The 127,449-nt window shown below is 41.6% G+C and overlaps 4 protein-coding genes across 4 annotated transcripts; all 4 read left to right on the top strand.

Annotated features, from left to right (window-relative positions):
• Nucleotides 1-9,840: 9,840 nt before the first annotated feature.
• LOC306735523 (filamin-A-interacting protein 1-like) lies at nucleotides 9,841-21,503 on the top strand (the record flags this gene model as incomplete). The annotated part of the gene is made up of 5 exons (XM_079217000.1): nucleotides 9,841-10,128; nucleotides 10,537-10,710; nucleotides 10,912-11,090; nucleotides 16,956-19,764; nucleotides 20,936-21,503. 5 exons carry the CDS (start codon nucleotides 9,841-9,843, stop codon nucleotides 21,140-21,142), a joined length of 3,657 nt encoding a protein of 1,218 aa, XP_079073126.1. The 3' UTR covers nucleotides 21,143-21,503.
• A 2,286-nt stretch (nucleotides 21,504-23,789) lies between these two features.
• On the top strand, nucleotides 23,790-28,166 carry tmem30aa (transmembrane protein 30Aa). Its single transcript, XM_079217120.1, has 7 exons — nucleotides 23,790-24,061; nucleotides 24,729-24,848; nucleotides 25,350-25,457; nucleotides 25,546-25,633; nucleotides 25,841-25,984; nucleotides 26,077-26,286; nucleotides 26,920-28,166. Exons 1-7 carry the CDS (start codon nucleotides 23,813-23,815, stop codon nucleotides 27,111-27,113), a joined length of 1,113 nt encoding a protein of 370 aa, XP_079073246.1. The 5' UTR covers nucleotides 23,790-23,812; the 3' UTR covers nucleotides 27,114-28,166.
• A 6-nt stretch (nucleotides 28,167-28,172) lies between these two features.
• Nucleotides 28,173-30,423, top strand: LOC306735628 (cytochrome c oxidase subunit 7A2, mitochondrial-like). Its single transcript, XM_079217121.1, has 4 exons — nucleotides 28,173-28,386; nucleotides 29,207-29,296; nucleotides 29,898-29,982; nucleotides 30,198-30,423. Exons 1-4 carry the CDS (start codon nucleotides 28,369-28,371, stop codon nucleotides 30,254-30,256), a joined length of 252 nt encoding a protein of 83 aa, XP_079073247.1. The 5' UTR covers nucleotides 28,173-28,368; the 3' UTR covers nucleotides 30,257-30,423.
• Nucleotides 30,424-33,107: 2,684 nt separating this feature from the next.
• col12a1a (collagen, type XII, alpha 1a) lies at nucleotides 33,108-86,953 on the top strand (the record flags this gene model as incomplete). The annotated part of the gene is made up of 65 exons (XM_079216522.1): nucleotides 33,108-33,177; nucleotides 36,603-36,719; nucleotides 36,831-36,974; nucleotides 37,429-37,482; nucleotides 39,187-39,450; nucleotides 39,625-39,789; nucleotides 40,004-40,177; nucleotides 40,324-40,614; nucleotides 40,736-41,338; nucleotides 41,921-42,199; nucleotides 42,293-42,568; nucleotides 42,672-42,944; nucleotides 47,547-47,816; nucleotides 49,935-50,201; nucleotides 50,768-50,960; nucleotides 51,065-51,189; nucleotides 52,799-52,948; nucleotides 53,047-53,166; nucleotides 53,268-53,432; nucleotides 53,530-53,676; nucleotides 54,313-54,452; nucleotides 55,066-55,195; nucleotides 55,714-55,859; nucleotides 56,247-56,376; nucleotides 57,360-57,496; nucleotides 58,563-58,692; nucleotides 58,820-58,959; nucleotides 59,194-59,326; nucleotides 59,528-59,560; nucleotides 60,337-60,476; nucleotides 62,595-62,724; nucleotides 62,884-63,023; nucleotides 63,132-63,261; nucleotides 65,159-65,301; nucleotides 66,659-66,788; nucleotides 66,984-67,126; nucleotides 67,332-67,461; nucleotides 67,939-68,058; nucleotides 68,152-68,298; nucleotides 68,443-68,559; nucleotides 68,656-68,808; nucleotides 68,989-69,063; nucleotides 69,145-69,284; nucleotides 69,408-69,531; nucleotides 70,347-70,490; nucleotides 70,716-70,880; nucleotides 71,111-71,149; nucleotides 71,266-71,404; nucleotides 72,158-72,300; nucleotides 72,704-72,813; nucleotides 77,367-77,525; nucleotides 77,809-77,886; nucleotides 78,670-78,756; nucleotides 79,210-79,263; nucleotides 79,616-79,711; nucleotides 80,007-80,060; nucleotides 81,035-81,088; nucleotides 81,394-81,447; nucleotides 82,095-82,166; nucleotides 82,256-82,291; nucleotides 82,383-82,449; nucleotides 82,543-82,725; nucleotides 82,905-82,982; nucleotides 84,192-84,362; nucleotides 86,061-86,953. 65 exons carry the CDS (start codon nucleotides 33,108-33,110, stop codon nucleotides 86,207-86,209), a joined length of 9,360 nt encoding a protein of 3,119 aa, XP_079072648.1. The 3' UTR covers nucleotides 86,210-86,953.
• Nucleotides 86,954-127,449: the final 40,496 nt, after the last annotated feature.

Below are 127,449 nucleotides of genomic sequence, written 5' to 3'. Positions count from 1 at the left end.
CCAACAGTGCCCTGGCAGCAAAGTGAACTCTCCCCATTGATGCAGAGCACAATTACTGTACCTCAGATTTAGCTCGCTGGCCTTGTTTTCTGCAAACAGGGCCAAAAAGACAGTCAAGCTGCCAAAGTCCTGGAGAGTTTGGCCTCACTCAACCCTCCAAAGTCAGCAATTGGTGGTTCCTTGGACCACTGTTCGGGCTTGGGTGGCTGCTGTCGCCGGACTTTCCCAGCATGAGAAAATGGCATATAGTTCAGCTGTCACCAAGGGTCAGCGGGGAAAGTTAACTCTCTAGCTTGCCATCCAAAACACTTAGCATTCAGCTAGCCTCAGCTGCTAATAGCACCCGTGTTGGCAAGAGTCCACAAGTTAAATATAGAAGAATACTTTTAGCCTCGGTGACTCAAGTCAAAAAAAAGAGTAGAGAGAGACAATGGAGGATGTCGTTGAGTGAAAAGATCTGGCCCGTTGACAAAAGGACATCACTGCACCTCTGCCTTTCTCTTCACTGGGCAACGAGTGAGAGGGAGGAGAGTAGTGCCGGCCTACCACCCCTGTTCCCCGTTCTGCCTTTTATTCTCACACAATCTTCAACTGACTTCTCGAAAGGAAGGAGGGAAAGAAAATGAGAGGTGTGTGTTCAGACCGCTATGCAGAGTAGATCTGGATAGGCTGTGGGAGTAAAAGAGGGAGGGAGGGTGAGAGAGAGAGAGGGAGAGGAACGTTGCAGTGCTCTGTTATTGCTCTCGGCCATTCCCTCTCTGACCTGAAGAACTGAAAGCAAGAACCGAGAGGGAGAGAGCAGAGCTTGAGATGGCTGTTGGCACAAGTCGGTAGCCAGTACAAGAGCCAGAGGATATTAGTGGATACTTTAGAGCCTTTTCTCTGGGATTACCCTTGGTGTGACTACTAATTGCTCAAACCTGGGGACAACACAACAGCAGGTAAGTCAGCTTCTCTTGAGTTTGTCCTATAAGGCTTGTTCTCCCTGCCCTTGTGTGGGAAACAGCCAAAGACAGCCATGTGCTTCAGGTAAAGTAGAGGTCATCAGCTGTTCTGCTTTTAGACTGAAAAATAGGAAACCTAGTACAGGTGATGCTGCGTCGCTATCATCCATTTATGAAGCTAATAAAGAGCCTGGGCTGATAGAAATCTACTTGGCTTCACTTGAGCTGTGGTCAGAACTGTTCTGCACTGAATGAATGAAACAACTCTTCCCAGAAGGAAGCACTTAATTCAGCAATTTTGTTATACTTTCAAATAACATGGATTTCAACATATTGCATTAATTGCTCGCCCATGAGAAGACAAGGGACTACTCTTGGTGCTGTTATTGGCAATGCAGATTGTGACCACGCACACAGAAAAGAGAGAGTCATGAATGAAACATGTCTCAATGAATTACATCATATGTTGCTGCATGAATAAGACCATTTAGTGTGGAGGCGTCTGTTGAAAGTGAAGCCCACAAGTTCACCAGACAACAGAGGATGATATTGAGATACTGAGAATGTAAAATAGAGAAACGTTATCCAACTTATGTCTGCTCATGTTTGGGAATCTCATAAAGGAATAAGACACATGCACACTTTGCCCTTAACTTCTCCCACAGCCACCCGGTATGCTCACAATCTACACCCCCACCACTGCTTAACACTGTGACTCTTCTGAGGCCTTCGCGAGCTGCAACGGGATGACGTCTCTCATCGCGAATATTTATGGCTGGTAATGAAGCCAAAATGAATTCCATTTCGTCCACATGAAGTCATCTGCCTTTCGGAGGAGACGCACGACATGGCTCCTGAGAGCCGCTGTCCATTTGTCGAGGCGCACATGACCTCAGTAAACCCGAAAAGAAACCATGAAAGTCTCCCGCTCTCAGCGAGGGAATCTAACGCAGGTGTGTCTAACGCTGCTGTCAAAGACCCTTCCCGTCAGTATCCAGGGGCTCTGTGCAACCTCACCCTTCCGCTCTCCCCCACGCCTCCCACCCTCTCCAGCTGATGTGGCCTCTGCGCACTCAGTGATATCACCACTGACATCAGACAAAGAGGACTAGTTGCCAGATATTACTCATTAACATTTTTGCGCTGGTTCCAGCTTTATCTAAGCTCATCCTCTCGATGCCCTGCAAAGTCCTTGGCGCTAAATCAGCCAAAGACAGATTTGAGGATGTTCACCGGGCGGTTGTCGGTCCCAGCTTGTAAATGAATCAGTCTTACTGTAAATTAGTAATGTGGTCCCTGTTTGAACTGAAACCAAGCCGGCCAAGCTTGGGTGTTTGCCAAAGCAGCATTGATTTGAGTTGCACTAAATGTGTCACTAGCTTGCCTCATGGCATTACTATAGCTCTATGTCACTGTGAGTGACTGGTTAGGACATACCGTAGTTTAAATGTGTAGCGTAGCGTTAGCTTCTGCATGAGACTGTGGGTAGGAAGGCCTTTTTTGTTGTTGTCGCAGCATTGAGCAGTTCTGAACTGACTAGTATGCTGAGAAATGGACTTCAGGACATGTCATATTGTATTTTGTCCCTGCACAAAATGAGAGCTAATGCTGTGTTTCTCCATGAAGCACGGAAACTGCTTCAGAAGGAATCAAAATATAGATAGCTTTTGAAATAATTGGAGTTGTAAATACATACACATATAAATAAGAGCTGCGAGAATTATGCATTGAAGTTCTTAAAATGTTTCAAATGCATTGCTTTCATTATTCCTTGACACCTTTACGGTTTCCTGCACATTATAAACTCAGTAACCGTATTCCTTCCTTACTCTGCCTCTTTGTTTTACGTGTGTTTCTGTGTGTGCATATAGGCACAACCGTTTGCATATATGTCTATGTGCATGACCACGAACACAATGTGTTGGGAGGTGGAGCTCATTGCTGCCAATAGTCCCCGTCTTCCTCATTTCGTCTGGTGGGGCTCAACAACAGCTGTCACTGACACATGCACAGCTCCAGTCGTATAAGGGCCTCTGGTCTTGAATTCCAAATATGCAGTTTAGACACATTTGGATATTTCACAGAACAGTGGTACTTATAACTCATGTTCCCTTGGTTTAAAAATAAGCCCCTCTCAAAAGACGCAACCTTCTCAAAACCAAATTTGATATGCAGCTTTCAAGATGGCAACGTTTACTTGCTATTAACAGTAGGTTGGTTGTTCATTGTTTTTGTTTTTTTTATATTTAGTGATATTTGTGTCATTCATGAAGTTCACATACAGAAAGCTTAATAGGCTAACTATTCTTGTACCACATGTATTGTGCATTGCATCCTTGTATCTTCTCAGCAGCAAAACTTACTTGTGTTTGATGCAGGAGGAATTTGAAATTCCACAGAAGGGAAGGACATTCCCACCAGCTCTACTCATCCCATGCTATTTGTCTCTTGTTCATGTTTTTTGAGGGGAAGAGACATCCTCATGAGTCTTTCAGTGAACTGGTATGTGTGTGTGTCTGTGTGTGTGTGTGTGTGTGTGGTGTTGATGATGTCACCTAAAAATGATGTCACTGGTGTGTAGGGGTGAATATTTCCTGAAAGCACAGAGATAAGGTTGACGGGTCTCTGTGGTTGATTGCTTCTTAGTGCTTAAGACCACATATTACACAGTTATTAGTTAGTGAGACAAAGCTATTTAACACATTATAATCTCTGCTTTTGTCTCACTGATGCATTGTTTTTTAAATCAAAGTATTTATAACTTAAAAAAAAATAAAACAGACAAAAGATCAGAGTCACAATACCAACACAAAATAATACAAACGCTCTTCTACTAAACTTAAATGGGTGATGGTGGTGAAGATCTGGAATGGTGCTGTTGGTTTATCAATATCATTCCAGGCACTCCAGAGTGTGATATCTTGACTTGAACAACTTCTTGGCTTAGATCCAACACAAGCTAACAAACATGTCAACTGTATAAAGAGCAACTTGCAGGTTGGAGATCCAGTAAATCCACATGTAGGAAAAGGATATAATATTTATATGTATATTCACATGCATGTGACGGACCATAGCCTTATTTACATGTCAGGCATTAAGAAAACTAGCTTATGTCATCTATTACTTTGCATATTAAAAGTATTAATACTTGCTCATAAACTAATGCTTATTTATTGTTTGTGTCATCATTTGACAAGTTTATGGCCAGCAATGGCTCCTTTTACCGTAGTGTTAGTCTCCACTACCTCCTGAGAATAAACACCTCGCTAGATGTTTGCAGTTGGCTTGTTTGTCTAATAACAAGACCAAGAGTCCACAGCCCTGCTAGCAGCTCTCTGAGGCTCTACTTCAGCTCAATGATGCTTTGAGCAATATGCTAACGCAAGCGTGACAACATACTAAGGACTTCATCCTCTGAGTTTTTGTTTCAAATTGGCATTCCATCCAATAATTGTGGAGATATTTCAGGATGCGGTTTACTTAAGTTTTTGGTTTACTGCAAAATATTTGTATTGGGATCGCTGCATCTACCAGCCACTAAGAAGCCACTAAGAAGACAGGATTGAGCAGTGCCCATAGTCTATATAAAGATCAGTGCAAAGGTGCCAATGTGGTGCAGTGACAAAGCTTTGTCTAATCTATGAACTGCAAATGCAATTAAATGCCTCTATCAGCATAACTTTGAGCAATATGTCTTAAACCTGAAGTAATCACTATAGTATTATGGTATCGCCATGAAAACAAATAGATTGTCCAATCATTTTTTTTATTCTATACAAGAGCTCAAAAAATCCCTCCAAAAAACAGATACATTCTGGGACATAACTCAATCTGTGGAATTCTGATCCAGTAGCATTTAGACGAGACCTCAGACACATGGCTGACCTCATGACATTGTAGCATATCTGAGACTGCTTCATCCATATGTTGTCGTGCTGTTTCTAATCATAGAACAGCTAGAACTTGATCTCTTCCTTGATCTCCATGCTGTAAAGCCTATATCCACTTGTGTCACTGGTCCAGATTCTGACCAGAGTCCTGTGCGTGATGAGTTGGTTTCCATTTACACAGTGTCAATAGACTGAATAAATGCTGTTGCTACGGATATTAACTCAGAAAAAAATGGACGTTGTCCTTCGTCACATAATGTAAATTTAATAAATTATGATATATTGAGGTGAGTCATGTCTTCCAGCAGCTGCACTCGTCTATATGCGTGGTGACAATATGTTGTGTGACTGCTTACAATATGCATCAAAGTTTCCCATGCACCAGCAGTGTTAATGATGCATGACCCACATTTCAGTGAATCAAAGTGAATATATAACAAACTGCCACAAGCACATCATACATATGTCATGTCATATAAGTGACTGATTCAAAAACTAACTTCCCTGAGCAAGTAAGCTATTAATGTGAGAACGTACGTGCAGAGACTTACCTACGTTCCTCTCTGTTCGCTCATTAGTGAAACCGTAACTGCTGAAGCTCCCGAGAGAGGATCAGGTTAATGTGTCATCAGGAGATTACTACAAGATGAAACCCACCACCTATGCAGACATTTTGCTCCAGCATGGCGTGCCAATGTTAGAGGAATTGTCGCTACGATGTACTAATATTAGCCGTCATTACACTAATAAAAGCTGTAATTGCTTGGGTTTTGTCCATGAAGGCTCTTGGACCGTTCCATTTGGTGCTACTCAATTTTTTTCTCTCCTGGAAAGTAACATCTTAAGGGCATGTGTACATGTCTAAGTCGGTGTTGCTATCTGAGCAACATATGTAAAGTCTGACCCCAGAGGTCACTGGCCATTAAGGCTGGAAGAAGCTGTCCATCAAAATCCCCGAACAGTCTAAAGCTTTGTATCCTTGCAAGGAAGTAGGTGCTCACAACACTTTCAATATCGGATGGATTGACTTGTAGATTTGAATATCATCCACAGCTACAGTTTTGATTGAAATTCCTATAACTTGGCGGGCTGGTGTGTTTTTCTTGTCAGGACGGAAGAGCTTCTCAAGCGCACTACATTTGATCAGTGTCCTCTGACAGAATGAGTTGCCAAACGCTTGCATGCAAAGAACATTGCCCACTCCTTTTTTAGTCACATTGGGTTTGTGGTGCGAATTTATCAAACTTACAAAAGGTATTTTTTTTCCTATAACATGTTTTTGCATTATAGCTGCTTTCCTCATCCCTCTTCTCAAATTAAGTCAGACCTGACTGACTAGACCTCATGTCTTCTTCACTTTTACTACTGTGTGAATGTCACTGATGAGCATAATGTTTAAGATAAAGTGTGTAGAAAAATAAATAATAAAGGTGTTACTGCTGTAGGGCTTGGAAAAGGGCTACCACGCCATGCTAGCATGTCTGCTAATCTAGCTAAGGCTAATGTTGTTGCTATTGCTACATGCAGGGTTAAATTCAACCTATACACACAACTGAACCCATGTTTTGTACCATTTAAGTGTCACAAAAGCCACTTCAGTACAACTAACAATTATTTATAATTACATCTTCTGTTGATTAACCAATTAATCACTTGAGATGTCAAAATGTTAGCAATAAAAAAACTGTACATCTTCACATTTCAGAGGCTGAAACCAACTGATCTGATAATGGCTATCTGATAATGTGACGTTAATCTGACGTGGGTTACGGCTTACTTCCCAATGTGGCAGCTAATGTAGAGCACTGTATTCTTCCCAGTGTTCGAAATGGAGTTTCAGACCAAAGATAAAAGTAATTTAGAGAACATCAGCGGTATTCACTAACCTGCTGACGACTGACAACATTTTATAGTCCCTTTTTTCACTTTGGAATGGAGGCATGTGTTCCGTTTGGGCCTATAAATACTCATATGACAGCTGGACTTTCCCAAACCATGGGATAGATTTGGGACCCCGCTTTAAATTTAGGCTCAGGCCTTGACTGGTGCCTCGCTGGGTATTGGGCCACCCTTTCATATATGAAGGCAATCACTTGCATTGTGCCGATGGTTTAGATGCCATGAATATGTGTGGGCGTTGTAGGGGGTTGGCGCAGACCTCAGAGTAAAGGCTTACTGCCTGACCGATCTCCTTTATTTTCCATAGAGACAACTGGGAATGTTGCATGTCAGACTGGAATGCAGGGCACGTGCCTTTGGAATCCCCATTTGTTGCTCTGGAGAATTCACTACAATCAAGACTGCAGTGACTGGTCAAGGTGGATCCAGCAGTGAAGACACCATGACTTAACTGTTTGATCCACCTTGACCGGTCTTGTCATCAATAGGGCTTGTGAAAGCCAAGTAATTAGTACCATCTCCTACAGCTGTCAAGGAAATGTTTTGAATGTCAAACATCGGAAGGTTATACTTGTATAATTGAGATATTTTCATGACATTTTAAACTGCTATAGTGAATATTGTCTATGTGGTCAATTTACTGTACAAACCCACAGAGAATAATCACCCAGCTCTACTGCCCCGTAGTGGCCAAAAAATCAATAAGGTAGGCCTACGTAAACTATAGTTCTTACAGGTTCAGATGAAGTTGAGAGACATTGAGAGAAATGTGTTTATTATTATTAGTCACAAATCAGGTCTCTGCAATAAATCAAAAAATGCTGATTGAGTGGTTTGAGGGAGACCAAGTTCTTTGTAAATATGTTTTGCAAGATTTCCGTGGGAATCCTCTTCACTTAACTGACCTTTAATCCACTGATATTGGTCAACTTAATGCGTTTAGACGGTGAATTCCTTTACATTTATTGAGTTGCAATTTAACAATAACTGTTTGCATTCGTTTAGCTCTCCTATAACTGCACAGACACAGTCCTGCGTGCTCTGTTGAACTGCAGTGACACCTCAACCCGAGGTGAGCTGTTCCAGTAGCTTCCCTGCATGTTAATGGCATCAGCCCAGAAATTAAAAATAAACCAAGTGTCAACCTTTTGGTCGCCGGTAATCTGGAACTTTGCCCGAGTAATTTCCTGCACATGTTTTCATGTTTTATCACGGTCCTGCCCCAGTGGTGCCAGTTTTAATGCCCTCCACCACTGGGCTTTTGTCTGGCCATAACTCTCTGGCACTGCTTGAATGGTGGGACGAACACTGTAAGCACTCATGTACACTGCTGTGCTACCACATTAGACTCAATGATAGGGAGCCCACAGCTGAAACTAATAGTTATGGACAGGAAAGAAGGCACTGCAATTAATCTCCAGTAACGAACCAGCTCTCATTGGAGCCAATGTGCACTCACTCAACTCCCAGAGCTGAGATAAGATATGTTCGTACTTTCTTGGTTCGAACTGAGAGATGCATTTGCTGTTATCTTGCTTGCTTCCCTCTCCTGTACTCGTGTCTTTTTCCTGGAAACAGAACGGATTGGTTTCAAGCATCATTAGAATTAACTGCAGTCTTAACTTTGCTGACCACGAGATAAACCGTTTTCTTGATGTGAAGCGAAACCTGAGATAGAATTGCTTTCAAACCCTTCGACATAGAAATTACTCTTGTGTAACAGCACATTCACTTGTATCACCTTGTTTTAATCTAGTTGGACTGATTCAAATGCTCATTATATATATTTAGAGTATGCATGCACAGTTGCTGTGTTTTGTGTACACAGATCTCCCATCCTGTGTTTAAGAGAGAGTTACATTTTGGTGAGCTTTCTCACAATGTCTCAATGCATGATTCAGAGGTCAGGGTGCTATGACATCACCAGGGTTATACGATGGGGATTTTTTGGGGCTGGGTAGTGTTTTCTGTTTGTCATTAAAAAGCGTTTTTTTTTCTGTGGGTCATATCTGAAATCAATCACAGAGTGCACTTGCTCAATGTCTCAAGGCTGTTCACACAAGCTTCACACACACAACTACATGCACCCACAGAAACACATTCACAAGGCAGAGACACCTCTATCCTAATGACCATTTATGTGATTCAATACCAGGGGTACTTGTAGATAATTAAAAATGTATCCACACATTTATGAAAACAAACAAACAAAAGATTTACAAACGGAGGATCTTCAGTAAATCCGTTGTCACAATAAACAGCTGCCAGCAATGAAACGCTGCAAAAGCTTTATACATTTTGAAGCACTGAATATGATAGCAATATCCCCCCTTTTTTTTTTTTTTTTTTTACATGTAAAAGTGTTGACGAACATCCACTTAAAATCCTTTCAAATGAGCACATTTGGGGGAGCTTAAGCTCCTGAAATAGCTGTTGGGGTACATGTTCTCCTCGATGCTATCCTCCTAGCTCACTGTACGGGCAAGTAATCAAGTATGCTCCAGGCCACCTCGACATGACTTGTGTCGTTATAAATGATGAATGTAGTACGATTTTATTTTGACAGATTTATTTTCAGGATCTGGATAAAATGTTCGACTCAGACTTCTAATGTCAGCAGAGAAGGTTAAGACACCCAGGAGTGCCACAAATGTGCTTCCACACCATCGACACTCAGCATGAGACACACAAGCCTTGTGAGGGAGCAGGACGTGTCAGGAATGCACCCACCGCCATACAGCACAAACACACACAAGCAGTGCTGCAGAATTGTGGATACATATCCACATATGGCAATGTCATTCAGTTGTAATCCTGTGTATGTGTTTATTTGTTTTGTACATGTTTGAGTGTACATGTCATTGGATTAAAGAGAGTTAGTAGTCAGGGCCAAAGTCATAAAACACACTTTTAATTGGAACAATACACCACCATCTGAAGTATCAACTGAAACAAAAATGACCAAAAATTGGAGAAAAAGACATTAATGGCATGAAGGGGAAAGTAACAAGTTGTGGCATAAAACAACAACACAACAACGATGCTATTTGCTTAAAAAAATGAAAGAATGTATGTTTTTTTTCTGTTGTTGGTGCAGGTAGAAGATGAGGTCCAAAAGCAGCGGGGTGGAGAGCCCGGCCAATGGGGTGCTTGGGGTCCCACAGGGGGACCATGACATCAGCCAAGAACAGGAAGAGGGTCTGCCCGTTAAGAGCCTGAAGGCCAAAGTTCAGCAGAAGGAGGGTGACGATAATTTGGAGGTGGAGGTGATCTCCAACAAAGAGAAGCTACTGTTCGATTCCCCTGAGGCTGGAGAAAAGCGAGGGGACATCATGGATCTGTCCAACGAGGATCTGCTAAAACTGCTGGGGATCATGGAAGGAGAGATCCAGGTGGGTTCGGTGCTCTCTCTGACCTTTGCAGGGTATGTGCAATAATGACTGAGAGAAATCAGACCTGTGAAAGGCATTGTGGATGAACACAAGGCCGGCACATGCTTTCATTGGATGAAGTTTGACTGCAATTTTATGCACAATAGCTCTATCTTGTGGTTGGAAATGGGATATGCCAATGCCAGAGAACATATGCAAATCTGCTGTCTGCTTAAAAGTGCCTATTTTGGAGAAATCTGTAATTCATAAAACAAACGCTACAGGGGTTCAAACACTTTTGGATGTCTTGGATTTTGACAAATAAATCTGTCTCTCTTCAAACCGGTGTCCAAATGAAGTGATACACACTTGTTCTCCTCAAGGCATCATATGCTGTATCACATCTTTCTATTTTCTTTGTGATTGCAGGCCAGAGAAGACGTTATCTGCATGCTAAAGTCCAAACAGACTGTCTCAGAGGACCTTGAATCACGTTATGGTTCTGCGGCCCCTGGTTCGGCCCTCACAGCCCTGCAGAGGGACCGCGGCATCACTGGCAGCGAGCCGCACGACCACAGTGTTTACCAAAAGCCAATGGTTGAGGTCAGTTAGTCACAGCGGTTTCATATTGAAAATCAGTTGTGTAAATATTTAATTGGCTGGTTTAATGCAACATTCCTGAACAGGTTATTGCTGCAGAAGTGTTGAGAATGTTACACCACAGCAAATAAAGTACATTTTCCTAGGTTCTTGCTAGTGTTTGTGTTCTTCCCGGTGTGATTGTGTGTCTTTGCTCCTTCTCAGCTGGAGCGTCTGCAGGAGAAGCACAAAGAGACGTACCGTAGGATGCTGGGTCAGTTGCTGCTCGCCGAAAAGTGCCACCGCCGCACCGTCCACGAGCTGGACACAGAGAAACGCAAGCATGTAGACTACATGAACAAGAGCGACGACTTCACCAACCTCCTGGAGCAGGAGAGAGAAAGGTGAGGAGGAGAGGAGGAGAGGAGGAGAGGAACGAGGGAGCGAGGGCATGAAATTGCCACATTTTGAACACATCAAATGTATTTTAAGTTCTTAACTGCTTTGACACACATTTCTCTTTTTAAATGACAATAATATAATATCTTGACTCTTTTGATTGACATCACTTGACGCCCGAATAAACTGAATTTGAAGCTGCATGACAATTATTAAATTACTTTTTCTAAAATAATAAATTACATTCTATTTATATAGTCACATTTTTCAAAAGCTTTCTGTTTTAAACCCAGCCTTTATTTTACTTGAAATAAAAGATATTGTATGTATTATTAGAGTATGTATTATTTATAATTATTCCAGTTAAATTGGAAATCTGTAATAATAAATATTGTTTAGATGTTATTCAATTTAACTTTCTTTATTTAATTTGACAGTCAGTTGTTGACTACATGCATACGTTAACACAACTGTTGGCTACTTCAATACTTATGGCACAACATCATATAGCACAAATTTGACATTATTATGATGTTGCGGACCTTTGCTTGAGGGAATTCTCTCGAACTGGACCTCACAGAATTTTAGTTGAATACCCCTGTCCTATACAGTGTAAGTGGTCAGTAACAATTTGCGACTGTAAAACAAGCAGTATTGCATGTGGAGAATTTGTTGGCAAAAAGAGACGTAGTAATGGTGAAAAGGAAACAGGGAACCACAGTGGGGGAGGCGTAGAGTGGCGAGAAAGAGAGAGAGAAAGAGAGAGAGAGAGAGAGAGAGAGAGAGAGAGAGAGAGGACATGAATTAAAGAGCCAACAAGGTTTATGAAACCAGTGTGGAACAAATAATATGTGAGAGGTGAGAGAATCAAGAGAGAAAGAGCGGCGAAGGAATGCATGGACATCTGAGAATGTGTAAAAGGTGGCGTCATCAGCCAAGTGGACAACCTGAGTGGCAAGAGGAGAGGAGAGGAGAGGAGAGGAGAGGGGGGGTTGCTGGCTACTGAAGCGATAACCTCACATACCTTCATTTGACAGGGAGAGGTATATGGAGAATGTGGAAGAGAGGGGGTGAAGGTAGAGCGGGAAAGGGGTCAGGCTATTTGCTGTGGGACAGAGGGAGGTCAGGGGTAGAGAGGGGAGGTGATGAGGCCCCCGGGGGGAGGAACAGGAGGAAAAACAAGCGAAGGAATAAAGGGCTTCGGCAGGGGGGAAATCTCTCATGACATCATTTCTGAAATGAAGTCATTACCGGCGTTGTGACCTGGGATGAGAACGAGGGACATACACGCTCTCCAACATCGGAGGGGATGGTTGCATCATGTGTGTGTGGAGGGCCCGACAGAGATCAAACAAGCGTGGTTGTGAGGATGTGCACCGAATGCATATGAGAGAGGAGGCCCTATTAATTAAAAATATTTACCAACTAGAAATTGCGTTTCCTGTTGAAAATGTGTTGGAATGCTAAAAGCTGAAGCTTAAAGCTTAAATATTTGAAAAGATAGCTGAATATAGCTGAAAATAGCTGAATATAGATGAATATAAAAAATATGAAATTATAGAATAATAGCTGGCTTTGTCAACATTTGAACGTTCAAAAGGTGTCTGTAGCTGAACGTATGCAGATCCTGTAAGTTTTTGAAGTTCTCATTTATAAAAAAAAATCATAAAAAGCTTAATAATTCAAAAAGTTGAATAGTTAAACATATGAAGAGACATATCCATTGTGTGCTTAAGTAGCTGAATATTTTAATAGTTGAACGGATTCTGTAGCTGAATATATGAAGACATTTTAGAGGTCCAAAATACGTACGGAAGAAATGGAAGAATAAGTTGATTAAAGAAGTGAAGAACAATACTTGGAATGCTTCATTGCTGAAGCATTCTCACACAATAACCCTGAGTGATGGGGATTCATTGTATACTACTGTACATAAGGGTTTCCTATGCACATTAGTAGTTTGCCAACGGGCATGATAGCACGTGTGAGGGGGACGGACAGAGGAAGAGCAAGAGCATCTGTTATGTACTGTACATGCATATAGTCCGTCATCTGTAGAGCAGACTAGAGACAACTTATGTGCTGCATTTCATGAACTGTCAAAACTTCAAATAGCGGAGGCACTGACTACCGCTCCTCCTTGAGCTTTTACTGCAGGACACAGGAAACAGGCCAGAGAGGTTAAATCACAGTTCTGACAGCTGAGCTGCCACCACACGCCGGAGAGAGGGCTGGGAAATGAGCTGCAGTCTTCAGCGTATAGCTGGTTTCATGAGGCAGGGAGAGAGGGTAGCCATGATTCAAAACATTTCAATGAAGAATTTGTTTCTGGTTGTAAATCAATGTGCACACAAGCCTAAATTAAGTTATCGAGAAGGAGGTCGAGTGTTTTATGATTTCAGCCAAATTGGTTTAGGAATTTATATTGTGTGCAACCTTTGGGGCTTTGGAAGGCTGAATAGATACTGTAGTCCGTTGAATGACATTCTACTGAACTTGACTCCAAAACATACCTAACCTGAAGCTAAAGAGTTGCATTAATGAGCACAGTTGTAGAGCAGAGATAAAATCGGGAGATAAAAGTCAAGATTTTGGTTTTCACTTTGATCTACGGGAACTTTTTTAACATTTGACCATCTGAACTAAAGTACTGTAGTTGTGACAATACAGATAAAAGTCTACAGCCACACTGTACGCATGCTGATGCGCTGACACCAAGCAGATTTAATGGTTCTGGGGACTATGAATGTATTTAGAACATGTCATAGCAATCCAGCCACCTTCAGTCTGGAGGAAGGCGGTGCATCGATCAACCTACTGACATTGCCATACATAAAAAGCATTAAGTGTAACATAATCAAGACATTCAAACATTGGGATCAGTAAGCCTAGCCTTCAGTTTGGAGTAACTGGCATAAATCACAAGTGAGCCACCACTTAAGTTCCACTTGATCCTCGGTTTGCATGCAATGACCTCGTTCTTATGCCAGGTAGTTTCCAGCAGGTTCCTTGGCTCATGCACAGGTCGGCCTCTGTCGCCTCACAGAGAGGGTGAAGGGGACGAGCCCTGCTAGGTCTTGATCTGTCAGCTCCTGTAGAGCCCAGATTATTCTATCTGTTGCCATAAAAGGAGACAAAACTGACTGAGGATTCATAGGTGAGCTGCCACCAATATGCAAAACACAGACGGGCGCGTACTGTGTAAAAGTCCAGACTTAAAAAACGCTCAAAAACACAAACATATTAGCGGCATCGCCTACACGGACACACGCATAACTGCCATGCCGTTTTGACGTTCACTCTACCAGATGAGATGGAAACATGTCATCATCTCGTCTTCATCGATGTGATCTCCTCCCACCATCTGGGTGAGAGTGAAGAGAGAAAAGTCAAAGGTCTTGTGCCAAACACCTGCAGGAATGCAGAGGGTGGGCACAGGAGGAGCAGTTCCTGGTTGGTAGCCGTCAGCCATTAACACCCTCTGAGACAAGGGAGGAATTCATATGTCAAGAAGTTAACATATTTAAGTGGTGTGACGGTGACGGTGTGTGTAATGATTAAAAGAAACGGCTCACATGTGAAGTCACGCACACAAAATAAAAATGAAAACCTGATTCCTCTCTTTTAACACCACATTAGTCTTGTGTACTGTACACTCTTGCCTAACACTAAATGCTTTTACTCTATCAAGAGAGGTCATTACTGTACAACACAGCGCTTTGACAGCTTTTTGGCAGTTCGTGTCGACTTCAATGCTCGGCCTCCCGACACAGGGGCTGCAGTGCCTCTGAGCAAATTCCCCAGGAAACATGGGATGAGATGTTCCATGATGAAAAAAATGGTCTCTTGGCTTATGGATTGCACCTGTGTATTTGCTTAAGAAATGTGTATTTATTTCTTGCACGCACACTTTAGTTGCCTAAGAAGTTAAATCCTCATTCAAACAACTTTCTTAAACCTGCAAAGCCTGAGGAGGACTGGATATTCTGCACATAGTTATTTCTTCCTTAGAGACAGAGTCACTGACTACTGCAGCCAAATACCACTGACATCATGGCTTTGCCCTTTGCATGAAAGAAATTCTCGAGTGCCAATTTGTAGGCTATCAGTGACATCTGACTGTTAAAGTATGAATTTCAAGAGCTGCACTGTTGATGGCTCCTTGGTACAGTAGCCAGACACACTGATTCCACTTGGCAAAGAAGACTGCTGGTGATATGAATCAATGTAGATGTTTACTGTAACTTATAAACTGACAAACTGAATTAATTTGCATATATGTTGGGTTGTGGATACCACAGTTTGTTATAATATTAACGGTTTTCTATACAGTTCCATGCAGAAATTAGGGCATAGCCCTTTGTAAACCTATTTCTATGGTTACATATGCTCGACCCAAATCTTCTTCACCTCAAGGGAGACATCCAACTCGGCATATCTGCTTTCCTCATCACATGTAGACTGAGCAAGGAACCAAGTTCAGTTTCCCCTCGAGTGGAACTACAGTGGACTTTCTCTACTGTCTCTTGTACGAGTGAGATCCTATTTTTTAAATGGAAATATTTTAATTTTATATTTAATTTGCCCTAAACATACAAAAAAAGAGATAACTATTACTATTTCTTCATTCCGTTCCACCCAGAAAGCTTATAATAGTGTTACAAACTCTTAGCTGTTTCCCCCCAAACATTCCATGCTTTATGAAAGCATGAAAATTGGGGGTGAGTTTTGCAAAACACTCCTCCTATGGCAAGGGTCCCACCCCTTTCACTGTGTCCAAAGTGGTTTAGCACACACACACTCTCATACACACACACACCACGGCCTTATATGGATAAGGTGACATCACTCACTAGAGGTCCGATGGTGCTCAACTGTATTTATTCACCTTTGTGTTCATTATCCTGATAACATGCCTGGAATGTGACGGTGGAGGATTTGTGGAAAAGGAGGCCCCAGCTACTTCGTATACGTTCTCAGTGGATTTTGTATATTGTGCTGACTGTAGAGCATCCATAGTGGGTAAGTTTGCAATAGGGTTGTTGTAAAGTTTCTGAGATCTTGTGACTGTGTCCACAGTTATGAATATTGCACATTTAGAGGTTGTTTTAGCTGTAGTTGCACACTTTTCATTGTCTTTCTGGTGCTTCCATTAATTTGGTTTATTTTACAATGCAAAAATGGGCAGGCTGAATATTGTATGTCCCTGGGAGTGTAAAAGGAAAAGATGCAGCTTTGCATTCAATCTGCTTTGCATGGATTTGGTTGGAGCCCGAGATGAGAATGGGCATGAGCAGCATAGAAAGCAGTTGAGAGAAAAGAACACAGCTTGGTGAGTGGGTGAAACTTTAACTCGTATAGTTTGTGTTCTTCTATCCCAACAACAGGGATGGAAATAGCAACAGTATTTGTGAGTTTTAGTGTCAATATTTGTCAATTTCCCCTTTTAATAATAATTGATTGTTCTGCATATTATACTGTTATAAGTATGTTATGCACAATGTAGTCTGTATATATATTATTTCTCATGCAGATCAAAACATGTTTCAAGTGTGATGTTTTTAAATGTTTTGTGTGGCAAAATTGTCAATTATTGAATTTCTGTGAGTGATATTTTACAGTAAATGTGTTTATTTAAAAAAAAAAGATCTTGAGTGTCTGTGGTTTTAGCTTGCAATTACTAAAAAGAGAGGTCACATTGACACTCCAACCAGTTTTTTTAAATACATATAAATAATTGGGATGATCACTCTCTAGCATTGACACATTAACTTGGTCAAAGCACAATGGCGAACACAGACACAGTTAGTTGCTTTTAAATCAATAAAACACCAAATTAATGCTTTGTTTTTGTTTGTTTCACGTTTTAGACTAAAGAGGTTGCTTGAGAACGAGAAATCCTATCAGCTAAGAAAGGAGAAGGAGCACTCTAAACGTCTGGTCAAGGTGCGAGAGGAGCTGGTCAAGTTGAAGTCCTTTACGCTGATGTTAGTCAATGAGCGGCAGCAGCACCTAGAACAAATGGACCAACAAAGCCAGCGGGCCCAGGAGCTCAGCCAGCAGCTCCAGCAGTGGGAGCAGTCACTGAGTGAAGCCCGGGAGCGTGCTCAGGAGGATGGCCACAGGGTGCTGAGCCTGGAGGCTGAGCTTAAAGAGGAATCCAACAAAATCACCCAACAACACGAGGAGATGAGTGCCAAGCTGGCGACTCAGGAGATCCACAACCGTCAACTCAATGCCAATCTTCTTGGGCTTGCGCATAAAGTGGAGGAGCTAGAGGAGAGCAACAAGGCCTTGAGGAGATCTGAGGAAGAGTTGCAGGAGCTTAGGGAGAAGATTGGCAAAGGGGAGTCTGGTAACTCCAACTTGATAACTGAGTTGGAAAACTTGCGGAAACATGTCCTGGAAATGGAGGGAAAGGATGAGGAGATTACCAAGACTGAAAATAAGTGTAAGGAGCTACGAAAGAGGCTACAAGAGGAGGATAGTAACAGCAAAGACCTCAGGCTGGAAGTGGAGAAGCTCCAAAAAAGAATGATGGAGTTAGAGAAACTTGAGGGTGCCTTCAGCATAAGCAAGGCTGAATGTGCACAGTTACACACTGCTCTCGAGACAGAGAAAGGCCTCGCCAAAGAGCTCTCAGATGAGGTTGTAGCGCTCAGGATCCGTATGAAAGAGGTTGAGTCCTCTGAACTTAAGTTAGAAAAGTCCGAGCTGAGCCTGAAGGATGACTTGAGTAAGCTGAAATCATTGACTGTTGCCTTGATGGACGAACGAAAGACCCTGATGGAAAGACTGAAGTCAGATGAGAAGAAAAAGGAGGATTTGAGTAAGATGGTCAAAGTTGAGCAGGGTAAAGTTATGGACGTGACTGAAAAATTGATAGAGGAAAGCAAAAAGCTCTTGAAGATGAAATCAGAGATGGAAACCAAAGTAGAGACTCTAACCATAGAAAAGGGTGAGCTTGGCACTAAGTTGACTTATGAAATTGATAAAACTAAGGATCTTAGTTCTACGGTTGGTCAAATGAAAAAGAGGTTGGATGGATTCGAGCAAGCAGAAAAGCTATCAGAGAAGAATTCAGTGAAATGTGAGCTGGGAAGAATCTCTGACCCTGTCAAAATAGAAGACAACAAAGTTAAGGAGCTGACATTTGAAATTGAACGCCTGAAAAACCGTCTCAAACAACTTGAAGTAGTTGAGGGAGATCTGATCAAAACAGAGGATCAGTACGACATGTTGGAGAAAAGGTTCATGACCGAACAAGACAAAGCCAACATTCTTTCCCAACAGGTGGAGGAAATGAAAGGTCAGATAGCACGAAATAAAGCAGTCGAAAAGGGAGAGGAGGAAAGCCAGGAAGTAGACCTCCGCCAACGATGCAAGAAAGAGGAGGCCAAAACCAGGGAACTGCAGGCGGACGTCGTGGCTCTCAAGGAGAAGATCCATGAACTGATGCACAATGAAGACCAACTTTCTCAGCTCCAAGTGGATTACTCTGTCCTGCAGCAGAGGTTCTTGGAAGAGGAGGAGAGAGCAAAGAACATGGGCACTGAAGTGTTCCATCTCACCAAAGAATTGGAGGTAGCAAAGCGTCATGGTCGAGCACTGAGGCCTAGTTTGAATGGGAGGAGAATGGTAGACGTCGCTGTGACATCCACTGGAGTACAGACAGAGGCATCGTCAACTGGACCAGCAGAGGAGGATACCCCAGCTGTGTTTATCAGGAAATCTTTTCAAGAAGAGAATCACATCATGAACAACCTCAGACAGAAGTGCCTAAAGAAGCCAACAGAAAAGAGTGGTGTTGAGCGTTGCCCTTCATCTGGCAGCGACCTGGGCGTGAAGAAATCCTGGATTCCCTGGATGAGGAAAAAGGACAACACCCCTCAGGAGACCAACTTGGGGAAGCATCTGCAAATAAATGGTGATCATTTGACATCTGAACTGACAATGTCTCAAAGGCAAGGGCAGCCTTTACACATTCACGTAACACCAGACCACCAAAACAACATGGCTACTCTTGAGATTAGAAGCCCCACTGCGGAGGACGCTTTCTCTAGCTCAGCTCCCCTCAGCCCCAACCCATCCCAACCTAAATCCAGAATCACAATCATTCCCACCTACTCTGCCCCAGCCCACAAGAGAAAGTCCACCACTGGACTTCCGGGTCTTGAAAGAGCCAAGTCTCCAGTCACCATTACAACAATATCCAGAGCCAAGTCTCCAGAAAGCAGCCAAACCCCCTCTTCTGCCTCAGGAAGGCCCTTGTCCCCTGTCTCTATTATGACAGTGAGCACGGCTATAGTGCCAGAAGCATCTTCCTCCCCAGAACCCCAGGAGATGACGATGGGCCGAGCTGTGTTCAAGGTTACCCCCGAGAAGCAGATGGTGCCAATGCCTATACGGAAGGGTCACACCAACACTAGCTACATCACAACCACTGACGATAACAGGATCCATATTCATCTAGGCAACAGCATGAACCCAAAGATGGTAGTGAGGCCGGTGGCTGCTACAACAGAGAGCAAGGAAATGACCTTATCAACTGGGACAGTTTTACGTTCCCCCCGCCAAATCACCACCACCACCACTACCAGGAGCACTCAGAGCAAAGTGATGAGCACTATAACAATTTCCCCTGTTGCATCCAGCACTTCCAGACCAACACAAAGCATGGTGAGTTTTGCTTAAGGGTTCATTTCATCTAGATTATGGAATAACATGTTTGTCTTTGTATAGCTTTAATTAGTTTGACCATTCTTTGAGATACAGCAATTTACTCAGTTCATTGGAAGTACTTGCTACCAAAGAAATCAGTGAAAAGTAGATATAGTAAAAAGTAATACAGATTTAAATTTCATTGTAGTGGTTCTGAAGCACCTCTGAACAAGTTATATCTCTCTTTTTTTATCCTTACAGAAAATAATGTTTAAAAGTGGCACGGTCCTGTTTTATGGTTTGGTATTTACCAGGATACATTGACTACAATGTCCCTGTAAAATGTCTAAATTGTCGTCTTTGCACGTAGGTTTTTGGACAGATTAAAAAGACAAGACATAATAATTAGTTATATCTAGCTTCAGAGGTGATGGTAAGATTGTGTTACCTTTGGACAAAACCAGGCCAGCTGTTTTGTCTTTGTGCTAAACCAAGCTCCGGTTATAGGCTTATATATAATGTACAGACATTGATTTTCTCATGGATCTCTCAGCCATGAAGAGAATAGGCTTATTTACCAAAATGTCAGACTATTTCAGATGCTTCTTGTTGTTTTCATATGCTACATATATTTAAAGTGATGTTTCATGCGCTACATTTCTTTACTAACAGCTTTATCTCTAGAAATGGGAGATGAAGCAACACTGTTAGTGTTCCATTGGACCTCATAATATGCTCTTTGTGGATCGGATAGCGTGACACAAATGGTCCTATGCAGGCCTCAGAACAGCAGAGCTAATGATGTGGCATTCTGCCACTCTGCTAGAGTCATGCTGTAATTTATAGTTGTTACACAGTGTTTACATTCACAAACAGCCTGGCAGGGCTCAGTGCCCTCTGGCTGACACAGAACAGCCTTGCACCAGTAACAACACATTGAAACCTAGCCTGGACAAGTGCTCACCCACTGGGATTGAAGTGAAGGAATGAATAAATATTTGCATTTTTCATTCACACAGCTCCTATAGCACATATGATCAGTTACACTGTTTAGAAAGTCAGAGTAATGTGTTTGCTGTAATGGGTTTTGCCTCTTTTCTATTATTTACTCTTTGGGTTTCCCTCAAGTGCTCCACTGTGTGTATTTTCCTGCCTGAGTAACTGTACTCTCTCTCCCTATTGTCAACAGACTGGGCACGATGCCCAGCCACCTCGCACAGGGCTCACCCGCATCCCAATGTCCAAGAGCCTGAAGACGGGGAAGGCTGTGCTGGGATCCCTGGGGATCTCTGGTGGAGTGAAGCTAGAGTCACGAGCTGAAAGTCAGTCTATGAGGATAGAAGTTAAGAAATCCACTGTAAATAGCAATACTTTACAAAATGGAGGAAAAGCCTAAATTACATAATAGTACCAACGCAATACTCAAACATATTTAAAAATGGTGCTTCAGAAAGATTACAACAAACAGAAAAAAGCTCTGATTCCCCTATACAACTCAGCTAGATATGACAAGGCACAGAGACCTTTTTTGTATTATAGAAGCCATTTCTAATTTTTGTGAAGTCTTTTGTACTTGTCTATCTCATATCAATTTCTGCCATTTAAATGGAAACCTATTCTCTGAGCTTACAGTGTGTATTGTGATGGACATTATGGTTAAATATTGTATCTGACCGTGCTGCTACTAACTGCTTCTTGCTTTGACTGGTTTTCTCACACTTTATGTTGATAATATTTGATAATGACACATTATACACCAAAATACTGGTCATTGTGTAAATTATGTTAATTTGTTTCTGTAAAGGATTTGTACTGAAACGTGTTTTGAATAAATGTCTTTTCAAAAGTTAGTGTGACATACTTATTTGTTTAGGCAAATAAGAAACACAAATATGCAGCAAAGACAGAGAATATTAGTGAATTGTACAAAATATATTGCATGTGACAGTTTCATTTAGTTTAGTCATATAGTAAATCAAGCTTTTAAAACACTGGACCAAATATATCGTCCAGTTTTTCTAAATTTGTTATTTCAAATGTATTTAAGAAAAAGCTCCATGTAGCCTACTAATGTATATTTGTGATTTTTAGCAAATTTCCACATAATCTCAAATATATGTATTCATAAAGCACATTTAAACCAACAGTTGTTACAGGGAACCACAATTATATTATCAAAACAAAACAAAAAAGACAAATAACTGTAACAGACAACATTAAAACTGTTTTATCATTATTTTGATCATTAAGGAGACTCAAATGTAGTTGTTTTTAATTGCCACTGAATTTACAACATTGTTGTTATCACATATATTTTCCTTGAAAACCATAATGTGATTTACATTCCACTCGTTGACGTTTCCAGAGGGTAATTTCAAGCTGTGCTATGTACATTGTAATGAAACATAGTGAAATATATATATATATATATATATATATATATATATATATATATATATATATATATATATATATATATATATATATATACTACTGGTCAAAAGTTTTAGAACACCCCCATTTTTCCAGTTTTTATTGAAATTTAAGCAGTTCAAGTCCAGTGAATAACCTGAAATGGTACAAAGGTAAGCGGCAAACTGCCAGAGGTTAAACAAAAAAGTTTAGGTTACCAAAAACTGAAAAATAATGTACATTTCAGAGTTATACAAAAAGGCCTTTTTCAGGGAACAAGTAAGTGGACGACTGAAGACTGGAAGAAGGTCTTATGGATCGATGAGTCAAAATGTAAAATCTTGGGTTCATCACGCAGGGTTTTTGCACGCCGTCGAGTAGAAAGGATGGTTCCTCGGTGTGTTACACCAACTGTAAAACATGGAGGAGGAAGCGTGATGGTCTGGGGCTCTTTTGCTGGATCCAGAGTGGGCGACTTGCACAGAGTATTTTGCAGTAACATGCAATACCCTCTGGTATACGCCTGGTTCTTCAGGGGTTCATCCTACAGCTAGATAATGACCTAAGACATCCCTCCAGGCTATGTCAGAACTTCCGTAGAAGAAAAGAACAAGACGGTAGGTTTCAAATCATGGAATGGCAGCACAGTCTCCAGATTTAAACCCCATGGAGCTGGTTTGGGATGAACTGGACAGAAGAGTGAAAGCACAGCAACCAACATGCAACACATATGTGAGAACTTCTGCAACAGTGTTGGGAAGAACTTTCTGAACAATATTTGATTCACATTGTAGAAAGAATACCACGAGTGTGTTTGGCTGTTATATCTGCAAAACTGACTTATTTTTTATCTCCAATTGTTTATTTGTTCTATGCTTTAATTTCAGAGTACATTGAGAAATTAAACTGCGTACATTTCTCTAAAATCTGGAGAAATTGAGGTGTATATATATATATATATATTTTTCTTTTTCTTTTTCTTTCACTTATTCAGTTTCCAGTATTTTGTTTTATTTGATCTTTTATGGATTATGTGACAATGCAATGCTCTGGTCCTATCCTTGGTAGCTGAAAGTCTCCATTTATTTATCTTAAGTGTTGCATTAATAATATATTTTTGCATAATGGGGACTTGTATTTATGCATTCATTTGTAAACACGCATTTTTAAACTTGCATGAGGAGGTTTTAAACAATTTAAATTCAGATGGTTCCCAGATTATTTATTTGTATTAAACAGTTTCCGGATATTAAATTGCTTGTAAAATAAAAAAAAATCGTGCAGCCTATTTTGCTTCCAAAGTAGGAATTACATTTTAAAACAGAGTTTCACATTTGCATATGATACATACTCTATGAGAAAGGGGCGTGTTTGTTTTCTGCCGTGACGCGCCGCCTACGCTTCCTCCTCCTATTGGCTAGGACACTTCCGGCTTCTTCCTCTTAGACGAGATTAACAGGACGGACAAAAGCAATACCACAATGACTAGATATTTGGATTAGACAGGCGGTAAACAGCCCTCATTAGACAGCTTTACCCTTTGCCTTAACGTGTGGCCTTGCGTTTACCGTGTGGGATTAACCGGGTACTACCGGCTGCCAACTAATTTAACCCATAATAGTCACCTATTTTGGGCCAGAAGCGGATCGCAGCCATGATGGCGTCAAGCTACAACGCGAAGGAGGAGGACGGGCACCACTCGGGCGCCTCGAATAACGGAGGCGCCGGGGTCGTGAAAAGTAAAAAGCCGGACAACACCGCGTTCAAACAGCAGAGACTACCGGCCTGGCAGCCCATCCTGACAGCGGGCACCGTGCTGCCGGCTTTCTTCGTTATCGGGCTCATCTTCATACCCATCGGCATCGGCCTGTACGTCACTTCAAACAACATCAAAGAGTACGAGGTACAGTAGAGTCAGGTCTTCATTTAACCATCTCACTTAGCCGACCATGCTAATAAACACCAGGCTAATAGCCGTTGTCTTTCTTCCCTCGTCCATTTCCTCACATGACCTGTTGTGTTACAAGCAAGAGCACAAATAACAACTTTGTTTTGACCAATTCTGGCCCTTTGCCATATTGAGATTACACTATATTCTCAGTTGTTGGTGTATTTAATATGTTTGCTGGCAGCTAAGTTAACTGTTGCTATTAAAACTAATGCAGTCTTAATACACCACTGTAATAATGGAAGGTTGTCATGTTCAGTTATGGGGATGCAGTTGACGTTTGTGGTGCTGTTGAGTTGTATTGCATTGTCATATGAAGTTATTCTGATATTGGGTCCACACATTTATATCAGATATATTAAACACCTATTGGTATTGCACCCAATTGTTTAAGTGAGTTTAGACAATAAAAAACCCCATTAAAAACACATTAAAGTCTCCAAAATAATCTGAATCCGCACCTCTTTGAAAAACAGTTTAAATAAAAACAGAATATTGTGTTATGTTTATCGATTGAACGTCTTCTCAGTGTATATGGATATGAAACGGTATGCATCTATTTGGGGCTACTTTATATTTTTGTTGTTGTTTTTTTTTAAACTAATCAGCTCCTCCTTCTCAGATTGATTACACTGGTGCAGACATTAACGATGCATGCTACAACTGTGCCAAGAACTTCAGCTGGAACAGCACAACACCATGTTTCTGCTCTGTGCCCTTCACATTGGAGCAGCCATTCGAGGTGAGCGCCAGCTTGCAGTATGCAGACCCGATGAATAATACATGGGCTCAGCTTCAAAACTGATAGTGTTGCTTGAAGTATAACAAAAGATAGAAACTGCGCCCCTGATGCTGAACGTCCATTAAGATCTATTTTAAGTCCAAAGAAAGGTTGTTTTGTTTTCCGTCGTTATCATTGATCATTCTAGTCTGGAAATATGCAGACTGGCACTGTCCAGTAGGTTTATATTGATTACTTATAAAAGCTCTCAGCCAGTGGCTTTTTCATTTCAACAGTTTCCAGATCAGACAAACCAAGGAACACTAAGGTACAACTAAAATCAACTGGCAGGAAAATGAGATGAATCTCATCTGAGAGCATAATAAAACCGTTTGCTGAAAGTAGCTTAGTTCTGTGCATGGTGAACTGTTGAGCCAAAGAATCACCAAGTGCCACCTTACTAAAGTACTTCCTAGCCTTTCCTGATACTCTGTCTCTAACACGATCTCCCCCCTCCTGCAGAGCAATGTCTTCATGTACTACGGCTTATCCAACTTCTATCAGAACCACAGGCGCTATGTGAAGTCCAGGGATGACAGCCAACTGAATGGTGACCGTTCTGCTTTAAAGGTAAAATCTTGGAAGTGTTCTCCCATTTTTCGTTTTTTATTTCAACAACTGCCTTTTGCATCTGTTTAACGCCGTCTGCTTTTTACAGAACCCCAGCAAGGAATGTGAACCGTATCGCACAAGTGAAGGACATCCCATCGCTCCATGTGGAGCCATAGCTAACAGCCTTTTCAATGGTCAGTAAGAGCAGTGAAATATTTCACATCTTCCCCGGCAGGGTTGAAATTAGTGATACTTATGTGGTCAACTATAGTGTCATCTGACCATCAAAACTCTTACTCAAAGCTCCGTACAGAAAATAATTCTGACATCAGTTTGCAGTTTAGTATAAGCTGCTCTCACTCAATGGAACAATAATGAATACAAATGTTTGTTTGTTTCAGACACTCTGGAGCTGTATCACATCGATTCCAATGGCAGCAAAAATGCAATTCCTCTTGTAAAGAAGGGAATCGCGTGGTGGACAGACAAGCATGTTAAGTTCAGGAACCCCGGTGGAAACAGCAACCTCACTGTAGCCTTCCAAGGTAATTAAATCAAACGGTGCGCAAGATATTTTTGGACCCATTAAACACTGAACTTCTTCTGACTTGCTTGGTGTTGTCTTGTTCTTTTTCAGACACATCCAAGCCGGTGAACTGGAGGAAGCCAGTGTTCGAGATGGACCCGTCAGATCCTGAGAACAACGGCTTCATCAATGAGGACTTCATCGTGTGGATGCGCACCGCTGCGCTGCCCACCTTTCGCAAGCTCTATCGCATCATCCAGAAGAAGTCCAGCACGACCCCGACGCTCCCCAGTGGCAAATACGTCTTGGAAATCACTTACAGTATCCTTTTGAATCATAGCCAGACACTCCACAGCACAACTAGAACTAGCTGGTGGGGTTTTGTTATGTAGAAACACCCTAAACTTTGATCATATTGAATCACATTGAGTTGCAGTAAATTCACAGATTCTTAATTTTCCGAATAACAAAACACCTAAACAACAAGTAAATATTTGAACAAATTGAATTGAGCTTGATGTCAGCTTGCAGTCAACACACTGCTGATTCCAGTTATGTGTGTTTATTGTCCATGCCAGGTCCTTTATGAAGGAACCGAGTTATCTTAACTAATCTGATTATTTTCTGGGCGTTGGGTTTTATCCAGGTATCTCGGTATACCAGCTTCTGGAAAGATTTTTGTGCCTCAACATAGTTATACTAAAACTAGTGTAACTTTACAGAGCTAAACTGGAAATGTGGGACCTATGGTCATCTGACATTGATGACCATAAGAGATTACCTAACCAATGATTGGCCGCTTAAAATAATTGCTTATTGGCTTCAGTGGATTCATATAGTGATATGATTTATCATTTTACAAATTGTGTCTAAATTAATGGTTCTGTGCAAGCGGTGATTTAAAAACCATGACGCCAGAAACTCTGGTAATTCTTCCTTTAACCATGTGATCAGATTACCCTGTGCGCAGCTTTGACGGTCGCAAGCGGATGATCCTGAGCACCATCTCCTGGATGGGAGGGAAGAACCCTTTCCTCGGCATTGCCTACATCACTGTGGGCTCCATCTGCTTCTTCCTGGGTGTGGTTCTGCTCATCATCCACCATAAATATGACACCCGGAACAACAGTGCAGATATTCCAAGCTAAACGGTTCTCTTACCACATTTTCCTGTCTCCGCATGCATGGTTGTTCTGGACTGCTTGTTGACTTTAGTGTGAATACACTGGTTTCTGTTATTGTCGTGCTTTTGTGTAAAGACAGCATTGTCATAAGCGTCTCATCAAAAGCTGTGATTTTGTGAAGGGCAACTAAGGCAAAAGCAGGATGATAAAGTCTGTGTCTCTGTACATATAGCTTCAAATTAGCTACTGGGAATTACATTTCCTGCGTTCAAAAAAGTGTATTTATCTTCTATTTATCTATACACAATCAAAGTAAGTGTTTTATTTTAGCAGTGCTTTGCGAATGGCTCCTTTACTGAAGGATGTGTGTATTTTTAATGCAATGTATGTCCATATTATGTACTGTATGTCCATTTTATGTACTGTAATATGTCCTGCTGATGAATGTACCATTATATTTAATTGACATACCTTTTACTTTTTGAAATTACCTTGAATATAGGTTAAAAGTCATTGCTCGCGTGCCGCTGATTATGGTAAGCAAGCACTGATATTTAACATGAAGTATTTTATCCACAGAGTCACAGCATACTCGTGACAAGTACCACAAGTAGTGGCTGCTTCTCCTCTGCCGTGACTGGTTGTATAAAGAGACTATACCAGTCGTTAGGTGTCTTATTCAAATTACAATCTGATGCTTATTAATGATGGAAACATGATTTCACACCACCATATCAACTGGCCGCAATGCTTGCAATGCATCCAAAGCTCTGGGCATTGTCTCGGACAACAATTATTTAGTTTTTACAGTTTTGGCCTGAGTGTTAGATTATCTTGCATTCTTCAACGTTGACCAAATCATATGCACTTTAAAGTGTCACGTTTGTTAGTTCCCCCCTGGTTTCACTTAATCTTCTGTTATATTCTTGATTTATTAGGTAATTTGTTTAAATTTGAAATTTATAGTTTTTTTTTTTAAAGGTTTGTAGGGTCCAATTAAACAATTTAATGAATGTATTGGTATAATTTGTGATTTTATTAGAGACCACCACTTTTACCATAACACTACCAATACGTTTTTTTTCTTCCCTTTTTTTTATTTATAATCATCGGTATTAATATCATTCCTATTATTATCAAATAGCACACTAGTTATAAGAATCTCACGCGACCGGAAGTAACATGTTCCCTAAAGGATTGTGGGAAATCAGACGGTCAGCGTTCGTCCTTGTGCGGTGCTTTTACCTCTTAGCTGAAGAAAACACAGACGTTTGTCAAAATGTATAGACAACTTATGGTAAGAGAGTTTATATTTACCGTAAAAATGTCCAGTTTTCTCATATTCACAAATTATCGTGGTTATTACGGCGTAATTATTATGTGAGCGCGTGCAAGGTTTTTGGAAAGACGAGTAACGGTCCTTAGTAACCTTTTTTAAATTAACTTAGCTCATTTAATTTACAGCAAGCCGTTGAAAGCGAGTCATAATTAAAATGCAATTAATTTAATATAAGAAATACATATATTGCACTGCATATGTTGTACCCCGCTGTTGTGTGTCTTTCACTCTTAACACCGTTGCCCTTTATGACGTGAAGCCAGAGCTAGCAACCTGATGAGTTACGCAACAAGTCGACTGAGGTTAAAGTGTGTGAGGTTTCCCTTTGGATGTCACGCACGTGGCTAAACACTGCGGGGTATCGATCTTTAACAGGTGTATCGATTTGCTCGTTTCAACTATCGTTAAACAAAACAAAAATCAATCGACCACTACAAACACCGGAGCCAGAGTTTTAAGAAACACGTGGTACGGTTAAAAGTATCAGGAAAGGTAAGTTATAATGAATGTAAGTAAGGCTGAATACAAGTAGCTACCGATTAGAAAAGCTAAATACTCATTTGAACTCTGTTTTGACCCACTCGGTTGCAGCTGTCTTTCATACACATGCTGTACTGAGCGGTGGCCAGCAGATGTCGCCATTTGGTATATTTTAAGGCTTTGAAACAATGCACCGTTTTTAGCACAATTGCTACAAAGTGGTTCACTGTTGTAGAATCTTTTATATCTTATAACTGTTTGAACTATAAAATCCTCCATTGTGTGTTTCTACCACCAGAGACTTCAGCAGCTTTCCAGGAGGACCATCACCAGCAGTGCACAAAGACAGATTGTTAACTCTGTGAAGGAAAAACAAAAACTGTTTCAGGTAGTGGGTCACCTGTGAACTAATGATCAAATCAATATCCCATCGGATCTTTGTATCAGTGTTTCAGGCACTCAAGTAATGATGTGCCTGTTTGACTTGACTTTTTAAACTACAGTTCCCAGTGTTTAAAGTGAGACAAATAATGTTAAAGTGTCTACTTTATTCCCAGGTTCTGGAGACATAATCTAATTTTTCCTGTTTGTAGCCTGACAGATAAGTATCAGTGGATGTCAAAACGACCTTCGGCTGGAGCTGGAGCTGGAGTTATACTGATTATGCTTGCAAGCTTCTAATTAAATATCCATTTCAAAATTAACGTTCCAATGTGGCAGGCTTTGCTGATCCATGCATAGCGCTATAAATGACTGTAGTCGTAGTTGACAAATGGCCTACACATGCTTCTAAATCCCAGAGCAAGCAAGTTTCATTGCATGGTTTACTGTATGCCACCACTTAATTGCTTTGGTTAACCAAAGATGAACACCACAAAAAAAATGTAATGGCATAGCAACAGAAACACATTAAGCAAAAGAGTCATAACCATACCCTTGAAGTAGAAATGTCTCTTTTAAATAACCCTATGCCGTCATTCTTTGAACAGGCGGATAACGGTATACCTATCCATCTGAAGGGCGGCTCGAAGGACGCTCTGCTCTACAGAGCCACAATCACTCTCACCGTGTTTGGTATGTTTGTCTGAGATTTAATGAGTCAGCTTCAATCCACATGTCTGACCTTTGTATAAAACCACATGTCATGCCGTGCAATGTTATTGCTGAAACTGACTTTGAAAGACAAATTACTGTAATTTCACGATGCATCATGAAGGGTCGTTTGAAGTCAGGATAATCAGCTTGTGTTGTATCTCCACATGTGTAATACTTGTCTGGTCTCTACACAGGGGCTGGATATGTAGTGTATGAGCTGTTTAGTGCGGCAATGCCCAAGAAGCCACAGTGAAAGAAGGCGGGACTTATTTATCTGATGAAACAATCATCACATGCTGTATAGTAATTCATCCACTCTGTGCTCAGATTTGTAATCTGGGAATCCAATCAATTATAGTATGTTTCATGTTTGAAATATTGAATGATTGTAAAAAAGAATGAGCTGCAAATAATAAAATATAGCCCATGTATGTCGTGAAATTGTGTCACTTTTTAAAACTTCTTGCTGTATATGTTTGGTACCAGCTTCATATTGATCTTACAGGAGTTAGGAGTTTTCCATAATCTTTACACAGAATATGAGGTTAGCAGGAGATTGCAGAAACTTGTGTATTTGTTTTACGGGATAAAATGGGATTTCCTTCACCAATCCAAACTTGCATCTAGTGCAGGTCTCTGGTTTGAACACGAGAGGGCAGCATAAACCAATCTGTTAGAAGCGCTCTAGTTGTGGCAATGAGAAGCAGGGTAAGTTGTTCCTGAAATACTTTGCTTTTCCCAACAAACAAACAAAAACAATTAAATATTAGGCTAAAATCATCACACTTGTATTTGTCTATGCATTATGATAAAAGGGTATTTTAACGTGGACGTATGTCCACGCTCAGATACCAATAGCAAAGGGGGTTTCTGTGTACTAAGTGATAAATTCGACTTTTATTTCCGTCGACATCTGAGTAAATACATTCTCTTAAGGTGGCCTATCATACATAACATACAACACTTCCCCTCCCGGTCTCGTTTGACCAGCTGTTTCCCCGCAGTGAAGTCACATTGGCACTGGAAACTGATTAAACCACCAGACCGAAAGAATGCAGGAAAAAAAAAAAGTAATTTCCAAACAGTGGATCGGTCCTAGCGGGGGACATTATGCATCAAGTGACAGGCAGAGAGGGTTTCGTAAGATGCCCAAAATCATGGTAAACTGAGAGTTGGGAACTGCCCCCACTATTAAGTAGCCGATGGTGGAAAGATTCTTCCCACTTGGAAAGAGAGCTTTTCCTTCTTGCACATCTGCTGGCGCAGCTTCAGTAGCCAAGGAGAGGAGAGAGGGGTCCAGCCGCAGCTCCTGAAAATCTCACTTTACTTTCCAGAGGAGAGGCTGCAAGCAGGCTGCGTTGCAATTTGGTCGGTCCAATTTTTTTGGGGGGTTTTAATAGGTGAGTTGACTAACTGTTATTTATTGTTTGAATGTTATTCACAAGAAATATAAATAATTAGTTTTTGTTATTTTGTACTTTTTGCGCGTTTTGCAGTATACTTGTACCGCTGTGGGGTCAGATGAACGACATTAAGATGAGTTAGATCACTTTTTTAACTTTTTTTAAAAACTTTTTTTGATAAGTTACTGTTTTAAAGATTTTAACCCTCAATCACGTTATTGAACCGAATTGAGGGGAAATGCCACCACATTGGTTTTAAAAGTGAAAGTGAAGCAGAGTCAATGTAAGGTATGGCCCCGCAGTGTTTCAGTAGTAAGTAAGGCAGACATATCTATCTATTGTGCTTTATTTTTTTATTGTAATTAGCAGTTCTCCAATTGTGTTCGAGGGGCCAAGGGAGTCCTTTCGGCCCCTGTAGCTGCAGTGTTGGTGCCTGTGCACCAGGCGGGGCGCACAGCCTGCGGAAGTTTACTGAGCAGAGTTCATCCCGCTGTGTAGGAATAGTTACCCCTTCATGGGATTCATTTCACTATGCTATTTAAATGCGCTGTGAGGCGACTTCTGGAACTGAATCTAACCCATTCATAAATAGATATCCTTATTTTAAGCGAAGCAAAGGAGTTAGGTATAAGCCTCAGACAAATGTATATGTGATTTGTTCAAAAGGAACATTAATCAAGATGCTCCTTAATGTTTTATATGAGTATGTACTCATATAAAACATTAAGGAGCATCTTGATTGCAGTTTTGATGAGTATAAAATATATGATGAGTTTTTGGGGACCATGCCTGGTAGGGCTGAAGTGAATGAGAGCCTCAGGTAAGACTGCACTGCATGCTGTGAGCTGCATAGCGACCCACTAGATCGATTGTGACAGCTCGTGGTTGTGAAAACAAACAGATGAACATGTGTTAAAAAATGTTTTTCATGTCACTACCTTCGGTAATATGCACCCCCAGGGTGTGGGAATCCATGGGAGCAGCAAGGTGTGGCCCTTGTTGTGCAAGGGAGTCGAGATGGAGCTTGCAGTCTGTCAAAATGGAGAGTAATGATTAAATAATAATAAGCTATTAAAATTTAATGCATTTAAGATCAAGCAAAAAACAACAAAAACAAACCTGTGGATTCACTGCATCAGAATCAGAAACCGTTTATTTGGCAGGAATGTTTACACAAACTAGGAATTTTTCTAGGTGGAAGGTGCAAACATTAGATATGAGACGTTAGACGAGACAAACAACAATAAACAATCAACGACAACAACAGTGCAATGATATTAAATCAAGTATAAGAGGTGCTCAGACAAGCAGATAACTTTAATGTAAGTGTATGTTAAAGTTAAAGTGACATGTGTGTTTAAGTTAAAGTGTATGCTAAGTGGCATGAGTGTTTAAATATGAAGTGTGCAAGGGGAGTGACCGGTAAGAGGAAAGAAAAGAATGAAAAAGAAAAAGAAATAGTCCGTTTCAAATACATTATAGGTAAGGGTAAGGGATGTTTATTGTCATTGTAAAAAACATACAACGTGTGTGTTATTAGTTAAGAGCAAACTGTCCGTTCTTCAGCTCCCTAAATCTGATTTAAAAAAAAAGAAGGTATCCCCTGCATGTGGTGCCTCCGGGTGCCATATGCAGCATTAACACATTTTCTCTCATTCCCCTCAGACTGATTGATGCTCTGCTGACCCTTCACAGCCAAACATGAAGATAGGGCTGTCGTTGGCCACAGCTGCCTTCCTCGCAGCCCTGCTGTGCTCCACAGAGGCTCAAGGTAATTGAAACCGCTTTGCAGCAGCCCACTCACATAAACTATCCCACTCTGTTTCTTTACCTCCTGCTTCTTTTCTTTCATCTATATATCTCCGCTGGTTCTCTATGTTACAGGGATTATTAGTTTTTCACTTCCATGTCAGAGAATCCTCATGGACGATGAACGCTTTCTATTGATAAACTGAATAAAGTCATCCTTGTTTTATGTGTATGCTATTTCACTGCGTGACTTTTGACTGACTGATTCTGTGATACTTGTCATGCTTTATCCCTCCTTTGTAGCGTATGTTGTCAGATTGATCCGTCAGGACTAATCACAGGCTTTGATGTCAAATCCAAATCTTTATCTCATTTATTTGTATTAAGCCTGTAATTGTAATCCTTTAAACCAAAACTTTAGGTGCAATTTTCTCAATCAGATACGGGAATATAAAATTTTTTTTAAAAAGCGCACCACTATGTTTATTACATTTCCAATTTTTAATTGAAATGCATTAAACAGCAGGGCACAGAGTTGAACAAAAGTCATTTCATGGCTAAATGTTTCCCCATAAATGTTTTTTGCCAAGCTGTTTCCTTTTTATGACTAGCCTTTGCACTTTTTCAAAGGAAAATGTGGAGGATTTCCAAGTCTTTGGTAATTAGGCATTGAAATGCTAGATTGCATATTTAAAACGTATTAGCCTGGGGTTGAAGTAGGATCTTGTAAACCTGTGTAAATCTGTGCAGTGGTTGTGGAACGGCTTTAGCAGCAAGTAAAGTAAGTCATTAGTAACTGCATTCATAAAATCAATATTTAAGACTTGTTTATTAAAGTAGCTGAATGTAATTGTGGTCGTCAGATAAAGTCAGATAAATGGAATTATCAAAGGAAATAGCAAGCACTTGAAAACTGTACTTAAGTGCCATACTTGAACAACTGTTACTTTCCATGTCTGATTTTGTGCTTATATATTACTGTTTTTGTAGCTATTAAATATGTCTGTCTGTACATGTCACACAAGCCAACATGTCATAGACGGTTAACCGACATAATGGCAAATATGGAAATATGGTATGGAAACCCGCTGATTTTTCCTATTAAAAGCTCCCTGGCGGCGTGAGAGGAGTCGAACGTCTACTCTCACATATCTCCACCAACGGAATGGAAAGATGAAATACGAGAATAGCAAATTAATCCTCAGACAGCACAAAGACAAAGAGCCTTTCTGGGGCTTCTTTGCGGGCATTCGCAAAAAACGCTGAGTTGCAATACATATGGAAAGTTAATATGAAGTAATGTTTAATGTCAGCACATGTTGAGGAATTACTTTGGCATCTGTCCTGCCTCTTTGGGAGAGTCGGTGTTCTTTCCTCCTCTTCTTGGTCTCTCCTCCTGGCAGCGGCTCAGGCCAGGATAGCTGGCTGCCCGGTGGTTGAGGCTCCCAACACAACAGTAGCCAGACTCTGGCCCTTGGGAGCAGGAGGGGTCCTTTATTAGGACATGTTGGGACAATCCATAAAACAAGAGCAACCGCAATGTCCAAACAACATACCAGAGATGTTTAGTTTGACATAACCACTTTTGTTTTCCTTAAGTATATTCTAAAACTAGGAGGCTGTGGTGAGATGAAATTGCAACCAATTGAAATGCTCATAACATCTTGTGGCAGCTGCGGATTGCTCGTCGAGGTGAAACCTCGTCTGAAACATTTTTTTCTGAATTTCTCAATTCACCATCCATCGCTACTTGCAACCCACCATAAACTTCTACACACACACACACACACACACACACACACCCACACACACTTCCATTCCCCTTACCATTCTCGGTGTTGAAGATGAGTACTCGCGGAGAAATCAGGTGGAGCGCGGCCCATCGGGGCTCCTTGAGTTGATAAGTCAGGTTGGTGATCCTCCAATCTCAGTTTTTAATCATTTGGTGGGCTCCTGTTTGTCATCTGCCTGTGCGTTCCATGTGTCCCAAGCTATGGCTTCCTCCTCAAAGTGTATTTTACAATGATATTCTTGCCTCCCATGGCACTCTTGTTCTACTTTACAGCGAGCATGAACCCCCATGGCAGTCTAAAGCATGACTCACTGACCTCACATCACCCCCATCATGGACCGTACCACTGTGCGTGAAGTCAGGCTCACCTCATTAACATCTCAAATTTCTAAATTCACCTAATTCATCACGTCCTTTCTTTGCGTCGAACACTAATTTGCTATATAATAAAGTAAGTTTTTGCATGAAACAAGACTTTAGTTGAGGTCATTTTCGATTTGAATGACGAAATCCAGACACACATTGAAAACTAACCATAGGATATTTTTAAATGAAAGTGTGTAACTTAATGAAACATGCATTTGGTACTTTTAGATCCAGCTCTAACTGCTATGCATGTAAATGAAACATACTAAATAATAGCACACTTTTACTCATACCCTCTATCCCTCTTCCTCGACTGGGTATCCTAGAAGCTGTAAAAATGAATATCATTATAAAATATGTTTGTCATCTCTGTACATGGAAACTACCATCCAGTCAGTCAAAGTTGTTGAGCCAAACAACTTTCTCATGTACATGATGCATGACGCTGTGATCAAGTCCGCTCCACGTGAAGGTGTGTGGCCTTGTCACACTGTATGTGTCTCCTTAAATGTATGTATTATTATGGTCCTTCTGAACAGTCTTTTGAGTGTCCAAAGTAATTTTTTTCTTCTCATGCATTATGCTGCCAATGAAAAAGTACACAAGGGTCTCCATCGGCGAATTGTGTATTCTTTTTAAAAGGTTTGCAATGGATGTGTGCCACTCACTCGTGTAAAGAGTTTGAACCAAATAAACACTTTTCGTCTTTGAAATATGTTTATATACAACGTATATATAACATATGGTGTTCAATTTTGTCAAGAGCTACGTCAACAACTATATGGCAAACTAGATTCCATTGTATAATCGTGTGTTACTGTTGTATTTTGTCATGCGGAGATCAACTCCACCGTGAAAGCGGCTGAGTGTTGTCGGGGCATGCGTTGTTGTAATGACTGCACTCAGCATGTGTTGGATGGTTCTCTCAGTGTTTGCACTTTGGTAGAGTTTGTGTGGAGTCGTGTATGCCAGTGCTTGAGTTGCTGGCCCACCTTGGTTGAGCAACTCAAACAAACGCCATTTTACTCCAAAATGGCTTCTCACACTTTTTCAATGTTGTTACGTGTTTCTTAACTCGTCACCCCTCACAAATGGACGTCAGTGTCACGTGTCTGTCCCCCAACAACGAAACAAAAAGTCCACTTCAGTCATGAAGTGTTTGTCGTTGGGATCAATGTGAATGCCTGATTTCAAAATGTCTGAATTGGATTTGTTCATCAATATAATCACATTTATACAGGTGTTTTGTATTTGTTGTAATTTAACAGTGTTTCACCTCTTATTTGCAGTGGAACCCCCCTCAGACTTGAAATTTAAAATTCTAAATGAGAATTCAGTGGAAATGTCATGGACGAGACCCTCGTCAAGTATAGAGGGCTTCAGACTACAAGTTGTATCAGATGCAGGTCAGTATGCGAGTCAGCCCTTACATTATGTACGTGATCTGAACCCAACAGTGCACACACACACACAGTTTATACACACACATTGATTTACCGTTACAATTCTTCTTCTAGATGAACCGGTCAGAGACTTTACTCTTGATCCCTATGCCACTTCGACCTCAATCACTGACCTGACCCCTGACTTGGACTACTCGGTGTCCATAAACTCCTATTATGGGTCTGAGGAGAGCATTCCCATCTTTGGACAACTGACCAGTAAGTGCATCTTTCACAGCGAGTTCATTTATATTGTTACTCATTAATGTAGACAGTTACTTTTGCACACTTGGTACACTTATATCCAGCAATTCCATTGTCTTCTTATTCATTTTATATGCAGATTTTCATCATTAAGAATACATTAGTATACTTATTATCACTAATTATCACTATTATCACTCCTACAACACAGGGATAACATTTGGAGTATATCTTATTCCATGTAGTATTTTCTATCCACGAGCCGAAGGAAAGTATGGAGGAATCACATCTGTTTACTGACTCCTGCTCACTGTTTATAGCTAATGCAGCATAACGATATGTGTTTGTGTGAATGTGGTTTGGATCCTGTCGACCGGCTTTTATGATGTGTTCAGTCTCTTGCCTTTCAAGCACACAGTGAGGCAGGTAACGTGCGGCGCTAACTCACCGAGTGTTTCCTGTGTTTCAGTCCAGTCCAGTAACACCACTGGACGGGTCAGGAAGCCACCGACAGAATCAATCAGTGAGTATGTTTAAAAAATCGGAACAGTGCCGGTTCTCCATGGTTTTTTCCCCCCATTTCAAAATATTTTTCTCCCACGGAATAATTTGGTCAGGCATACATTTTACCTTCTGTTCGGGTTGTCAGTGGGTAAGCAGACGGGGACTGCGAGGGCACACGTTGGCTCCTATAATTAAAACCAGTCAAAAAAAAAGGAAAAGAAGGCTTGAAGCTAGGAGACACGTGTTGTTTTATGCCTCATTGAGTCTGGGGTGGGGGGAGAATGATGTATTCATTGTGCCACCTGGAGGCAAGTGCTTTCCCTTACTGAAATATGTGGCAGTTCTTACAATGATGTCAAACTGTCATCTGCTCATCTCGTGAGACCAGTCTGTGTGCATTTCCAAGCTGTGGATTCTTCTGGAAACTATACCCACACTTCCAGATTCTGCGAAAACCCTATTCATTGTAGGGTCCCCTAATTAGGGTTACTTATTTTCTGCATAAATATGATCAAAAGTCAAGAGTCTGAGCAAAAAATGACTCCTCGATCGCTCCCCAAGTTTTTTTTTGTATTTTTGGTGCCTTCCCATCATGCCACAGAGTAATGCTGCACCTCTCTAGAAAGATTAAGACCTAAAGCACCCACATCTGCAATGATAATCACAAGATACACAAGCCATGACATGTTTTGAAGCATTTTCAGTCCCAAAACCGTGTTTTTCGGTTCAGAAATAGAAAAATGACCTATTTTGACCTGAATCTTGGTCAAACCATTAGCTATGTGTATTTCAAATGAGAGTCTGGTTTCATTTGTGTCATCTGATGCACTTTCAGACGAGTCTGAGAACCAATGAGATCGCAGGACCTCGAAAAGCAGGAAACAAAACTCTGGTTCTTGCTTCGCAGCCAGAGACTCCAATAATCACACAGTGCTCTCACTACTGTGGATGAGAAGTTAGTAGTTTTAGTTTTGAAAAAACACATTTGAAAAATGGGGCGCGGGCTAATGAGGTTAAGCACTCTTTCACCACAACCCACATTGTTTGACTAAACCACACATTGATGCCAACCTTTTCAACATCAGTCAGGGAATTCTGAGAAAAAATGATGCCCTTATATGAAGGGGGCTTATGAGATGTGAGGAACCATTTTAGAGTCAATGAGACCTAGGGGATATGAGGATTAAAGTCCATCCACATAAACCCTGCCAATTATTCCAATAGTCATCTTAAAATGTTCCAGAGAATTTCATCTATGATTTAATGCCCTGTAGGATTTAAAAGTATAAAAGTGAACATTGCTGGTGGAACCTCTGCTATATGTTTAGTCTAAAGAGTCTAATTTTTGCCTCTGTTGGAATTACTATACCAGCCCACTGTTTGGCAATGGCTGATATTTCCTTTGATGCCAGATTGCATATCTTTGAGCCATCCAACTCACTGTCAAGTACTTTATTGTATTTAGACAGACAGGAGAAAAAATGGTCCAGTGTAAAAAATATAGTTCCAAGGCCAAGCTGTTTCTGCACATTTCTGGCTTGGAAATTGTTTTTAATTTGAGACATTATGGATGTGCTTTTTCTGCATTTCAAGATTTTACACCAATTATTAAACAGTGGTAAAACTTCAACTTTTCCTAATCTGGCACAACCAAAAGCTGCAACATAATTGTTTAATGGTCCTTTTCTTGGCTGACTCTTATTTCTCCACCCTCTTTCCCCAGAGTGTTCGGTCAGTGCAATAGCAGATTTGGCTTTTCTGGTGGACGGCTCATGGAGTGTGGGTCGAGAAAACTTTAAGCACATCCGTAGTTTCATCGCCGCCCTGGCAGGAGCCTTCGACATTGGCCAGGATAAGACCCGGGTGGCCGTGGTTCAGTACAGTACAGACACCCGCACAGAGTTCCCTCTCACCCGTTACAACAGAAGAGGAGAGCTGCTCCAAGCCATCAACAACCTGCCATACAAAGGGGGAAATACAATGACAGGTAAGGTGTTTATGACAGAAGGAGGAACACAGATACAAAGGCGTTCATTTGTAGATTCTTTACGCTGCTTTAATTGAGCCAACATGGGTTTTCAAGGCTATTGGTGATTTTAATTGCGCTGGAAATCTGAATATTATCTTAAATTAAAAATGCAACGCACATTTCTGTCTTAAGGTGATGCCATAGACTACCTGCTGCAAAACATCTTTACGGAGGCAGCTGGATCCAGGAAAAGTTTTCCTAAGGTAGCCATGATCATCACTGACGGAAAATCCCAGGACCCAGTGGAGGAGTATGCTAAAAGGCTTAGGAACATTGGAGTGGAAATATTTGTCCTAGGTATGGTTTATTATTCAGTGTTTTGTTGACTAGTACTTTTCCATGTAATAGTCTGCCTGTTCTTGGAAACTATTTTATTTTCCATTGATTGTTCATATCCATATTTGACTTGGTATATGTGAAGTACTTTTAATGTTTCTATTATATAACATCTGCAATGCAGCCACTGAGTGGAGAACGTATGAGTTGATGTTGTTCACATTTTCCACCTCAGGTATCAAAGGAGCAGATGAGGATGAGCTAAGAGAAATGGCCTCCACACCTCACAACAAACATGTGTACAATGTTCCCAACTTTGACTTGATCCAAGAGGTGCAGAAAAAGATTATCACTGAGGTGTGCTCCGGTGTTGACGAGCAGCTCGGCTCACTGATCAGCGGGGATGAAAGTAAGTAAAAAGATCTTCATCATATTGGGTTCTATGGTTTTGACACAAAACTGTCATTGTAAACACACCGCCAAGCAGACATTGTGATGCTGAATACATCTTGAAAGTTCACGTAATAATACATTTCCTGCATTTCCCCTCCCCAGTGGTGGATCCAGCCTCTAACCTGCAGGTCACACAAATGGCATCTAAATCAATGAGGGTGACATGGGATGCCTCCCCGGGTGATATCACAGGCTACAAGCTCACCCTCAACCCCATGCTACCTGGAATGAAACGCCAAGAGCTCTACATTGGGCCCAAGCAGACATCCATCAATGTCCGTGACCTTTCTCCAGAGACCGAGTATGAGATCAGCCTCTATGCCCTCAAAGGTCTGACTCCTAGTGAACCCACCACAGAAATGGGGAAGACCCAGCCTGTCAAAGTGTCAACAGGTAATACATTTGTGCATGTCATCTTTCCTTGACTATTCTCAGATATACTCAAAGTTCCTCACTTGTTATTCTTTATCATGGAAGTCATATAAAACCATCATAATCTTTTGTCTTTTGGCAGAGTGCTCTCTGGGAGTGGATGTGCAGGCTGATGTGGTCCTACTGGTTGACGGCTCTTACAGTATTGGATTACAAAACTTTGCCAAAGTCCGTGCCTTCTTGGAGGTTCTGGTCACTTCTTTTGACATTGGACCCAACAAGGTTCAGATTAGCTTGGTCCAATACAGTCGCGATCCACACACTGAGTTTGCCCTCAACACCCACCATGACATTAATGCTGTTGTCAAAGCTGTGCGCACGTTCCCCTACCGTGGAGGCTCCACTAACACTGGCAAGGCCATGTCCTATGTCAAGGATAAGATCTTCATCACTAACCGTGGAGCGAGACAGAATGTGCCCCGTGTCATGGTCCTGATCACAGATGGAAAGTCATCAGATTCCTTTAAGGATGCGTCAATCGGCCTGAGGAACAGTGATGTGGAGATCTTTGCCGTTGGTGTGAAGGATGCAGTGAGGTCAGAGCTTGAGGCCATTGCTAATGAACCATCAGACACTCATGTCTATGAGGTGGAGGACTTTGATGCTTTCCAGAGGATCTCCAAGGAGCTGACTCAGTCCATCTGTCTGAGGATTGAACAGGAGCTGCTCAACATCCAAAAGAAAAGTAAGTCAGAGGATAGAATATCTAAACCCAATAACTATGCTGAGGAGTGCAGCCACATAATATGCCCATTGGATGACTACCATTGGCTAAGTCTGGTAGTACCTTCAGGTTGGTCCATACTGTCTTTATTAGACACTGTAACATCTGATCAATGTCAGTTGGCGACGTCTTCATGAATTGGTATAATGTCAAATAGCCAATGCAATCAAGAAGAAGGGAAACACAGCAGTATGATATCTAGTAAATTGCTGTAAGGCGAGGCAAGGCGAAACTTTATCAACTCACTCGACCATTACCTGCCAATAAACATACCACAAAGCCACATCAATGCTTCTTGAATGAGACAATGTAACAAGGTTACAACAATGTGTTGCTTTTCATTGCTGCCAGTAAATGAAGGTAATGTCCATGACCAAGGCAGAGAGGAGGAAGGAATAAAATATAGCCATCAAAGACTGATAAATCTCACAAACTGACATTATAATAATAACATTTATAATAATTTGAAATGTTGACATGTTTAGGGCCTGTGCTCTGCCTTTTAATGACAGACATTCATAACAAGGAACTTTTTATTTTCAGGTCTGCTTCCACCCAGAGACTTGGTGTTTTCCGAGGTTACCTCCAGAAGCTTCCGTACCACCTGGATAGCTCCAACTACCAAGGTCATGGGTTACCTGGTGCGTTTCCGCAAGGCTGAAGATGTCACTGGAGACTACATTTCCATGGCAGTGTCTGATGATACCACCACAGTCGTCCTGCCTCATCTATTCCCCATCACCCCCTATGAGGTCAACGTCTTTGCTCAGTATGAGAAAGGAGACAGTTTTGCATTGACTGGTGAAGAGATCACTCTGGATGGTAAGAGAGATTTAGTTGGACCTTAACCAATGTACCAAAATTCCGCAATAGTCATCAAAAATAAAATATATTAAAATATTCTCCCCTTTTCAGAGAAAGGGACTGTCCGAAACCTACGAGTTACAGAGGAGACAACCAACACCTTCAGGGTGTCATGGCAAGCTGCTCCAGGTCCGGTCATCAGATATCGCCTTACCTATGTCCAACTGAATGGTGCTGGGGAAACACTGGAGGCCCAAACCATTGGATCAGAGACTAACATAGTTCTCCAAGAGCTTTTCCCCATTACCACCTACCGTGTGTCTGTGTCTGCTGAATATGCCACAGGCGTAGGAGATGAGATGCAAGTCGATGGAACCACCAAAGAAGGTGAGTCAGAAAAACGACGTCTTTGGCAAATAGCTATGTGAAACTTGTGTTTCCGCACAATGGATATGTATAAGTGTCCGATAATTTTGTTATTGGCTTTCAGTCCGTGGCTCTCCTCGTGACCTCCGCGTGTTTGACGAGACCATATCCACAATGAAACTGGCATGGGAGGCTGCTCCAGGAAACGTTCTTCAGTACCGCATTGCTTTCAAACCTGCCGAGGGCGGAGAAAGAAAGGAGATATCCGTCAAGGGAGATAATACCCAGGCGGTGCTGAAGAACCTCCAACCAGCCACTGAATATGAGCTGTTTGTTAGTGCTCGCTACTCTTCTGGTTTGGGTGATCCTCTTCTGGGCACAGGAACCACCTTAGAAGGTAAGGAAGAACGTCTCACTGCTAATGCCTAATTTGAACCCTTTGAAGCATGGTTGAACTATTTCTATAGCCAGCGTGTGACAGCAATGTGAAGCATGCTTTGTGGCTCTGGGCTCAGCAAGTGGGTACTGCTGAGTGGGCAAATTCATTATTGTGTAAGCAAACTCTGAGATTTAGGCATCCATATGTATTGTATTTATAGTTGTTGTTTATTTTGTATTAACATTATGATATCCTGCATGATATAAAACTACTGACATTAGGTAATCTGTCCAAGTTCATCCAAAATGTATTATCTGGTATATCTCACCAGGAAGTTGGGCTATTATTTAGCAAGGTTGGTTGAGTAAATGGGCCATGGTTAGAGGGGAAAAGACAGGAATGTGGCAGTTGTAATAATTTGTTTGGCATAGAATGAAGAGCATTGAGATGGAAATGGGTGTGTGATGTTTGTGAACCTGGAGAACTTATGAAATGGTTTGGAACATACTTTGACAGCCATATGCCTGCTAGTAGAAGCTATACGTCTTGGCCTGTCTGGGACAAAGAATGTATTGTTTTACTGTGGTTTATAAGACATATGGAGGATATTTGATCCTTACCGGCAATATAAGTTAATATTCTATTTTTTATGTGGAATTAATGATTGTTCGGTACACCTAAACACCTTTAACTAAAAGCAATGAGACAATTCTGGGTTTGAGTATCTTTTTCCTGTCTTTAGCTGTTTAAAGTCATCTGAGTCTGAGTGGGAAAAGAGATTGTTGTAATGTCACACCGCCAGAAAGGAAATCAAAAAGATCTCTTTTGAGAGAGATGGGGGGGTTAGGGGGCCTCGCTCTGGTGGGACAAAACAACAATCAAGGTACTGTATCCCACAGAGGAGAACATCTCTGGCTTTCAGTCAGTTCAGTTTATGGCTGAAAAACCAGTAAACTGTGTATGAAAGGAAAAGAGCTTAACTGGCCATGTATACGATTATAGGGATGAGTTACCCCCACGATGCTGTACTGTAAGGAATGGTCTTTGGTAGGTTGTGCATCAGAATGAAGATCATTTGAGGATCAGAGCAGCAAAAGAAGAAAAAGGTTACTTTTCTTTATTCAACCTTTTGTGTGCCAAGATGAAAGCAGCAGCCGATGTCTGTCTATAATCGTGTCCATGCGTAACTCAACCTGAAATGGATTCCTCTTTGACAGCAGTTTGAGCCCATGAATACATCAAAGCTGTTTTATTCGTCATAATAGCAAGAGTGGAGTTCTTGTTCCTTGATGTCGCCTCCTTACTCCTAACACAGTAGTGAGGTCCTCAGTGCCGGTCATGTTCCTATTTTACAGGGACATTTATAGCAGACCACATGGATCTGGGCACTAGATTATTAACTAGGAGGACTTTGGCTCATACTTTTCAACGATTATTTAATATCTGAAATAATGCTTTGTGTACATTCTGGCAACTGCAAGACTTCGAAAAAGAAATGTTAGTTTTGCTGTGTTTTCCCCTGTTCCCACATTGACCAAAGGGCTTGGTTTTGATTATAGAGTTAGTTTCCACTTGTCAAATCTGTGCTGTCATCAACCATACTCCCCCACAGGAAAAAGTTTCATGACAAAGCATTTTGTTTAGCCAGCACTATTACACTGTCATGACGTCAGCAGGCCCCCACACTGATCTCATTGTTTTGAGTGCCACTCACTTTGAGTGACCCTCTCTGTGAAGTCCACGTAGGCGAGACCTGGAAGAGAGTGGCTTGCACAAAGCTATCCCTTGTGACTAACAGTGGATGGTAGCCAATACAGAAGCCTTGAGTAGGACTGAATTTAAACATCCTGAAATGACTCAGAAGGAGGACAGAGAAGGTGTCAAAGTGAATGCTTAGTCGAACATCCCAACTGTGGATAATATAGACAAACATGGCGAAATTATTTACTTAAGAGGGAGGTTTATTCAGCGCGTGGAAGACGTTACCTAAGAGGACCTTGAAGGCTGTGTGAACTGTCTGTCTGGTCACAGGGAGAACTGTCTGTTCTCATTCCAGGGAGGGGCAACAGACAGGCAGAGGCAGAGAGATGTGGCGAGGATGAGTAAAAGAAAAAAGGGCTCTTCAAAGTGTGAGCCAGAATGCCTCAGAGCGGATAAAAAGCTCAGCCTGTAACTGAGAGCCCACAACTGTAAAGGCCCTGAAGCAGCCAATTTGACCAATACCTCAAATAATGAACTACTTGCATGACACAGCAAATGTTTTCACGTGTGCTAGAGGGAATTCTTTGTACTATCTTTAACGCGGACAGCAGCACAACAGCAGGTGAAATTGTAGCATCTTGCTTTGATTTCCTCTTAAACTGACGCCTTCGGGAACGTCCAGGCGGTGCCAGGCTCGTTCAGCGGTACCGCCAGACTGTTTTTCTCCACCACTCGAAAGGTCTTTTGAAGTAATGAGGGCCAGAGACAGACAACATTGGCACAGAGACACTGCAGGTTTCAGCTTTGCGGCTCAGATGTATGTCTCAGTGAACCAAGAGCAATAAAGTAAGGAAAATTTGAAGCGGGATGCCAGTGCTGAGATGGCACTTGGAGGGAAAGATGTATTTCCTGCAGTGATTTTGGAGGAGTTTACAGTGAATACTAAGACTGTGTAAGTCAGAATTAACAGGGCCTTGTCTGACTATCTGGTTCCAAGATTGCAAATAAAGAGATATAGTGGTTTAATGGGATGAGCCATGTGAAACCATTTGGATCATTTCCAATGCAGGAGCTCGCAGTGTTTCCTGTGCCTTTTGTTTGCCGGCGGGCGTTTTGATTTGCAGTCATTTGTATTTTTCAAGCTTCAGACGTCTTTGGCTGCAGATGTGAAGGTTATGTCAGCACATGCCCTGCAGGAAATCTCTTCGCTGATCTTCAGTTGTGTCATATGTGGTTTTCTAGAGATGTGGGTGAGGCTGTAATGTGAATATGTTTGTTTGATCTGCTCCTGTCCAAGGTTGTAATTTGAGTGTATCATTCTCCTTGAAGGGTAGGGTGCAGTTTGGGTCAGGTGGGGGGTAAATAAGGAGATCCAGAGGGTCTTTGTTAGCATGCAATTATATTGTATTGTTATTTGTTATTGCATTGCCATTATATTGCTTGTAGACACATCTCTATTTAAATACATACGCCTTTGTAATGCTTTTTATTTAACAAACATGAAGCTGGAATTCAAAATGTAAACTGCAACCAAACATCAAATAAATAAAAAAGTAAACTGATACAGTGATATTATGTAAACGCATAATATTACATGCAAACCGAAGCTTTTAGGCTGTGGACCATGTGTTTCATGTATGTGGGCTTTGCTCCAAGAAATGGCCCCTTCTCTTTAGCTCGTCTGCGAGCACTGATGAAAAGTGAGCCACTGTCTGCAGAAGTCATTATCTTGTGATCCTTTCGCCCTCGATCCACACACAGCCGGAAAAGTCAGTCACGTTTATTCCTTTGCCTTTGGCAAGCATAACCCCTTTTTGATGGAATGATGGAATGAAACGGGTATTTATAAGTGGCCACAATGTTTTCATGGTCCTCCAAAATCTGGAACTCTTCATTAGTTTGTGGTCGTGGCCATCGCTCTTCATATCTGGCCCCCGCGCTCAAGGTGCAGATCGCTTGGCAGGCGGCGGCGCTGCTGTTATTTCTGTTCCGATCAGTTTCTAGTTCACAAATAGGTGGATGTTGAGAAGGACTCGGAAAGGTGATAGAGAGACATAGTGGCTACCTTTTCTGCTTTTTTTTCCCATTATTTTTTTCAAAATGATTATGCATTGCACCGAGGGAGATTTGTGATTCATCACATTTGGTGAGGTTTGATTAACGATGCGGTTTGAGATAGACCACCCAGATGCACTGCTCTGCCTGTGATTATATTGCCATTAGGTGCTGGCATGTAGGGCCTTAGGGCCTTGATTCAGGATCAGGATTCCGGAGGTTGTGTGCGAGTCTATGTGGCAGAGTGTCCTCCTGCGGTCGATGAAGCTCCTCTATATGGAGTTTGTCTCAACATGGGTATCCCTCTAAGCCAAGCATGGCCTCTCAAGAAAAGTGATTGAAGGAGAGTGAAACATCTGCAATAGTAGCAAACACACTTTTGTGGATCGGGTTTCTTCTGTTTCGATGGAAAATTGAAAGTGCAGCCGGGAGAGGCGCTGAGGATATGTGACTTCTGATTAGTTTTGCAGAGATTTTTCCAGCACTCTCTGATTGTGAAGGGAGAAAATCAGGTTGTTCAAACAGATCCTGAGGGGTTAAAGTAGAGACAAATGAGGGATTGGTCATGGTTTATCGCTGGGGTTTTTAGTTTTTTCCCTTTTGTGTCTCGCCCACTTCCTCAAACCTCTATAAACCTGCATTAGAAATCAACACCACCTGCTCCCTAAAGCCTTTTTGTACTAACACTACCATCTTAGTTCAATTATTGTGCATTGGAGCAACTCAAATCAAAGAAAAACCTCATGAAATCCTTCAGGTAAACAAAAGTAAAGCTGTTGTGCTACTTATTTCCAGTTTCCATATCCATTAAGCACACGCTGACGGGCTCTGTTTCTAATGCTTTCCCTCTTCCTTCCTCCACAGAGCTTGGTTCACCCAGAGACTTGGTGACCAAAGACGTCACCGACACAAGTTTTGCTGTGTCTTGGGCCGCGGCACCCGGCAACGTTCGGCAGTACCGGATCAGGTGGAAGTCTCTCTTCACGGAAGAGACTGGGGAAAAGACGATACCAGGAGACGCCACAGACACAGTCCTTGAGGGCCTCACCCCAGAGACACGCTATCAGGTCTCTGTGTTTGCTGGCTATGGCCGTGGAGAGGGTCAGCCATTAGCTGGAGAAGAAACCACAGATAGTAAGTTCCAACCGATACACTTATTCCCTACTTTTGCTCCCGTCTTTTCTTGGTATTTTTCCAATGCTACTCCCGTCTTGGATTTAGCTAGAAAGTGTGAAGCCGAGGTAAGTGTGATTTAACTCTATGAACATAGAAGCCATAAACACTCTATGACCACAAAGGGACAATTGCACGTTTTCTTTTTCCACGTCTAGCTGTTAAGAAGATCATTTTGAAAGCCAAGAATTCAAGTTGAGACGTCCTAGTCATAAACACATGCTAAGCTTTAACGTTTCATATGCCTGTCGTTTGGCTTTAAGCTCCATTTTATTTGGTGTGGTGTAGAAATAGAGGTCTGTCAGTGCCAATTACTGTTCTACTCATTCTGTTAGGAGATAGCGTCAGAGCTGTTGGCGTTCGCGTGAGCCATCAAGAATATAGAGTCTTCGAGTGCACATCTTTATGACTGTGCGCGTGTGTTATATGTACGTTCAGAGGTGACGTAATGTCCAGCACACCTGCGGATGGTTTTCATGGGAGATTCAGGACATATAGACCCCTGGCCTCTCCCTTGTTAGACTACACTCTTGCTTGGATGAGAAAAGCACATTGAGCGGAAAATCGCACCAGTTGGGAGGGAATTGGTCCACCACTTTGTGAATTGGAATGTGCTCTCGGAAAAAAATATTTCCAACCATCATTACTGTTTATTGATTCTGGCAAGCGAGAAATGTGTCATATACACCGAACACAACGATGAGGCAGCTTTGAAAAATGCAATGTTCACTTGCTCGATCTTTTGTTCGCTTTACACCCACTATCTCTTGCTCTCTTTTCTCGTGCTCCACACAAATCACAGGTCTCTTTTGGCCTGAGCCAAACACGGCAAACTTTGGATGTTCTGCTTTTTTTCCATTAATAAAAGTCTTCCCTCTGAAGTCGAGCATTCTGAATATTTTCCCTGGCTCATTTTGATGCTTCTGACAATTCACACTTGCCCTTCCTGCTCTGAAAATAAGAAACCCTCTGTGGAGCACAATAGAAAATTGAGAACCATGGCTTCACTCAGCACTTGATGTGGAAAAAAGAAACAAGTGCCAGTACTCTTATTCACATGTTGCGGTGTGTATCGGCCAGCATCAGAAATCTCTTGCTACTTATTCCTATTTATTTATGATTTAGTTTGTTGTGATTGTCACTTATTTATTATTGTTATAATGTCATAATCAGTTGTATAATAATCATATAATGTTACTATTATATTGTTTTTCTTGGGCTATGCATCTTCATAGAAGGCCTATAACACTCCAATAGAATTCCAACTTAAACTTCATAAGTTTCTGGTGGTGTTTTATTATTTACCCATCGTGTAAATACCTAAAGTGCTTCCCTGTTTGTAGCCTAATGTAACGCTCTATATTATATTACAGGATAGCTATAGCCTGGAATCAACAGCAGCCAACCAGACAGGGTGCGAGCTACTCATTCAGGTTTTAGGAGCAGTGTCCCAGTCAGGATGCTCGAACATATTATGCAGCAGGATAAAGAGACACATTCTGAATTTCGCAGCACAAATCCGCTGGCACTGTGTCGTTTGATTATGAATCGCCCAGAGAAGCTGATGTGTAGAGGGCAGAAAGGAGTACTGGCAGCTTGTGACAAGGTGCGCAAGAAAAAGTCGCCAAAGAGCAAAATGCAGAAGTGCCGGTACTGTGTACTGGTGAGTACCGGCCCACTTCGAGCACTGGCTTTGCTCAAATGCACAAGAGATCTAAGTCTGGCTCCCCGACCTTCCAACTAAACATGATCAATCATGTAGATTTCAGGCCTGTTTAAAGTATACCTCTAAAAATCTGAATTATTTGGGTAGGTTTGTGTCCACACGCGTGTGGAAACTGAGCAGATATCCAGATGAAAGACTGTGAGGTAGCTAAGCGTGTTACTGTTTAGTTTACTTACCAGCAGGAAAGCCAAGCTGCTTATATTTCCAAAGGTATACTGGAAAAATACGTGGTTAAGCACACATTTAGCGCAGATTCCCACCTGAATAAGGCCCAAAGTCTACACTCTCCCATCAGACCATCCATTCATCATTTCTCCTCTTTTAACCTTTGTTCCTTTTTTCCGTCCTTGCAGTCTCGGCGGCTGGCAGAACGATTGTTGTCTCTGAGGAGACGGAGAAGAGCATGAAGGTGACATGGCAACAAGCCCCTGGAAACGTACTCAACTACCGCGTTACCTACAAACCCAAGTCAGGAGGGCGCCAGCTAGCGGCCAAGGTGCCCGGTGGCAACTCCTCTACTGTGCTGAGGCGCCTTACTCCCCTCACCACCTACGAGATCACCGTTCTGCCAGTGTACCGCTCTGGAGAAGGCAAAGCACGGCAAGGAGAAGGAACAACACGTACGTTGGTTTATCATCCAATTTATCATCGCTCTTTCTGTTGCCAAGTTTCAGAAAGGTTGATCCACGTGTACTTAACTGCTTTCTTATCGCAATCATAATCAATTCTAAATGACTCAGGCAATAGTATAGTATTTATTTGTTCTTCCTCCTCATTACAAAGTGCTTAAAATATTTAGTTTTTTTATATTTTATTTTTAACACACTGAGCTCACAGTAAACCATGAACACTTTGACACTTTTGGACACTTGGACACTTTAATTGCACTCACCTTGTGCAATATAAATACATTCAAGTACTTTTATATACTCTTATTCCATCTGTGTATTTAATTTAAAATGGCTACTGTACTCTTCTCTTACTGTTTTTACTACTGTTTTACTACTGTTTATTGTTATCTTATTTATACTACTTGATTGTTTTTACTATGTGTCTCTATTGTGTGCAAGGCTGCTGTAATACTACAATTTCCCCACTGCGGGACTAATAAAGGATTATCTTATCTTATCTCATCATTCAGTTCTGTGCCATTTAGTCAATCTATGCATTTGTCCTCTCTCCCTAGTTACACCTTATAAAGGACCAAGGAACCTCCAGACTTCAGAGCCTGCCAAGACCAGTTTCCGTGTGACCTGGGACCACGCACCAGGCGATGTTAAGGGCTACAAAGTCACCTTCCACCCTTCAGGCGAAGACATCGACCTGGCACAACTTCTGGTTGGTCCCTATGACAACACTGTGGTCCTAGAGGAGCTAAGGTGTGGCTGAATTCTCATTTTCACACATCATATGAACTTTGAACAATATTCTCCAGTATATCATGTCAAAAAATATCTGAAAATATATATTTTTTGGCCTATAGAGCTGGTACCAAATACACAGTGAGTGTGTTTGGTATGTTTGATGGGGGAGAGAGTATGCCATTGGCTGGAGAGGAGAAAACCACTCTCTCTGATGATCCTGAGCCTCCTCCTTATGTGGTATCAGGTAAAGTTATCTTATATTCAAACTATGCAACCCACATATAGTAAAGATGTGGTATACATCATCAAAGGACTACCAGAGAGACCATGTTACATGCTAAAACTAAGTAGAACAACATGGTTTTAGTCATTCTGTTACGACTCCTGTCACCGCCTTTAAGGCAGCGTCTCCAGTATGTTATGTCTATGGGCACTAACAGTCAAACATTGGAGACTGTATCACATAGTAAATTTTTGCTTAGGAAAATACGCTCCAAACTCAGGGCCCATAAACGCTGAAGAGTTTCCCTAAATGCCTTTCCTCAAAGCTAATTGTCTCACGAAATAACAGATGTAATGGCTATTCCATCTGTCTGCCCTTTTCTCGCTTTCTTCTTTGTGACACTTTGGGCTTCCGCTTTTTTTTTTATTTCCAGCCCAAGTACAGGCCAGTGTAGATTCGAGCCATACGCGTATAATCTGTTTGCAGTTATAAAATGTTTTTACTACCTCGTGAGTCAGAGGCAGGCAGTAAAGTGTAAAGGGGAGGAAAAATGTTGTGTTTACTGGAAGGAGCTAGAAAGGTCAGCTTGACCGCTCAGCAGCAGCAGGCCCGGTGTTAATAAGGAGGCAGATTAGGATTCAGTGACGGCTCCAGCGGATACATTAGAGCAGGTGAGAGAATCACACTCTCCCTTGTACCATTGACAACAGGCCAGTTCTCACCAAGCCGCTGGAGTTTATTGGGTGTGACAAAAGTCTTAAGTAACATTATCTCTAATTGCTTCTCTTAATTTACTAAAAATATTTAAATTACAGTAGAGAAAAACTTTTACTGCAACCGCTTTCTCCTTTTTAATTTAATTTAATTTAATTCTAGTCAAAGTAAGGTCCGTTTTTTTTGGCTCGAGCAGACAGTTTTTTCTTCTTCTGTATTCTCTCCCTTGCTGTCAGTGTAAGCTTGACAGCTGGACTGTCTGTCCTGGGGTCTGGGTTCGGGATTTCTGTGTGAGCAAAGCAATCTGTAAATCAAACATCTAACCTGCATGCAACATCTGCATATCTCCAAAGCACATCTGCAGCCCTCTTTTAGGTACAGCGGATCGGATGCCTTCCTTGTCATCACACAGGTGTTTGGAAAATCTGAATCTCACCTTGCTGCTCTGGAGGGCACAGTAATTCCCTCTCTAATGAAGGCCTTTGATATGTCAAAGGCTCTTAAGGGTGCACTCTCCTGATTTGCCCTTGGGACTAACTCATGGATCCAACGAGAAGAACCGAGAGAAATACTGCCTCGACATGCCACAAGAGAAGAAGATAATAATTATAACACCTGGAAAATAAAAGTTGTCTGATAATAATCCTCAGAAAAGAGGGAATGTTTTTTTATTACCTGCTTGTAAATGTATTGTGTGTCTGCACCTTGGGGAATGTTTTGATGCTATTTAGTTCTGTTCAATGCCAACAAATGAACTCTTCTCTTCTGCTTTCCTTTACCTCTCACACCTATTAAGTATCTTTTTCATTACAATTCACCACACGCACTATTGTGTGTACATGGACTTTTGTATTATATATGTCATTTCAAACCTTCCTATTTGTCAAATTAAGGCCCTGAAATTTTGCCCTCACAGAAGTGACTTGTAAGACCACTGCACAAGCTGACATTGTGCTGCTGGTCGATGGCTCCTGGAGTATTGGACGTATCAACTTCAAGACCATTCGTGCCTTCATCACCCGTATGGTGGGAGTCTTTGATATTGGCCCTGAAAGGGTCCAAATTGGTGGGTCTAACAAGAATAAGCACATTTATAGTCAACTGGTTATTACTAACAAAACAAAAAGAGCTCTCTTCGCAATTGTATAACAATTATTTCTTCAGGTCTTGCTCAGTACAGTGGAGACCCAAAGACTGAATGGCACTTGGATGCTCATCGAACCCGGGACTCTCTCCTGGAGGCTGTGGCTAACCTGCCCTACAAAGGAGGAAACACCCTAACTGGTACTTTGATTTATTTAATGTGTTGCCAGTGGGACACAGTCGTGAATTTTGTATTGTGTGGCTATCAAGAGGAAAAATGAACATTGATGTCTTGGTTGCAGGTCTGGCTTTGAACTACCTCCTCCAGAACAATTTCAAAGAGAACGTTGGGATGCGACCCAAATCCAGAAAGATCGGTGTGTTGATCACTGATGGCAAATCCCAGGACGATGTCATCCTCAACTCTCAGAGCTTGCGCGATCAGGACATTGAGCTCTACGCCATCGGTAAGTGAAATAAATCTGTTTGTGTGCAAAAACTTGAATGAAGTAGCCTACAGCTTTCGTACTTATCAAAATACTTGTCTTCCTTATTGCTCTTTAGGTGTCAAGAATGCTGATGAGAATGAGTTGAGGTCTATCGCCAGTGATCCGGATACTATTCATATGTACAACGTGGCTGACTTCTCCTTCCTGCTGGAAATCGTCGACAGCCTCACTGACAACCTCTGTAACAGTGTCAAGGGACCAGGTGTGTATGAGTTCACAGCAAAGTATGCATCCACTGCACTGATCAAAGTACAGGAATCACAGAGAAAAAGTCACCGGATAAAGGACAGACACCTTCTACTTTGCAAAAAATAAGAACAACCACATTAAGCCAAGTGCTCCATTCCCAGACATTTATAAATATATGTATACAGTGCATCAGCATCACAGACCCACAGTTACATGTCTGGCCCACCATGGAAAGCAACACTTTGAGGATCCTTGAGAACTTTGAAAAACACTACATAAATCTGATGTATTATTATTATTATTATCATTATTAAAGCCAAAGAACGAGCAAAGCTCTTGGAAATGATTGCAGATCTATTATTGTCTTCTTCCTCTGATATTCTCTCTGCCTCCCTGGAATAGGAAAATCTCTGCTCCTTAATCAATTTAAAGAGCTGCTATTTGATACTGTCGGGGAACTCCTTGGAAAGGATGTGGCTTTCTCAATAAGTACTGTGGTGTTTACAAGGTGCTGTTAGGACTTGTCACTAAGTACGCATGCTTTTTATCGGTTGCACATTTAGTTTGTCCCCTGCTCCGCAACGTCATTATAGTTCACTGCGATGGCCCATTTAGCAGCTTCTGTCTTGCTATGCTTACACCTGAATAGGAGGTGCACCCGATGCTCCGACTGACCTGGTGACATCAGAGGTGACTCACCAATCCTTCAGAGCCACCTGGACGGCCCCTGATGGCCCTGTGGAGAAGTACCGCGTGGAGTACATGTCTTTGTCTGGACGCCGACAACAGGTACACCTGCTTCATCCAGTGAAACACTACAGAGCAACACTAAAAACATGCTTCTACTTTGACTAATTCACACAAAGAAGTTTGCAGTACATCTATCTCGCTCTACTTGGGTGTCTATTTACAATACGACATGGGGCAAGGAAACAAAACACACAGCTTGAAGCTTTAGAGGATTAAAAAAAGCAAATAATGAGTTCATGAGTGATCGCTCCATTGGCCACAATATGTGGAAAATATGCATTTTTTGGTACTGAATCTAATTATACGTTGGTTTTGCTAAATACTTTTATTGTTTTTTATAGATCTGAAGTTGAAGCCCATGCTGAGTTTAAGTGCAGTAATAACTTGTCAGATGGACTTTTTTATTGGATAGTTTTATGAAATACTTAAGTCAATGCAGTAAAAAGATTAGCATTTGCTTTTTTGTTGTTTGCACTGTACAATGTGAGATTGGAAAATATATATTCACGCATTTATGCATACAGTAATAATCCATATTCACTTCAGAAAGTATCTATAGATATAAGTTACAGAATTACAGCTTCGTATCAAAGACACTGCACAGATCTCGACTCCTTTAGCTGCGATCCTCTAACTGTTCCATCTGTGTTAGGTGTTTGTGGATGGCACTGAGACCTCGGTGGTTCTCCAGAGCCTCAACCCGCTGACAGAGTACCTGATCGAAGTCTACTCAGTGGAGGGAGAGGATAGCAGCGAGCCTCTCAAAGGATCTGAAACCACACGTAGGTCTTCTCTTTCTGCCCTTTTGGCTCACATCTAGGCCCGCGTCATTTGATTGAAAGAGATCCACTTGTAAAAATCCATATATGGTGAAAGATGTCCGTGGGAATGTAAACTACTTAAACTACACTTTAAAAAGAAATTCCAGCAGGCTCTTACTTCTATGAGCAAAAGTTTCCCTTTGAGTCAGCCTCCGTCAGTAAATCTCTCTGGCTCAGTTGCTTAACACAAATTGCAGACTGATTTCTGCGTCTTCTCCATTAGTAAATGTTCAAAGATAGAATATATATTTTTTTTTTGTTGTTGTTGTTTTTGTTTGTGAAGCCATACATGGCTGCCAAAAGAAAGCAATTCCAACTCTTATTTAGATGCAAAGTAAGAGACAATGATTATAATTGCACGGGGCTCAAGTCCAACTTTGACTTTGATTTCTTTGTGTCTTCTTCCTGTTTTCCTGATGGCAGTTTAGTTTCACTGTGCCAATACTTGTTGCCTTTAACATCATTGCCTGGTCATCTAGTGCCCTTGTCTGCTGTGAGACGCATGGACATTTATGACGAGCAGACTACCACCATGCGGGTAAGATGGGAGCAGGCAGCGGGTGCCACTGGCTACATGCTGCTCTACAGCGCCATCAATGCCACGCAGCCCACCCAGGAGGAGGAGGTAAGAGACATCATCAGAACACGGACAGATTATGACACTATCACACATGTATTAATATGCAAGAAAACACACACAGACACATACATTGCCACACACAAGGGGAGACCAAACACTGTAATCAGTTCTTGACGAAATACAGATGTCACACACTGAAATAGCCTTGGACAAAGCCACCAGTGACCGCTCCACCACCTTCAACATAGTTGGTCTCAAAGGGGTGGGTGAACCATGAGCGATGCCAAAGGAAACCGTTTGTTCATGGAACCTCAGAGGGCCAAAACCCAGCATCAGCAGATGAAATTCCCCCACTGTTCTCATCCAAATGTCTCAATCTATGTCACTTCCCCTCTGACCTCATGTTGTTGGTTTGGTCTGGTCACGTTGCAGATCAGAGTGGGAGGCGATACAACTGATGTCCAGCTGGTGAAGTTACTCCCCAACACAGCATACTCACTCTCCCTCCTCGCCCTGCATGGAGAGTCGCCTAGTCAACCGCTGACCGAGCAGGGTGTCACACGTATGTAGTCATGAGTTGAACTCTTTAACCTCATCAACCCTAGGGTCCCCCCTATAGGGGGAACCTAGGGCTTCTACAGGTGTTCTACAGCTCATATGGCCTTGATATGAATACCAGCCCCTATTGTTCTTGATCTCTAAAGAATCAGCAACTCCTTGCCTTTAAAAAAATTAAAAATAATTATTAATTTAAACATTATTTATTTTCTGCATAAATATGATCAAAAGTCAAGAGTCTGATAAAAAAGTACCGAGTCCTCGGTCGCTCCCCGAGTTTTTTTAATTGAATTTTTGGTGCCTTCCCATCATGCTCCAGAGTAATACTGCACCTCTTTAGAAAGATTAAGACCTAAAGCATCAAAATATGCAATAATAATCACAATAAACACAAGCAATGACATGTTTTCAAGCCTTTACAGTCTAAAAATCATGTTTTTCGGTTCAGAAATAAAGAAATGAGAAATTTTGACCGAAATCTTCGCTACGTGTACTTAAAATTACCGTATTTTTCTGCGTGTCATCTGACGCGCTTTCAGATGCAGGGCTTCGAAACACGGAGAAAAATTCAAGAAAAAACAGCCGTTGCTTTGAGCGAAATCCGCCGTTGTTAGGGGTACTAAATTAGTTAAATAGTGAAACGTTATAATTGCTCAGTCATGTTGAGGAGCTTACGTAATTACGTAAATATACAAATATAACAATCTTTTTTTTTAAATGTAGTCCATCGTTTCTCTTCTCACAAGGGTTTACAATACTTTAGCCGTTTACATTTATTAGATCGGACCTGTGGTTGATGATCTAGAAGCGTTTGAGTTTTTTAAAACTCACTTCCTCATTTTCGAAAAATCTGTAAAAAAAATGCTCCGGGAGGATTAATGTCGACCTTTACAGTACTTCATGAAGCAGAGCCACTTTGGTTTCAGCCTTGTCTTCATCAATGCTTAACTATAATCCTAAAACACTGACCTTCTGCCCCCTGTCCAGTGCCCCTGCCACCTGCGGGAAAACTGAGGGTTCGCGACATCACCCACAGCACCATGAGGCTTTTCTGGGATGCTGCTCCTGGTCTTGTTCGCAAGTACATCATCACCTACAAGCCTGATGAGGGAGACGCAAAAGAAGTGAGTTTGGTTCTCACCTTATTTCGCTCCCTCTTTTCCCACTAAAACCATGTTTTCCACGAGGACTTCCGCTACCCGTTGTCTGCTTGAGCCATTAGCCATTTGAGCCATTAGGTTTGTATATTGATATTTAATGGAGACTACAGCTGGTTGGATGGACATTAGGGAATGTTTTGGAGTCCAATGAAAACATTATAAAACTATCAGAATCTGTTTTTGAGGGAGTTGAAGGGGGGATTGGACCGCTACTTTATGGTTGCACATCGCCTTTTAGGAGTTCTTGGGTTGTAGGAGAAAACTCTGTGGTGTGCATTTTTGCTACTTCCTTTGCCATAAATCAGGTGGAGGTGATCCTCAAACCTCTTCTGATGGAAACACACATGTGAAAGCGACTCATGGGAGGAGGATGCGATGCAGAGCGTGGGGAGGAAGAGCCTACTGCCCAGAAAGTAGCAGAATGTCATGTTTGTTCTGATGGATTATGTGATAGAGCCCAACAAATGACAGAATGCCGCTCACAACACAGAGCGTAGGACTTATTCCCTCCAGGTGAATCATTTTGCATGGTTTTATGGTTCAGAGAGACAAATACGGTCTCTGTTTGGATTATAAATTCAGCAAAAGAATAGCAACTTTTCAAGTTAATGGGTGTTCAGAATGAATATCTTATGTTCAATTTCTTGAAGTTCAGCAAATAAAACGTAATAGGATCAAGAGCAGTAAAATCAGCGTGGTGTTTCTTTTAAGTTATTCCAGGTGGTTTTGTTTACAGCTTGTTTGTTTGTTGTGTGTCTTTCGTTTGTTCCCATTTTCCTCTGGAAACAAGCACAGTTTTTATATCTTCTGATCAAATTTCCTACTAGTCGACTACTAATTATATCGAGCGCATTCCAGCTGTCGCCGGTGTTCCTGGAAACTCATGCTGTGAGCGGAGTTAGACTTGGCCAAATGTGGCTGAAGAGAAAAACATCTGACGTTCTATGAACTTTCAAACATCGATATATGTATTTGCTTTTGATTGATTTTGAGTAATATTGTTTAACAAGCTTGTTTGATTGTTCTACAGCTGGAAGTGGAAGGAGGTGTGACCACCAGACAATTGGACAACCTGATCTCACAGACTGAGTATGGCCTGGCTGTCACTCCGATCTATGATGAGGGACCTGGTCAGCCAATGTTGGGAGATGCAATCACTGGTAAGAATTAAATCATCATTATTATGACATTGTGGATAATGGCAGTTGGCCATTATCCACAATATTTACTGATATGGAGATCAAATGGAGATCAAACTTCACTTATCTCCCTCTACTCTGTCTACAGATGTGGTTCCTGCCCCAAAGAACCTGCAACTCTCAGAGGTTACACAGAGCAGCTTCAGAGCCACCTGGGAGCACGGAGCCCCTGACGTGGCTCTATATCGCATTGGCTGGGCCAAGAAGGGAGAATCCAACTTCCAATATGTAAGAGAAAACCAGCTGTCAAAGATGTCAACATTTCTGATCTAATAATTCCTGCAGGCATTTCTTGAGGAGGATATAGAAAGTGCTTTGGCGATGCTTTGAAAAAGAACTCCAGTCTTCAAGAACTCCTATACTTTTGCACCAATCCAATGATAAGCACTCTGACATGGATCTTGTGTTGTTCATCTTTGGTTTGTTTTGGCTAAAAGTGCCTTCCTGTGTTTTGTTCACCAGAACATTCTGAACAGCGATGAGACAACCTACGTTCTGGAGAACCTGGACCCGGACACGCCCTACGACGTGTCTGTCACCGCAATCTATCCGGATGAATCAGAGAGCGAGGACCTGCTGGGAAATGAGAGGACATGTAAGATTCACACTCATGCAGCTCTGCGATGACGACTGAACAATCACCTAAGAGAAGATGGTTTTGCTTCAGTTGCAGACAGAATCTCTGATTTAAGGCTAGATCAATTATTAAACTTTTTATTTTTACCCTTTCGAAATATGCTGAGTGAAATGTTGAGCAACGGGTAAGCCCATTATACCTTTCTATTTCTGCCTCTAGTGCCTCTAGGGTCCACAAGTGGTGGTAAAAGACGTAAGTATATTTGTGGTAAAGCCAGAGGATGCTTTTTCTCACAAGCTGTGAAAGCATGTTTTATTATTTAAACCAGTCATCAGCATTTTTGTTCATTGAACAATCATCATTTCATCATCAAGCAAGGCCCTTAACCCATCCATCGCTCCAGCGGTGCTGTGATGCACCTGACCCGGCCGATTTTAATGTTTGTCTGTCCTTGTCTGTGTTTGTCTCGTTGTCCATACCATTCATCCCATGGCTTTTCCTGAATCTGTTCTTACCCAGTCAAATGACAAATAAAATGGCTGAAGAGGGATTTCAAATATGCATGCCCTGCAAAACAGGGATTTGAATCCTTGTTTTTGAAGCGCATTCCATCATCCATCATCAATTCATCCATCCATCTATCCATCGCATTCATCCATGCACTTATCAATCCAACCATTATCATCTTTCCATCAATCCATTGCTGTTAACAAGAATCCACCCGTGTCTCAGAAAAGACAACATCCCAGAGTAGGATTGTCTTTTCTTCTTTAAAGCTGCAATCCTTGATATGAAACAGTAGAAACCCTGCTTTGTTTTACCATGAAGTAAAGAAAGTGAAGTGAATTCATGTTTTTTTGATGTCATTTCAAGACATTCAAGTTTACATTTTAACATGAGCTGACCAAAATATCAAGGACTGTGTCTTTAAAAGATATTTTCAAGGTATTCCATGGAAAATCATGTGCTACATGACGGATAGACATCTTGAAATGGTCATAATTGTGCAATGTGTGTGCGTTTTCCAGTACCTCTCGGACCTCCTACCAACTTGGTTGTATTCAACGAAACCACCACCACTTTGAACGCCAGGTGGAATCCGGCTCCAGGCCGAGTCCAGAACTACAGGATCACTTACGTCCCTACAGCTGGAGGCAGGAGCCAGACTGTAAGTGACCCAACAGACCAACACACTGCTTTGTGTAGCTGTCGTGTTTTCTAAAATCTACACAAGACATATAGTATTCATTTGCAAGGTGCTTTTATTGCAGTTTCACGAACTTGGGACAATGCTCTGGTAGTTTAATGACAAAGAAGAAACACAAGTTATAATTTAATCTGAATAGTTTGAGAGGAAAAACAGCAGTAGCAGTACTGGTCATTAACATATTACTCCTTAATCTTCTTGCCCTCTTCACTGGATTTCAGTCTGGCATCACCTCGCCAGGCAAACTGCTGTTAATGACCCCTTGAGCTTTAGCTCAATCACTGGATCTGTTTCTTCCTCCAGAGCTCATTTGCCTCCAGGACATATAGCTGCTGCCACTGGTATTGAATTATTTTAGTTTATCTTAAGTCAAATCTCTTAATCGTTTGTTTGGATATGGCGGCATTAATGTGGACAAAACCCTTCCTAGTTTTTCCTCAATATTTCCGGACACTGCAGACTGTCTCCCACTGGCTCTGCATTTTTTGGCTGCCTAGCTGAATGTGCAAAAGTCTTTTTGGATGACAGTTGAATACTTGGTTTTAATTTGCTGTCAGACATTTCTCATCGCTTCCACATGCAAGACTTAAAAGCAAGCATGCTAAACGGTGCTTATGCCCACGCCCTTGCACAAGACTACAGACTGATAGGCACACTGATAAGCTACGAAACAACCCCTTAAATCAATGGGAGATGTTCCAGACAAATATTTCATCCTCTTTATGGGTTTTGAGAAGTTACTAAAGAAATAAACACATTTTGCTGATATTGAAAGTTCAAAAGTCACATTTTGAGGGCTGATACTGTCACAGTTCTATGGGGAGGTAATAAACAGACATCTTAGAGATTACACTTTGATGGTTCACACTCAGTGTGTGCTATATGGCTATCTGCAAATATGTAAGTGTGTGTGTGTGTCCATGGAAAATGGAATGTGTCAGGTCAGTGTATGTTTGTGTAATGAGAGAGTACTGTGCTACAGGTGTCATATATTATAGAGTAGATTGGCAATTGGTTCCCTGTACTTTCCTCTCTTTTAATGAAGTCCAGATGACAGCCAACATTTGTCATACTGGAGAGGGCAACGAAAGGTTTAAGCACATTTTCAGAAGTCAGAATTGTTGTGCAAAATTCAGCCTCGGCTCAGCTGGTGTTACAGCTGAACATAACTTTCCCTTTTAACTCAAGGTGGAATGTTTTCCTCTTGAGTACTTGATAAAATCAAGTTGTGCTGATTGCTTGGGTGATATCACACTGAAATGTTGATGGAAAACTGGAAGCTAAAAAGCTAGCATCAGCCAAGGCATCTTGGTGCACTGTCAGGATTTCAAAGAGTTTAGCTAACGCAGGGAGTTTTGCATCGTTTCGTCTGGGACAACAAGTCTGTTTTATGAAATGTCTGACACACATTTTGCAGAAAACTACTGCAGTGCCAAATGTGAGAACTTCCTCCCTTTTGTTTTCTTTTTCATTCGCTGATAAAAGATACCGCCAGTTTGGTTAAGAGACTGAGCTGTGCAGTGATTAAAGAAACCCACAGAGGATTACAGCAGACTTAAAAGCACAGGCGGTTTCACTATCATACACAAATCCACATGCAACCACACAGCCAGAAGTAATGTAATAAATTCATCACCAGGCATGACTGTTATGACAAGACATCCGACTGTTTCAGCCATCAGCGCACAGATTTACCTTGGCCAGTGTGCGAATGGACATTCAAAACATCCCTCTTCTGAAATGTGGACAGTCTTTCAGTTTTCAAATCAAATTCTTTCCATCAGGTTATTGACATCACTCATGGAGAGCTGCTAAACTCTTGATCCCATCCGATAAACAGATCTCAGTGGATACTAGAATTGCTCAAAGTTCTTGAAAGCTATCGCAAGGCGTATATAAATTGTAGAAAATTGAAATGCTTTCCAACTTAAGTAGTAAATAGTTGTTTGAATAGTTAAATCCATGCATTACGAATGCCTAGGGTTCACAAACATTTGACAGCATCAGTTATAAGAATATATTTACTATATTTAATACATATAAGCCACGGTTCGATGAAATGTATTCTTTCCCAACCAGACCCAGGTTGGAGGGAAGAAAACTACTGTCCTGCTTCCCAAGCTGACCCCTGACACTGAATACTCCATCAACGTGGTGGCGGTCTATGCCAAAGGAGTCAGCAAGGAACTGAAAGGCCCTGGAAAGACGAGTGAGTTGTGCTCCCAAATGACAAGTGATAACATTGACACCTCATGATGAATGTATACAGTTGTAAAAGTGCACTCATGGACATTCTTTTAGATCATTAGAGCTTGCAGACACTGTTTGGGTTTGACAGTTCAACTGTATAATACTTATGTTACCCCAGAGCCTTTGGGCGGTGTTAGGAACCTGCGGGTCACCGACCCCACTACCAGCACCCTGAATGTCCTGTGGGAGGCAGCTGAAGGCCCCGTGCGTCAGTATAGAGTCTTCTATGTCCCTGCAGCTGGAGGAGAGGAAGAGATGGTAAGTTTGAAATATCATTAGATCACGTCAAGTGAAATAGGCTTCTCTTTAAAATCCCAATTTGGCCAGAGCACATCCTGATACATGTCTTGTTATGCTTCTTCCCAGGTCCAGGTCTCAGGCAGCACCTTCAACACTGTGCTGAAGAACCTGCAGTCTGACACTGTCTACACAGCAACTGTGGTTCCGGTCTACCCTGCTGGAGAGGGACAACGCATGTCGGAGAATGGCAAAACCTGTAAGCAGTGCATGCATACAATCAACCCGTTACAATGGGGATCCCTGCAGGGACGTTTAAAAGCAGTAGCGACCTCCTTGAAAGACAGTTTCAGGGTTTGGAACTGAAAAGCCCTAAATGAAATACTGCGTGACGGCAGTGGGATTTTTAGGAAGACATTCATGTCCATCCAAAATGAACTTACTTGCCTCAGTTGTTGGCTTGTTGTCACCGGATGTCATAAACCTTCAAGCATGCAACCATTTATAACTTATTTTCTTCATATCATCCAAATCCTTTCACAAGCTGGAAGCCAAGCCAAACTGATTGAATGCCAGAAGTGCATTAATGCGCACTTAAAATACACCTAACATATCAAATGCAACATAACCTAAAATGACAGTATCAAGCTCAGTCAGCTTAGTTTGAACTTCATTGAAGAGCACATTGTTTTCCAGTTTCTGCCACAATTTCTAACCACCATTCTCTGCTGGGAGCGACTCAGCATTTTGCGGGTTGATTGCGTAGGAAGGAATTCCTCCGGGTTGGCAGCATCATAATGATGCCTCCTCTCTCTTTACCGTAATATTGTCCATTTATAGGTAGGAAGGAAGGGTCGTGGTCAGGATAATGGTGGGGATAGGGAATGGGGGAAGGGGGTATTGAGTAATTGGCTCTCCTTTGGGAAAAAGAAACAGAAGGGGAGGGTTAGAAATGAATGGAGAGCATTATATGTTTTATGGCGCTCAACTCACTTGGCTAAGGTCATGCTCCATGCCTGCTACTGTTACCCCCATTTTCCCTTCTGGAGCAATGGTCCTTCATGTTCTGTGGCTTTTTCCTAGAAATGTTAACCAAACTCTTATACAGTATGTACAGTATGTCAGATTATGCTGCTGCAAAGCTTTATACCGCTCACCTTTTAACTTTGCCGCATCTGTAGTGCCTCAATTTATTCTACAACTTAAGGATGGATCAGCTCTCACTACTTGAGCTAACGTTGCAAGCAACTTAATTGTGCCTTCAAATTAAAATCAGCTTGCTAGGTAACAGGCTTTGTTTTGTGTAACTTTAAAGTACGGAAGATCCCTCGCTGTGTTTTGCCCACTGTGTTTTTCCCATGCATTTTTTGGGTTATATGGGGGAGCGGCACAAAGCTTCTAAACATCTGCTTAGGATTTTTAGAGGCAAGCTTCACACAGGGCTGCACATACGCCTTTTATATCCTATTCATTAACCTCCGGGGCACTGACAGGAAGCGTCCTGTTGATAGCAGTATTGTTAAATAATGTCTTAAACTCGGCTGTGTTGGTTGCTGGCCGCTATTGTTCCCATTTCATTGCAATGTTCTCATGTAGTCGTTGGACGGTTCTGGATGTCCACAAAACAAGTCTAGACCATGTTGTGTTAAATGAGACTGAATGACAGTACCACTGGTTAGGAGACTCACAAAGGTATCCTTTAAAACTTGTAAATAACCCCATGAAACTACATAAGGTCAAACTTCACAATGCTAAAACACAAATAGAAAAAGGAACATGCTTCAAGCATTTCTGCAGCAATATTATAGCTGTCATCCTTGTGTAAACTATGGTTTTAGCCTAAAATTTACTGACCTCTGAACCGTTCCCCACTTATGAGTACCTGACATAAACAATCTGTTTTTCCCTCCTCTGCCTTGTCTCATCCTCTCTCGCTATCTATCTTCTAAATCTTTACAAACCACTTGAGTTGCTGGCCCTTAACCTCATTCTGTCATCACTCTTTTCTCTATGTCTGACCCTCCTCTCGTCAATCTTCTTTACGCTTTGTACCCTGTTTTGGCTTAACTGTACACCGATCCTCACCCAAACCTATGACTTTCATCTGTCTCTACCTCTAACCACTGTCTTTCTACCCAACATTCCTGACTCGGCAGTGGTGCGTAGCCCCGTCAGGAACATCCAGGTTTTCAACCCCACCACCAACACTCTGAACGTTCGCTGGGAGGCTGCCACGGGCCCAGTCCAGCAGTACCGGGTGGTCTATGCTCCGCTTACTGGCGCCAAGCCCTCTGAGTCGGTGAGTTTCCATCCACTGTGTGCGGGACCAAGTGTAATATAGCACATATGCATACAAATAAAGAACATTTACATTGGTGCACAATGGCACCCATAACTCCAACTTCTTTTTTTATTGACTTATCACAGCCTATCAGTTACCATCTTATTGCACACAAACTAAGGGTTTATTAAGAAAGAGGGGAATTAGGACACACCCGGGTGGTGGTGGTGTGGTCGCATGTCGCCCAAGCAGCAACCAATTAAAATGTTTATCCAGCATTTACATTTACCATATGTGATCAGAAATGAGCCTCATCCAATAGTCTGTTCACCAAATGGTCCATGTTAGCGTGTTTGTGTGCATGCATGTGTGCAGTTACTACCAGCTGAATTCTCCTTTTTTACGCACTGCTTCAGATAAATGGCAACTCCCGTTCTTGACACAACATGTGTCATCTGGCACCGGTGTGACCACATCTTCAGGGTTTCTAAGAATCCACAAGTGTTACTTTGACATCGTATCATTAGCCCTCTCTAGCATCTGCCAGTATTATTGCACCATTAAGAACAGTTTCCTTACCAGGACTTTAATAACATGGTATTTGAAGTGTCAGGCTTATTCCAGTTTATTGATAGAAAGGTACACATTTTATGGCGAGCTCAGGCCATTTTCGCAGCTGGAGCCAATGATGTGCAATGTGGCCTTTTTTCAGCCGGCATCATTAAATTTAACACTCGCTGGAGATTTAAGGTATTTATTACAGGCATCACTGATGTCGCCTGTGATGTTTTTGTACTGAGAACCTCAAGCACCTCAATGAATTGTTGACCAGGACAGATGGGAGCTGTCTGCATGCGCCATGAAACGATAGTGAGCAAATTCCCCAACCCATTCGCCGGTCACACCCTGCACCACACACTTATCCCCATTTCCATTGGAAGCACATAAACGAGCATCCACCCCTCACCTTCCCTCACTCACAGAGGTTAACACAGGCCTTTGAGAAGCGTAATCTGTCCAGCTAACTAACAGCAGGTGGCCTCTACGTAATCAGCTGTTGTTACTGTCAAACTGGGTTGAACAGCAGTGCCAGCTGTCAAAAATCAAATAATTATTTGGCTCTTCTTTCACTTTGTGCTGACAGCAAGTGGCTGTTTAGTAAAAAAGACGGTTTCAAAGGGAGTTTACAACACAAGCAGCTGTCAGGAGACGGGGAATTGAGTTAGGCATCATGCCTGTGCATCCCGACACAATTGCTCGAGTTTATTTGAGAAAATAAGCACATTTACGCTCATCTTTGTCTGATTTCACTGACATGCTGCACTGAAACTCTTCGGTAGTGTCTGTTCCTCACACACTCGATGTCTCTCTGCAGATTCTGGTACCAGGGAACACCAAAGAGGCCCTGCTGCAGCAGCTGCTCCCAGACACTGACTACAACGTTGGAGTGGTTGCACTGTATAGCGACGGCGAAGGACCCACTATCAGTGATGCCGGAAAGACACGTAAGAAGCTTTTCCAGTGTGTTAAAAGACCAAGTTGGAATAACAATCTAAGGACCCTTTGTAGCATGCAAGTGCAGAATCTAGTATAGGTATTTCAACAATTAGCCTCACATATAAGTTCCCAAAAAAACTGGAGATATAGAAATGTTTTGAATGTACACACAAACCAACACTTTTGCATGTTTCCTCGCTCAGAGCCCCGCAGTGGTCCAAGGAACATGCGTGTATATGACCCCACCACCAGCACTCTCTCTGTGAGCTGGGAACATGCTGAAGGTCCTGTCACGCAATACCGCATCACTTATGCCCAGACCACAGGAGACCCCATCGAGGAATTTGTAAGGATGTTTATAAATCCACATAATTCCACTGTTGCTTAATGTTAAAAAAAAATCCCTTTTTAGAGTGGCAATTATCCACAGCTCTAAGTAATAAACCAACTCTCATTGATCTGAGATATTAATGCAAATGTTTCCCTTATATGCTCTTAATGTGTTCTTGCATTAATCTTTTTCTTTATGTGATATGGCTAACAACTCACAGACTGTAGTACCGGGAAACAGAAACAATGTGATCCTGAAGAACCTGGATCCAGACACTCCTTATAATATCAAAGTGACTGCCATGTATGCTGATGGAGCAGGAGGACAGCTGGAAGGAGACGGACGCACAGGTAGGAACTAATTAGTCTGTGGGTTTCGACTGATGCAGAGATCCTTTAAGGACATGAAACTGGGCTCATTGACAGCAGAAGTGGAACAAGTGAAATTCTTGACTTGTCATGAGGGCCAAACCGACCAAAAGCATTTGCCAGACAATTATGATCTGGCTGTGCCCCAGTGGGGGAGATTGTATCCAGTGCTGTCTTATTTTGCTTTTCAAACAAAAGGAGCCCTGTTGCGTGACGTACTGCCACTCCGCTCCTTGAGGCGGCTTAATATTTAGTTTCTTATTATTTCTCTGATGTGGTTAAATGTATCATCCCCTCGATCACACGTTGAGATATTCCACCCATAAATCTAAACCATAATGAACAATAATATGCTGTAATTCAGTAATTACCATGCTGACAACATTGAAGTTTAATTCCATTCCATTGCAATGAAAAGAAACCTGTGCTGACTGTGCTGCCCTATCTTGTTTCCCACAGTGGGAATGCTCGGCCCCAGGAACCTTCGTGTTTCTGATGAGTGGTACACCCGCTTCAGGGTGTCCTGGGACCCTGCCCCCTCCAAGGTTACCGGATACAAGCTCATCTACCAGCCTGAGGGTATGGACATGTTGTTATGGGGATAGAACGGTGTTAGTAACATCTATACAATCAGAAGGACTTTCTTTTTAACACAAAAACATCTACTTTCAGGCTCTGACGAGTCCGCGGAGGTGTTTGCTGGAGACGTGACCTCCCACCAACTGCATAACCTGAAGCCTGGAACCACCTATGACCTGAAGGTGCTGGCACAGTACGAAACAGGCCTCAGTGCGCCTCTCATTGGACAAGGCACCACATGTAAGTTAACAGTGCAAAAAAAAACATTCGTTGACAGGTTTATCTGCACAAAATGAAGTAGATGATTCTAGTTTTAAATGCCAATCCACTGCAAACAGGTGTTGTTGTGAATGATTATGTACTAAGAAGAACGCTTCCCTTTAGTGTACCTGAACGTCACAGACCTGACCACCTACAACGTTGGCTACGAGTCCTTCTGCATCCGATGGACCGCCCACAGAGCAGCCACCTCTTACAGACTCAAAGTCAACCCTATTGATCGTAAGTGCTTCACTCAATGCACTATAAAGGCCTTGATCATGTCAACTTGAGTCTCTCTAATCTGGATTCTCTTTTTTTCTTATTCCTCTCCTCCAGCCTCCAATAAAGGATCTCAGGAGATCACTGTCAGAGGCTCGGAGAGTAGCTACTGCTTTGAAGGCTTGACCCCTGACTCGCTCTACGACGCCACAGTGTTCACCCAAACCCCCAACCTGGAGGGACCTGGAGTTAAAGTAAAGGAGAGGACATGTAAGATAACGTTCTCTATGCTAGTTTGAATGCTAATATATCAAAGGACTCGGTAAAAGCAGCTGGGACATCCCATTTATTTTGCGTTACACTTATATATATATATATATATACCTTTATTAGCCACAGTGTAGTCTGTCACTTTAAATGTTGTGCACATGTTTCTGTTTTGTCTCACAGTGGTCAAACCCACAGAGGTGCCAACAGAGCCTCCCACCCCCCCTGCTCCAGTAACAGTGCCCCCTGCGCTAGATGGTGAGGGGAGCTCTGACATTTGCACCATCATGCTGCTATAGTAAGAGGTTTAACATTAACATCATTGTACCTGCATCACAGTGTGCAGAGGTGCCAAGGCAGATGTGGTCTTCCTCATTGATGGTTCCTGGAGCATTGGAGATGACAGCTTCAATAAGGTCATCCAGTTTGTCAAGAGCATGACTGGAGCCTTTGATGTCATCAGCCCCCGTGGCATGCAGGTAACCTTGATGATGTCTTTAATGGTTATTTCTCTGCACATTAATGTCAGATACTGACCAAATATTTTGAAAGATATGTTTGCATCACTCTCTCATCATTTCTCTCTCTCTCTCTTTGAACAGGTTTCATTTGTGCAGTACAGTGATGAAGCCAAGACTGAGTTCAAGCTGAACACGTACCAGGACAAAGGCGTAGTGGTATCAGCTTTGCAGTCTGTGCGCTACAGAGGAGGCAACACCAAGACAGGTACACCACTGAAAAAAACACAGAGGCATCTCATTACACTAATTGTTCTAAAGAAGATGATTGAGTGAGTGATAACCTTAAGCTGTTATTTTATAGCATACTTAATTAAGATAAGATGAAGTAATCCTTTATTAGTCCCGCAGCGGAGAAATTTACAGGATTTGCCCGAGCGAATAAAAGTGCTGGTGACTTGTCAAAGTCGGTTCCCCCTTTGAATAGTGTTTCCCCTCCTGTTAAAATAATAGTCCCCCCCTCCCCTTGGTGGTTAGGGTTAGGTTTAAGGGTTGGTTCAGGTCTCAGAGGGGAAGGGGGAGGCACATATTGAAAGAGAAACAGAATTCAAAACAACACCTTTGGCAGCAGTCGCAGCGTTACCAACGCTCCAAACTTACGGACCGTTTAAAGCCACCTTTGTGACATGAATATGTATCTTACAGTTTTAGTTACTTCGCTAATTCACACTATTAATACAACATATATTCAATTAATAAACAATGATAGTAAATCAATGCACTTTTATCGGTCCTCAGGGAGGAAATTCAAAAGCTAACCAGCAGTATGTATCATATAAGATGCATAGAAATGTATTAAAATTAGCTCAACATTCACCAGCTGGAATAATGGCTCTGAATGGGAGGACAAATATGCATACATTTAATTTCATACAAAAACACTATTCAATTCAAGTACTTGGTAAATCCTTTTTTTCAAAGGCTAAACATCCTCACTGATTTTCAAAAAAGATTTCACTTTGGAGAACCCTGCTTCATGCTCTCTGACCCTCTCCTTCCTTGTGATCTTCCTCCCTCACCCAGGCGTCGCTCTGAAGCACGTCTATGAGAAGGTGTTCACCTCAGACAGCGGCATGAGGAGGAACGTCCCCAAGGTGCTGGTGGTGGTCACAGATGGACGTTCCCAGGACGACGTCAAGAAGAGTGCAGAGAAACTGCAGCATTCTGGTATGTGCAGAACTATGAATCATTGCCATGCGTGTTTTGGTCCGTGTTGTATGTCGTAAAAGCTAATTTCCCATATTCCCTTTTTCTCCCACACTTTGTTTTCCCTCACCAGTTTTGTGGCTGATTTAATAAAGTCTTGAACATATCCCTGCAGTAATAAAACTGCATGTGGTTATTGGAAGTGTAACAGTGGTCTTTGTTTTGTGTGTGTTTTACCCCCTACAGGCTACAGTGTGTTCGTGGTTGGAGTCGCCGATGTTGACATGTCGGAGTTGAGAGTTATCGGCAGCAAGCCCAGTGAGAGACATGTGTTTGTGGTGGACGACTATGACGCTTTTGCCAAGATCCAGGACAACCTGATTACCTTCATCTGTGAAACCGCCACTTCCAGTAAGGCGGACATTAATACCTCACAAAGCACTATTGTATTTAAGTATTTCTGCATTCAAAAAGGAACACATTTCTTTTGACTTTGATGACATGTGGTTGATTAATGCACCTGCAAAGGTAACAGGAAAGCTCACCTATTGCCCCACATTTCAACGGATCTACTGTCAAAACATGTACAAGCGGACGTCAATCACTTTCTTTAAGTCTTTATCTGTTTTGTCCTGTTTCAGCTTGTCCTCTGATCTACATCAATGGGTTCACAACACCTGGTAAGCATAGAGCATCACCATGCACCTTGAACATTCACTAATTCCTCCGGAGTTTGTTGTTTCCCTATTTCTATTTCCATCCTCTAAACATGTTCTCTTGTTCTTACCCCTTCCAGGCTTCAGGATGCTGGAAGCTTTCAACATCACAGACCGGACATTCGCTGGCATGAACGGTGTATCCATGGAGTCGGGCTCCTTCAACAGCTACATTGCCTACAGGCTGCATAAGGATTCCTTCCTGAACCAGCCCACAAAGTAAGTGCTAAGACTAAATAGTGTTTCTGTGTGTGTGTGTGTGTGTGTGTCAAACAGAGGGAGTAGAAGTCTAACTATGTCCATATTCCCAGCCTATTGGCCTTATCTCCTGTGCACTTTAATTCTGCCCAGCCCACAGTCATTACTCATAATGATGCCTCTGTAGTCAGAAGGGTTTCCCCAGTGCCCCTTGGCTATGAGCCCACAGACCTATTTGTTGTTGCAGCTTGTGGAATATGTGGTGCTAGCAGGAACACGAAAATGTGGTCGAGGAATTAAAAATCTTCCTGGACCAGCCCTCCTCCCACCTGTGTCACTCTAGGCGCAAACAAATCACCTCGGGGTCAAGAGCTTTGTGTCTTTATTGGGCCTCATTTAAGTCGTGTTACGCAATTTCAGAACTGCAGGAGTATCCAAACCTCCTCAGCATACCTTGTTAATATGTTTATAATGATGAGTGCTTTGTGTGCACATTGCCGAAATGTGCACAAATGGAAACACTTCGAACTTCAGCAAAGGAGAGGGCATGTTGAAATGTTTTCAACATGTGGGCAATTCCTGCAAAGCCAGGGGGGGAAACTGGCAATCATTTACAGGTTCGGCAGCCGACGTAACCGACCGGACGCCGTATCACTGCATGGAGGCTTAATGGTCTTGGTATTCCTTTTCTAGCGTAATATGCTGACTGCTAGTGTGACGATGGCACAGCTCTAAATCGTGACTCATCACAATGTATGTATTTTACCCTTACAGGGAAATCCATCCGGAGGGTCTTCCCCCAGCCTACACCATCATCCTGCTCTTCCGCCTGCTGCCCGACACGACCACTGAACCTTTTGATATCTGGCAGATTGCAGGCAAAAACAACAACCCCGAGGTCGGGGTCACCGTCAACCGTAAGCCTCCCATCCTGTTGCGGCCCAAAAATAGACACAGCTGTACACTCTTTACGAACAACTCTAGCTCTCTCTTAACTCATTTCCAAGCAGCTAAAGCTATGGTATCTTTGTCCGATATGATAGGCTGCAAATAAGACAGTTGAGGCATATTAACCACTGCTCTGAATAACGTTCAGATAAATTCTCTATTTTTAAACAAGTATCTTTTACAAATGTGCGCTTACACACGTGGTAAATGCGTGCACATAATTACAAACATTGGTCTAATCCCTCTTAGCCTTCCCTTTGGCGCTCTCCTCTCTCATGAAGCATGTGTTCTCGATAGTCCTGTCTGTGCTGTGCGTGCCACCGCATCGTAACACACTTTTTAAGGATTCATCAAAGGCCCTTTTCTTTTCAGCTTCCAGCAAAACGATCACGTTCTACAACAAGGACACCCGAGGAGAGATCCAGAGAGCCACGTTTAATGAGGAGCAAGTGAAGCAGGTTTTCCATGGGAGCTTCCACAAGGTAAACATAATGCATGACTCTAAAAGAGGGGAGTAATTTGCATACAACATAGTGATATTATTAAAGTTTGGCTTTAATAGGAAAGACCGAGAATATTTTGTGGTCACTTGTGGGCTGATTATCCTTTTCAGATCGTTTTACACGCAGACTATTGTTTTTGTTCTTTTCTTTTCCTTCCACATATATTGGTTTAAAAATAATTTCACATGTCTCTGTGTGACTTTATGCTTCATTTAAGTGGACTAAATTAGCTTCCAATGTGAAGATCTGAATAACAGAGCCATGCAGCTGTATAGTTTGAGCTGTCAAAAGTTACCTTGCTATCCATCTGAGTGCCGATCTGCTGGATCAGCGGACTTTTTTTATGATATACATAAATTCAAAGAGAGGTTGGAGGGAAATTGTGATCGCTCCTCACCAAGCATAATGTGCAAACTGTTACAGTCAACCATGGAGGTCTGACCACATCAAGACTGGAGACTCTCCTTGTAGTTGTTTAGTGAATTCCAAACCAGTCAGGAAACTGGATTTATTTAAATTTAGTGTTCCGCTTGAGTTGGGTTAAGAAATGGCATACAGCAGACTTTATGGTATTTCTTTAAAGTTTAGTATAGAGGAAATCGATGCAACTGAGGCCAAGATAACCTGATTTTTAGTCCTTTGTATGGGTCAACCTTCAAAAGAACTGGATCCTAAGTTCCCCATTATGCAACTCAATAGCATCTTTTGTTAGACTTTCCTTGTCTGGTAAACTCCCACGTCTGTCAAGCTCCACACCTCACTTTGTGTTGCAGTATACAGTAGTACCCATGACAAGAACTGCACTTTATGTGTACAATTGGTGGAGTGTCCCTTGAACCTCTTTGCTGCAGCTCTTATAGAGAGTATAGCACTATAGAGATGGCGTAAGGACACTTAATAATAGTTCTGGAAGCAAGAATGCATTCTGGAAGCATTATTAACAATGGATTAAAAGTTTGAATCCAGATGTTTTCAAACTGTCTCTAAACTACTCCGTGTCATGAACGAAAATTAAGAGTGAACTCCCTTTGGAGTTATTCAATAACATCAACTACACTTCAAACAATCTGTCAAACCTCTCGTCCAACTTTAAATAATCACCCACAATGGCGTTATTGTTGTGCAAACTCTCTGCTTCTTTTCAGTGGTTCAAACACTACATTAGGCCCACATGCCAAGCGTACAACTATAATAAACAACATTTGTATGTCGGAGGCAGTCTCTTACGGCCACAGCAAGAGGTAAAGAGAGACATCAAAACCTTCAAGTCCAAATCAAAGTAGCAGCGAATATAAAACATCCTCTGTTATATGTTCCACCACAGTAGGGTGTAAGGAGAACAATGAAGGACAGTATATTTTCATACCAACCTTGAATGGCTTAAGATGCTTAAGATGGAGGAAAAGCAACTGCTTCCAATTTATCGACTTTTCTCCAACGGCACACTGGCTCTTATTTACCCCCCCCCCCCCCCCCGCTCCTAATTCTAATGTAATCAAAGTGAATGACCCTTTTCAATGTTCCATGGTCTTATCTGACATCAAAGATCGGCCACTTCCTGATATTACAAAGTACAGTTTTTTGAACTGCAGATCTGATGGGAGCGATATATTGGCCCGCGGATCAGAGGGTTCTGCAACTGGCTTTTCACTTTTGACCATTTAGCATCCCACATGTAATTGTAGGGTAACTTCATGAGTGAATAGGACCCTGGAAAATGTTGGGTCAGACGCAGGACTAGATGTAAATGACATCACTACTGGTCATGTTGGACAGCAGGATGTGTGTGTGTGTGTGTGTTTTCTCAACATGTGGCCGTGGTGGAGACTGTAGTCTGAATGTACACTGGGTGGCTAGTTTGCGGTGCTGTAGTTGTCGATCCAAGAGCTGGCGAGTCTGCAGCGGTCTACCGAGCTGCTTATTTACTGTTCTGCCGAGTAACTGCCGATGCCGACAGCTGTGGTGGTTTGTGTTTACATGTTGTGAGTGGTTGACCAACACTTATCCGTGGGTACACAGAGTGACCTCTGTATTAAAGTATGTACATGTGTATGTGTGGCTAGAGTGACCAATGATGAGGCTTGTCACAAATGGTAGCTGGGCTTATTGTCCATGAGTGAAAATTCCCAGAACAAAACCACACATGTTGACCTTTGAGGTTCCGGTTAATCAAGTAGAGCTTCAACCTAGGATTATGTTCATTATTGATTCATGTAGAAATTCTATCCTCTTAAAATATGTATTCATTAGTCTATAAAAAGTCTGCAAATGCAAAAAAAAAATCCCAAACCCCATGGTGACATCTTCAAATACCTTGTTTTCACATTTTAGTGGATAGAACAAGTGGAAATCTGCCGTCATTGCTTAATTTTTTGCAGTTTTTTTTTCTGTCGATCACTTGATCTATTACTGTACTATTCTTGTACTAAAAGACTGCTTGACAGATTTAGCTTTCCTCATCAGGCCAGTTAATAAAAAGTAACCCAGGCTGGAGAGGTCGTGGTCTATTGCTGATAGAACATGTGGGAAAGCTCTCAGAGATGACTATAGCAGATGGTAGCCACTCACTAGCCCACTAGGGAATCCCCTCCCACACTCAAAGGGTGGGAGCCCGTAGAGGGAACGTTCCTCTCAACCGAAGTGAAGAGGACATTTTCCATAAGCCGCAGTGACCGGTCGTGTATTCGGAGTTACATGCTCAAAGTTTCAGCGTGTGGTGAGGTCACTGAACAGCGCACCGTAGTTTGCCTCCGTGCTTAAAAAACACACACAAACCTTATTGTTCTTTGAGATGTCTTGTACTCAGTTTTTCAAACTTTCCTTTTAGGCACTTTGTTGGGAAGGTTGAGCCAATATACGCATACACTCATTAAGACAGAGAGGGAGTTTTGTTGCCAAATTGTCCACTGACTGCAGTCATTGTACTCGTTATTTGTGACGACTTTCTTTTGGACTCAAAGGCATCTTCCTTTCTGTGAGACAAGTAGACTTCCTGACCCTGAAAGCCACTCTCGACATACAGGAAATTAACTTCTCTTACCAAAGAGATCCACAGGGACTGGTCTGTTCGCAGGTGCCAGATCAGAAATGACAGCTTCACATGTAGAATGACACAATGGAACTGAGTCAATGTTCAGCAACAGCACTGGTCGCATTGAAAACCCAATCTAATGGAGATTTTATAGTGGTTATTTATTTCCCTTTACTCTCAATAAAAGCTAACATACGCTTATTCATTTAATTTCATGCATGCACTAATAGCAAGCATGAAATTAAGGTTCAGGATTATGAAAACGAAGGAACAGTCAGGACAGAGCCAAGAACAATAAAATCAGTAATTACGGAAATATTTCATGTGTATTGGAGCGGAGACCTGAAATCTTACCATTTGGACTCTGCCTGGGTGTTGACACAGGAAAGCACAGTGAAACCTTCTGTGTTAACAATTGATGAATGCGAATTGTTCATCTGTCAACACTTCGCTGCAGTAGGACAAGGCAACAAATACGATCAACTGAGGGAACAATGGTCTCTAGAAAGCAAGTTTTTCCTGAGGCCTTATTTTCCAGTGACTACCGTAATTTTGTTGGGTATACTTATTGGTCAGTGAGGTAATATATACATGTTCATTATTTGTCATCCAAGTATATCATCCAAAGTTGTTTTGCTAAGCCCTCTGGGGCATCGTGGTACACAGTAACGTATCCATGCCAGGACCCTAGGATAAACGACACCCCTCTCTCTTTGTGGTCCACCGGAGACTTTGTTCTGCTGCCAAGGAAGTCAACTGTAATTTGGTGATTGGTTGCCAGGAACTACGGCCTAGCCTGTGGTTGGTATGGTTTTGTAGAAAGAAATAGTAGCTTGCTTTTCCTGACATAAAGAAAGCTTGTCTGACTGTTGAGCAGAGGAAAATTTGCAACAGTGAGGAAAAAGTATGGAAAGTGTAGGACGTTTGATGGCACACCGCACATGATATTGCTTCAAGATGTGGAACAGGGTTCTCTGACAGGAAGCTTCAAAACCTGGCACTTTATCATTCTGTGTTGTTATACAATCACTGACTGCAGCTTTAAAGCCAACTGTTGTATATTTCCCTTTTCATGATCTATTCATCTGTGGAGGCATCAGACAGCAGTCTCATGCCAAATCAGTAACCACTCTGGGGGCAATATCGGAATCTATCATTAACATGGTTCTGCAAAGACTAAACAATTCACTCAATCTGGCAATTATGTGCAATACAGCATCAGCATCTTCATACGCTCCAGACAACATGGGTTGAAGAGCTTCAGGGAAGTAGTTCCTGGCCTTATGGTTGCATTTTCTTAAAGAATTTCCCTTCTCTTTAAAATGGCAATGATGCCCGTTCCAAAGACAAATGAATGCCACCCGGCTTTTAAAACGCTGCAGTGTTCTTGGTTCTCTTTGCCAAGTAATTGTGTTGCAACAAAGCTGGCAGCTGTGAAGTACTGAGAAGACAATACGGTTGTGTTAATTGTGTCTTCTCCACATCCTCTCCCTCCCTGCAGCTCCACATCAGCGTCTCTGCAGACAAAGTCAAGCTCAACTTGGACTGCCAGGAGGTGGCAGAGAAGCCCATCAAGGAGGCCAACAACATCACATTGGACGGCTATGAAGTGCTCGGCAAGTTGGCCAAGTCTGGAGGCGGAAGGAGGCAGTCTGCGACAGTAAGCGAAAAAAAGAAACTCCTGAAAAAACGCAAAGGCTTAGAAAAGCCCATTTGGAAGAGCATCTCACAGCTTTCCAAAGGATGAATATCCAAATCCTCCTGTGGGTAGATGCACAATTACACTTTAACCAGTCCCAGCGACTCCTGGAGGGATGGAAGGCTGCGCATTTTTCTTTCTTTGAGGGACTCACAGTTGTCCTGCTTTCAACATTGTGCATTTTCATCAAGAATGGCAGCCTTTGTAACACCCTTCGATGTTTTCCCCTTCTTCTGTTGTGTAGTTCCAGCTCCAGATGTTCGATATTATCTGCAGCTCGAGCTGGATCAGCCGAGACAAATGCTGCGACCTGCCCTCCACAGTAAGCACAAGTGTCATTTCAGAATCAAGTCAAATCAAAAGGCCATCTATAGGTGCACTTACAGAATCATTAAGCTTGTTTGTTCATAGAATCAATAGCAGATGAACCATTCTATTTACTGTATATACTGAATGCATGCACATCTTCTCAGAGGTATATCTAAGCTGGTTTGTAGTTATTTGGATAAATGCAAGGCTGATAACTAGAGTTCAGTTTCAAAAGAGAGGGCCTCAGCGGAGCTGAATAGAACCTTGTGGCCTGTGCTATTGTGCTAATCGGACTGTTACCAGTATGATCTCTCATTTACATAAAAACAAGTGCTCCTTTGGATCACGCCGCAGACAGTCAATCACGTTTATTTTGATTCATTATGGTAAATACCGGACGCACGCGGCATTTATCCCATTATGAGCAATTCATCTATAATTTGCATCAGATATGAAGACATCACGTCAGTGATTGCAGTGTTATATAACTCATTATGTCAAAGACTCATTTCCAAAAATGTGGTCGATGTTTGCAGCTGTCAGTGAGCATCTGGTCTTAAAGTCCCACAGTGGCTTTGCTTGGGCCATTGTTCCATCATGACCTTTGCTTGGTGTCAAAACTGCAGTTTGACAGGATGAGGTCACAAAATGACATTTTCTCCCTGACAACTTATTGTCTTGTGATTGCCAAGAGATGGTCTGGTTTATCAGTGATCTATAAGAACACTCCTCTGAAGTGTGTTCTTGCATGTATGTCTCTTTTCTAATCTCTTCATCTTGTTGTCTTCCTCTCCAGAGAGACGAGGCCAAGTGCCCATCCCTTCCCCACTCTTGCACATGCACACAGGACAGCATTGGCCCTCAGGGGCCTCCTGGACATTCGGTAAGGACTCTCCCATGGTCATCCCTCTTTGTCCTCTGTCCTCTATCTTCACCTCCTTTACCTCTGTCTGTTTTGATGTGATGATGATGATGATGATAAAGCCATGAGTCTCTCTGCTAGTATCGACTGTGCAGCTATCATAAGCTACTTAAAATGTGCCTGCCAGAGAGAAATGGATGTCCTTCGCATCAGTAGTGGTATTTTGTTTTCTTTTGGAAAGAGCAGAGGAGGATGAGACCAGTGGCATGCAATGACATGTGGGCTCAGGAGGAAGTGTCAAAAGATGAATGCCTGTTGGAAAAACAACAGTGAAAAAGTCTTGAGGAGACGTCTGGAATATGTGTGCTCGGTAACCTCACTAAGCCCCTGTGAGGATTCGGGAGGGCTTGGGGTTTTAGAGATTTTGGAATCTGCTTCTGTTGTTACACTCCCTGTGGCTCCTTGCTTTTCCAGGGCAGCCCAGGATCTAAGGGACCACGAGGTGATAGAGGAGAACACGGCAATCCTGTGAGTAACGCCTCAATTTACACATGATAAATTATATATATTTTTCTCTATTCACTGCTCTATTTACTCTAGCAATGATCAGTAATGCTAAACCCACTCGCTTCTCACGGCCATTGTATTTCAGATGTACTGCTCTGCCACAGCTTTATGTTAACTTGCACCATCAGAGAATTTAGCTATCGACTGTATATATTTCCACCATTTGATTCACTTGTCAAGTATATTAAAGGCCCATTTCCACTGTTGATGTTCATTTTCTATATTTGTGCAATAAAAAGTCTGATTATACATGTTTATTTTGGAAGAGGGTGGCTTTAAAACATCTTTGCTTTTTGTCTGGGTAATGCTGTAGGGTCCAGTGGGTCCACGCGGAGAATTAGGACCCCCAGGCTCAATGGGACCTCCGGGACCACAGGGCCCTAACGGACTGTCTCTACCCGGAGAGCCTGTAAGTTGATCTACAGTACAAAAGTCCAGCCGGCAATAAATAGTTAAGAATTCATGGTAGAAAACACATTACCCCTCATTATTCCTGCTGATGTGTAAGTGTCATTTTGTTTCCAATCCACCAGCGGGTGGGATTTATAGCTAAAGTCTATCCAGCTAGACTGCTACAACATGTTCTAATCTGCAGATGTTCTTGTCAGAACATGAAGTCAATCACAATCACAGACTAAAAAGGATTAAACAAAGACTAAAGCTTCTCGCAAAACTTTCTTTTCCTCCTCCTCCTCCACCTCCAGGGTCGCCAGGGACCAAAGGGAGATCATGGAGACCCGGGCCTGCCTGGCCTGCAAGTAAGTACTCCCCCTCTCATTTTGTGGTTTATGAACAGGAAACAGACGACTATCCGTAGAGAGCAGCGTTGCTACTGGAGCCTGGATTCGATCCACATTCTCAGATTGAAACCACACTCAGAGTAGGAGGTTGACCATGCCATCCTCAGGGAGACCCACACCCTCCAATCCGCCTGTTGATTGACAAACAGTTGAAGGTTGATGATGCAGTTAAATTATTATAGACCACAGACTCATGTTACCAAAGGGGAAATAGGGAATGGAACATGTTCTTCCACGAAGATGTTCGTGACTCAAGACTTACCGACTGAAGCTTGAGCATCTTTGACTTTCTGTAGATGCCATTCTGTGGACTTCTTGGATGGAAACGACGTTCACATAAAACCAGACTTACCATTCCCATAACATTCAGTGTTCAAAGTTCTTTGAGCTTTGTTGGCATCACCGCTCCTTCGAGTCAGAAGCAGATTTGAATTCAGGCTTCACTCACTTTACATTTCAGGGGAACGTTTTGGTGGAAGAGCATTTTTGAGTTGGCTGGCATTACATCGCCATTTCTTGGCCGAGCAATGTTCATTCATCCGGCTGAGGTCATTCAGCCAACTCCCAGCATTCAACTGGAGAGAACATTGCCGCTGGTTATATTGGCCTCTGAATAAGCATATTCAGACATGGGAGAAAGTGCTATTCTATTATCTTCCGCGCTTTTGGGGAGCAGAATTGTCTTTACACAATGAAGCCTATTATGGCAGCATTCTCTATTCAGACGTCTAGGAGACATCATGTGTCAACAGACAAGAGGGAGATTGTTCTGGTTTTTAGTTACAAAGATGATATATTTTTTTTGGCCTAAGAGCTGGGAAACTTTTTTTGTCCCTGTGTATTCTGGTTCAACAGAGGCATCAGGGAGCTTTATAAATGTATTTTTCCTGATCATTAGAGTTTGATTAGGTGTGTCTGATTTTTTTTCCCAGGGTTCTCCTGGGCAGCGTGGTCCTCTGGGCCCCAGCGGACCAAGCGGAGTGCGGGTAAGATCTACCTCCAGGCCTGCTTGGTGTGCACACTGTGTTCAAAGCCGACAAATGGATCCAACACTTACTGTAGTCAAAAGACGTGCTTGGCATGTGGCCTCCCACTGAGCTCAGCGTATGCAGAAGGACTGCATGTTCTCACCTCCGTCAGCCAAAACAATTGAGCCACAAATGTATAAATATAATTTAAAAAGACAGATTCAAGGCTGAAACCAATATTAAGTTATGACACTGATGTGCTGCATGAATGGGGTCCCCAGTGTGTTGTAACCCACGTGTGATTGTATGTTATTTCTACATAGGGGCCACCAGGAAAGGAGGGACCATCTGGACCCAGAGGCCCACCAGGGTCCATGGTGAGTGTGTCTGTGTGTGTGTGTGTGTGTGTGTGCGTGCATGCGTGTGTGTTTGTTTCTTTGTCGTTGTGTTTTGCAGAAAAGAGCCAAATAAGTATTACTTGGAGCATGCTTTCTTTCCTGATATATCTGCACCAATTACTCCTCTGGCTCCACAGTTGCACTCTTCTGGAACTGCACATAAAAACAACAGACTGTAGTCTCTAGGCTCCTCCACTGGTACGGGGATAGGGCATGCGTCTCACTTTCTTCTTCTGTGGTTTAAGGAGGTCTGAATCTACTTAATCCAGCCATCAGGCCAACAGGCAATTAGAATGCACACGCACTATACCATCCTTCATGCTCCAAGACCCATTAGCAGTGTTGGGTGGCTGGTTTGTGTGTGTGTGTGTGTGTGTGTGTGTGTGCATGCATCCCATCCCAGTTGGCTGTGTGGCATGTGTGTGTTTCCATCTCCTCTTTAGTGTTGTTGGCAGCTTGTGCCCCCCAACCCACTGCAGAGGTCAAAGCATACATCTCAGCTCAAAGCTCGTTATATGACCGTTAATAGGGAGCAGGAGTTAAATGTTGCATTTATGTTCATTGTGCAGTAATTTTAGATCAACACTAATCTTTTTTCGGGGTTTTTTCTCTCTATTTTTTTTTAGGGAAACCCTGGAAATCCGGGTGTATCAGGAATTACTGGGAAACCAGGGAAACCGGGAGACACAGGAAACCCAGTATGTACTTAATAACGGGACACACATTTTTAGGGCAGGTCGCAAACAAGGTTGTTGCTTTTTTCTGACACTGTTCTCCACGTTAACAGGGAACTGTTGGCCTTAAAGGAGAGAAAGGAGAGAGGGTATGTATTGCATTGTTTTTTAACAGTTTTCATACATCACTAATCAGAAAAAACAGTGTCATCTCTTCATGAAAATGCCTTTGTTTTCAAGGGAGACTTTGCATCCCAGAACATGATGCGATCCATCGCCAGACAAGTGTGTGAGCAGCTTGTGAACAGTGAGCAAACCTTTTCTTCATATTCAGGGAACTTTAAGGTCATTAAAACGTGAATCCAATACCAATCCAGCTGTTTTGGTTCTCCTCTTGCAGGTCAGATGAGCCGAATCGACATAATGCTCAACCAGATTCCCTCTGGGTATCGTAGCAACATTCCGGGGCCAACTGGTCCTCCTGGCCCTCCTGGCAACCAGGGATCTCGTGGAGAGCCTGGACAAGCTGGTCGAACTGGTTTCCCTGGAAACCAAGGTTCACCTGGAAGTCCAGGAGAAAGAGGTACTTCATCTCTCAACAGCATCACCTTGCCTTGTGTAAAATATTATTGAATCCTGGATCTGGGTTTCATTGATGCCCTCTAGGTTTCTACTCATTTCCAGATATTGGGCATTTCTCCTAAGACATTGGTGTGAAAATGTCCCCCCCCCCCCCCCCCCTCTTTTCTCTGTTTATTGTAGGTTTGTCAGGAGAGAAGGGAGAGAGAGGATCTCCAGGAACTGGAATCAGAGGACAAAGAGGTCCAAATGGGCCCCCAGGTAACACAAGGCGTTCTAAATAACCCTTTTTTTGTTAGTCTCTCATCACAATGAGGCAAGGTGACCACATTTTCTGTCGATCATTGTTCTCCAGCAGCTGCAGGCCGTCTGCTGGTTTCCCACTGTTGGGTTACAACTTAATCTTTACACTAAAACGCAGTTCAGTGACCGTTTCTCACCTTTTTCTGGACCTTTCCATGTGACAGTACTCCCGAAAGTACAATAAAAATGACACATTCCTGCCCGAGGCCAGAATTGACCTCCAGTGCATGTGTCTCAGGCACCTTCGTTTGGGCAGCTGCTCTGCATCAATTTTTTGGAGGGACCCCGCACATATTCCCAGTTCTTTCTTTTCTTAAGGATTTATGTCTCGTGTATATCGAACTTCTCCAAACATTTGAAATAGAATACTGGAAGGTATTTACATTCATCATTAAGGGGAGAATTTCTGCGTCTGGAGTTTAGACGGTCTTCAGTCAGTCTTAAGTCAAGGTCACGATGCAGTTACCATTGTTAAACAATCCTATCAGACTGATTTGTCAATTTCCTCAGTTGGAATTGATATCCAATAAGGTCTAACTCTGAAAAGTTCACCACTTCAGAAGACTTCCTTTCCCCTCTGGAAGCTATTGAAAAGCAACAGCAACCTTCTATTGACGTCGACCCCACAACACCAAACACTCATACGTCTGTTTCTGTGAATGAAGAGAGAAACAACTGAGGACCAGTGGGAGGAAGTCCATACTGATGATTCACTTTTATTTGTGTGTGTGTGTGTGTGTGTGTGTGTGTGTGTGTGTGTGTGTGTGTGCGTACTGTATATGCATGTGTGTGGGAGAATCTGATTGTGGTACAATGAGCTTTCTTTGGTGGCTTCATCGCCAACACATGGGCTCACTTAAGGACGAGAAAAAGAGAGAGGGGAAAAATTCCATCCTGAGTTTTTTTTACCGTCTAGACAGACGGGGCCAGAGGGGGGGGGGGGGGGGGGGGGGGGGCTCCACAAAGCCCCAGACTTTTTTTTTTTCTTGGTCAAGCTTTTTTAATTGAGCCATTGAAAAATACAAATTAGAGTGCTGCAGCCCTGTGTTACCCCTATCAAATATCCACTGCAGATTTACGGGTGATGTCATGAAGTGTTTGTGCTGAGCTCCAGACACGGCCTTCACCTCCAACTGGCCTTACTCACCTTCTCTCTCCCCTTTGCAGGACTACAAGGAGAATCAAGGACGGGACCCCCAGGTACTTCTGGCTCCACTGGGCCTCGTGGACCTCCAGGTCGCCAAGGCACTCCAGGGGTGAGGGGACCAGCAGGACCGACTGGTTATTGCGACTCCTCTCAGTGTGTTGGTATTCCTTACAATGGACAAGGATACACAGGTACGCTCAACACTCAACCTCAAGTCTAGGTCCTGCATGATACTACATCAGATACAAGACTAAATGTATGCAGACTAATTACATTTGCAACTCAGTGCACTACTTCTTTCTTTGATAATGTATGGAGATATGAATTGAAGTGTTCAAGAGTAATGATGCTTGAACAGAAAACTGTTATTTCCATAAGAAGTTCAACTGTTGCTACGCCTGTCAAGCTAGACTGCTCTTGCATGGACCATAATGCGGTTTAAAATTATAACTTGCCATCACAACTCATAGTAATTTCTGAAACAATAAATCCTCTATTTCAGACAGGTAGAAAAAAATAGAGACCATCATTTTTTCTGACTGTGATGACAATGTCAAGAGCAGATTTAATCAGACTCACAAAAATGCAAAGAGTTGCTGCTATATGAATGCTCTACATTTTAAATATAGCATCTTTAAATGTTATAATATAAACACTGTTTTATTTCACCCAATTCTACTGATTCTGAAAAGGATTTCAATCAATGTGCAGAAATCCAAAGCTTGACAGGCCTGCTTTGCTTTGTGACTGTTGCTAAATGCTAAATGCTAAACAAGGATAAGACAATCTATTTGGGGGAGGGGCTTAGTAAACGCCAAATAACGAGTCACTCTTTCAATATCTCCATACATTGAATGTACACATTTTAAAACTGGCTTGTAAAGCATTCTAGCTAATTGTGTATGATGACTTACATTAAATCAAAAATGATACTTATAACTGTTCCACAGTGAAAACTCACACCCTCCTTGAACTATTTGCAGGTGCATAGTAAACGTTCTAAGTCACCTGTGCCGCTTACACTTTGAACTCCAGTTTCTGAGATGTTGGCCCACTTGCTATGGGGCATGTAAGGATAATCACCATGGACATAATTATTGAACACTAAACACAAACATTACGAAAGCCACAAAAAAAGAAACAGAACGGAGCGGACTGGCACTAACATCATCTCACAAGCTACAGTGATGGCAACCTGCTGGCCTGTTTGCATCTTGAACCACAACCCGTTGGGACAAAACAAACCCCCAAAAAACAGAGACTGAGCATTTCTACAATGGAAGGAGCATGTACAAATACCACCCCAACAACTACTAACAAAGAGGATTTCATAACTGAAAGCAATGTTAATGTAGCGGTGATATGTGTAAATAAAACTAATTATGGTGCTTTGTAAATGATTGTATGAACCGGGACATTTTACTAAAAAAATCAAGTTAACATCTGTATTGAGCTTGTGCCTCATAACACTCTGCTTACTTACCACCAGCATAACCTCTGTTTACGACGCCTTAAGTGCCTTAGACAGCTCTGGTCCAGACTGAAGCATGTTCCTTGTGTAATTTTAATCATCATGTGTTATGTGTACGTTGGCCAAATCAGTGCTGACTACTGCTCTCCTGCCATTTCCATGTGTTGTTTGTAGTATGAGCTGGTTATTTTACTACGTCTTATTATCCAATAGCTCGATGGATTTTATTGTAAATGTTATCACGGCATTTGGAACAGTTTTTAATTTTTAATTTCGCTTTTTATGGTACTTCGGGAAGCAATAGTAAGACACAAGGTATTTGTTTGGAATTCCAAAGTGCAATATAATTTAAATTGTGCATGTGAAAAGTTGTAAAGGGAACCCTTTTTTTTATTGGCCCTCCCGAATATTTTTCTAGCCAACAACTACCAGCCTGGACCTGAGGTAGAGACTATACCTGTGGAGCCAGCTGGAGAGTTTGAGGCGATACAATCACCCGGTTTCTCACGAAACCAACGAGGAAAGAGATCACTACCACGCGACAAAACAGAAACACTAACATCATAGCTACATTAAGGAGTTCTCAGAAAGTGTAATATTGAAATGACTTCCATGAGGATGAAGTGATTTTCCAAGAAAAAAAAACTAGTACTTATATGGGTTTGATACCCCTGGCTATATTGAACATATATTTTTTTTGACATGAGAAACTTTAGCAAGATGAATACATACTTTCATGCTTGTTCATTACAAACCTGTGTGCTTGCTAAGTGTTCCCTTTAATTGTCTGTTTGTAATATAACTGCAAGTGTTTATCGGACTCCAATGTGTAATGCATTAATCATGTGAAAACCAGCAGAAAGTATGTCGAAGGAAGTACAGTATGTCTGACTTTGAACATTTTACACAGACTATTCATCTTGTGAAAGCTGTTTCAGATTCTCCAAAGCTAAAACCAAAAGGACTATTCATTTGATCCCCAACAATTTGTTCATTGTGATGTTTTGCTAGGCCTTTAAACTAAATGATAATCTGACTTACTGTAACAAATCAAACTTTTTTTATTTGTATTTTGTTTTTGTTACCAAAGGTGGAATTGCATGTTTGTGTTGTATATGTACTGAGGTTTTCTAAGTCAGGATATAGTTGTTGTTTTCTATAAATGCAGTTTGGATTTGCTTGCAAGACTATGGACATAGAATTGCTTTTCTCATGTTTTAACTGCACATTTTGTGAATTCCACACAGCCTTATTTTCTTATTTATTTCTGAAACAGAAGAGGCATTTTTCAATAAAACTACTGAAAATGTAGCGTTTGTTTCAGCTGTCCAGTTATTTGTGTCTTCTTATTTAACTTCTCACAGTATCTGCACATTGACGGACTTCTTAACATGCAACCGTCTCCCTTTTTATACCAAACGCCTCCAGACAAAACGGAATTCATTTGATCTTACATGACAAAACATTTTCTTTCCAACATAAGGCCTTGAGAAATATGCTTTGAAGTTTGAACCTTTATTTGTTTTGACAGCTAAAGATATTTTTTCGCGGCCAGAATGTCAGGTAATGTCAGGGCAACAAAGAGACGAAGGAAAGAGAATGAAAACAAACATTTGCAGCATGTGAGCTGCTTCACAGTCTCTTGGCTTTCGTCCTATCAGGTTGTAACGATTAGCCACTTCCACGAGGAAGCAATGCAAATAAGACTGGGCAGATACCGGCTGGAAAAACTCACATATTTCCACCCATCACAGATTTTCTCTCATTTCAATGGTGAAATGAGAGATGTATGAGGTAAGGGAATAACTCACGCCACTGCTGTCTATAGTGATGAAGGGAAAGCATGTCTGAGGAGGAGTTTTGCACAGAAGAGATAAGGACTTGGGGGTGAGGTATCCGACCACCACATGAAGACATATAAAGCTTTTATTTATATTGAATGAGTGTCTGAACAGCTTGTACATGTTAGTCGGTCAGGAGAGGGAGGCGAGTCTGCTAAAGAGTATATAGAGGACAGTAAATAGAGAGGACAATCTGCCATTTAAATCTCTCTGCAGCAGTACATGGTCACACATGAGAGAACCTAACTGAACCCACAGGATGGTCTCAGTGCACACTTCATGATGTGGCTTTTCTGGATCCTTACCTTGCAGCAACACTCCCTCAGACATTGTTGAAATATGCTCACAGCTGTTCAAAGGGAAACCCTGCTCTTTATTTCTCATCATCAGGCTCTGGTTTTGGCTTGAACGTCCTTCTGTGTCCCCGTCCGAGATGCCGATGTTGCGCCTTTTTTCTAACACGACAAATGATATGGCTTCTTCTTCTTCAGTGGTGCCGGATGTCATCTTCACCGTAACCCTGTCTGGTTTCTGTCTGCTGATTTTTTAGAGTTCGTTGACAAATCCAGCGCGCATCTGTGTTCATTTTGTGGCGAGGGTTTCAAGTGGGCGGTTCCCGAGTCTGCGGTAATTACAGATTTTAACTAACCTGTTTTATCTCTGGTTGTCTTCTCACAGACAATAAAGTGTCTCTTCCTAGGCCTGTTATGTAGCATTTAATCCCCAAAACTAAGGCTTGAATGTGCAATATTAACAGATTGTTTTGGCCACTGACACATTACCCTCTTGCAAAGTTGAGATGGCTAACCGTAGCCTACAGCAGATGTAGACATCCAGCAGACACTGAGCAACATTGGAATTTACGAATAATGTTTATGGATACCGGGCAGACGCAAGTTTGATATTGTTTTAGTCTGCATCAACTCCTAAAGGGAAATAGTTGACTTTTTGACTGTAGCACTGCAGACCAACGTCTTCCTGTTAGCTTCGTTGAACCTGATGGGGCGGCACAAATGACAGCTTTATCATTCTTATTGGTAGATGGAGACCCACCTTCAACCTGAGCAGCCAGATTCATTGAAAACACCTGTGTGAATGTACGGAGGCTTTCAAATCAAAACGAGCGGAATGATGCTAAAATGCTCCACAGAGCGAAGTAGCTGAGCCGGATGATTTTCCGCGGATTCATCACTATAAGATTTCCCATTCCATAATTGTCGTTATTTGATCTATTCTTAAAAAATATTGATTAGAGTAGCTTGAAACTGATATTTTGATATTCCCATGTCAAATAGTGAAAGTGAATGTGCAGCCAAATTAACTGCATACTGAGGCTCTTCAGCAGTAGAAAAGTCCAATCTTACCATAATTGGCAATAAATATTACGTGAGATAGGGTGAAGAAACTAATATCACTGTGTATAAGGTCATATTTTGTGTAATTTCCTAAAAAGCTTGGATGTCCTGTTGTGAAATGTCGGACTTTCAAAGACTTGTCTTCATTTGCCACATCTATGGCAAATTAATATCAAGCGTGTGATTTGATGTCAACGTTGGCACCTCAAAACACAGCAGCCCGAGTTTCAAAGAAAGCAAAACTCACCACGGCAGTTCATGCGTTTTTGATTTACTGTGGCGCTGCGTAACTGAGTAAAAGTTTAGAGAAGATTGAGAGACATTTTTCTTGTATCTTTGTCAAAACATTCATTTCCTGACATTAATGGAGTAAATTTACGCTGAATTTTTGCACAGCGTTTTATATCGTTCCAGTGCCAAAATAGAATGGAAGCAAGCATGAGCGCTCGGCAGCAGATGAGATGAATTAGCCTCGTATTGAAAAGTAATCACAAGTGATTGAAAAGTAGATTTATATTTGGACTTTTAGGACTGCTATGAAAGCGCCAGCATGAGAATAGGTGGGATGACAGCTCCATGATGGAGATCACATGCCGTGGAACACAGGCGCATGTGGAAAGTATTCCTTTTTTTTCCTGAAAACAGGTTGTAGACATGACATTTATCATTACAATGCAGACCATTCATATAGATAGAGGACACAGTCATGGAGAGTGCAGAAGCTCCACGTTTGGTTTCACGGACACATGCTGTCACATGAGTGGCTCCATCACTTTCAAACCTACAATATGGGTTCTTGATGACCACTAATATCATAGCTTTTTTCTTTTATTGGACGGCCTTTGGTACAAGCCAATATTCTGTTCTAAATGTATGCTTTGTTTTGTTGTATTCCCCAAAAATGTTTTACCTTTTTACCTTTTTAGCGGACAAGCCTGTGAACCAGCGTTGAAACGAATCAACTCCAACTTTCCAGGAAAATCGGGAAGAGCCTTTTATTAGTATAAATACGTTTGTGGAATCCCATCAAAGACGCAATAAAACGAGTGTTCGTTGAGTTACGACATTCCTGTAAACAGCACTATCACATCGTACTGTGTATAATCTCACTTTGGCTTTATGTGGTTTAGAGAGGAACTCGCTGCACAAAGGGAACCAGACCCAAATGTATATGAACTGCTTCGCCTGCAGCAGCCACCCATTACAACGAAGTGGCTTTGATTCATGCCTGCCAAAACCTGAGGAAGGAATGAACTAGTCTTTTTGAACTTAACGGGGGGTCGATTCCTCAGAGGGCAAAGATTCAGTCAGCATTAAGCATTCGGTAGGTTTCCACTGACTGAGACGCCAAAAGCAACATCGGAGCAGCACTCCCCTCTTGAATATGGGAAGAGGAAGAGCCAAGTGCTCTCCAGCTGACCTTGTAAAAACTGAGCTTCCATCGTGAAATATTCCTGTGTCCTCATCCGCCGTGTTACCTGTAGCAAAAACGAGAAACTACGCAGCGTGTTATCCAGATAAATATCACACTCGATCCGTTGCAACGGTCCCTTTTACGGCTGCTTGTAGTGTTGTTGAAGTTGAATCACAAACACAACATATAAGTCACTCAGTGAGTATAGCTAACTCACTCCAGAGTGGAGCAGTGCAGTTGTGTAATGCTTGGAATGTGTTTTTAATAAGTCTGAAAATCATAATGCTTGTCACGGTGATAACGGCATGCACTTTAATAATGACTCGTTCAGCAGCTTCTTAGAAGAGCAACTTGTGAATTTGTTTGCTAAGCAGTTCAAGCAAACTTGTGTTTTTGTTTTTTCAAACGTCCGTGCAAAAATACTTCCAACTTATAATAAGTCACCACTTGCCAGATCCTCTGACTGATTAATCTGTACATGTTTATGTTTATCCACACTTCACATATTACATACATAACTTGCATGTTTGCACTCTCCTATTGTTGGTTATTGATTGTTTATTACACCTCACACACTTAGTTTACACATACATACATACATGCACTTTTGCACCTAAATTAACACTTGTTCTTTCATCCCAGATATTTCTATTTCATATTTTATTTTATTAGTATTATTATTGTATATATCTTTCAATCCTGCTGTTTTGATATCTTATTTTCTGTCTTTAAATTGCTGCTACTCGACACCGAATTCCTCCTTGGGGATTAATAAAGTATTCATTCATTCATTCATTCATTCAACCACTGTCAAAGTGTACGCGGCCTAAGTTTTCCAAACGGGCTTGTTTTGGAGAACCATTTGTGATGAACGATCACAGTTGGCACTAAACTCTGGGACACATAAATTGTGTTTCCTGTGGCTGCTTGACAATAAAAGTCACCTCAGTTCCCCGAGTGTGTTTTAATGTGCATTAGCAGGAACTATGTTTGCATTCGCAGTAACTTAATACAGTTCTAATACGACCGTGGGAAAGGTAAATAGTAATTACTCAGCTTCTAACAATAACGAATATCACATCAACATCTAAAACGTGGTTATATTTATTGAAAATGTTAAGAACTGTAACCGTAACTTCTTTTGCTTTCTATTTTGCAAGGCAGGAGAGTCTCTGGAAGTCCTCCACCCAGTTCAGGGCTCTGCCCTCTGCTGCAGGAAGCAGCGCATGCAGAGCACATCTGTGGAGATCACTAGTTGGAGGCCAATAAGTGTTTTGATTCCTCTGCCTATCCCACAAAAAAGGGTGCACCGATGTTTATGAAATGTCTGACCTTTTTGCCGTGTCAGCCTTGATGCTGTGTTTATTGAGCGATGAGGGTGGTGTCTGATGTCTTGTTGTTGTGACTGGAAGGTGACTGTGAATCCAAGATAGTGGTTGAACGTTGCATGCGGGCGCATTATAATGGGAAATTATGTCATCTTTTATATCCTGAATTCACCCGAGAGTGCTGGTGTGGATGAGCTCATCTACAAAGGGATTGATTCAACATTCTCCTCCATCCCTTTTCCCCCTGAGTGTACATGTTTATTTGTTCCTCTTCTTTTCAGGCTGCTTAAATTTTCCCAGGCAGCTGTGAAATATTTTTGGGGAATAAGGATTCCCAACTTTTGTCATGGTCCATCTGCTTCTATTAGAGCTCACTTATTTCAGCCTCATTCTCCAGAGCTCTCTGCCCAGTGCGGTTTTCCAACGCTACAAACCAAATGATGCAGACAGGAAGAGTCTTGCGGCGGCATGCAGTGCCTCTAGTTAGCATCTCATACTGAAAGGTATCCGGCATCCCTGCTTGTCAGCGACCGAGCATTCGTCAAGATTGATGCGTGACAACCATGTGGGGAAGATGTTACTGTGTCATCTTGTATCGATTAAGTTACAGCAACCACTTGTAAATAAAGAACGATTGATTTTGTGGAAGGACTGAGGGAAGGTTTAGTTGTTTCTAAAGAGGCACGCTACATGTTTGTCATCTGAAGTGGGCCAGAACAGGCCACACGGGTTCATGCAATCAGTTGTTGAATGTAAAATAGGATGCGATGAAATTAGCAGTGTGCCTTGGAGCATAAAGCACGTTCTGGGGATGGGATACAGCCACAGGATGTAACACAGTTCAGCTGAGCTGCATATAAACAGGCACGAAATGATGAACAGATATCTGTAAATCTGCATTCCACATCTCTATTCAGAGACTGCGACAGAGATCCTAACAGGAAGGAAGAAAACGATGCATCCTGAACGCCGCATTTTACATTCCCTCCAATGAGCAGAGGATCCAGTCTGGGACCAGGCCTGAAACCTCCCTAATTAACACATATCTCATCTGTTTAATCCAAATAAAAACAACGGTTATTTCTTGGCCTGCAGCAGTGGCTTCCTGGAGTCTTGTTGTCTGGGTCGTCCATGAGCAATGAAGCTCAGAGGTGTTGATGGACACACTGTTTTATTTTTGGACAGAACCAGGTTTCCCCCTTCTTCCAGTCTTTGTGATATTCAAAGCTAACCGTCTCATGGGTATAATTTCATATTTAATGGACCGATATGAAAGTGGAATTCATCTTCTCAACACACAAGAAAGCATATGAGCGTATTTCCCCAAATGGTGAGGACTCTTTTAAGCATTTTTAGCGGCCTTGAGAGGAAAAACTATCCAATATTTCACTTTTATTTCAAGGACTTTCAGGGTTCTGGCGAGTTTAAAGTATCTCGTATTTTACAGGAAAAAAAAACACACAGAAGAATGGATCGGCTTAGGGTCGGCTTGGGAGGTCCCATCCCCAAACCACCGATGAAAATCAGTCATGGGATATTGTCGATAAATGACGAACCCACCAGGCACCAGAGTTTAACACTGTAACCAGACATTGCACTCTTGAGTTCATTCAGATGTTTCTGTGTGTGATCGGCTCTGATTGTGTGGGCCGGCCAGACGGTCAGGGCCAAAGCTTCCCAGAGGCCAGCGAGGAAAGAAGCTCACTGAGGTTCACGTAATGCCGTGTCACTGTTTCCCTGCACAGCCACTTGGAGAACATTCCCTCCAGTTTCCCCTCCAGGCCGCAGCAGCTGGTAGAGCAGCCGTCATGATGACCTGTGAACCCCCAACCGAGGAAGAGTCTCCGTGACTCAGCACCCAGAGGTGTCAGGCTGAGAAGAAAAGGGGCCTGCTGTTCTGGGAAAAGACCAAACTTTTTTATTTATTTATTTATATATCTCAGTTCCGGTTATGTTTTCTTTTCTTTTTTTTGCTGAGAGGAAAGTGGTGTAAAGAACACATTATTGTGACGATTTAAAGATAATTAAAGCTGCTTGAAAAAGAAGATAATTGTTCAAATATTCACCATCAAGTTATAGAGTAATTACAAAAGAACCGATTCAACTATAGCAGCACTTTTCAATGTGACCGCAAATCCTCATGAACTCTTTTACAGATCTAAAGGAAAGCATCACACTTTTCGTATTATGACCCACCAAACATTTCAGCACCGTTTCTGTGACATATACATTTGCTGTTATGACTTTTTGTTGATTTTTGGGTCAGTTGTTAATATTTTTGGTTTAAGGTTACCGTAAGGTCTCCCATCACTGATGTCAGATATACTGTATGTGTAATTATAATACGGGTAGATCAAATCAAGCATTCTGATTGGTTGAGAGTGAGTCACGAGGTGTAGTTTATTCAGCCATAAAGCACTGTACAGCCTGTTTACATTTAGAGCGTTCCATATCAGTGCGCACTTAAAATAAAAGGTAGATTTAAATTGCGCGACCGTTAGCTGTCATTTCAAGCTTGACGTTACCAAACATGTTGGTGTAAACTTTGATATTGTAACGTCCGCAGTAACGACTCGCAGACGTTGGTTTCCTTAACTAGCAGGTGTATTGCTTGAGTGTTCACAGTATTGCAACGGGGCTCTTCGCTAACAGCAACGTTAGCTCAAACGGAGCAGCTAACAAGCTCACGTAGCATCCCCCACACTAGCATAACGAACGACAACACACACGTCACTTCCTCCCTAAAATGAGATGAGGAATGAAAAGGGTTTGACCACAAAATCATGATAATTTCTAGTGAGAGATAATTACGTCCGTGAGTCCCGGGACTATTTTCTCTGTCGCTGAAATGCGATACACAACGTTTGGTGGCTACAACTATTTTGTGCTGAAAGGGAGCTTACTTTTACTATTTATAAAGTCGCAGGTACCCGTATTATAAAAGCAATAAGGTACGAGAGGCAGTACTGTGTCGTGCAATAATGTACTGCTCAGCCTGCAGCTCACTGACCCTCGGAGAAGCATCATAAAATGTTGGACTTATGGTTGGTACTAGAGGAAAGTTCAGGAGGTCGGCAAGGATTCGTCCCTTTGGAGACCTCCAGAACTTAGAGTAAATATCAGACCTTTGTCGGTTAAGTCCAGACTCCATCTGAAACAGAAGTCAGATTGATTTGTCACCTCCATGACATATTGGGGAACTAGTTTGTTTTGATTCTAGCTGGGAAGGCAGCAGTTCCCATCCACACAAATGACACTGGGACACTTGAATTAAGGCTTGACTTTGTTTCTGTAAGACTGAGAAAACAGGCCTAATTCCATCCATACTGCGGCAGTTAACAAGTAATGAACCGCCAGTGGAATAAAACCCCTGGCGCAGCAGCCGTTGTGTCCCTCGCCAGTCATTTCATTTGGAGGCATTTTACAGCTTCACACTGAAGTCATTGTCGAACGTCTCCGTGGAACATGTTAGTTTGAGGTTACAGAACATATAGTACATCGTGACTCGGTGCGTTGACATGATGTTTCCATCATGGCCTTTAAAGATGTCACCAGGTTGGCCACAACAGCTTGTATTTTATTAGTAGAAATTTATTCACAAGAAGCTTATCTGTGTGTCTTTATCATTGATAAAACACGTTCAATTATAACATGAATCTTGTGTTTCTTGTTGGTTTCCTCGTTTGAACTCTCCCTTAGGGTCACATGAGTAATTCTTTCCTCCGACTATAAATGATGGCGGTGCTATGATGCCTGATGCTCTTCATCCGTGGGGGAGGGACATTCCAAGCGGATGATAGTGGAGGTTTTATAATCCTGTTCCTGTGATGGATTTTACAGACGATCGCTGTCTACTGTTCACCTCCGTGTTGTTACAGAAGAACCAGATTGTGTTCTTCCCTTTTCCACCTCCTGCGTTCCCCAAATCATGGCGTAATGGCAGCAGTCGGTCCTGGTTTCAATTTAACAGATATTGACAATGTTTCCGCGCGTTCAATTTGATGGAAAAACAAAAGATGCTGAGCCGATTCTGCAGAAACGAAACATGAAAAGTATTCACACTTAAATGTGTCGCAACAACACAAACAAGATACATGTAGACAATGTGAAATGGAATTTTGTGCAATTGACCGTTTGATAGGGAATCTGCTGCACGACGAACCCCTCAGGACCGTACATCGGGGAGAGGAAGCAAGAGGAAGGGAAGAACGGGGAGGGAGGGGCACTGATTATGAGAGCGCAACGGGAGTGGGGTTTGGCGGCTATTTATGGAAATACAGGGAAGTGGCACAGCTGGGGAGAGGTCCTGCTCCCAAAATTCTGTGAGGTAGCTCCAATAATGACTGCAGGAAGTTCAAGGCAGAGTCATCTGTGCTGTCCTTTAGTAACATAGGGTGACCAGACGTCCTCTTTTTCCCGGACATGTCCTCTTTTGGAGACCTAAAAAAAACGTCCGGCAGGCATTCCAAAAACGTCCAGGATATTCGTGTTTCTCTGGGTCTTTCACAAACTAGTTATTACCCCCTTACAAGTTTTGGAAATGGTATCTCCCTTACGTTCCACCTTCTTGCGCAAGCTCTGACTGTAGAGAGAACTGTCATTGGTCGACCGATCTCAGTGTTGCCAGATGCGCGATAATTATCCTCCAAATCAGCCATTTTGAGCCTTGGTACGATACTTCGCCATTTCCAATCTGGCAACACTGAGCACCTTGCCACCTCCACTAGTTGCATTGTTTACAACAGCACATGACATCTGCAGCCATGCCGAAACAACAGGACGACTTTGACATGTAGTGGCGTGTGCATAGTCTGTTTTTTGTAATATGGAAATGGAGCATGGTTCCATATCTGCGCTGATCGGTGATGTTTAAAACGGGAAGAGCGCAAATATCGCTCCTTGTGTGTCTGTCTCTGATAAAGTTTCTGCACAGGCCCATTCCTTTATTGGAGAATGTTTGAGTTAACGTGTGTCGTGCAAAGAAACTATTCAGCCCTTTTAAACTTATAAAAAGAAAGAAAACATGTGGGATTCAAACCATTTGGGTTTTTTACTGCTTTACAGCTGAAAATAAGCGGCCATTTAACACGAGTTCATTAAAAATGCAATTTTAGTGATGCAACTCAATGAACACAATTTGGATGTTCATCACGTGGAAATAATGAAGTTGGAAGATCCTGCATCAGATGCACAATTAAGAATAAAAGAATACATCGGGTTAACGTCCCTCCACTGTTCACAATCCTGCCAACAACACAGAGACCATGAAATGGTGATAATTGCGCACTAAATTAGTTTCCAGATTTTCATTTCTTTTCCCACGATGGAATGAGTTTGAATCCCATTTATTCGTCGATAAATGAATGACTGACTTTATCAGAAATAGACTCAAAAAAGAAATTTGCTCAACATCAACAACCGCCGTTCAAAATGTGACTGAGCGGACACGAACTTTCAAACAAGCCTCCAAAAATACGAATCTGATATGTTTTGACACATGCCGTGAAAAACAAAACAATGAGGCGCTCACAAGGACAGCTATGTATTCTCTTATGGTCTTCAACAGCTGTCGTCACTACGACAACCACAGCAGACCCATTCGGCTAAAAGTTGCCAGTTGGCTTGATAAATAAAAACACTGGATCTCCGCTAAGTTTTTCACAAGACAATGGGAAATTCAAATGGCTTGGATGGCGAGACCATCGTTATGACCTCAGGATTTGACCTCTGGCTCTCAAGGTCAGCCTATATGCTCACACCACGTGTGTCTTAAAACAACCAGAGAGAGCAGTTCAACGGTTTTTCATAATCGTTTTGAACAAAAAAGACATGAACTAAAACTGATAAATAAGACGACCCACCAGCACACATCTGTAAGAGATGAGAGGAAAAGATTATTCTATAATGTTCGTGACAACCCCCCTGACAGCCAGGTTTGGAGGGGCTTGATTTGATTTAAGTTAAGTGTTGAAGTCTGATCTGGTGTTATTATACTGTTCACAATCAGACCAAGGTATGATGCCTGGACAGCTACATACTTGTTTTCAGGGACAATGATCTGCAGGAGGCAACAAAACCTTTGAAGCTGATCTTAACTATTCCCACGGTGGAGAGGACCTTTCAAAGCATGACTTATGAAACTAAGGAATGCACCTAACAAGGAAGACGTTTGCAACAAAGTCATCTTTGTCCAGTGGGGTAGACACATGGTCTTTGTCAACGAATACTCCTCCTTTTTCCGTTTTTGTGTGGCCTCCTTTCATTTAAATGTGGTGTGTATGTTGCCTGGTGTGAGTGGTTGTCGGTGGGCTTTTATGCGTTGCACCAGAGCTCGTGTACAGTTTGTCAATATGCGGAGACGTCCAAAGCTTCTCAGGCATGCCGGATTGGACAATCACTGTTTCGGGGAGGAGTTTTAGCGAATGGTCAATTAACGAAATCCCCTGATCCTTATTCAATAGGTCCTCTGATATTGTTGCATTTGGCTCCACTCAAAACTTTTCTGATCAAGATGTTCTCTGCTTTTCGTTTTTTCAGTACGAGGTGAACAGCAATACCAGAACAAAACATAATATCCCCGTAATTAAGTCTAACTACTGCAATTAGGGCTTGGTGTTTTTAAACAAAATTAATCTCTGGTGAAATAGATGTTCATCTGAAGAACGATGATCTTTTCTCCTCATGGTTTTTACTATTCAGAAAGACATCCCAGCTCTGGAGACGCACACAGGAGATGCAGAATCTTAAGTCTACTAAAATTAATACAATAATGGAATGAAAAAGCTACGTGGCTTTAGTTTAATATAAAAGTGACTTTTTAAAACAAAGCCAGTTGCTTGAAGTGTAGCCACTTTGTCTCACAAAGCACAGAGCTCTATTTATTTATTTTTTTGCAATTCACAGGCTAACATTTTTGCTTTTTTATGATTCTGGGAAAAGTGACGCCTAGTGTTGTAACGGAAACTCAATCACTGGTTTTAAACTGATTAAGACTGAGAGCCCTGTGTCACTTTTACTGCCAGTTTGACCATTTTAACAGAATTAATCACATTTTCTATTCAAACTTGTTGCACTGCTACTGCATAAAATAGCTCTATCATTGTGTGAGCTCACGATGAATCATGAATGGAAGGTTTCGCTGTCCAATGAAGTTTGTAATTTGGGCCTCATTTCCAGTCCTACATGTCAGCTGACTGGTGTTTAGAGGGCTGTTTTGGTGGTTTGGTGGTTCTGGTTTGGCCCTCAATGTATTCAGGTTTCTTACAGATTAAAACATCGTCCGTAGCCTGCTGGTTAGTGCTCTCAGTCAAGTTTATTCTGCTTTAACTTGTTGTTGTACCGTGTCAGATGAAAGCAAAGGTAGTTGGACTTTTCATTTGACCTCCTCTCTGACCCAGACTTACTAAAACAATAAAGTCTGGTGATATTTAGTTTTTAGGTGGATGCCTCAGCAATATTTACAGTCAACCAAAACCATAAAAAGACATACAATCATTTATTGTCTGCAGCCTCATATAGCTTTTATCTTTGCCTTAGCTGTTGTCCAACATGTTTTTAAACACACACACACACACACACACACACACACACACACACACACACACACACACACACACACACACACACACACACACACACACACACACACACACATTAGACCCACTGTTGCATTGATGAGGATAAATGCACAGCTGAAAACAGTCCCCTTTAAATGCACTATGTATTCATACTTGAGTAATGTTTGCTAAAAATTACAATGCCCAGAAATTAAACTGTATATTTAATATTTTTTTTACATATTTTGTCGGAATGAATGGGCTATGGGCCACAGTGCCAAAGTCAGAGGAGGTAATTCAGAAAGTATTGTCTTTATGGGATTTTTTGAGAATAATAAAAAAGAAAAAACGTGCCCGTTTACCTTATGACTATTTCCTCTATCTGTGTGTATGTTCGCTAATGTGAAACATTTGTTCTACATTATACTATCTACATTCCTGCGTACCATCAATAATCTGTCTCTGTTAAATCATCAGTTTTTTTATTTAGCCAGACTGTTCCACATTTGCTGGCTATGCTATGGCATGAAGGCCTTTATAGGCAATTCATCCGACTCTCACATGAAGCATAATCTAGCTTGGATATAAAGCTTAAGTGTCTCCAGCAGATCTTCACTCACTGGCACCAGAAACAGATAAGATGGTAACCCCAGGTCTGACTTCATTTCCCAGAGAAGAGGGATGAGAAAAGCAGCTGCAAATAATGCAAAAACATGTTATAGGAAAAATACCTCCAGTGAGTTTGATAAATTCACACCACAAACCCAATGTGACTAAAAAAGGAGTGGGAAATGCTCTTTGCATGCGAGCGTGGCCTTCCATCTTTAAGCCCCTCAGGCGCTCACATCGTTCTGTCAAAATGAATTTATTCTCACTTTCTATATCTATCCTGACTGTAGCTTTGGGCCAAACTGCACCGTCGTTTGGGGTTTGTTTGGGTTTATGGGGCGTATCCAATGCTTTCTGTATCGGTCTTGACTGTCTTGAAGAACTTAAAGGTCCAGATTTTCCTGCGCTTAGGCAGAATTTAGTTACAGGCAGGAGACACCAGAGACTTCCAACAGTGGAGGTTGTTTTCTTGTCTGCAAACCTCCCGTTTTACGCTTCCCTCTGGGCTGTTTTCATTGCGATTCCTTCTGAAAGGTTCGTTACACAACTTGGCCACTGAAACTGATCCTGACTCATTTAGCTTGTCCTGGTGACTTTGTGGTTTAAAGGTGGGCACCGTATAAAAGATGGCTCTGAGCCTACAGTTTATCACGTTTCCTCCCAATCTGTCTTGTTACCCTCTCCACTTTGACCTGCGTAATAATGTTGAAAATTGTGAAAAATGAACCTCTGATTTATTTTTGTAGAGACGGCTTTATGTCCATGTACCGGCATGAGGCCACTCTCAGTGGTTAGTTAACTCGCACTGAGCAGTTTCATGGGTCTGACCTTCTTCCCCTGTCAGAGTTTATCTTGTGGTTTTGTAGGCCTGTTTAGCTGCTACTTGTCAGCAGTATGATCCAATCTGCTGCTTCCACCTTCTGCTGTATTGTTCTCATAAGCCAAAGAACACAAAGACATGAAAAAACTCTCAGGAAACTTTGAAGCCACATGCTTACATTGCTGTCAAGTCCAATTTTTCTACCAGGCTTTCTGTTAGCCAAGTTCATGTACTCTAAATAGTACTCAACAGGACCATTTTACATTTACATGCTTATTTGCTTGCCGAGAGTTAAATGAGGAGATTGATGCCGCTGTCTGTGTGCTAAATATGAAGGTACAGACAGGGGACAGTTAGTTTAGCTTAGCATAAACACTGAAAATAGGGGGAAATGGCTATCCTTGCTCTCTCCAAAAGGTAACAAAAATCACCTCTTAAGCTCACTAATTCACTTCTTATATCTAATTTGACACAATATCCCATAATACATTTCAACAAACACGAGTTTTAGAGCAAAGTCTCCTGGGTGTAGTTTGATCGGATTTTTCCCAAACTTTCAAACTATTCATTTAAATGTAAATGAATAGTTTCAAATTCCTAACATTGTAGATTTTTGTTTTATATACAGGCTTGGTGATTGACTTTCGGAGTTAATGATGTTGCCAATGTAAAAAAATCAATCAGACCGAACAAAGGTGCGTGTTGGATTTTCTCTGCTTTGTAGAAGATGACTCAGATATGTTCTTTGTTTTTTTTGGTGACGGCCAGAATATTATGTTAAAGAGTGAGCCTTCAGCTGGAGCTCTGGTCATGCTCACATCATACATGTGCAGCAAAGTGCTAAATACATACCATCGTCCCTCCAATTCATCATTCATGCACTGGATCCACCGACGTAAAATACTTCACCCATCTATGGAAACGCTGCGCTGCCCATGTGTTCTCCATTACCCAATGCTAGCCAAAGTGTTTCAATGATGTGACTGAAGGGTGAAGCCGGGTTTCAGCAGGTGCCTTTGGTTTCGTTTCTTAGTTTCCTCCACCCCACAGGGGGACAACAGCTTGGATTAGATGAGAAAGAGTGCAGTGGAAGTGTCCACTGTATCCCTCCCTCTTGGCTTCACTCACGTCTCTAGATGTAAGATAATAATCACTTCTCTCCCAGACGGAAGAGGGAAGACGTCAATAGGCCCTTGCGTGATTCGAAGCTAGTTCCTGGCTAATCTTGGGGATTCCTCTAAGGTAACCGGCCTCTTGTATTATTTTACAAGGACACCTGCACACAGGCCCAGCTTCAGGCCAAGGTGATTTCATTTTCCTGTCTACGGATTAAAAAGTTATCATGATAACATTTTTCTCTACTTTCCCAGACCACTTTTTCTCGTCTTCCCAAGACATGAAGACCGAGAGAATGATTTTCTGCCCTTGAAGCGGTCATGTTGACAGATTTCCTCCGTTTGAGAGAGGATCCGGGGCCTCTTGTTTGAAGGACAGCTGTCTTACTTTAGCAGCATCTGCCCTAGATGTATTTTAAACGAGGACGTGATACCGTACAATGTGATATACTGTGCTAAAATACATGTCATCACTGTAATAACCGGTTGGCTTGCCGTGATTCCCAGAAGAGTGAGTTTACCTCCAATCTGAACCAAATGCCTTCTCTGTCGCAGTGGGACTGCCATGAACTTTGCATGATTTAGGTTCTTATTTAAAAAAAGCTGCATCTATAAAAGATGCCTGAAGGACTAAGCCCTGAAAGGAAGCATCTCCTGCATATCAACACACACTTCTGAGGTTTATAAAAACGTTTCTCACAGTATTCCAAATATATCCCGATAATAGATTCAAACAGTAATCTTTGATAGAAGGGTAATTCACAACAAAATGATGCTACTTTAATGCCGTGATTAATGGCAGTAATTTAACAGCACATTACAGACACTTTTCTCTTAAAAATTATTCATGTAGCACAGCAAAAGAACAATAAGTCCATTGATTATGACTCACTCTGATCTTTTAGTTGTGTGAGCGTTTACGTAGTGTAAGCTGGAAATGCCCCAAAGTCGAGTCCTTGGATGCACTGCGGCATCCAGACATTCTTAACCTCTCTGCGTATTATTATTATTAATGTTGTTATTAATTCGTGCAGCTGGTTTCTTTGGATGATACCGTGGATGTGGAGAGACCTCTCGGTTGGTTTGTCTGCGAGTCGAGGCAGAGCTCTCTCAGTGAGTCAGCAGGCGGACTTCCACCAGAGCGTGAGATCCCCTGGCTGCGAGCCACGCACTTTAGGCCACCGAGGCCAAGTTTATGATGAGGACCACTCAGACACTGCTTGTTAGAGGAGCAGTGCTGCCTCCAAGCGACTGGGAAAGTCCAGTCAGCCAGTGTGTGTGTGCGTGTGTGTGAGAGAGAGAGATTAGTCACACATAAGAGCTAGTCTCTCGTCATTAAGCATCACTGTGTCCACAAACCTCACAGGACCAGTTGCGTTTCAGCTGTTACTTGTACCATGAAGTCTATAAGCAGCAATGATTTTAAAAGGAAAAAACAAAGCATAGTTTTACCATAGCTTTTAACTACGAATAAAATGTCTAAATGTGATTAATAGCATTTCGAGACTGCAAAATGTTTCTACAGCCCCCCCTTGCCACCGTTCTGTTTACCCTAATCTCGATCAGGCCAACATTGCTGGGAATTCATTTCAGATTGAGTCAATAGTTACTTTTTTTTGTTCTTTTTTTTGTTTGTGCCAGAATGCCAGAAAAGAAGAAAAAAAGAAAGAATGCCGGTGTCAGGGCGTTGTGGTAACTGCAATGTCCCCAGTATGGTTCCAGATGCCGGCCCTTGTTGCACGTCACCTCCCACTAGTTCATTTGAATTTGCTTAGAAGTGTCTTCTCTTGTGGGAAACGAAACATCAATGACGTGCCATGAAGTGTCAGACTTATTGAATTATCCGTGAACTGATTTACATTTTGTTTTGCAGAAATTTCAGAAATATGTGAATGATTAATAAACTATCCATCAAAGGTAGTTTTTGACCACTACTTGTGTTATGTTGGGATTTTATCATGGGTTCCTGGGCCCCGTTCCTCGTACCTAGCTTACTGAGTTAGCCGGATAAATTTCAGGATAAGATGACGCAGGTCAGGCTTTTCGGTTCCACAAAGCAAGTTTGGAAATATTACCATAGCACTGAAATCATAGCAAATCCTTGAACCTGCTCCAGCGCAGGTTTAGTGAAATTCCCTGGATAAGCTGGCCACTCCCACCGGACAAAAATGCCAGCTCCCTTCCTCATTGACGAAGGGCAATATTAGTTATATTAGTTTTATAGGGAGAGAGTTCTTCCAGATCGGCAAGAGCTTTTTTGTGAGTGGTACATGTTTGTAGTGTCGGCAATGCAGAGAACATCAGGAAAGCCTCTGCATGCCGTGCTGCTCGTAAAGTTTAGCGCTTAAGAAACTTATGGATGTGTTGAAAGCACTCTTAATTATATGACAGTGTTATTAATACACCATACATGTCATTATTGTAGAAAATGATTAAGGTGGACTCATGGTAAGAATACAGAGAATCACACACAATTTATTTTCACTGCTTCAATTGATTGACTTTCTAAATATGAATAATACATACATACTGATCCGCCCATACACATATTCAAACTCCTAGTTATATGGTAATCTATACATACATGTATATACATATATATATATAGTACATGATAGATACGCGCATACAGTACATATATCCTCACAAGTATATATTAATTCGTATACTACTGCCAGCAGGCACATTTAAATACATATAATCTGATTGAATGGGTGATGACGCACTTAAAATTAGCCGATACATTCCCCCAACACTTATGCTGAGTTCACACCAAACACGTTGGAGTTGTAATGATGTATTCTAAGATGATTTGAGCAAGTGATAGGAAGTTAAACAGGTTACAACTTCCTCACAAATATTTATTTTATATTTATCAAGTTTCTCACCCCAAAAAATATTTTACAAGATTACATTTGAACATATCATGATAACATGTAATACACCTTCTCCCTTTAATAATTTGTATTTGGTAGAGCTTGAACTCACCATAATGAGAGTCAATGCCACTTCAGCTGACATTAGCTGTTAGCACCACTAAGCAGTCGATTACTTGCAGCATGCAGGGAATGAATCACCATTTAATAAAGTTTTTGTTCCAAATGTGCTGAAGGGTGTTCACGGCTTAGTTTGGATTGTGAGCTTCTGATCTTCTTCACTCAAGATATGCGGCGTGTCCGTGACATTACTGTCTGTGCTGCTGTGTGCAGACGTAGAACTGTCATGCGGTGGCGGCAAGCATATATATATATAACCGTCAAAAAATACTCACCGACCAGGTAGTCGATTAGTTGAAAATGGTCAGTGCATAAGTGCATTTGTTTTAAAATGTCGTACCTACATCAGCTTTAGCTTAAGCCTGTCTGCACTGTGTGTGGGTCTAAAGTGCAACATCTGTAATTGTTCATCACAAAAAAAAATTAAAGATTTATGAGTGTGACACATACAAGTGTTTGCGGCACGCTAGACTGCTCGTTGATCCACTGAAATCAGTGCAAGCTGGTTTTGAGAAGCAGGTTTTTGTATCAGTGCATAAAAGTAAATAAAAGCAGAAACTCTGAACTGTTCACTCTCCTCAGTCAAATCAAATCATTTCTACTGGCAGATGGAAAAGACAGAATTGGGCATTTCATAACTCAATTGATTCTGAAGTGTATTATGTGGTGAAATTATAGCAGCAAATTTAGTCATTACATTCACCTGCACTGTACCACTTTTTAGAAGACAGATGTAAAGAATTACACAAAAACAACGTTTACCTGAGAGTAGAGGAAGACTAAGCTAGGAAAAACAAACCTGGCTAATTTGTAATGAGGGGAAGACTTCTTGAATGCACTCTCACTACCCTCAGTTCATTATGTTTGTCACTTCGCCAAATAACAACCCAGCATGCCACAGGAACAGCGGAGATGTTTTTTCTTCTTTTCCCTCAGGACTTTATTTAATAGGATTATTTGTCAAATATAATGTCTGCTTTCTGTTAAACAAGGTGGTAGTGAAAGTCTACCTTGGCGTGCTGCAGAGATTTTACACCTTGAAGTTGTTATTGATTTATTTATTCATGGCCTGAAAGCCTCCCGCTCCTGCTGTGAAGTGTGTACAAAAAATGGGATCCTTGTCTGTGCAGCTGGGCACTGTCTGCTTCAATTAGAAATGTTCAAACCATTGCCGGAAATTTTTCCACAGTTTGCTCTTCAACCACTCACATTTTCCATCTGCTATGAAAGTTTAACTTCCAGCTTTTGGGAGCAGGGAGTTCTTACTTTTTTCTCTTTATTTAGGTAGAGGGGGAAAAAAGCACAGACAATCTGTCAGTTGATATAATGATGCTGTGTGTTCACTTTTGCGTCTCAGCTAAGTGTAATAAAATATTAATATCAAAATGCTGCAAAGGACTAGTGCTTGATACGTTTTTGTTGGATTTGATCACAAAGTTAGTGACCCGTAGTGTTGCACAGTATAGCGAGAGGTATCGCAATACCCTGCTGAAAAAAAAGGTACAATACCCCATCGTATTAGTACCGGTACTTAGGACTCAGTATGACTGACTTTTATTCAGAAACATTCCTGTGATTTGCGTCGACGTGCGTCAGGGGTGCGGAGTGTATTTTTAGCGCTGGATTGGGATCCTCAGGAGCGGGAGGTTTTAACGTGGCAGTCAAAACATAAACTCCAGGTTTGGGACTTGGCTAGCGCTAACCAGAAGGATGGAGTCAACAAGTTAAGTTAAAAAGAAGATTGAAGCAAACCATGAACCGCTCGCTGGCTGACGAGCTGGTGTCTATTTCAGCAGAACTCCGTAAAAAAAAAGAAGAAAGGAAAATAACAACCCAGCTCTAATTAAAACCAAATGTATTGCTTAAATTAGATTTACTGTCTTTTCTGACTCTGTCCAAGCATCACCTGTAATTCGGCAAACATATCATTTACCAAAGAGCATGTGTCAAAGTCTTATTTCACCATGTTTCTCAGTAGTATGTTATGAACGGAAAGTTCAGGAACACACTTCCTGCATTGTATTTTGTTACTTTAATGCTTGAATTGTTCTTGGGACAAATTTGCATGCATCCCTATAAAGTAAAGCTGTGCATCTCACATTTTTTATAGCATTTGTCCCTTCTTTCCACCTTCTTGAGACATCTCCTAGCTAGTCATGTATAGACGCTTTGTTATTACAACCTATCACATGAAGCTTAAAAAATCATGACTCATTGGAAAAGGCCAAGACTTCCTCTTGTGTCAATGTTCCACAATTATTCCAGTAAAACTTCATATTTGGAGGGAAACCAGAAATAGCAGAATAGTGAATGTTGCTTTGGCACCAATTTTATATCATGACTGGGTTGCTTGCTTCATTTTGGGTTTGGTTTCGGGAAAGCATGGTACCAAATTAACCGTGGGGAGGATGGCCTTCATTCCTTCTGCTCTTTTCTATTACTCCCATATGGAATTCACACACATAGGGCATTTTATTTTTTTCCAGGCTGGATTTAGTTTAGTTTGACTCGCATGATTTCTGACAGAGACCTTTGTCAAAGGATACATGACTATTTGCTGCACAAATAGTCATGTATCATTTTGTCAATTAAAGGTAAGTGGTGATTCTTAATGCTAACACTTCCAGAAAATGAAGAGTTTAGCTGGTAGATGCAAAGCAAAAACAGAAGCTAAATATTACATTTTGTCAATACAAGTTTGACAAAAGTGCATTTTTGCAGGTGCAACCTCCGGTTTCTGAAAATGCTGAATTGCTTTAAACATACATTATTTCTAATAGCCATCAGGGGTAACTCCTCTGGTTGCAATAGAAGGCAGATTGTATATAAGTCTATAATAGAATTATAAAAATAAAAATAATTTTCTCTTTATTTATTACCTCAGCAAACATTGAAAACGGGATTTTATGGTCTCAATCGCCAATTTCAAGTCATTATGGCCCCCTGTTAGTGTAAAATAGACCACAAAGCAAGGTATGATTTGATTGACAAGTCGTTGCCACGGCGTTTTTGTTGTGGATGATTACAATCTGGATGTTGTCTGTGTTTTCATCTTTGATCTTTAACCCTTACACAGCGTTTTTTTCTGTTCATCAAAGTTGATTGTACCATTTTGGTTGCCTACAAATGTCAGTGTTGTGTTCGGCTGTGGTTGCTCCACCCTCTCATTTTACTTCTGGTTGAACTCAAGGCTTCAAAACCGTTGTCCACAGACCAATGGGTGACATCACGATGACTACGGCCACATCTTATTCACAGTCCTCACCATCATTATAAATTGTTCATGTGTTTTTTTTCTAGCTTTCATGCTGTCATAAATTGCATCACTAAGTGCTTTTATGTCCTGGTTGACCTGAACAGTATGGTTAATGCTGCACTCAAATGTCTGGGAACACGATGCTAAAGAAGAGAGAACTTTTCTGTGGGTAATTACATGCAAACCGGTTCCTGTTAAATTCAATAGCTCCGGACATTTGGTGTTTTTCTTTGATGGAAAATGAAAAGGCTCACCCCAGCATTACACCATAAACTATGGGGGTACAATACCCACACTCCCCAAAGTCACTGCCAGGAATCAGGATTTTATATATTTTTTGTTTCAAACCATAATGTTCTTGCTATTCTCTTTCCCAAATTAGCTGAACCAACATTAAACAGAGGGTGAAAGATCACATTCTTCCAAGCCAATACCGTTTAATGGCACAGAAGCAAGAGACAACCAGAATTTTTTCCTAATGACTTTAAACCTCTTTTTGAGGGATGACGCAGGCGGGGGATTGAGGTTGCCCTCTGAGAAGATCTGGCGCCCCTTTGGGCTGTTAGTAGAGGAAAGGAAAGGAAGGGCCTCGTCCTGACAAGATAGTAACACCTTTTCTCAAGGATTAGCTCTTTGCTTCCCTCAATAGAATGAAAAGATTTTCACTGAAAACACACATTCAAAATGCGACTAATCCTACTTTTGAATCATAAAAATGCTACTCAAGAGCAACATGTGTTGTAGCTTGAGAAGAGTCAGCAAAATGAACCTTGAAACAATGGGAACATCTGACACAAAATGTGTTTACGGGCCGTTACAGCAGCAGTTAACAATGAGTGCCATTGCACCCAGCACGGAGGAATCCCTGGTGTTTTGGCTCAGAGAATAAGAAGCATGACCAATCCTCTCTTTAGCACCGTCTGCCCATTAACAACAACCACAAAAGTGCCACTCGGCAACATGCGAGCCTCAGGGCAGTTGAAGCTCGTATTCAGGGTTTAATGGTTATGCTGGCCACAGAGGTTACTCGACTGAACAAAGAACACCACTTTTGTGCTTTGGTGGTCTGAGCTGGGATCGTCTTTGACCTTTTGACTCTCATCTTGTTACATAGTGTGAGGTCATCGGTACTGAAACGGGTCTGTCTCCCTGTAAAGAACTGTAACAACAGGAACGTTGGATGAAACACAACAGACTAACTTGATCGGTAGACTTCTGATCTTTCTGTTTAAGTGGCCACCACGCAATTTTAGGCTTTGCTGAAATGTCAGCACCTCGTTGCATTTGCATTCTGCGACGAGGAAAAAGAGTTTGCAGAGATCCTCACTACTGCACATGGCCAAAATGTCACAGGCAGTAAAGTCTAATACCTCTCCCTGTTATCGCTATTATAGGGGATTACCGCGTGTTGTAATTGTGGTTTACATGCTCGCACGGCCAAAGTGACCAAATGTTTCATCCGCTCAGAGTCTACAGGAGCAACGCTGAAGCATCAGTGGCCCATGATTGCATCCGTCCGTACATGACATCATGTGTACATTCAGAGTGCGGTGAGTTGTCTGCTGGCTTTCAGTCAGCTACAGTGTCGGGGAATGCTTCTCATTACCCCGTGTAAATAGCACATCCTGACTCACTCTTTAATTTGACATGAGGAAGGAGCTTGTAATGCTGAAAATAGCACAGTGGTCAGATTTGTGCAAGTCAAGGGCAAACACTACCAGCTTTCTTGCCATGAGATGTGGTTTGGGGAATGTCTGGTCTTGAATTCTTAATGGAGTTTTTACACAGACCGGTCTTTGAAGGTTACCGTAGCATATGTGGTGCTAAAAGCAGCGCTAAATGTTTTTTTGTGCACTAGAAAATAGATGTTATAGAAGTAAAATACACCCGTACTTCAATTGATAACAAGGGCTGTCCTTGACTAAATACATTCTTAGTCGACAGATTCTAATAGACTAACCTTTCAAACTGAGTTTCTCCACAAATAGGCGTAAACAACTACAACTTTAAATCTTATGTTACCAGAAATGCATAAACCATGAAGCAAAAAACATAGAAAAAAGCACAAAGAACAACTAATCGACTCGTTGACTGAGATCTAAACGACCTGTTATCAAACTGTAAGAGATTTTTTTTTTACAGAACTTACTTCTGACAATACAATGCAATACATTTAAACCTTTTTGAGTTTTTTGATGAAAACATCAGATGGGATGTGCCCAGCTGGTCACAGGCCGCCATGCCACCAGGATATCTCCTTCAGAAATATATTCTTAATGTCATTATCGTAGATACAGTTTAATTCTGAGAGACTGCTACCAAAACTTGATGTTTACTGTTGAAGTTTTAGATTATTGCAATAAAAAAAAACTAAAATCATGACCACATAATAACAAGACTAAGAGCTTACAACGATGTTAGCGGCCTCAAAAGGTGCATGCTAACAAGTGCAATGTTGACTTTGATCACCATCTTAGTTTTAAGTGTTAGCATGCTGACATTTGCTAATTCGTAGTAAGTGCAGATGAGGAAAACATCAACACAGTTGTTAAGACATTGAAGCCAAAACCACAAAGGTCAACCAGAGAGCATCTACACAGAATGGGCTAATCCATCAAGTAGATGTTTGGATATTTAAGTGGCACTAGAGAAAAAGGGCAGACTAATGAATCTTCTTGGAATCATGAATGTCGTGCCAAATTGACAATCCAGTTCTTGTACTTTAGGTGTTTCAGGTACAGTGTACTCACACTGTTTAATGAATATTATTAATAGAAATGATCCAATTACTTCCTAATGTACAACAGTAAACAGTCTGTGGAAATACAGAAACTGGCTTGAGTCCCAAGGGCTCTGGGAAAAATGGACAGGATATGGTTTCTATTTTTTTAAATAAATAAAATAAAAATACAGTAGTAGTTACAGGAAGTAGATGATTTATGAGCGCTGCCGTAGTAGTTTGTCTTACTGCTAAAGGATCATTTCAATTAGTATTGGCGACAGCTTTGTACGGTGACCTAATATCAGGCTTAAGGTCTCATGGGAATAAGAAGTTACATAACATACAGTAATACCTTTCATTAGAAAGAAATGATGAATATGATCTGTTAATGTACTTCAACAGCAACTCTCCTACATAGTGTATGACATGCAAGTACTATAAAACAAGAATCCATTTCATTGGTCATCATTGTGCGTTAACATTCACTCCACTTTGGCTCACCGCCTTTTAAAGTCTCATATTGCTCTGAATCATTGGCTCCAAACAATGCTTTGATTTCCTGGATCTTGATTTTGTACAGTGGATCCTTTCTGTGCTGACTGGTGCTAACTTTCCGAAGGCAGCCATGACCGTGTTGACTCAATTTAGGCTTAACATTTTCCTTGATGTATCTAAACGGGAACACCACAAAGCTGGAACCACAAAGTCCATAAATCATATTAGATTTGGTATTCTACAGCCAAATAGCTTGGCACCTCATTAAAAATAAAAAAATTGTTGTTGGTGGCGTTACTGCATGTGATGAACTGTTGTACTTTTCTGCTGTGTAGCATTGCATGCGGTAAATACATTGGTTGACTGATTATATATACAGAAATAATGATACAATATTATTTGCATGAATCAAGAAGTGTTGGTAAAGTTCATGACACGTTGACCAAGAAACAACCCACGAGTCTGAGGGGTTTCCAGGATAAAGATATTCAGTCCTGTTCCCGAAGCTGCAGTCCAACTGAAGGTGTCTGTGTTGGCCTTTCCCTGTTGTCCTTTTAAATGAATCACAAAACCACACTTTCCATGCTGCCGCTCTCCCAGACGGCCGGTGTCTGCCCACTACCTGTAGAGGCGGGATCTGAGAGCCATCTGGCCTTTGTGACTCATAGTGTCCACAGCTGAGATACCTTCCACACACATTCATAGCTGGAGCAGTAAATCATTATCCACATGCCATCCCATACACATTGGTCATTTCGGAACATGATCTTCTGGAAATGATTGTAGGGGCTTCACGGCCATCCACTGAGCTTTGAATCAAATGTTCTTGTTTTTGTTGTTTGTTCATTGAGCACTCTCTGTTAAAGCTTTATGTGTCTATAAAAATATGAAAACAACAAATTTGTTAATATCGCACAGCTGTTTCAGACACGGTTTAGTGTGAGTGTGTCGTAGTACTGACACGATTTCTCAGCCTGCTTCCTTTTCGTGGTTGTAAATTGAATTTTCAGGTCGTAATTTTGTTTCCCCCCCAATTGTAGCAACCCACAAACAGAAGGGAAACAACAGGAGTCAGAGAGACGCAAACAACTGATTTAGCGCTGCAGATATTTTTTAATAAAATGTTTGAATAGATTCGCTCAGGCAGAAGATCAACTACCAGGATCCTAGTGACCCAGAGCAGCGTCTTGCAGTCTGCCGGAGGTACATTGTTGTATTGATTAATAAACTCCTCTAAGCTGTGCTATTGAGTTTCCCTTTCGCAAAATGCTCTGAGTGGATTTGACTTCCCTCTGGTATTTACGCAGTGTATATGTCCATTGCTTCAATTATGAAAGGCAAGAATGGAAGGAGTGGATCTGGTATGGGCGGACTTTGTCATGATTGTAATGAGTGATTAAATTTGCCGTCTCTGTTCAGTATATGGAGCGACCGAGGTGTTGAACGCTGCAGTATACATTTTTAATCTGTCCGTCACGTCCGTCAGAAAAACTTTCCTCGCTTCTGCAAAAAATTCTGCCACTATTTTGCCAAGTTAAACTTACATCTTTATTCATCACCAAAATGTGTCAGGGCCCTGCTGGGACACTACGGTCTGCTTGGGTCTAAAGCCATGCAGCAATTACAGCGTCTTTGTCAACAACTCATATTCAGAATACACAGGTTTACGTTTCCATAATGTTTGGTAAACCCTGGGGCCTTGAACTCCGTGCAGTGGAAAAAAAAAAATGCATGACAGATTCTCGCACCAGTGGAAACATATCTTTAAGTGTTGCCACATGTAGACTTCAAGCAACCTTCATGTAACAGGAGAAATGCAGACAAGCTCAGATAGTTTTTGCATTGTGGTTTGCAATAAGATTCAGAAATTAAATTACCATACTGCCCCCAGTGATTAGGATGGATATTCTGTGTTACATCCACCGAGGGAAGCAGTGAAGGCGACGTCTGGGATGTGAAACTTCAGAGTTCACTTTCTGGCATTTGTATACCTTCTGCTGTCTTCACTCTCACCTGTTTAAGGTGTTTTTTCATGTAATGCTCAGTTCTCCCTTTTAACCAGGATAGACTGAAAGGCTGTTGACCAAGTGTACACACATGCATTGTTAACATGATACAGTTAGAGGAAGTGAGATATGCAGGATGTGTGTAAGCATTTGTACCATTATTCATTTAGGTTAGAGAGAAGTCTCTTTTTTGACAATTCCACACTTCCACACGCATTGGAGCATGACGTCAACATGAATGTTACTGATTGGCCGTAAAGAAAAGTGTCTTATTTATGAGGGACGACATCGTTCATTGTAAGATTGTAGTTGCAGTCAGCTGATGCTTGTTATAATAGGGATTTGTCATTGTGAAAGATATAATTAGGTTGCTCAATTGGCTAGCTATAGTCATCCGTTATCATACAGTAACTTTGAGTGAGTTACATGGATTCTGGCAAGCTGCACTTTAAAAACACTAAATCAGCAGGAACAGGTGTCGGGAGGCGTTACAAGCGTCTGGAGGCTGCAAAGAGCATTTGAAACCACCTCGGGTCCAATGTGCTTGAACATAAGTCATCACTCCCCTACTCATTTGCGCATCTCGCAACATGGTCGTAAAGCTGTCACCAAACTTTCAAAGACACCCCATCACGCACCTCAGTGGCAAGCAGATTGTTGGAATAATTGGAGACACATGCTACACGCCCAAGTAGCTCTTATAAGGAGGTGCTATGACGTACAGATCCGGCAAAAGCTACAGTGGAATTAACAAGGAAATAACATTGTTGTCACCAGGACAACAGGTTGGTTTAACGGACATCGGATTGTGTCGGATAACGTCTGTAAAGTGAAATATTTGTAAAGAGTTGTCTCTTCCCCTGAAGCACAGAGGCACAGAAACAGCGTTGATAATCATCCTGATGTCAGGGTGGTGTCGTTGCCACTGACCTGTTTCTCTCTACGATCACTTCCAGTCAGGTTTGGACTCTTTAGTGTTTTTACAGTAGAACTGGACACAGACTTTCCACCAAGATCTGTCAGCGAGTGATGAGTAAAAGTCTGCCTGGGCCATGTCCATCGGAGGAAGACTCCAGATTACGGCGGCTGCCAGCAGACTAATTCAAAACACATGAGCTTGGGAGTTTGAGAGGAGGAAGCCTGCGAGCTGGAGAGACAGACTAATGCGGCTGCTGCCCTTTAATCCTGGTTTATTAAGTGAAGATTCAAGTTTTTTTGTAAAAATGTTACCACAATGAGGGGGTCCTGGTGGAATGGCCATATTTAGTATGGAGCTGGCAACAGTCACCACAACTTCATCATCCCCCCTTCTCTTAATTCCATGTCATCTTTCACGTTTCTAAGTATTTTCTAATAAAGCAGAATCTGAAAATCTGAAAGTCTACGATGAATATTCCTCATACTCACTTCTTTCCCTTTTAAAATCTGTAAAAAAAAAAAGTGCTACTCATTATAGAAGCCATCACTAAATTATCACATGGCAGGCATATGAAGTGAGCTTCAATTAGGCTATGATGTCATCAGCTGTAGCTGTTAGGGATCGTCAGCAAGGCGGTAACAATTACAAATGAATTATGGAGCTGCAGAGGCAGTTGTGATTTCCTTTTCTGTTCTTTGTTTGTCTATAAGTGATTGATAATCCTCCAGCATTAGCAGAAAGATGTGCCCTGGCCTCAGCTGACAGACTGAGTTACTGCCAGGGTGCTAATCTGTCCGACAGGGTGGTCACGCCACCCGGCTGCGTGCAGCTCGTCCTCCCAGCTAACCCAAAGTGGAGTGACGAGTGGGAATAATGAGGCATATTGTTAATTTTAGAGTAGTGAGTAGATCTATTGTTCTTCTTCCTGCTTGATGGACAGATAGCAGAAAACATATTGATAAAAAAAACCTCATAACACAGTCATCCTGGAAAAGATAACTATGTTTGTGACTGTCAAAGCTGTTGCTTCATCCATTATTACTCCTCAAGAGTGCAATTTTCATGTTTGCCGTTGTTTTGAAACTTGGACCCATTATGAATGACAGCAACTGCTGTAAACCGCTTGCACTTTAATGGAGGTCTAACAGTTACTGCACCCTATATCAGAGTTTGAGTTTCTAGGAAACATAAACCTCAAAAAAGAAGCCAGAGAGTTGCTGCCTGTTGGTGCACAAACACTGCGAAACAAAGACCGTTTCACAAAAAACAGATGAAAACTATCCAAGAACCCTACTAAGAATGACACTACACAGAATATCTGCATAACACTACACAGACTCAAAAACAAGCCGACAGTCTCAGCAAAACAACAGCGTCACACGCGTTGAAGATGTACTGTAATGATGCTGTATGAACTCTCCATGTGAAAGCAGTTTATAGTTTAGAAGCACTCAATTGTTTTGAGATGAATGCATTAAGTGAAGTCTTTCATACAGTATGAAGCAAAAAAAAAAATCTGGGTTGCCAAATTTTGAGATTTCCAAGACTACACATAGTGCCTTTAAGTATCTAGACTACAGAATAGGACATAGAGTAAGTCAGTGATGAATATGATCATTAATACCAACAGAAAAGTTCAGTAAGAGACTGTGAAAGTTCAGTAAAGAGACTGTGAAAGTTCAGTAAGAGACTGTGAAAGTTCAGTAAGAGACTGTGAAAGTTCAGTAAAGAGACTGTGAAAGTTCAGTAAGAGACTGTGAAAGTTCAGTAAGAGACTGTGAAAGTTCAGTAAAGAGACTGTGAAAGTTCAGTAAGAGACTGTGAAAGTTCAGTAAGAGACTGTGAAAGTTCAGTAAGAGACTGTGGAAGTTCAGTAAGAGACTGTGAAAGTTCAGTAAGAGACTGTGGAAGTTCAGTAAGAGACCGTGAAAGACAAATTTCAGTGACAATCTGACATATTTCCATTGTTACAATATTAAGAAGAAGTCAAAATGTTGCAATGACTGCAGTCATACTGAAGTCAACATCTCTGATGAAACAATGGTAACAGGACCTGCATTATCTTTGATCCCCACAATGACCACTTGTGTAATCCTGTCAATGTTTTTAAATTGTGCCACAGTTTAAACTTTTACTGGATCAGAGCACAAACATTATTATGAAAAAACCCACAGGACTCGAAGAGATATGACATTTTCTTGCCTGGAGTGAATTCCACTGAGAAATGTTTGGGCTTTTTTTTAATGTTTTTAATTCACAACAGAGGATTTCATTTTGTTATTGAAGTGAACACTGACAAAAACATCATCTACCGCAGCGTGGTGAATGTAATAATGTTCTGTCCTTCCTCGTTCCTACAAACGTTTTCTATTTCCTTGTCCGACCTGTTGTTTAAGCTAAACACAGACAAACAAGCATTTCCTGTTTGGCCTAGCACGTAGTTTACACTGGCCGTGAATTCTGAGATAAACTGAGCAAACCAGTAAAACCATTTGGACAATAATTTCCTTCATCTTTAATCAACTTTAAGAAAGTGAACGCAGAACACCGGATATCTTTAATGACATGTCTGTGTAACCCTCCATACGCTGATGCTATTGGACGGGTGTCGGTTCGCCAAAATCAAGCTGTTATTTGCTGCTTGGCTCTGGTTGTCTTGTGCCAGTTATGAAGTAATGTAAGATGAATAATGTGGACGACAAGCAGAGTGGAAACAAAATACACGTACGGAAAAATCACTGCAACCACATTAGCTGCAAATGAACTGCAGATTTTTGGATAGAGCTTATGCAGGTATTCGATAAGATTGATCTGCTCTTCCACTACAAAGACGAGTAATGCGTGGGAATGGAAACTGGGATGGAAGAATACTGGAGGTGGTGGCGGCGGAGTGCCACAATGAAGAGTGAAGCAATCACAGTGTCTGGACTGTTGTTCAGGATCATTTGCAATTGATCCACTTTGCTCATTTACATTACAATCATAATCCGACATTTACATTCAAGAGTAACTCAGGATGGTAATCGTGCTTGTGCTGCCAACTAGTGGAGGTTACTTTCCACGTCCAGCCCCTCCCACTGGGCTACGAGGGGAAACAAGGTCTTCAACAGACCACGCCCACTTTATCATTTCACTGCACTCTGCCGTCGACAAAAGATATGTTTGAACCATTGACTCCTGTATCATAATTGTCTGCACTCTTGTGTCCCCTGTTCGTTCTCTGTTACGTGTGTGTGTGTGTGTGTGTGTGCCGTGGGCGTGGCTTCCGGCACCTGGCCTCATCTCCACACCTGCACGTCATCTCCAGCACCTGTCTTCAATCAAATCATCAGATCCTTCCTGTTAAAACACCCCAACTTCCCTCTCTCCACTTGCCAGATTATATCACCATTTCAAGTGGTAGTTAGACTCTCTGCCTCTCTTAGTCCGCGCTAAGATTTTGATTACTCTTGTGATTAACATTGTTTTGACTGCGACTGTGTGGCACCCTGGACATTGTAAAAGCTAACATTGTTTCAGAAGGGTTATTGTGTTAGTACCCGGCCCCCCGACAGCATTAATTTCTGGTTATTATAATTTAAAATGCTTTGTGTAACTTGTGGACTCGCCTGCTTTCACCTGGAGTGGCTGCAGGACGATACTCGTTTTCACCAATAGGTGGCAGTAGCGGGTGTTTGACATGACTGCGCTGTAAATCTTGCGTCTAAACAAACAAGCTAGAGCAGACATTGATTTGAGCTCTATTGTTGTGTTTTTACAGGTGAGACAAGGTACACAAGCGCCATGTATATGTGTGTTGAGTTCGGTCACTTTTGCAGTGCCATGTTTTGATGTTTAGTAATTGTTTTTTGTACTGAGACGGCTAACTACTATTAGCCACGGATGCTAATCGCGCGCTAGTAGTTTCGTGCCAGTTCAGCGTCAGTCACGTGACAGATATACCACAGTACTGTGTTGGGCTATATATATATGTTTTTGAGGTTATGTGTCTTAAAACAAACAAGCTAGAGCAGTGAAACAGACGTCCAGTGCTCGCAGACATTGATTTGAGCTCAATTTTTGTGTTTTTACAGGTGAGACAAGAGGCGACAAGGAGAATGGAGCACAATAAATAAATATGGAACACACTAAATGAAGACTCTGGCGTAACACCTGCATTCCTGCCTAGCCGCCACCGCTCGCGTCACTTCACCGCTCAACCTGCACTCACCTCCAGCCATACCCAAATCACCTGTGTTCTGTAAATAAAGTCCATTCCTTCACCCTACCTGGCCAAAACCAAACCCGAACAAGTAGTTCACTAAAGGTTCTCTGGCTCCTCCCTCTCAGAATGACGGTGTCACTCTGCTTCAACCGGGTGTGTGAGAAGTTTGCGGCAATGTCAGCAACCAAACCCAGATTGTTTAGTAGAGCACAGATTTGTTTACTAGAAAAACAAAGTTATTGATGGATCTAGTCTCTTAATTTTGCTCTTGGAGCGTATCAGATTGATTTATTTGACTTCAAATGAAACCCACAAGTCTGACATGTGCTCCTTGGGTTTCCTGTTCAACCTTTGTGGCTATTGTGTTAATTACCTTATTCAACTGATTAGTCAAAAAACTTTTCATTTACAGTATAGCTTATTGCCAGTGGATTGTTTTTCCCCCTGTGAGAGTCCAACAATAGATGTTTGGAACAGCAGAAGTAACTATTAGTTACCACTTCCATGACCAGAGCTGTTCATAATAAACTGTCTTAGCAAAGAAGAAGAAGAAGAAGGGGTCAAATAGGGATGCCAGCTGAGTGGAAATCAAGGTGTGAGAAAGTGGAACAACACATTTACTCCCATCTGCGAAATTGTGCTAAATAAGTAGAAGCAGCAATTTGTCTAGTCAAACAGATGCCAGCACACCAATTATGTGCTACATCACACATGCAAAGGCACTGAATGTGGCCAGACTGAGTGATCTCTCTGAGCAGTCAGCGAGCACTGGACCAGGATCCCTGAGTCTACTCCTATGCAGTCGTGTATCTGGCCGTATCATTACACTTCACGCACCAAATGGATATTAATGATGACAATAGAGGCAAGCTGAATTACCTTATTTCACTGGGATGTGGCAGCCATGAAGATAATAGTCAATTACAATTTGGGCAACTGGATCACATGGAAAATGTTTTTTTTTTGCTCAGAATGATGTAACGGGAATCTCTCCCGGTGCTCTTGTGTAACATCTGGGGATTGTATGTGCTGAAATTAGCAGCCATCTGTTTGTTTAGGTTTATGTGTTTGCATTTTAAAGGTTGATTGAGGGCACTTGGATGTTTCTGTTGCACCCGGTTGGTGCTTTCTACGTTACATCGTAATGATGTCAAGACACAGATCCATTGGGGGTCCATTAAGTTCCTGCAAAGCCTTTCTGTCCAAACTAACGATATATCTCTCCTCCATAGATGCCACTGTGCAGCCTGTGCACACAGCAGAGTATTCTTACACTGTGATATCGCTACTTTTACTTAAGTAAAGTATCTCAGTTCTTCTTCCACCACTGCCGCCCTCAATATCAGTTGATGTGTGCAGCTTTCATGCTGCCGTCTTGTCCAAGACTTAATGGGATCCTGGACAAGTAAAAGGTTAAATGAAGGAAAAAAGGGGGTTGATTTTATTCTGTTCGCATTGACTTATTTTTCAAATCAACTTATTGCTGAGAATGAATGGTGATAGTATACAATCATCAAAGTCATGTATATCAGTTGCAAAAAAACACACAATTTGTCAGATATCTTTCCGGTAACAAGAACACGCAACATTTTTGGGGTCATGGATTGTTGTATATTGTCCAGCAGCTTCAGTCACATTTTAACTGGTGTGGTTTTGCTGTTCCGCACCAGACTCATTACATCAACCACAGGCATTATGGGATAGAAATACAGACAAGGACACTCGTTTGGTAACCTTTTACATAATATATATTTGTGTTGTCCAGTGGTATCTGGCAGTCTCACTCAAACAGTATGTATCACCGTGTGAGCCTCTATCCACCTCAAGCCAACCATGTGCAGAAACATTTCCCCCCATTTTTTTTTTTATGTCCTGCGGTTTAAGGGAGAACTTGTATTTCCAGAGGATTTGTTTGAGGCTTTGAACAAACACTGGAAACACCTCAACTGGATTTGAAATTAAGCTGGAGCCTAATCAGAGACACACAATCAGCAGAAAGTTCCACCAACCGGAGGCAACAATGGCCTGGGAGGACAGAGGAGACGTCAAGCCGCTAGAAAGAGTGCCAGGTACTATCACAATTTTACATACTGAACTATTAACAAAACCATTAACGAAATCTTGGCAAAATCATTTGACTGGTTTTATTCTGAAGCCATCACACAAAATCAGTAAGAAACTGAATGAATAGCATTTGTCCCACGTTGTCATCCCAGTTCAGACCTTCTTCTGCTCCCAGTCATTAAGTCACTCTTCATAATACCAGCAGAAAGTTCCCTGTGCAAATGCAGCCACAGGAGCGTCTTCTTGTTTATATTACCCCAAAATGTATTGACGATCTCTTAATTTCACCCTGATGCCACTGTAAACAAATTGGATGAAGTATGATACTATTATTTAAAGGATTCACTGCTATGGCAGTCCCTTTTTTTTATGTCTGCTGCCAGAATGGTAGGAAATAGTTCCTCTGAGCCTTCCAAGGTAAACAAGATAATTTAATGATCTTTCCAGGTAATTTTTTGGAGTGTATTGTGAAGGCAGCTTAAAAGCAAAGGAATGCCAACGCATCGCTGGCTTGAAGCCTCATTCGAGGACTCGAGTTCCAGTGCAGCTCCTAGATCTACTCTTGCATGTATGAGGTTTGAGCCAGTTATACATTTTAGAAGTGATGAAGCACCTATGTTGGTTATCTATTCACATTTACTTTAGAAAAGAGGAATGCGAAGAATATAAGACTATGATTTACCTTTACGGATAACTGGTAAAAATCGTTAGTCACGATAGTCAATCGTTAGCAATGCTGTTCTAATCAAAACATTTCCTATTGCACACTAAGCTTGGTTGGAACAGAAGTGATTGCCATGGAGTCAGTATTACCCTGGGGTTTTACCGATAAGTATAAAAAATACGAATAAAACATACAAATCCATCATATGTCTGCACTTTTTGTTTTATTTCGTGCTTGCGGCGCCTGTTTTTTGGTTTGGCATCCTCGTTTTTTTCCAGTTATTTTTGCCAGCACGGGAGCATAGACCTAATACTAGCTAATGGCGGCATCTTCTTTTTTGACAGGGTGTTGAGGAAAATATTCTGTGATTTAATGGTCAAACTTTCCAGCACACAGATACAGACAGCACCTTTGGTATCGTAACTTTAGTTTTTATCTCAGGATGTAGCTGTAAAACCAATTTGAAATTCAATATGCCTGCGTTGTATTTTCGTACCATAATTCTTAAGTAATCCTCGTCAGTCGCACTTCTCCGAATGCATGTTGAGGCGATGATACCGGACATTAAATACACAGTGTGGGGAGCACAGTGCATCTAGATGTCTTAGTTTTGCCTCAGTGCTTAGGGACTCTCTGGGTTTCCTAAAAATGCATCCTGCGTGAGTCTAAGAGTTTCTGCAGATGTGCAAGATATATAATCCGCTGTTGGCTTTGGGCATCATGTCACTTACCTCCTATCAAAACACTCTGCACACCTCAATGCCATTCAGCCAACAGTCGAACCCGATCCTGACCAGAACAGAGCGCGCCGAACTCCCTTGACCGTTTTCACACATTTTCATCCAAGCTGAGATCACCGAGTCTGTACAGCTTTGCAGACGCTTTTTCATTCTTAAAGGAAATGTGTCAAAAGAAATTGAAAGTCTTTTCATATAGTAGGATTAATCCATGTGTCAAAGAAGTAAGGAGTTATTGGTTGCAAGAACAAACAAAAGGAAATACTAATGTTTTTAACTGATTTTCATGTGGACAGTTGCAGATGTTCTCAGTCTCTCTTTCCTTTTTAGTTTTTCTCTTATTTCGCTGGCACTCTGTTTTTTTTGTAGCCATGAAACATTTGCCTGTGTGTGTGTGTGTGTGTGTGTGTGTGTGTGTGTGTGTGTGTGTCATACTGGAGCAGAGGGAGGACGATGAGGAAATGAAGCAGCATTTTGTCAGCTTTCCTGTTCATCCTTATTCACTGATTATGCAGGTAATACTTGACAGAATATTTTTCATTTGTTGAACATGCTCCTGATGATTCAGACGGTAAGAAGTTGCGTTGTTCACCTCATGCCTTCAGGCAGAAATAAAACAAGCAGCGGTGAGGAGAGAGTTTTGCGGTTGTTGCTCATTACCTCTGGAGCGCCTGGTATCTACCGCTCTGTGGGGCTGTACTTAGTAAATTGACATTCTGCAGGGATGGAAGGCATTTCTATTTCCTACCGAAGACAGCTCACAATTAATTTTTTTTTTTTAATACATATATATATATATATATGTTTCATCACCAAACACAACAAGCAAATAAAGGAAACACACATTGGATCTGAGCTTTTCATTCAGGAGAAATTGCACCATACGATGTTACCATTAAATGTTGAGCTTTTCCTGCAGTATAAGGACATGTCCCCGCTGTCAGCTGGCACCTCCGAACGCCAGGTTTGAATAACCTGTCTGGGGCCCCCGAACAATAACCTGAATGTATTGGATGACATTCACTTTTCTTTGATCACCATCAGCAGGTCAAACTTTCAACTTGCACTTTGGTTTATGGCCAAACACCAATAAAAACAGATGACATCCCCATTAGCCTCATGTGTTGAGTGCTAATTAGCACATGTTAGAACAAGAAGCAGCAGCATGCTAGCGTTGCACTGAGCATGTTGCCTCGCTGTGCCTGAGGTTATCCTCACAAAGCTGCTATCGTGGCTCCTGACTCTTAGTTTAATTAATTCATGCTTTCGTGGCTCATGTTACTAAACAAATTAGTACAAATTAAACAACCACAAATGAACTGTCACATAGCCAATTGACAGGATGATTCAAATCATCAGTGTTTTACCCCAAAACTGGATGATTACACGGGACTTCGTTAGTTAAGAAAACATCTGAAGAGTGAATTTAACCTTTTCTCACTTCCAGAAAAATAATCAAGTGAAATGAAAACCTGACTGTTTCTTTCACTTTCAGCAATAGCTTGTCATAGCAAACTGTAACAGCTATTATATAGAGATATCTGCAGTTAAAACCAGAGGCATTAACTCTGACATGCACCACTTGTAAATCTACTCGTAATAACACACTGACAAGGAAGAGAGGATTTGTTTTCATTTCTCCACAGATAGCTGTCACAGATGATGTATGAAACCCATCTAGTTCTTCCTTTCGAGTTCAAACATTCTGCTGCTTTCTTGCAGCCCCTATAGGAAATCAAAAGTAGTGCATCCATACTGGACGAGAGAACCGGGGACGTGCAGCGAAAGTGTTTCCAGAGAAGGTATTCCCTCATCTAAATGCTGTCGTGTTACTGTTTCACAACCTCTGTCCAGGAGTCCAGGCATCACGGATGGTCTGCTGGGACGTTACCGCCTCTTCTCAAAGGAATATATGAATGAAATCCTTGGCAGGGCTCAAGAGTCGACATTTTGCGTCGGAGAAGAGGTGCAGATGGGGACACGTGGAGTGATGTCATGTTTGAGTGATGTCATGTTTGAGTGAAGCATGTCCGCTCTCTGACAGGTGCACTTGGTGGGTGCTTGTGAAACTAAACAGAACTTCAAATTAAAGCCTTTGCGTAATTATTGGTTCCTTTGCTTTTAAGGTTCAGATGCTTATCGTGCGGTTAGCTTTTCTGCAGCTTGACGCATTTATTTTTGGCATCAGTTACAGAAACGGCCCCCCAGCTTTCTCTTATTGCTGACTGTCAATCATTGTGTTGAGTTTTACAGCGTGTCTGCGTGGGGATGTGAAGCCCCCACAACAAAGGCTGCTGAGAGGCCTGGCTAAAGGAGCTGGGAGTCGACCTAAAGGATGATTGCTATGATGTTTGCTGATTACAGTGTCCATCGCTCTCAACATGGCATTTGTACACATTTGTACATTTTTGATTACGCTTCCTCTTATTTATGTTTTCCTAATTAAAACTGTATACAGTGGGCGTAACTTTAAAAACTATACTAACACAAATATAACGACAAACCGAGCACAACCTTCAAAATAAAGTATAACATTTCCATTCACAAAATGAAGAGGAAAACATTTTAAATTTAAAACTTTGCCATTAAATAAATAGTTACTCTTATTTGCTTTCTTTCAAAGAGCCAGAAGAAGAGATCGATACCACATCCGGTTCTTTGCAAAAAGTGTTTAAGTCAAGTCATGTCAATTTTATTTTTAAAAGAAGCTTTATAATCTGTACAGAATACAACACCCTCTATCCTTATCTATCCTTATTAACAATATTTAGAACGTGATGCATTTTAGTATGTCATTACTAGTACAAACACAAGCTTCACACAATATGAGCTGATTCCTCTAGAAGAAATAATTGCATCCTAATCTTCGCAGGTTTTGGGCTCTACACTGGAGTTATCTTCTCTGGCTTCAGAACATCACTATGTCCTGCTGCAAGTGGATTAAAGGCATGAAAGAAATGGACATTTACCAAATAGGAAAATACGAATGAATGTGAGCATCCCCAATCCGATCATGAGTGAAGCTGTGTGGAATTCTTCCGGTAAATCAATGAAAGTCGACTTTCAGATTTTGCGCTTTATTACAAACAAAGCAATTGTGGGCATTTAACTTGCAATTCTTGGCATTTTGTTTTGCATTCTGAGCCTCAGTTAACTTCATCCTGTGTAACATCTGGATATGAAACAAGTTCCAATATTCATGAAATGGGCTTTAGATCCCTTGCTGAGTTTTCAGATCTGCAGATTTCCTTACCTCACTAAAACCATTGCATAACTGCAGGCATTGCTGGACGACACAAATACTTTCCAACAAGGTCACCTATCTACTTCTGCATCAAGTCAACTCTAATTAATTGTTCCGAAGAGGATCCTGGAAATGGGGGAAGAGCAACGGACAGACGCAGACAGATCATCGTCGAGTGGAACATTCTTCAGAGATGTGTTGAGACAGACACAGTATGACAGCATTGGCTAATTAGGCTGATTGCAGCTTCATATATGAAATATTGGTAATGGTAACTATACCAGTCTCGTAGTTTAGCCACCTCTTGTGATCTTTTTTTTTAAACGGCCACGAGGGCCCCTTTTTTTCCGAAGAAATTAAAATGATTTCCCCTCTATGACACGTTCTTTCATATCCAAATGACTCTTACGTAATACTTGTCCAACACAAACCATCATAAATAACTTTAGATGGCACTAAAATCTCATCAAAAACTCCTTAATTCTCCGTCCGGTCTGGAGTTACTCAACTGTTATGTAATGGCTTTAAGAAAAAAGGCTCCACATTTCTGTCTGTGAGGCCTTGAGCAGCACGCTTGGTACGGTTTCTCCTCTCCACTGATCTCATGGATAATTACAAGATAACTTGAACTGTGTCGGTGGTAAATTAGCACCGTTACACTAAATGGATATTAGATTGCATTGCTCAAAGGAAGTAGCTGGTGTTATTCTTAAAAGAGTATCTGTTCCTACTAAAGACAAAAAGGCTTAACAAATGGCGTACAAATATTAAGGTTCAGTTTTAAAACAGCAATTATCCAAAAAAATAATTTTCTAAGACAGCTGGGCGCTGTTTTAATTATGTAAATGGAGCATTTGTTGCGTATTTCCAGCTCCTGATAAATGCACGTTTGGTACCCAAGCGAATATTTGTAACAAGATAAAACTAGCATGTGTGTTCAATTAAATGGAAATGAGTCACCCATTATGTTTATGTTGTTAACACCTGTTTTTGTGTTTTATTCGTTGTGTGAAAACATTTGAAGTCTTGAAGCACGAGGAATAGAATATACTAACGCTTAGTAGCATGAACTCATTGTTGGTTTTGATTAAAAGTACAAAAAGTAAAGAAAATCCCCAGTATTTTCGTTTAAAAGACTAACTGCTATGGATAATATTAACAGTAAGGGAGTATTTACCTCTCTGGTCAAGAGCATGTCTTCAAACTGTACTGCCAAGAGCTCAGTGGCACACGTTGTGCACTTCCATTTGGAGACATTTTGCAGTCATTAATTACTCCATAAATCTATATTGTGCAGTCAGTGTGACTTCTCTGGATTTAGAGTTTGTTTTTCTTCGACTTAGTTATGGATTGATTAATGGCTTACCCACAGGCTTTAAAGGGAAATACAGCGGAATATAAACTTTAAAATTCTGTAAAAGGAATTACGCAGGAGTAGTTTTTCCACCATTGTGATATCACTCAACTCAAAATTGTATGAAGACAAGCTCAGAATAAATGAAAACTCAGATAGTCTTCTCTACAGGGTGGTTACCATAGGTTTAATTTTTTAGTCTGCTACTCATTCAGTCTCCACTTGCAGTTCTGCTTCTTAAATATATCTATTTCTTTATCTTTCTTTATATATCTTTTTGCATTAATAATCAAAGAATAATAACAATAAAAAGCATTATTTTATACAAAATCCTTGTTAGCTTCTCTTGTTAGCTTCTTTGAAACTACAAGGGCTTTGACCTGGTTAAAAAGGACAAACACAAGGATGACTAGGGGCTAATTCAGTATTCAACTTGTAATTACACAAGTCCAATATATATACATGTTTGTTTCAGCAACTACACTTTAATGCTCTTTGTAAACATATTGTCATATCTTAGTAACACGCTGTATCTTGTGTCTTCATAGACACATTCTGAGATTATTTAGCGGCTCTGAATCAAATGTATTGCAATCCTCCCAATGGTGAACCTGAACTTGCTAAATGTCCCAGAGCATTGGTCAAGTTACCGAGCTGACTTCATATTTAAAAGGACAGTAATTGAATGAAATGCTTCATGCAGTGTTTTGTCAAACAGATTGTTCTGCATCTGTTTCTGTGTTCCATGGACCTCCATGGGTATTATATCAGCACGAGAATGGACAGAATAATGTGAAAGGCTAAGTACCGGCCCATCCTGAATGTGTTTTTACTGAATGGACAAGCTGATGTTGACCTCAGTCCAGGTGGTTTTTAATCAGTCTCATCTGGATGGTTAAAAATACACGATAGACTACATCCTTACAGCTGTAGCAACAGAGGAAAGGAGACATGCAACTTCAATTATTGTTGCATTTGTACAGCAGATAAATGGAGCAGATTAAACACAGGCACAGTTGCATGTGCCAATTGTTAAATTAAAGACCCATATTGTTGTGAGAACTGTGGAATAATGAACACATTTCTTTAGAACTTGTGTCCAAACAAC

The sequence above is a fragment of the Taurulus bubalis genome, assembly GCF_910589615.1.
Source record: "Taurulus bubalis genome assembly, chromosome: 4".
NCBI classification, from domain to species: Eukaryota; Metazoa; Chordata; class Actinopteri; order Perciformes; family Cottidae; genus Taurulus; species Taurulus bubalis.
This window is presented reverse-complemented; position numbering and strand designations above follow the sequence as displayed.

Bases quoted from the DNA above. Each gene is read 5' to 3' on its own strand.
- LOC306735628 (XM_079217121.1), top strand. The intron at 29,297-29,897 runs GTAGTGGGTCAC...TTCTTTGAACAG, and splicing joins AAAAACAAAAACTGTTTCAG to GCGGATAACGGTATACCTAT. The intron at 29,983-30,197 runs GTATGTTTGTCT...GTCTCTACACAG, and splicing joins AATCACTCTCACCGTGTTTG to GGGCTGGATATGTAGTGTAT.
- tmem30aa (XM_079217120.1), top strand. From the start codon at position 23,813: ATGATGGCGTCAAGCTACAACGCGAAGGAGGAGGACGGGCACCACTCG. The intron at 24,062-24,728 runs GTACAGTAGAGT...CCTCCTTCTCAG, and splicing joins ACAACATCAAAGAGTACGAG to ATTGATTACACTGGTGCAGA. The intron at 25,458-25,545 runs GTAAAATCTTGG...TGCTTTTTACAG, and splicing joins GTGACCGTTCTGCTTTAAAG to AACCCCAGCAAGGAATGTGA.